Raw genomic sequence first — 144,179 nt, forward strand, 5'->3', positions numbered from 1 at the left:
CACCGCTCTCACCCTCCCCCACACATCTCTCACCATCCCTCACACATCACTCCCACCTTCCCCCACACATCGCTCCCACCTTCCCCCACACACCGCTCCCACCTTCCCCCCCCCTCGCACCGCTCTCATCTTCACGCACACACCGCTCTCACCCTCCCCACACACCGCTCTCACTTCCCTCACACACCGCTCTCACCTTCCCTCACACACCGCTCTCACCTTTCATCACACACCGCTCTCACCATCCCCCACACACCGCTCTCACCTTCCCCCACACACCGCTCCCACCTTCCCCCCCCTCGCACCGCTTTCATCTTCACGCACACACCACTCTCACCCTCCCCACACACTGCTCTCACCATCCCTCACACATCACTCCCACCTTCCCCCACACATCGCTCCCACCTTCCCCCACACACCGCTCCCACCTTCCCACCCCCTCGCACCGCTTTCATCTTCACGCACACACCGCTCTCACCATCCTCCACATACCGCTTTCACCACCCCCACACACCGCTCCGACCTTCCCCCACACACCGATCTCATCATCCCTCACACATCACTCCCACCTTCCCCCACACACCGCTCCCACCTTCCCCCACCCCCTCGCACCGCTCTCATCTTCACGCACACACCGCTCTCACCCTCCCCACACACCGCTCTCACCATCCCTCACACACCGCTCTCACCTTCCCTCACACACCGCTCTCACCTTTCATCACACCCCGCTCTCACCATCCCCCACACACCGCTCTCGCCTTCCCTCGCACACCGCTCTCGCCTTCCCTCACACACCGCTCTCACCATCCCCCACATACCGCTTTCACCCACCCCCACACACCGCTCCGACCTTCCCCCGCACACCGATCTCATCATCCCTCACACATCACTCCCACCTTCCCCGACACATCGCTCCCACCTTCCCCCACACACCGCTCTCACCTTCCCGCACACACCGCTCTCACCCTACCCCACACACCGCTCTCACGCTCCCCCACACACCGCTCTCACCATCCCCCACACACCGCTCTCACCTTCCCCCCCCCCTCACACCGCTCTCACATTCCCCACACACCGCTCTCACATTCCCCACACACCGCACTCACCTTCCCCACACACCGCTCTCACCTTCCCCACACACCGCTCTCAGCATCGCCACACACCGCTCTCACCCTCACCACACACCGCTCTCACCCTCCCCACACAACGGTCTCACCATCGCCCACATACCGCTCTCACCTTCCCCACACACCACTCTCACCCTCCCGACACAACGCTCTCACCATCCCCCACACACCGCTCTCACCTTCCCCACACACCACTCTCACACTCCCCACAACACCGCTCTCACCCTCCCCACACACCGCTCTCACCCTCCCCACACACCGCTCTCACCATCCCCCACACACCGCTCTCACGTTCCCCACACACCGCTCTCACCTTCCCCACACACCGCTCTCACCTCCCCCACACACAGCTCTCACCTTCACCCACACACCGCTCTCACCTTCACCCACACACCGCTCTCACCTTCACCCACACACCGCTCTCACCTTCCCCACACACCGCTCTCACCTTCCCCACACACCGCTCTCACCTTACCTCAGACACCGCTCTCACCTTCCCTCACACACCTCTCTCACCACCCCCCACACACCGCTCTCACCTTCCCACACACATCTCTCACCTTCCCCCACACACCGCTCTCACCTTCTCCCCCACACCGCTCTCACCCTCCCCCTCACACCGCTCTCACCCTCCCCACACACCGCTCTCACCCTCCCCCACACACCGCTCTCACCCTCCCCCACACACCGCTCTCACCATCCCCCACATACCGCTTTCACCCACCCCCACACACCGCTCCGACCTTCCCCCACACACCGATCTCATCATCCCTCACACATCACTCCCACCTTCCCCCACACATCGCTCCCACCTTCCCCCACTCACCGCTCTCGCCTTCCCCCCCCCCACACACTGCTCTCACCTTCCCCCTCGCACCGCTCTCACCTTCCCGCACACACCGCTCTCACCCTCCCCACACACCGCTCTCACCTTCCCCTACACACCGCTCTCACCTTCCCCTACACACCGCTCTCACCTTCCCCCAAACACCGCTCTCACCTTCCCCCACACACCGCTCTCACCATCCCCCACACACCGCTCTCACCTTCCCCACACACCGCTCTCACCTTCCCCACACACCGCTCTCACCTCCCCCACACACAGCTCTCACCTTCACCCACACACCGCTCTCACCTTCACCCACACACCGCTCTCACCTTCACCCACACACCGCTCACACCTTCCCCACACACCGCTCTCACCTTCCCCACACACCGCTCTCACCTTACCTCAGACACCGCTCTCACCTTCCCTCACACACCTCTCTCACCACCCCCCACACACCGCTCTCACCTTCCCACACACAGCTCTCACCTTCCCCCACACACCGCTCTCACCTTCCCCCACACACCGCTCTCACCCTCCCCCACACACCGCTCTCACCCTCTCCCTCACACCGCTCTCACCCTCCCCCTCACACCGCTCTCACCCTCCCCCACACACCGCTCTCACCCTCCCCCACACACCGCTCTCACCATCCCCCACATACCGCTTTCACCCACCCCCACACACCGCTCCGACCTTCCCCCACACACCGATCTCATCATCCCTCACACATCACTCCCACGTTCCCCCACACATCGCTCCCACCTTCCCCCACTCACCGCTCTCGCCTTCCCCCCCCCCACACACTGCTCTCACCTTCCCCTCGCACCGCTCTCACCTTCCCGCACACACCGCTCTCACCCTCCCCACACACCGCTCTCACCTTCTCCCACACACCGCTCTCACCTTCTCCCACACACCGCTCTCACCTTCCCCCACACACCGCTCTCACCTTCCCCCACACACCGCTCTCACCTTCCCCCACACACCGCTCTCACCTTCCCCCACACATCGCTCTCACCATCCGCACACACCGCTCTCACCATCCCCACACACCGCTCTCACCTTCCCCCACACACCGCACTCACCTTCCCCCACACACCGCTCTCACCCTCCCCCACACATCTCTCACCATCCCCCACACACCGCTCTCACCATCCCCCACATACCGCTTTGACCACCCCCACAAACCGCTCCGACCTTCCCCCACACACCGATCTCATCATCCCTCACACATCACTCCCACCTTCCCCCACACATCGCTCCCACCTTCCCCCACACACCGCTCCCACCTTCCCCCCCCTCGCACCGCTCTCATCTTCACGCACACACCGCTGTCACCCTCCCCACACACCGCTCTCACTTCCCTCACACACCGCTCTCACCTTCCCTCACACACCGCTCTCACCTTTCATCACACACCGCTCTCACCATCCCCCACACACCGCTCTCACCTTCCCCCACACACCGCTCCCACCTTCCCCCCCCCTCGCACCGCTTTCATCTTCACGCACACACCACTCTCACCCTCCCCACACACTGCTCTCACCATCCCTCACACATCACTCCCACCTTCCCCCACACATCGCTCCCACCTTCCCCCACACACCGCTCCCACCTTCCCACCCCCTCGCACCGCTTTCATCTTCACGCACACACCGCTCTCACCATCCTCCACATACCGCTTTCACCACCCCCACACACCGCTCCGACCTTCCCCCACACACCGATCTCATCATCCCTCACACATCACTCCCACCTTCCCCCACACACCGCTCCCACCTTCCCCCACCCCCTCGCCCCGCTCTCATCTTCACGCACACACCGCTCTCACCATCCCTCACACACCGCTCTCACCTTCCCTCACACACCGCTCTCACCTTTCATCACACCCCGCTCTCACCATCCCCCACACACCGCTCTCGCCTTCCCTCGCACACCCCTCTCACCTTCCCTCACACACCGCACTCACCTTCCAACACACACCTCGCTCACCCTCCCACACACCGCTCTCACCTTCCCCCACACACCGCTCTCAGCTGCCCACACACACCGCTCTCACCCTCCCCCACACACCGCTCTCACCCTCCCCCACACACCGCTCTCACCTTCCCCCACACACCGCTCTCACCATCCCCCACATACCGCTTTCACCCACCCCCACACACCGCTCCGACCTTCCCCCGCACACCGATCTCATCATCCCTCACACATCACTCCCACCTTCCCCGACACATCGCTCCCACCTTCCCCCACACACCGCTCTCACCTTCCCGCACACACCGCTCTCACCCTACCCCACACACCGCTCTCACGCTCCCCCACACACCGCTCTCACCATCCCCCACACACCGCTCTCACCTTCCCCCCCCCCTCACACCGCTCTCACATTCCCCACACACCGCACTCACCTTCCCCACACACCGCTCTCACCTTCCCCACACACCGCTCTCAGCATCGCCACACACCGCTCTCACCCTCACCACACACCGCTCTCACCCTCCCACACAACGGTCTCACCATCGCCCACACACCGCTCTCACCTTCCCCACACACCACTCTCACCCTCCCGACACAACGCTCTCACCATCCCCCACACACCGCTCTCACCTTCCCCACACACCACTCTCACACTCCCCACAACACCGCTCTCACCCTCCCAACACACCGCTCTCACCCTCCCCACACACCGCTCTCACCATCCCCCACACACCGCTCTCACCTTCCCCACACACCGCTCTCACCTTCCCCACACACCGCTCTCACCTCCCCCACACACAGCTCTCACCTTCACCCACACACCGCTCTCACCTTCACCCACACACCGCTCTCACCTTCACCCACACACCGCTCTCACCTTCCCCACACACCGCTCTCACCTTCCCCACACACCGCTCTCACCTTACCTCAGACACCGCTCTCACCTTCCCTCACACACCTCTCTCACCGCCCCCACACACCGCTCTCACCTTCCCACACACATCTCTCACCTTCCCCCACACACCGCTCTCACCTTCTCCCCCACACCGCTCTCACCCTCCCCCTCACACCGCTCTCACCCTCCCCCACACACCGCTCTCACCCTCCCCACACACCGCTCTCACCCTCCCCACACACCGCTCTCACCATCCCCCACATACCGCTTTCACCCACCCCCACACACCGCTCCGACCTTCCCCCACACACCGATCTCATCATCCCTCACACATCACTCCCACCTTCCCCCACACACCGCTCTCGCCTTCCCCCCCCCCCACACACTGCTCTCACCTTCCCCCTCGCACCGCTCTCACCTTCCCGCACACACCGCTCTCACCTTCCCCTACACACCGCTCTCACCTTCCCCTACACACCGCTCTCACCTTCCCCTACACACCGCTCTCACCTTCCCCCACACACCGCTCTCACCTTCCCCCACACACCGCTCTCACCTTCCCCCACACACCGCTCTCACCTTCCCCCACACATCGCTCTCACCATCCGCACACACCGCTCTCACCTTCCCCCACACACCGCTCTCACCCTCCCCCCACACATCTCTCACCATCCCCCACACACCGCTCTCACCATCCCCCACATACCGCTTTCACCACCCCCACACACCGCTCCGACCTTCCCCCACACACCGATCTCATCATCCCTCACACATCACTCCCACCTTCCCCCACACATCGCTCCCACCTTCCCCCACTCACCGCTCTCGCCTTCCCCCCCCCCCACACACTGCTCTCACCTTCCCCCTCGCACCGCTCTCACCTTCCCGCACACACCGCTCTCACCCTCCCCACACACCGCTCTCACTTCCCTCACACACCGCTCTCACCTTCCCTCACACACCGCTCTCACCTTTCATCACACACCGCTCTCACCATCCCCCACACACCGCTCTCACCTTCCCCCACACACCGCTCCCACCTTCCCCCCCCTCGCACCGCTTTCATCTTCACGCACACACCACTCTCACCCTCCCCACACACTGCTCTCACCATCCCTCACACATCACTCCCACCTTCCCCCACACATCGCTCCCACCTTCCCCCACACACCGCTCCCACCTTCCCACCCCCTCGCACCGCTTTCATCTTCACGCACACACCGCTCTCACCATCCTCCACATACCGCTTTCACCACCCCCACACACCGCTCCGACCTTCCCCCACACACCGATCTCATCATCCCTCACACATCACTCCCACCTTCCCCCACACACCGCTCCCACCTTCCCCCACCCCCTCGCACCGCTCTCATCTTCACGCACACACCGCTCTCACCCTCCCCACACACCGCTCTCACCATCCCTCACACACCGCTCTCACCTTCCCTCACACACCGCTCTCACCTTTCATCACACCCCGCTCTCACCATCCCCCACACACCGCTCTCGCCTTCCCTCGCACACCGCTCTCGCCTTCCCTCACACACCGCTCTCACCATCCCCCACATACCGCTTTCACCCACCCCCACACACCGCTCCGACCTTCCCCCGCACACCGATCTCATCATCCCTCACACATCACTCCCACCTTCCCCGACACATCGCTCCCACCTTCCCCCACACACCGCTCTCACCTTCCCGCACACACCGCTCTCACCCTACCCCACACACCGCTCTCACGCTCCCCCACACACCGCTCTCACCATCCCCCACACACCGCTCTCACCTTCCCCCCCCCCTCACACCGCTCTCACATTCCCCACACACCGCTCTCACATTCCCCACACACCGCACTCACCTTCCCCACACACCGCTCTCACCTTCCCCACACACCGCTCTCAGCATCGCCACACACCGCTCTCACCCTCACCACACACCGCTCTCACCCTCCCCACACAACGGTCTCACCATCGCCCACATACCGCTCTCACCTTCCCCACACACCACTCTCACCCTCCCGACACAACGCTCTCACCATCCCCCACACACCGCTCTCACCTTCCCCACACACCACTCTCACACTCCCCACAACACCGCTCTCACCCTCCCCACACACCGCTCTCACCCTCCCCACACACCGCTCTCACCATCCCCCACACACCGCTCTCACGTTCCCCACACACCGCTCTCACCTTCCCCACACACCGCTCTCACCTCCCCCACACACAGCTCTCACCTTCACCCACACACCGCTCTCACCTTCACCCACACACCGCTCTCACCTTCACCCACACACCGCTCTCACCTTCCCCACACACCGCTCTCACCTTCCCCACACACCGCTCTCACCTTACCTCAGACACCGCTCTCACCTTCCCTCACACACCTCTCTCACCACCCCCCACACACCGCTCTCACCTTCCCACACACATCTCTCACCTTCCCCCACACACCGCTCTCACCTTCTCCCCCACACCGCTCTCACCCTCCCCCTCACACCGCTCTCACCCTCCCCACACACCGCTCTCACCCTCCCCCACACACCGCTCTCACCCTCCCCCACACACCGCTCTCACCATCCCCCACATACCGCTTTCACCCACCCCCACACACCGCTCCGACCTTCCCCCACACACCGATCTCATCATCCCTCACACATCACTCCCACCTTCCCCCACACATCGCTCCCACCTTCCCCCACTCACCGCTCTCGCCTTCCCCCCCCCCACACACTGCTCTCACCTTCCCCCTCGCACCGCTCTCACCTTCCCGCACACACCGCTCTCACCCTCCCCACACACCGCTCTCACCTTCCCCTACACACCGCTCTCACCTTCCCCTACACACCGCTCTCACCTTCCCCCAAACACCGCTCTCACCTTCCCCCACACACCGCTCTCACCATCCCCCACACACCGCTCTCACCTTCCCCACACACCGCTCTCACCTTCCCCACACACCGCTCTCACCTCCCCCACACACAGCTCTCACCTTCACCCACACACCGCTCTCACCTTCACCCACACACCGCTCTCACCTTCACCCACACACCGCTCACACCTTCCCCACACACCGCTCTCACCTTCCCCACACACCGCTCTCACCTTACCTCAGACACCGCTCTCACCTTCCCTCACACACCTCTCTCACCACCCCCCACACACCGCTCTCACCTTCCCACACACAGCTCTCACCTTCCCCCACACACCGCTCTCACCTTCCCCCACACACCGCTCTCACCCTCCCCCACACACCGCTCTCACCCTCTCCCTCACACCGCTCTCACCCTCCCCCTCACACCGCTCTCACCCTCCCCCACACACCGCTCTCACCCTCCCCCACACACCGCTCTCACCATCCCCCACATACCGCTTTCACCCACCCCCACACACCGCTCCGACCTTCCCCCACACACCGATCTCATCATCCCTCACACATCACTCCCACGTTCCCCCACACATCGCTCCCACCTTCCCCCACTCACCGCTCTCGCCTTCCCCCCCCCCACACACTGCTCTCACCTTCCCCTCGCACCGCTCTCACCTTCCCGCACACACCGCTCTCACCCTCCCCACACACCGCTCTCACCTTCTCCCACACACCGCTCTCACCTTCTCCCACACACCGCTCTCACCTTCCCCCACACACCGCTCTCACCTTCCCCCACACACCGCTCTCACCTTCCCCCACACACCGCTCTCACCTTCCCCCACACATCGCTCTCACCATCCGCACACACCGCTCTCACCATCCCCACACACCGCTCTCACCTTCCCCCACACACCGCACTCACCTTCCCCCACACACCGCTCTCACCCTCCCCCACACATCTCTCACCATCCCCCACACACCGCTCTCACCATCCCCCACATACCGCTTTGACCACCCCCACAAACCGCTCCGACCTTCCCCCACACACCGATCTCATCATCCCTCACACATCACTCCCACCTTCCCCCACACATCGCTCCCACCTTCCCCCACACACCGCTCCCACCTTCCCCCCCCTCGCACCGCTCTCATCTTCACGCACACACCGCTGTCACCCTCCCCACACACCGCTCTCACTTCCCTCACACACCGCTCTCACCTTCCCTCACACACCGCTCTCACCTTTCATCACACACCGCTCTCACCATCCCCCACACACCGCTCTCACCTTCCCCCACACACCGCTCCCACCTTCCCCCCCCCTCGCACCGCTTTCATCTTCACGCACACACCACTCTCACCCTCCCCACACACTGCTCTCACCATCCCTCACACATCACTCCCACCTTCCCCCACACATCGCTCCCACCTTCCCCCACACACCGCTCCCACCTTCCCACCCCCTCGCACCGCTTTCATCTTCACGCACACACCGCTCTCACCATCCTCCACATACCGCTTTCACCACCCCCACACACCGCTCCGACCTTCCCCCACACACCGATCTCATCATCCCTCACACATCACTCCCACCTTCCCCCACACACCGCTCCCACCTTCCCCCACCCCCTCGCCCCGCTCTCATCTTCACGCACACACCGCTCTCACCATCCCTCACACACCGCTCTCACCTTCCCTCACACACCGCTCTCACCTTTCATCACACCCCGCTCTCACCATCCCCCACACACCGCTCTCGCCTTCCCTCGCACACCCCTCTCACCTTCCCTCACACACCGCACTCACCTTCCAACACACACCTCGCTCACCCTCCCACACACCGCTCTCACCTTCCCCCACACACCGCTCTCAGCTGCCCACACACACCGCTCTCACCCTCCCCCACACACCGCTCTCACCCTCCCCCACACACCGCTCTCACCTTCCCCCACACACCGCTCTCACCATCCCCCACATACCGCTTTCACCCACCCCCACACACCGCTCCGACCTTCCCCCGCACACCGATCTCATCATCCCTCACACATCACTCCCACCTTCCCCGACACATCGCTCCCACCTTCCCCCACACACCGCTCTCACCTTCCCGCACACACCGCTCTCACCCTACCCCACACACCGCTCTCACGCTCCCCCACACACCGCTCTCACCATCCCCCACACACCGCTCTCACCTTCCCCCCCCCCTCACACCGCTCTCACATTCCCCACACACCGCACTCACCTTCCCCACACACCGCTCTCACCTTCCCCACACACCGCTCTCAGCATCGCCACACACCGCTCTCACCCTCACCACACACCGCTCTCACCCTCCCACACAACGGTCTCACCATCGCCCACACACCGCTCTCACCTTCCCCACACACCACTCTCACCCTCCCGACACAACGCTCTCACCATCCCCCACACACCGCTCTCACCTTCCCCACACACCACTCTCACACTCCCCACAACACCGCTCTCACCCTCCCAACACACCGCTCTCACCCTCCCCACACACCGCTCTCACCATCCCCCACACACCGCTCTCACCTTCCCCACACACCGCTCTCACCTTCCCCACACACCGCTCTCACCTCCCCCACACACAGCTCTCACCTTCACCCACACACCGCTCTCACCTTCACCCACACACCGCTCTCACCTTCACCCACACACCGCTCTCACCTTCCCCACACACCGCTCTCACCTTCCCCACACACCGCTCTCACCTTACCTCAGACACCGCTCTCACCTTCCCTCACACACCTCTCTCACCGCCCCCACACACCGCTCTCACCTTCCCACACACATCTCTCACCTTCCCCCACACACCGCTCTCACCTTCTCCCCCACACCGCTCTCACCCTCCCCCTCACACCGCTCTCACCCTCCCCCACACACCGCTCTCACCCTCCCCACACACCGCTCTCACCCTCCCCACACACCGCTCTCACCATCCCCCACATACCGCTTTCACCCACCCCCACACACCGCTCCGACCTTCCCCCACACACCGATCTCATCATCCCTCACACATCACTCCCACCTTCCCCCACACACCGCTCTCGCCTTCCCCCCCCCCCACACACTGCTCTCACCTTCCCCCTCGCACCGCTCTCACCTTCCCGCACACACCGCTCTCACCTTCCCCTACACACCGCTCTCACCTTCCCCTACACACCGCTCTCACCTTCCCCTACACACCGCTCTCACCTTCCCCCACACACCGCTCTCACCTTCCCCCACACACCGCTCTCACCTTCCCCCACACACCGCTCTCACCTTCCCCCACACATCGCTCTCACCATCCGCACACACCGCTCTCACCTTCCCCCACACACCGCTCTCACCCTCCCCCCACACATCTCTCACCATCCCCCACACACCGCTCTCACCATCCCCCACATACCGCTTTCACCACCCCCACACACCGCTCCGACCTTCCCCCACACACCGATCTCATCATCCCTCACACATCACTCCCACCTTCCCCCACACATCGCTCCCACCTTCCCCCACTCACCGCTCTCGCCTTCCCCCCCCCACACACTGCTCTCACCTTCCCCCTCGCACCGCTCTCACCTTCCCGCACACACCGCTCTCACCCTCCCCACACACCGCTCTCACCTTCCCCTACACACCGCTCTCACCTTCCCCTACACACCGCTCTCACCTTCCCCCAAACACCGCTCTCACCTTCCCCCACACACCGCTCTCACCATCCCCCACACACCGCTCTCACCTTCCCCACACACCGCTCTCACCTTCCCCACACACCGCTCTCACCTCCCCCACACACAGCTCTCACCTTCACCCACACACCGCTCTCACCTTCACCCACACACCGCTCTCACCTTCACCCACACACCGCTCACACCTTCCCCACACACCGCTCTCACCTTCCCCACACACCGCTCTCACCTTACCTCAGACACCGCTCTCACCTTCCCTCACACACCTCTCTCACCACCCCCCACACACCGCTCTCACCTTCCCACACACAGCTCTCACCTTCCCCCACACACCGCTCTCACCTTCCCCCACACACCGCTCTCACCCTCCCCCACACACCGCTCTCACCCTCCCCCTCACACCGCTCTCACCCTCCCCCTCACACCGCTCTCACCCTCCCCCACACACCGCTCTCACCCTCCCCCACACACCGCTCTCACCATCCCCCACATACCGCTTTCACCCACCCCCACACACCGCTCCGACCTTCCCCCACACACCGATCTCATCATCCCTCACACATCACTCCCACGTTCCCCCACACATCGCTCCCACCTTCCCCCACTCACCGCTCTCGCCTTCCCCCCCCCCACACACTGCTCTCACCTTCCCCTCGCACCGCTCTCACCTTCCCGCACACACCGCTCTCACCCTCCCCACACACCGCTCTCACCTTCTCCCACACACCGCTCTCACCTTCTCCCACACACCGCTCTCACCTTCCCCCACACACCGCTCTCACCTTCCCCCACACACCGCTCTCACCTTCCCCCACACACCGCTCTCACCTTCCCCCACACATCGCTCTCACCATCCGCACACACCGCTCTCACCATCCCCACACACCGCTCTCACCTTCCCCCACACACCGCACTCACCTTCCCCCACACACCGCTCTCACCCTCCCCCACACATCTCTCACCATCCCCCACACACCGCTCTCACCATCCCCCACATACCGCTTTGACCACCCCCACAAACCGCTCCGACCTTCCCCCACACACCGATCTCATCATCCCTCACACATCACTCCCACCTTCCCCCACACATCGCTCCCACCTTCCCCCACACACCGCTCCCACCTTCCCCCCCCTCGCACCGCTCTCATCTTCACGCACACACCGCTCTCACCCTCCCCACACACCGCTCTCACTTCCCTCACACACCGCTCTCACCTTCCCTCACACACCGCTCTCACCTTTCATCACACACCGCTCTCACCATCCCCCACACACCGCTCTCACCTTCCCCCACACACCGCTCCCACCTTCCCCCCCCCTCGCACCGCTTTCATCTTCACGCACACACCACTCTCACCCTCCCCACACACTGCTCTCACCATCCCTCACACATCACTCCCACCTTCCCCCACACATCGCTCCCACCTTCCCCCACACACCGCTCCCACCTTCCCACCCCCTCGCACCGCTTTCATCTTCACGCACACACCGCTCTCACCATCCTCCACATACCGCTTTCACCACCCCCACACACCGCTCCGACCTTCCCCCACACACCGATCTCATCATCCCTCACACATCACTCCCACCTTCCCCCACACACCGCTCCCACCTTCCCCCACCCCCTCGCCCCGCTCTCATCTTCACGCACACACCGCTCTCACCATCCCTCACACACCGCTCTCACCTTCCCTCACACACCGCTCTCACCTTTCATCACACCCCGCTCTCACCATCCCCCACACACCGCTCTCGCCTTCCCTCGCACACCCCTCTCACCTTCCCTCACACACCGCACTCACCTTCCAACACACACCTCGCTCACCCTCCCACACACCGCTCTCACCTTCCCCCACACACCGCTCTCAGCTGCCCACACACACCGCTCTCACCCTCCCCCACACACCGCTCTCACCCTCCCCCACACACCGCTCTCACCTTCCCCCACACACCGCTCTCACCATCCCCCACATACCGCTTTCACCCACCCCCACACACCGCTCCGACCTTCCCCCGCACACCGATCTCATCATCCCTCACACATCACTCCCACCTTCCCCGACACATCGCTCCCACCTTCCCCCACACACCGCTCTCACCTTCCCGCACACACCGCTCTCACCCTACCCCACACACCGCTCTCACGCTCCCCCACACACCGCTCTCACCATCCCCCACACACCGCTCTCACCTTCCCCCCCCCCTCACACCGCTCTCACATTCCCCACACACCGCACTCACCTTCCCCACACACCGCTCTCACCTTCCCCACACACCGCTCTCAGCATCGCCACACACCGCTCTCACCCTCACCACACACCGCTCTCACCCTCCCACACAACGGTCTCACCATCGCCCACACACCGCTCTCACCTTCCCCACACACCACTCTCACCCTCCCGACACAACGCTCTCACCATCCCCCACACACCGCTCTCACCTTCCCCACACACCACTCTCACACTCCCCACAACACCGCTCTCACCCTCCCAACACACCGCTCTCACCCTCCCCACACACCGCTCTCACCATCCCCCACACACCGCTCTCACCTTCCCCACACAACGCTCTCACCTTCCCCACACACCGCTCTCACCTCCCCCACACACAGCTCTCACCTTCACCCACACACCGCTCTCACCTTCACCCACACACCGCTCTCACCTTCACCCACACACCGCTCTCACCTTCCCCACACACCGCTCTCACCTTCCCCACACACCGCTCTCACCTTACCTCAGACACCGCTCTCACCTTCCCTCACACACCTCTCTCACCGCCCCCACACACCGCTCTCACCTTCCCACACACATCTCTCACCTTCCCCCACACACCGCTCTCACCTTCTCCCCCACACCGCTCTCACCCTCCCCCTCACACCGCTCTCACCCTCCCCCACACACCGCTCTCACCCTCCCCACACACCGCTCTCACCCTCCCCACACACCGCTCTCACCATCCCCCACATACCGCTTTCACCCACCCCCACACACCGCTCCGACCTTCCCCCACACACCGATCTCATCATCCCTCACACATCACTCCCACCTTCCCCCACACACCGCTCTCGCCTTCCCCCCCCCCCACACACTGCTCTCACCTTCCCCCTCGCACCGCTCTCACCTTCCCGCACACACCGCTCTCACCTTCCCCTACACACCGCTCTCACCTTCCCCTACACACCGCTCTCACCTTCCCCTACACACCGCTCTCACCTTCCCCCACACACCGCTCTCACCTTCCCCCACACACCGCTCTCACCTTCCCCCACACACCGCTCTCACCTTCCCCCACACATCGCTCTCACCATCCGCACACACCGCTCTCACCTTCCCCCACACACCGCTCTCACCCTCCCCCCACACATCTCTCACCATCCCCCACACACCGCTCTCACCATCCCCCACATACCGCTTTCACCACCCCCACACACCGCTCCGACCTTCCCCCACACACCGATCTCATCATCCCTCACACATCACTCCCACCTTCCCCCACACATCGCTCCCACCTTCCCCCACGCACCGCTCCCACCTTCCCTCCCCCTCGCACCGCTCTCATCTTCACGCACACACCGCTCTCACCCTCCCCACACACCGCTCTCACCATCCCTCACACACCGCTCTCACCTTCCCTCACACACCGCTCTCACCTTTCATCACACACCGCGCTCACCTTCCCCTACACACCGCTCTCACCTTCCCCCACACACCGCTCTCACCTTCCCCCACACACCGCTCTCACCTTCCCCCACACACCGCTCTCACCTTCCCCCACACACCGCTCTCACCTTCCCCCACACACCGCTCTCACCTTCCCCCACACATCGCTCTCACCATCCGCACACACCGCTCTCACCATCCCCACACACCGCTCTCACCTTCCCCCACACACCGCTCTCACCTACCCCCACACACCGCTCTCACCCTCCCCCCACACATCTCTCACCATCCCCCACACACCGCTCTCACCATCCCCCACATACCGCTTTCACCACCGCCACACACCGCTCCGACCTTCCCCCACACACCGATCTCATCATCCCTCAGACATCACTCCCACCTTCCCCCACACATCGCTCCCACCTTCCCCCACACACCGCTCCCACCTTCCCACCCCCTCGCACCGCTCTCATCTTCACGCACACACCGCTCTCACCCTCCCCACACACCGCTCTCACCATCCCTCACACACCGCTCTCACCTTCCCTCACACACCGCTCTCACCTTTCATCACACACCGCTCTCACCATCCCCCACACACCGCTCTCAGCTTCCCCCACACACCGCTCCCACCTTCCCCCCCCTCGCACCGCTCTCATCTTCACGCACACACCGCTCTCACCCTCCCCACACACCGCTCTCACCATCCCCACACACCGCTCTCACGTTCCCCACAGACCGCTCTCGCCTTCCCTCGCACACCGCTCTCACCTTCCCTCACACACCGCTCTCACCTTCCCCCACACACCGCTCTCACCTGCCCTCACTCACCCCTCTCACCTTCACCCACACACCGCTATCACCTTCACCCACACACCGCTCTCACCTTCACCCACACACCGCTCTCACCTTCCCCACACACCGCTCTCACCTTCCCCACACACCGCTCTCACCTTATCTCAGACACCGCTCTCACCTTCCCTCACACACCTCTCTCACCCTCCCCCACACACCGCTCTCACCTTCCCCCACACACCGCTCTCACCCTCCCCCTCACACCGCTCTCACCCTCCCCCTCACACCGCTCTCACCCTCCCCCTCACACCGCTCACACCCTCCCCCACACACCGCTCTCACCCTCCCCCACACACCGCTCTCACCCTCCCCCTCACACCGCTTTCACCCACCCCCACACACTGCTCCGACCTTCCCCCACACAACGATCTCATCATCCCTCACACATCACTCCCACCTTCCCCCACACATCGCTCCCACCTTCCCCCACTCACCGCTCTCGCCTTCCCACCCCCCACACACTGCTCTCATCTTCCCCCTTGCACCGCTCTCACCTTCCCGCACACACCGCTCTCACCTTCCCCCACACACCGCTCTCACCTTCCCCCACACACCGCTCTCACCTTCCCCACACACCGCTCTCACCTTCCCCCACACACCGCTCTCACCATCCGCACACACCGCTCTCACCATCCCCACACACCGCTCTCACCTTCCCCCACACACCGCTCTCATCTTCCCCCACACACCGCTCTCACCCTCCCCCCACACCACTCTCACCTTCCCCCACACACCGCTCTCACCATCCCCCCATACCGCTTTCACCACCCCCACACACCGCTCCGACCTTCCCCCACACACCGATCTCGTCATCCCTCACACATCACTCCCACCTTCCCCCACACACCGCTCCCACCTTCCCCCACCCCCTCGCACCGCTCTCATCTTCACGCACACACCGCTATCACCCTCCACACACACCGCTCTCACCATCCCTCACACACCGCTCTCACCTTCCCTCACACACCGCTCTCACCTTTCATCACACACCGCTCTCACCATCCCCCACACACCGCTCTCACCATCCCCCACACACCGCTCTCGCCTTCCCTCGCACACCGCTCTCACCTTCCCTCACACACCGCTCTCACGTTCCCTCACTCACCCCTCTCACCTTCCCTCACACACCGCACTCACCTTCCAACACACACCGCGCTCACCCTCCCACACACCGCTCTCACCTTCCCCCACACACCGCTCTCACCTTCCCCCACACACCGCTCTCACCCTCCCCCACACACCGCTCTCAGCTGCCCCCACACACCGCTCTCACCCTCCCCACACACCGCTCTCACCCTCCCCCACACACCGCTCTCACCATCCCCCCACACCACTCTCACCTTCCCCCCCCACACCACTCTCACCTTCCCCCACACACCGCTCTCACCCTCCCCACACACCGCTCTCACCCTCCCCACACACCGCTCTCACCCTCCCCCACACACCGCTCTCACCATCCCCCCACACCACTCTCACCCATCACCACATACCGCTTTCACCCACCCCCACACACCGCTCTCACCTTCCCCCACACACCGCTCTCACCCTCCCCCACACACCGCTCTCACCATCCCCTCACACGACTCTCACCTTTCCCCACATACCGCTTTCACCCACCCCCACACACCACTCTCACCTTCCCCCACATACCGCTTTCACCCACCCCCACACACCGCTCCGACCTTCCCCCACACACCGATCTCATCATCCCTCACTCATCACTCCCACCTTCCCCCACACATCGCTCCCACCTTCCCCCACACACCGCTCTCAACTTCCCCCCCCCCCACACACTGATCTCACCTTCCCCACACACCACTCTCACCCTCCCGACACAACGGTCTCACCATCCCCCACACACCGCTCTCACCTTCCCCACACACCACTCTCACCCTCCCGACACAACGCTCTCACCTTCCCCCACACACCGCTCTCACCTTCCCCACACACCGCTCTCACCTCCCCCACACACAGATCTCACCTTCACCCACACACCGCTCTCACCTTCACCCACACACCGCTCTCACCTTCACCCACACACCGCTCTCACCTTCCCCACACACCGCTCTCACCTTCCCCACACACCGCTCTCACCTTACCTCAGACACCGCTCTCACCTTCCCTCACACACCTCTCTCACCATCCCCCACACACCGCTCTCACCTTCACCCACACACCGCTCTCACCTTCACCCACACACCGCTCTCACCTTCCCCACACACCGCTCTCACCTTACCTCAGACACCGCTCTCACCTTCCCACACACAGCTCTCACCTTCCCCCACACACCGCTCTCACCTTCCCCCACACACCGCTCTCCCCCTCCCCCTCACACCGCTCTCACCCTCCCCCACACACCGCTCTCACCCTCCCCCACACACCACTCTCACCCTCCCCACACACCGCTCTCACCATCCCCCACATACCGCTTTCACCCACCCCCACACACCGCTCCGACCTTCTCCCACACACCGATCTCATCATCCCTCACACATCACTCCCACCTTCCCCCACACACCGCTCTCACCTTCCCCCACACACCGCTCCCACCTTCCCCCACTCACCGCTCTCGCCTTCCCCCCCCCCACACACACTGCTCTCACCTTCCCCCTCGCACCTCTCTGACCTTCCCGCGCACACCGCTCTCACCATCCCTCACACACCGCTCTCACCTTCCCCCACACACCGCTCTTCCCTTCCCCCACACACCGCTCTCACCCTCCCCCACACACCGCTCTCACCCTCCCCACACACCGCTCTCACCCTCCCACACACACCGCTCTCACCATCCCCCCCACACACCGCTCTCACCTTCCCCCACACACCGCTCTCACCTTCCCCCACACACCGCTCTCAGCTGCCCCCACACACCGCTCTCAGCTGCCCCCACACACCGCTCTCACCCTCCCCACACACCGCTCTCACCCTCCCCCACACACCGCTCTCACCCTCCCCCCACACCACTCTCACCTTCCCCCACACACCGCTCTCACGATCCCCCACATACCGCTTTCACCCACCCCCACACACCGCTCCGACCTTCCCCCACACACCGATCTCATCATCCCTCACACATCACTCCCACCTTCCCCAACACATCGCTCCCACCTTCCCCCACACACCTCTCTCACCTCCCCCCCCACACACTGATCTCACCTTCCCCCTCGCATCGCTATCACCTTCCCGCACACACCGCTCTCACCCTCCCCACACACTGCTCTCACCATCCCTCACTCACCGCTCTCACCTTCCCCCACACACCGCTCTCACCTTCCCCCACACACCGATCTCATCATCCCTCACACATCACTCCCACCTTCCCCAACACATCGCTCCCACCTTCCCCCACACACCTCTCTCACCTCCCCCCCCCACACACTGATCTCACCTTCCCCCTCGCATCGCTCTCACCTTCCCGCACACACCGCTCTCACCCTCCCCACACACTGCTCTCACCATCCCTCACTCACCGCTCTCACCTTCCCCCACACACCGCTCTCACCTTCCCCCACACACCGCTCTCACCTTCCCCCACACACCGCTCTCACCTTCCACCACACACCGCTCTCACCATCCCCACACACCGCTCTCACCATCCCCACACACCGCTCTCACCTTCCCCCACACACCGCTCTCACCCTCCCCCACAGACCGCTCTCACCCTCCCCCACACCACTCTCACCTTCCCCCACACACCGCTCTCACCATCCCCCACATACCGCTTTCACCACCCCCACACACCGCTCCGACCTTCCCCCACACACCGATCTCATCATCCCTCACACATCACTCCCACCTTCCCCCACACATCGCTCCCACCTTCCCCCACACACCGCTCCCACCTTCCCACCCCCCACACACTGCTCTCATCTTCCCCCTCGCACCGCTCTCATCGTCACGCACACACCGCTCTCACCCTCCCCACACACCGCTCTCACCATACCTTACACACCGCTCTCACCTTCCCTCACACACCGAGCTCACCCTCCCCACACACCGCTCTCACCTTCCCTCACACACCGCTCTCAACTTTCATCACACACCGCTCTCACCATCCCCCACACACCGCTCTCGCCTTCCCTCGCACACCGCTCTCACCTTCCCTCACATACCCCTCTCACCTTCCGTCACACACCGCACTCACCTTCCAACACACACCGCGCTCACCCTCCCACACACCGCTCTCACCTTCCCCCACACACCGCTCTCACCTTCCCCCACACACCGCTCTCACCATTCCCCACATACCGCTCTCACCATCCCCCACACACCGCTCTCACCATCCCCCACACACCGCTCTCACCATCCCCCACACACCGCTCTCACCATCCCCCACACACCGCTCTCACCATCCCCCATACACCGCTCTCACCATCCCCCACACGCCGCTCTCACCATCCCCCACACACCGCTCTCACCATCCCCCACACACCGCTCTCACCCTCCCACACACACCGCGCTCACCCTCCCACACACACCGCTCTCACCATCCCCCTCACACTTCTCTCACCTTCCCCCACACACCGCTCTCACCTTCCCCCACACACCGCTCTCACCTTCCCCCACACACCGCTCTCACCATCCCCCACACACCGCTCTCTCCATCCCCCACACCACTCTCACCTTCCCAAAACACCGCTCTCACCATCCCCCACACACCGCTCCGACCTTCCCCCACACACCGAACTCATCATCCCCCACACATCACTCCCACCTTCCCCCACACATCGCTCCCACCTTCCCCCACACACCGTCTCACCTTCCCCGCCCCCACACACTGCTCTCACCTTCCCCACACACTGCTCTCACCTTCCCACACACACCGCTCTCTCCTTCCCACAAACACCGCTCTCACCTTCCCCACACACCGCTCTCACCCTCCCACACACACCACTCTCACCATCACCACACACCGCTCTCACCATCCCACACACACCGATCTCACCATCCCCCTCACGCCGCTATCACCCTCCCCCTCACAACGTTCTCACCTTCCCCCTCACAACGCTCTCAACTTCCCCACACACTGCTCTCATCTATCCCCAAACACCGCTCTCACCCTCCCCCACACACCGCTCTCAACTTCCTCCACACCGCTCTCAACTTCCCCCACACAATGCTCTCACCATCCCCCACACATGGCTCTCACCTTCCCCCTCACACCGCTCTCACCTTCCCCCTCACACTTCTCACACCTTCCCCCACACACCGCTCTCACGATCCCCACACACCGCTCTGACGATCCCCACACACCGCTCTCACGATCCCCACACACCGCTCTCACGATCCACACACACCGCTCTCACGATCCCCACACACCGCTCTCACCCTCACCACACACCGCTCTCACCCTCCACGCACACTGCTCTCAGATTCCCCCTCGCGCCGCTCTCATCTTCCCGCACACACCGCTCTCACCTTCCCCCTCACACTTCTCACACCTTCCCCCACACACCGCTCTCACCATTCCCCACACACCGCTCTCACCATCCCCCACACACCGCTCTCACCATCCCCCACACACCGCTCTCACCATCCCCCACACACCGCTCTCACCATCCCCCACACACCGCTCTCACCATCCCCCACACACCGCTCTCACCATCCCCCACACACCGCTCACACCATCCCCCACACACCGCTCTCACCATCCCCCACACACCGCTCTCACCATCCCCCACACACCGCTCTCACCATCCCCCTCACACCGCTCTCACCATCCCCCTCACACCGCTCTCACCATCCCCCTCACACTGCTCACACCGCTCTCACCATCCCCCACACACCGCTCTCACCATCCCCCACACACCGCTCTCACCTTCCCCACACACCGCTCTCACCTTCCCTCACACCGCTCTCATCATCCCCCACTCACCGCTCTCACCCTCCCCCACAAACCGCTCTCACCATCCCCACACACTACTATCACCATCCTTCACACACCGCTATCACCTTCCTTCACACACCGCTCTCACCATCCACCACACACCTCTCACGATCCCCACACACCGCTCTCACCCTCCCCACACACCGCTCTCACCCTCCACACACACTGCTCTCACATTCCCCCTCGCACCGCTCTCATCTTCCCGCACACACCGCTCTCACCTTCCCCCTCACACTTCTCACACCTTCCCCCACACACCGCTCTCACCATCCCCCACACACCGCTCTCACCATCCCCCACACACCGCTCTCACCATCCCCCACACACCGCTCTCACCATCCCCCACACACCGCTCTCACCATCCCCAACACACCGCTCTCACCATCCCCCACACACCGCTCTCACCATCCCCCACACACCGCTCACACCATCCCGCACACACCGCTCTCACCATCCCCCACACACCGCTCTCACCATCCCCCACACACCGCTCTCACCATCCCCCTCACACCGCTCTCACCATCCCCCTCACACCGCTCTCACCATCCCCCTCACACTGCTCACACCGCTCTCACCATCCCCCACACACCGCTCTCACCATCCCCCACACACCGCTCTCACCTTCCCCACACAGCGCTCTCACCATCCATCACACACTGCTATCACCATCCTTCACACACCGCTATCACCTTCCTTCACACACCGCTCTCACCATCCACCACACACCGCTCTCACCTTTCCTCACACCGCTCTCACCATCCCCACACACCGCTCTCACCATCCCCACACACCGCTCTCACCATCCCCACACACCGCTCTCACCATCCCCACACACCGCTCTCACCATCCCCACACACCAATCTCACCATCCCCACACACCGCTCTCACCATCCCCCACACAGCGCTCTCACCTTCCCACACGCCGCTCTCACACTCCACCACACACCGCTCTCACCATTCCCCACACACCGCTCTCACCCTTCCCACACACACCGCTCTCACCTTCCCACACACACCGCTTTCACCATCCCACACACACCGCTCTCACCTTCCCCCACACACCCCTCTCACCTTCCCCCACGCACCGCTCTCACCTTCCCCCACGCACCGCTTTCACCTTCCCCCACGCACCGCTCTCACCTTCCCCCACGCACAGCTCACACCTTCCCCCACGCACCGCTCTCACCTTCCCCCACGCACCGCTCTCACCTTCCCCCACGCACCGCTCTCACCTTTCCCCACGCACCGCGCTCACCTTCCCCCACGCACCGCTCTCACCTTCCCCCACGCACCGCTCTCACCTTCCCCCACGCACCGCTCTCACCTTCCCCCACGCACCGCTCTCACCTTCCCCCACGCACCGCTCTCACCTTCCCCCACGCACCGCTCTCACCTTCCCCCACACACCGCTCTCACCATCCACCACACACCGCTCTCACCATCCACCACACACTGCTCTTACCTTCCCCCACACATCGCTCTCACCTTCCCACACACACCTCTCTCACCATCCCCCACACACCGCTCTCACCTTCCCCCACACACCGCTCTCACCTTCCCCACATTCCACTCTCATCCTCCCCACACACCGCTCTCACCTTCCCCACATACTGCTCTCATCTTCCCCCACACACGGATCTTACGCACTCCCACACACCGCTCTCACCTTCCCCCACACACCACTCTCACCCTCCCCCACACTCCACTCTCACCCTAACCCACACACCGCTCTCACCTTCCCCACATACTGCTCTCATCTTCCCCCACACACCACTCTCACCCTCCCCCACACACCGCTCTCACCTTCCCCCACACACCGCTCTCACACTCCCCCACACACCGCTCTCACCCTCCCCACACACCGCTCTCACCCTCCCCCACACACCGCTCTCACCCTCCCCCACACACCGCTCTCACCCTCCCCCACACACCGCTCTCACCCTCCCCCACACACCGCTCTCACCTTCCCACACACATCGCTCTCACCCTTCCCCCACACTCCGCTCTCACCCTCCCCCACACACTGCTCTCACCCTTCCCCACACACCGCTCTCACCTTGCCCAACACACCGCTCTCACCTTGCCCCACACACCGCTCTCACCTTGCCCCACACACCGCTCTCACCTTGCCCCACACACCGCTCTCACCTGGCCCCACACACCGCTCTCACCTGTCCCCACACACCGCTCTCACCTGGCCCCACACACCGCTCTCACCTGACCCCACACACCGCTCTCACCATCCCCCACATACCGCTTTCACCACCCCCACACACCGCTCCGACCTTCCCCCACACACCGATCTCATCATCCCCCACACATCACTCCCATCTTACCCCACACATCGCTCCCACCTTCCCCCACACACCGCTCCCACCTTCCCCCCCCCACACACTGCTCTCATCTTCCCCCTCGCACCGCTCTCATCTTCACGCACACACCGCTCTCACCCTCCCCACACACCGCTCTCACCTCCCCCACACACCGCTCTCACCTTCCCTCACACACCGCTCTCAACTTTCATCACACACCGCTCTCACCATCCCCCACACACCGCTCTCGCCTTCCCTCGCACACCGCTCTCACCTTCCCTCACATACCCCTCTCACCTTCCCTCACACACCGCTCTCACCTTCCCTCACACACCGTGCTCACCCTGCCACACACCGCTCTCACCTTCCCCCACACACCGCTCTCACCTTCCCCCACACACAGCTCTCACCATCCCCCACATACCGCTCTCACCATCACCCACACACCGCTCTCACCATCCCCACACACCGCTCTCACCATCCCCCACACACCGCTCTCACCATCCCCCACACACCGCTCTCACCATCCCCCACACACCGCTCTCACCATCCCCCACACACCGTTCTCACCATCCCCCACACACCGCTCTCACCATCCCCCCCACACCGCTCTCACCATCCCCAACACCGCTCTCAACTTCCCCCACACAACTCTCAACTTCCCCCACACAACTCTCACCTTCCCCCACGCATCGCTCTCACCCTCCCCCCACACCGCTCTCACCCTCCCCCACACACTGCTCTCACCATCCCCCACACACCGCTCTCCTGATCCCCACACCCCGCTCTCCTGATCCCCCACACACCGCTCTCACCATCCCCCACACACCGCTCTCACCATCCCCCACACACCGCTCTCACCATCCCCCCCACACCGCTCTCACCATCCCCAACACCGCTCTCACCTTCCCCCACACACCGCTCTCACCTTCCCCCACACACCGCTCTCACCATTCCCCACATACCGCTCTCACCATCCCCCACACACCGCTCTCACCATCCCCCACACACCGCTCTCACCATCCCCCACACACCGCTCTCACCATCCCCCACACAACGCTCTCACCATCCCCCACACACCGCTCTCACCATCCCCCACACGCCGCTCTCACCATCCCCCACACACCGCTCTCACCATCCCCCACACACCGCTCTCACCCTCCCACACACACCGCGCTCACCCTCCCACACACACCGCTCTCACCATCCCCCTCACACTTCTCTCACCTTCCCCCACACACCGCTCTCACCTTCCCCCACACACCGCTCTCACCTTCCCCCACACACCGCTCTCACCATCCCCCACACACCGCTCTCACCATCCCCCACACCACTCTCACCTTCCCAAAACACCGCTCTCACCATCCCCCACACACCGCTCCGACCTTCCCCCACACACCGAACTCATCATCCCCCACACATCACTCCCACCTTCCCCCACACATCGCTCCCACCTTCCCCCACACACCGTTCTCACCTTCCCCGCCCCCACACACTGCTCTCACCTTCCCCACACACTGCTCTCACCTTCCCACACACACCGCTCTCTCCTTCCCACAAACACCGCTCTCACCTTCCCCACACACCGCTCTCACCCTCCCACACACACCACTCTCACCATCCCCCACACACCGCTCTCACCATCCCACACACACCGATCTCACCATCCCCCTCACGCCGCTATCACCCTCCCCCTCACAACGTTCTCACCTTCCCCCTCACAACGCTCTCATCTATCTCCAAACACCGCTCTCACCCTCCCCCACACACCGCTCTCAACTTCCTCCAAACCGCTCTCAACTTCCCCCACACAATGCTCTCACCATCCCCCACACACGGCTCTCACCTTCCCCCTCACACCGCTCTCACCTTCCCCCTCACACTTCTCACACCTTCCCCCACACACCGCTCTCACGATCCCCACACACCGCTCTCACGATCCCCACACACCGCTCTCACGATCCCCACACACCGCTCTCACGATCCCCACACACCGCTCTCACGATCCCCACACACCGCTCTAACCCTCACCACACACCGCTCTCACCCTCCACGCACACTGCTCTCAGATTCCCCCTCGCACCGCTCTCATCTTCCCGCACACACCGCTCTCACCTTCCCCCTCACACTTCTCACACCTTCCCCCACACACCGCTCTCACCATTCCCCACACACCGCTCTCACCATCCCCCACACACCGCTCTCACCATCCCCCACACACCGCTCTCACCATCCCCCACACACCGCTCTAACCATCCCCCACACACCGCTCTCACCATCCCCCACACACCGCTCTCACCATCCCCCACACACCGCTCACACCATCCCCCACACACCGCTCTCACCATCCCCCACACACCGCTCTCACCATCCCCCACACACCGCTCTCACCATCCCCCTCACACCGCTGTCACCATCCCCCTCACACCGCTCTCACCTTCCCCCACACACCGCTCTCACACTCCCCCACACACTGCTCTCACCCTCCCCACACACCGCTCTCACCCTCCCCACACACCGCTCTCACCCTCCCCACACACCGCTCTCACCCTCCCCCACACACCGCTCTCACCTTCCTACACACATCGCTCTCACCCTACCCCCACACACCGCTCTCACCCTCCCCCACACACTGCTCTCACCCTTCCCCACACACCGCTCTCACCTTGCCCCACACACCGCTCTCACCTTGCCCCACACACCGCTCTCACCTTGCCCCACACACCGCTCTCACCTGGCCCCACACACCGCTCTCACCTGGCCCCACACACCGCTCTCACCTGGCCCCACACACTGCTCTCACCTGGCCCCACACACCGCTCTCACCTGGCCCCACACACTGCTCTCACCTTCCCCCACACACCGCTCTCACATTCCCCTACACACCGCTCTCAAACTCCCCACACACCGCTCTCACCTTCCCCCACACACCGCTCTCACCATCCCCCACACACCGCTCTCACCTTCCCCCACACATCGCTCCCTCCTTCCCCCACACACCGTTCTCACCTTCCACGCCCCCACACACTGCTCTCACCTTCCCCACACACTGCTCTCACCTTCCCACACACACCGCTCTCTCCTTCCCACAAACACCGCTCTCACCTTCCCCACACACCGCTCTCACCCTCCCACACACACCACTCTCACCATCCCCCACACACCGCTCTCACCATCCCACACACACCGATCTCACCACCCCCTCACGCCGCTATCACCCTCCCCCTCACAACGCTCTCACCTTCCCCCTCACAACGCTCTCACCTTCCCCACACACTGCTCTCATCTATCCCCAAACACCGCTCTCACCCTCCCCCACACACCGCTCTCAACTTCCTCCACACCACTCTCAACTTCCCCCACACAATGCTCTCACCATCCCCCACACACGGCTCTCACCTTCCCACTCACACCGCTCTCACCTTCCCCCTTACACTTCTCACACCTTCCCCCACACACCGCTCTCACGATCCCCACACACCGCTCTCACGATCCCCACACACCGCTCTCACGATCCCCACACACCGCTCTCACGATCCCCACACACCGCTCTCACGATCCCCACACACCGCTCTCACCCTCCACACACACCGCTCTCACCCTCCACGCACACTGCTCTCAGATTCCCCCTCGCACCGCTCTCATCTTCCCGCACACACCGCTCTCACCTTCCCCCTCACACTTCTCACACCTTCCCCCACACACCGCTCTCACCATTCCCCACACACCGCTCTCACCATCCCCCACACACCGCTCTCACCATCCCCCACACACCGCTCTCACCATCCCCCACACACCGCTCTAACCATCCCCCACACACCGCTCTCACCATCCCCCACACACCGCTCTCACCATCCCCCACACACCGCTCACACCATCCCCCACACACCGCTCTCACCATCCCCCACACACCGCTCTCACCATCCCCCACACACCGCTCTCACCATCCCCCTCACACCGCTGTCACCATCCCCCTCACACCGCTCTCACCTTCCCCCACACACCGCTCTCACACTCCCCCACACACTGCTCTCACCCTCCCCACACACCGCTCTCACCCTCCCCACACACCGCTCTCACCCTCCCCACACACCGCTCTCACCCTCCCCCACACACCGCTCTCACCTTCCTACACACATCGCTCTCACCCTACCCCCACACACCGCTCTCACCCTCCCCCACACACTGCTCTCACCTACCCCTACACACCGCTCTCACCTTGCCCCACACACCGCTCTCACCTTGCCCCACACACCGCTCTCACCTTGCCCCACACACCGCTCTCACCTGGCCCCACACACCGCTCTCACCTGGCCCCACACACCGCTCTCACCTGGCCCCACACACTGCTCTCACCTGGCCCCACACACCGCTCTCACCTGGCCCCACACACCGCTCTCACCTTCCCCCACACACCGCTCTCACATTCCCCTACACACCGCTCTCAAACTCCCCACACACCGCTCTCACCTTCCCCCACACACCGCTCTCACCATCCCCCACACACCGCTCTCACCTTCCCCCACACATCGCTCCCACCTTCCCCCACACACCGTTCTCACCTTCCACGCCCCCACACACTGCTCTCACCTTCCCCACACACTGCTCTCACCTTCCCACACACACCGCTCTCTCCTTCCCACAAACACCGCTCTCACCTTCCCCACACACCGCTCTCACCCTCCCACACACACCACTCTCACCATCCCCCACACACCGCTCTCACCATCCCACACACACCGATCTCACCACCCCCTCACGCCGCTATCACCCTCCCCCTCACAACGCTCTCACCTTCCCCCTCACAACGCTCTCACCTTCCCCACACACTGCTCTCATCTATCCCCAAACACCGCTCTCACCCTCCCCCACACACCGCTCTCAACTTCCTCCACACCACTCTCAACTTCCCCCACACAATGCTCTCACCATCCCCCACACACGGCTCTCACCTTCCCCCTCACACCGCTCTCACCTTCCCCCTTACACTTCTCACACCTTCCCCCACACACCGCTCTCACGATCCCCACACACCGCTCTCACGATCCCCACACACCGCTCTCACGATCCCCACACACCGCTCTCACGATCCCCACACACCGCTCTCACGATCCCCACACACCGCTCTCACCCTCCACACACACTGCTCTCACATTCCCCCTCGCACTGCTCTCATCTTCCCGCACACACCGCTCTCACCTTCCCCCTCACACTTCTCACACCTTCCCCCACACACCGCTCTCACCATCTCCCACACACCGCTCTCACCATCCCCCACACACCGCTCTCACCATCCCCCACACACCGCTCTCACCATCCCCCACACACCGCTCTCACCATCCCCAACACACCGCTCTCACCATCCCCCACACACCGCTCTCACCATCCCCCACACACCGCTCTCACCATCCCCCACACACCGCTCACACCATCCCGCACACACCGCTCTCACCATCCCCCACACACCGCTCTCACCATCCCCCACACACCGCTCTCACCATCCCCCTCACACCGCTCTCACCATCCCCCTCACACCGCTCTCACCATCCCCCTCACACTGCTCACACCGCTCTCACCATCCCCCACACACAGCTCTCACCATCCCCCACACAGCGCTCTCACCATCCATCACACACTGCTATCACCATCCTTCACACACCGCTCTCACCTTCCTTCACACACCGCTCTCACCATCCACCACACACCGCTCTCACCTTCCCTCACACCGCTCTCACCATCCCCACACACCGCTCTCACCATCCCCACACACCGCTCTCACCATCCCCACACACCGCTCTCACCATCCCCACACACCGCTCTCACCATCCCCACACACCGCTCTCACCATCCCCCACACAGTGCTCTCACCTTCCCACACACGCCGCTCTCACCATCCACCACACACCGCTCTCACCATTCCCCACACACCGCTCTCACCCTTCCCACACACACCGCTCTCACCTTCCCACACACACCGCTTTCACCATCCCACACACACCGCTCTCACCTTCCCCCACACACCGCTCTCACCTTCCCCCACGCACCGCTCTCACCTTCCCCCACGCACCGCTCTCACCTTCCCGCACGCACCGCTCTCACCTTCCCCCACGCACCGCTCTCACCTTCCCCCACGCACGGCTCTCACCTTCCCCCACGCACCGCTCACACCTTCCCCCACGCACCGCTCTCACCTTCCCCCACGCACCGCTCTCACCTTCCCCCACGCACCGCTCTCACCTTCCCCCACGCACCGCTCTCACCTTCCCCCACGCACCGCTCTCACCTTCCCCCACGCACCGCTCTCACCTTCCCCCACGCACCGCTCTCACCTTCCCCCACGCACCGCTCTCACCTTCCCCCACGCACCGCTCTCACCTTCCCCCACGCACCGCTCTCACCTTCCCCCACGCACCGCTCTCACCTTCCCCCATGCACCGCTCTTACCTTCCCCCACACACCGCTCTCACCATCCACCACACACCGCTCTCACCATCCACCACACACTGCTCTCACCTTCCCCCACACACCGTTCTCACCTTCCCCCACACATCGCTCTCACCTTCCCACACACACCTCTCTCACCATCCCCCACACACCGCTCTCACCTTCCCCCACACATCGCTCTCACCCTCCCCCACATTCCACACTCATCCTCCCCACACACCGCTCTCACCTTCCCCACATACTGCTCTCATCTTCCCCCACACACGGCTCTTGCGCACTCCCACACATCGCTCTCACCTTCCCCCACACACCACTCTCACCCTCCCCACACTCCACTCTCACCCTAACCCACACACCGCTCTCACCTTCCCCACATACTGCTCTCATCTTCCCCCACACACGGCTCTTACGCACTCCCACACACCGCTCTCACCTTCCCCACACACCGCTCTCACCTTCCCCACACACCGCTCTCTCCCTCCCCCACACACCGCTCTCACCCTCCCCACACACCGCCTTCACCCTCCCCACACACCACTCTCACCCTCCCCCACACACCGCTCTCACCCTCCCCCACACACCGCTCTCACCTTCCTACACACATCGCTCTCACCTACCCCTACACACCGCTCTCACCCTCCCCCACACACTGCTCTCACCCTTCCCCACACACCGCTCTCACCTTGCCCCACACACCGCTCTCACCTTGCCCCACACACCGCTCTCACCTTGCCCCACACACCGCTCTCACCTGGCCCCACACACCGCTCTCACCTGGCCCCACACACCGCTCTCACCTGGCCCCACACACTGCTCTCACCTGGCCCCACACACCGCTCTCACCTGGCCCCACACACCGCTCTCACGTTCCCCCACACACCGCTCTCACCTTCCCCCACACACCGCTCTCACCCTCCCCCACACACCACTCTCACCCTCCCTCACACTCCACTCCCACCCTCCCCACACACCGCTCTCACCTTCCCCACATACTGCTCTCATCTTCCCCCACACACGGCTCTTACGCACTCCCACACACCGCTCTCACCATCGCCCACACACCGCTTTCACCCACCCCCACACACCGCTCTGACCTTCCCCCACACACCGCTCCGCCCTTCCCCCCCGCCCCCACACGGCTTTCACCTTCCCCACACACACCGCTCTCACCTTCCCCACACACACCGCTCTCATCTTCCCCACACAGACCGCTCTCTCCTTCCCCACACACACCGCTCTCACCTTCCCCACACACCGCTCTCACCTTACCTCAGACACCGCTCTCACCTTCCCTCACACACCTCTCTCACCATCCCCCACACACCGCTCTCACCTTCCCACACACAGCTCTCACCTTCCCTCACACACCGCTCTCACCTTCCCCCACACACCGCTCTCACCCTCCCCACACACCGCTCTCACCCTCCCCACACACCGCTCTCACCATCCCCCACACACCGCACTCACCTTCCCACACACAGCTCTCACCTTCCCCCACACACCGCTCTCACCTTCCCCCACACACCGCTCTCACCCTCCCCCACACCGCTCTCACCCTCCCCCACACACCGCTCTCACCATCCCCACACACCGCTCTCACCCTCCCCCACACACCGCTCTCACCCTCCCCCACACCGCTCTCACCTTCCCCCACACACCGCTCTCACCCTCCCCACACTGCTCTCACCTTCCCCCACACACCGCTCCGACCTCCCCCACACACCGATCTCACCATCCCCACACACCGCTCTCACCATCCGCCACAAACCGCTCTCACCATCCATCACACAGCGCTCTCACCCTCCCCACATACCGCTCTCACCCTCCCCCACATACCGCTCTCACCCTCCCCACGCACCGCTCTCACCATCCCCCACACACCGCTCTCACCATCCCCCACACAGCGCTCTCACCTTCCCCCACACGCCACTCTCACCATCCCCCACACACCGCTCTCATCATCCCCCACACACCGCTCTCACCATCCCCCACACACCGCTCTCACCATCCCCACACACCGCTCTCACCATCCCCCTTACAATTCTCTCACCATCCCTACACACCGCTCTCACCATCCCCCACACACCGCTCTCACCTTCCCCACACACCGCTCTCACCATCCCCCACACACCGCTCTCACCATCCCCCACACACCGCTCTCACCATCCCCCACACACCGCTCTCACCATCCCCCTCACAATTCTCACACCTTCCCCCACACACCGCTCTCACCTTCCCCCACACACCGCTCTCACCATCCCCCACACACCGCTCTCACCATCCCCCCACACCAATCTCACCTTCCCCACACACAGCTCTCACCATCCCCCACACACTGCTTTCACCCACCCTCACACACCGCTCCGACCTTCCCCCACACACCGATCTGATCATCCCCCACACATCACTCCTACCTTCCCCCACACACCGCTCTCACCATCCCCCATACACTGCTCTCACCCTCCCCACACACCGCTCTCACCTTCCCCACACACCGCTCTCACCCTCCCGCCACACACCGCTCTCACCATCCCCCACACACCGCTCTCACCCTCCTCACACAACGCTCTCACCTTCCCCACACACCGCTCTCACCCTCCCGTCACACACCGCTCTCACCTTCCCCCACACACCGCTCTCACCTTCCCCCACACACCGCTCTCACCTTCCCCCACACACCGCTCTCACGATCCCCCACACACCGCTCTCACCTTCCCCACACACCGCTCTCACCATCCCCCACACACCGCTCTCACCATCCCCCACACACCGCTCTCACCATCCCCCACACACCGCTCTCACCATCCCCCACACACCGCACTCACCCTCCCGTCACACACCGCTCTCACCATCCCCCACACACCGCTCTCACCATCCACCCCACACCGCTCTCACCATCCCCCACACCGCTCTCACCTTCCCACACACAGCTCTCACCAACCCCCCCACACACCGGTCTCACCATCCCCCACACACCGCTCTCACGCTCCTCACACACCGCTCTCACCATCCCCCACACCGCTCTCATCCTCCCGTCACACACCGCTCTCACCCTCCCGTCACACACCGCTCTCACCATCCCCACACACCGCTCTCACCATCCCCCACACACCGCTCTCACCATCCCCCACACACCGCTCTCACCATCCCCCACACACCGCTCTCACCATCCCCCACACACCGCTCTCACCATCCCCACACACCGCTCTCACCATCCCCCACACACCGCTCTCATCATCCCCCACACACCGCTCTCACCATCTCCCACACACCGCTCTCACCATCCCCCACACACCGCTCTCATGATCCCCACACCCCGCTCTCACCCTCCCCACACACCGCTCTCACCCTCACCCACACACCGCTCTCACCATCCCCCACACACCGTTCTCACCCCCCCACACACCGCTCTCACCATCCCCCACACACCGCTCTCACCATCCCCCACACACCGCTCTCACCATCCCCCCCACACCGCTCTCACCATCCCCAACACCGCTCTCAACTTCCCCCACACAACTCTCAACTTCCCCCACACAACTCTCACCTTCCCCCACGCATCGCTCTCACCCTCCCCCCACACCGCTCTCACCCTCCCCCACACACTGCTCTCACCATCCCCCACACACCGCTCTCCTGATCCCCACACCCCGCTCTCCTGATCCCCCACACACCGCTCTCACCATCCCCCACACACCGCTCTCACCATCCCCCACACACCGCTCTCACCATCCCCCCCACACCGCTCTCACCATCCCCAACACCGCTCTCAACTTCCCCCACACAACTCTCACCTTCCCCCACGCATCGCTTTCACCCTCCCCCACACCGCTCTCACCCTCCCCCACACACTGCTCTCACCATCCCCCACACACCGCTCTCCTGATCCCCACACCCCGCTCTCCTGATCCCCCACACACCGCTCTCACCATCCCCCACACACCGCTCTCACCATCCCCCACACACCGCTCTCACCAACCCCAACACCGCTCTCACCTACCCCAACACCGCTCTCACCATCCCCCACACACCGCTCTCACCATCCCCGCCACACACCGCTCTCACCATCCCCCACACACCGCTCTCACCATTCCCCACACACCGCTCTCACCTTCCCCACACACCGCTCTCACCCTCCCCACACACCGCTCTCATGATCCCCACACCCCGCTCTCACCCTCCCACACACCGCTCTTACCCTCCCCCACACACCGCTCTCACCATCCCACACAAACCGCTCTCACCATCCCCCACACACCGCTCTCACCTTCCCCCACACACCGCTCTCATGATCCCCACACCCCGCTCTCCCCCTCCCCCACACACCGCTCTCACCATCCCACACACACCGCTCTCACCTTCCCCAACACTGCTCTCACCTTCCACCACACACCGCTCTCCCATTCCCCCACACACCGCTCTCACCCTCCCCCACACACCGCTCTCACCCTCCCCCACACACCTCTCTCACCCTCCCCCACACACCGCTCTCACCATCCTCACACACCGCTCTCACCATCCCCCACACACCGCTCTCACCCTCCTCACACACCGCTCTCACCATCCCCCACACACTGCTTTTACCTTCCCCCACACACCGCTCTTACCAACCCCCACACACCGCTCATACCAACCCCCACACACCGCTCTTACCAACCCCCACACACCGCTCTTACCAACCCCCACACACCGCTCTTACCAACCCCCACACACCGCTCTTACCAACCCCCACACACCGCTCTTACCAACCCCAACACACCGCTCTTACCAACCCCAACACACCGCTCTTACCTACCCCCACACACCGCTCTTACCAACCCCCACACACCGCACTTACCAACCCCCACACACCACTCTTACCAACCCCCACACACCGCTCTCACATTCCCCCACACACCGCTCTCACCCTCCCCCACACACCGCTCTCATCATCCCCCACACACTGCTCTCACCATCCCCCACACACTGCTCTCACATTCCCCCACACACCGCTCTCACATTCCCCCACACACCGCTCTCACATTCCCCCACACACCGCTCTCACATTCCCCCACACACCGCTCTCACCATCCCCCACACACCGCTCTCACCATCCCCCACACACCGCTCTCACCATCCCCCACACACCGCTCTCACCATCCCCACACACCGCTCTCACCATCCCCCACACACCGCTCTCATCATCCCCCACACACCGCTCTCACCATCTCCCACACACCGCTCTCACCATCCCCCACATACCGCTCTCATGATCCCCACACCCCGCTCTCACCCTCCCCACACACCGCTCTCACCCTCACCCACACACCGCTCTCACCATCCCCCACACACCGTTCTCACCCCCCCACACACCGCTCTCACCATCCCCCACACACCGCTCTCACCATCCCCCACACACCGCTCTCACCATCCCCCCCACACCGCTCTCACCATCCCCAACACCGCTCTCAACTTCCCCCACACAACTCTCAACTTCCCCCACACAACTCTCACCTTCCCCCACGCATCGCTCTCACCCTCCCCCCACACCGCTCTCACCCTCCCCCACACACTGCTCTCACCATCCCCCACACACCGCTCTCCTGATCCCACACCCCGCTCTCCTGATCCCCCACACACCGCTCTCACCATCCCCCACACACCGCTCTCACCATCCCCCACACACCGCTCTCACCATCCCCCCCACACCGCTCTCACCATCCTCAACACCGCTCTCAACTTCCCCCACACAACTCTCACCTTCCCCCACGCATCGCTTTCACCCTCCCCCACACCGCTCTCACCCTCCCCCACACACTGCTCTCACCATCCCCCACACACCGCTCTCCTGATCCCCACACCCCGCTCTCCTGATCCCCCACACACCGCTCTCACCATCCCCCACACACCGCTCTCACCATCCCCCACACACCGCTCTCACCAACCCCAACACCGCTCTCACCTACCCCAACACCGCTCTCACCATCCCCCACACACCGCTCTCACCATCCCCGCCACACACCGCTCTCACCATCCCCCACACACCGCTCTCACCATTCCCCACACACCGCTCTCACCTTCCCCACACACCGCTCTCACCCTCCCCACACACCGCTCTCATGATCCCCACACCCCGCTCTCACCCTCCCACACACCGCTCTTACCCTCCCCCACACACCGCTCTCACCATCCCACACAAACCGCTCTCACCATCCCCCACACACCGCTCTCACCATCCCCCACACACCGCTCTCATGATCCCCACACCCCGCTCTCCCCCTCCCCCACACACCGCTCTCACCATCCCACACACACCGCTCTCACCTTCCCCAACACTGCTCTCACCTTCCACCACACACCGCTCTCCCATTCCCCCACACACCGCTCTCACCCTCCCCCACACACCGCTCTCACCCTCCCCCACACACCTCTCTCACCCTCCCCCACACACCGCTCTCACCCTCCTCACACACCGCTCTCACCATCCCCCACACACCGCTCTCACATTCCCCGAATCACCGCTCTTACTTTCCCCCACACACACACCGCTCTCACACTGCCCCACACACTGCTCTTACCTTCCCCCACACACCGCTCTTACCAACCCCCACACACCGCTCATACCAACCCCCACACACCGCTCTTACCAACCCCCACACACCGCTCTTACCAACCCCCACACACCGCTCTTACCAACCCCCACACACCGCTCTTACCAACCCCCACACACCGCTCTTACCAACCCCAACACACCGCTCTTACCAACCCCAACACACCGCTCTTACCTACCCCCACACACCGCTCTTACCAACCCCACACACCGCACTTACCAACCCCCACACACCACTCTTACCAACCCCCACACACCGCTCTCACATTCCCCCACACACCGCTCTCACCCTCCCCCACACACCGCTCTCATCATCCCCCACACACTGCTCTCACCATCCCCCACACACTGCTCTCACATTCCCCCACACACCGCTCTCACATTCCCCCACACACCGCTCTCACATTCCCCCACACACCGCTCTCACATTCCCCCACACACCGCTCTCACATTCCCCCACACACCGCTCTCACATTCCCCCACACACCGCTCTCACATTCCCCCACACACCGCTCTCACACTCCCCCACACACCGCTCTCACCCTCCCCCACACACCGCTCTCACCATTCCCCGCACACCGCTCTCACCATCCCCCACACACATCGATCTCACCCTCCACAGACACTGCTCTCACCATCCCCACACACCGCTCTCACCCTCCCCACACACATCGATCTCACCTTCCCCCATACACCGCTCTCACCTTCCCCCACACATCGCTCTCACCTTCCCCCGCACACCGCTCTCACCATCCCCTGCACACCGCTCTCACCATCCCCCGCACACCGCTCTCACCATCCCCCGCACACCGCTCTCACCATCCCCCGCACACCGCTCTCACCTTCCCACACACATCGCTCTCACCTCTCCACACATCGCTCTCACCATCCCCCACACACCGCTCTCACCATCCCCCACACACAGCTGTCTCCATCCCCCACACACCGCTCTCACCCTCCCCCACACACCGCTCTCACCCTCCCCCACACACCTCTCTCACCCTCCCCCACACACCGCTCTCACCATCCTCACACACCGCTCTCACCATCCCCCACACACCGCTCTCACCCTCCTCACACACCGCTCTCACCATCCCCCACACACCGCTCTCACATTCCCCGAATCACCGCTCTTACTTTCCCCCACACACACACCGCTCTCACACTGCCCCACACACTGCTCTTACCTTCCCCCACACACCGCTCTTACCAACCCCCACACACCGCTCATACCAACCCCCACACACCGCTCTTACCAACCCCCACACACCGCTCTTACCAACCCCCACACACCGCTCTTACCAACCCCCACACACCGCTCTTACCAACCCCCACACACCGCTCTTACCTACCCCCACACACCACTCTTACCAACCCCCACACATCGCACTTACCAACCCCCACGCACCACTCTTACCAACCCCCACACACCGCTCTCACATTCCCCCACACACCGCTCTCACCCTCCCCCACACACCGCTCTCATCATCCCCCACACACTGCTCTCACCATCCCCCACACACTGCTCTCACATTCCCCCACACTCCGCTCTCACATTCCCCCACACACCGCTCTCACATTCCCCCACACACCGCTCTCACATTCCCCCACACACCGCTCTCATATTCCCCCACACACCGCTCTCAGATTCCCCCACACACCGCTCTCACCCTCCCCCACACACCGCTCTCACCCTCCCCCACACACCGCTCTCACCATTCCCCGCACACCGCTCTCACCATCCCCCACACACATCGATCTCACCCTCCACAGACACTGCTCTCACCATCCCCACACACCGCTCTCACCCTCCCCACACACATCGATCTCACCTTCCCCCATACACCGCTCTCACCTTCCCCCACACATCGCTCTCACCTTCCCCCGCAAACCGCTCTCACCATCCCCTGCACACCGCTCTCACCATCCCCCGCACACCGCTCTCACCATCCCCCGCACACCGCTCTCACCATCCCCCGCACACCGCTCTCACCATCCCCCGCACACCGCTCTCACCTTCCCACACACATCACTCTCACCTCCCCCACACATCGCTCTCACCATCCCCCACACACCGCTCTCACCATCCCCCACACACCGCTCTCTCCATCCCCCACACACCGCTCTCTCCATCCCCCACACACCGTTCTCTCCATCCCCCACACACCGCTCTCTCCATCCCTCAAACACCGCTCTCACCATCCCCACACATCAATCTGACCATCCCCCACACACCGCTCTCACTATCCCCACACACCGCTCTAGCGTTCACCCACACATCGCTCTCACCTTCTCCACACACCGCTCTGACCTTGCACCACACACCGCTCTCAACATCCCCCACACACCGCTCTCAACTGCCCCCACACACCGCTCTCAACATCCCCCACACACCGCTCTCAACTGCCCCCACACACCGCTCTCATCTTCCCCCACACACCGCTCTCACCTTCCCCCACACACCGCTCTCACCTTCCCCCACACACGGCTCTCACCTTCCCCCACACACGACTCTCACCTTCCCCCACACACCGCTCTCACCTTCCCCCACACACCGCTCTCACCTTCCCCCACACACCGCTCTCACCTTCCCCCACACACCGCTCTCACCTTCCCACACACACCGCTCTCACCTTCCCCCACACACCGCTCGCACCTTCCCCCACACACCGCTCTCACCTTCCCCCACACACCGCTCTCACCTTCCCCCACACACAGCTCTCACCTTCTCCACACACCGCTCTGACCTTGCACCACACACCGCTCTCAACATCCCCCACACACCGCTCTCACCTTCCCCCACACACCGCTCTCACCTTCCCCCACACACCGCTCTCACCTTCCCCCACACACCGCTCTCACCTTCCCCCACACACAGCTCTCACCTTCTCCACACACCGCTCTGACCTTGCACCACACACCGCTCTCAACATCCCCCACACACCGCTCTGATCTTCGACCACACACTGCTCTCTCCTTCCCGCACACACCGCTCTCACCATCCCCACGCACAGATTTCTTCTTCCCGCACACGCTCTCACCTTCCCCAAACACCGCTCTCACCATCTCCCACACACCGTTTCACCATCTCCCACACACCGCTCACACCCTCCCCCCCACACCGCTCTCACCTTCCCTCACACCGCTGTCACCTTCCCACACACCGCTCTGACCTTGCACCACACATCGCTCTCACCTTCCCACACACACCGCTCTCACCCTCCACACATGCCGCTCTCACCTTCCCCCACACACCGCTCTCACCTTCTCCACACACCGCTCTGACCTTGCACCACACACCACTCTCACCATCCCCCACACCCTCTCTCCTTCCCCAAACATCGCTCTCAACATCCCCCACACACCGCTCTCACCATCCCCCACACACCGCTCTAACCATCCCCCACACACCGCTCTCACCATCCCCCACACACCGCTCTCACCATCCCCCACACACCGCTCTCCCCTTCCCCCACACACCGCTCTCCCCCTCCCCACACACCGCTCTCCCACTCCCCACACACCGCTCTCCCCCTCCCCACACACCGCTCCCACCATCGCCCCAATACCGCTCTCACCATCCCCCGCACACCGCTCTCACCATCCCCCGCACAGCGCTCTCACCATCCCACGCACACCGCTCTCACCCTCCCCACACACCGCTCTCACCCTCCCCACACACCGCTCTCACCCTCCCCACACACCGCTCTCACCCTCCCCACACACCGCTCTCACCCTCCCCACACACCGCTCTCACCCTCCCCACACACCGCTCTCACCCTCCCCACACACCGCTCTCACCCTCCCCACACACCGTTCTCACCCTCCCCAACACACCGCTCTCACCCTCCCCACACACAGCTCTCACCTTTCCACACACCGCTCTGACCTTGCACCATACACCACTCTCACCCTCCCCCACACACCGCTCTCACCCTCCCCACACACCGCTCTCACCCTCCCCACACACCGCTCTCACCCTCCCCACACACCGCTCTCACCCTCCCCACACACCGCTCTCACCCTCCCCACACACCGTTCTCTCCCTCCCCAACAGACCGCTCTCACCCTCCCCACACACCGCTCTCACCCTCCCCACACACCGCTCTGACCTTGCACCATACACCACTCTCACCCTCCCCCACACACCGCTCTCACCCTCCCCCACACACCTCTCTCACCCTCCCCCACACACCGCTCTCACCATCCTCACACACCGCTCTCACCATCCCCCACACACCGCTCTCACCCTCCTCACACACCGCTCTCACCATCCCCCACACACCGCTCTCACATTCCCCGAATCACCGCTCTTACTTTCCCCCACACACACACCGCTCTCACACTGCCCCACACACTGCTCTTACCTTCCCCCACACACCGCTCTTACCAACCCCCACACACCGCTCATACCAACCCCCAGACACGGCTCTCACCATCCCCCACACACCGCTCTCACCATCCCCCACACACCGCTCTCACCATCCCCCACACACCGCTCTCACCATCCCCCACACACCGCTCTCACCTTCCCCCACACTCCGCTCTCACCTTCCCCCACACTCCGCTCTCACCTTCCCCCACACTCCGCTCTCACCATCCCCCACACACCGCTCTCACCTTCCCCCACACTCCGCTATCACCTCCCCCCACACACCGCTCTCACCATCCCCACACACCGCTCTCACCTTCCCCCACACACTGATCTGACCATCCCCCACACACCGCTCTCCCCCTCCCCGCACACCGCTCTCCCCCTCCCCACACACCGCTCTCCCCCTCCCCACACACCGCTCTCCCCCCCCCACACACCGCTCTCACCATCCCCCGCACACCGCTGTCCCCATCCCCCGCACACCGCTCTCACCTTCCCCCATACCGCTCTCACCTTCCCACACACAGCTCTCAACATCCCCCACACACCGCTCTCACCATCCCCCTCACAACGCTCTCACATTCCCCCACACACCGATCTGACCATCCCCCTCACAACGCTCTCACCTTCCCCCACACACCGCTCTCACCATTCCCCTCACAACGCTCTCACCTTCCCCCACACACCGATCTGACCATCCCCCACACACCGCTCACACCCTCCCCACACACAGCTCTCACCTTTCCACACACCGCTCTGACCTTGCACCATACACCACTCTCACCATCCCCCACACCCCTCTCACCTTCCCCCACATATCGCCCTCCACATACTACACACACTGCTCTCACATTCCCCACACACCGCTCTCACCCTCCCCTACACACCGCTCTCATCCTTCCCCTACACACCGCTCTCACCTTCCCCAGTCACAGCTCTCACCATCCCCACGCACCGCTCTCTTCTTCCCCCACACGCTCTCACCTTCCTCAAACACCGCTGTCACCTTCCTCAAACACCGCTCTCACCATCCCCAAACACCGCTCTCACCTTCCCCAGTCACAGCTCTCACCTTCCCCCACACACCGCTCTCACCTTCCCCCTACACATCGCTCTCACCTTACCACACACACCGCTCTCGCCTTCCCCACACACCGCTCTCACCATCCCCCACACACCGCTCTCACCATCCCTCACACACCGCTCTCACCATCCCCCACACACCGCTCTCACCATCTCCCCCACACTGCTCTCACCATTCCCCACATACCGCTCTCACCATCCCTCACACACCGCTCTCACCATCTCCCCCACACCGCTCTCACCATTCCCCACACACCGCTCTCACCTTCCCCCACACACCGCTCTCACCACCCCCCACACACCGCTTTCACCACCCCCCACACGCCGCTCTCACCTTCCCCCACACTCCGCTCTCACCTTCCCCCACACTCCGCTCTCACCTTCCCCCACACTCCGCTCTCACCATCCCCCACACACCGCTCTCACCTTCCCCCACATTCCGCTCTCACCTTCCCCCACACACCGCTCTCACCATCCCCACAGACCGCTCTCACCTTCCCACACACACTGATCTGACCATCCCCCACACACCGCTCTCCCCCTCCTCGCACACCGCTCTCCCACTCCCCACACACCTTTCTCCCCCTCCCCACACACCGCTCTCCCCCCCCCACACACCGGTCTCACCATCCCCCGCACACCGCTGTCCCCATCCCCCGCACACCGCTCTCACCTTCTCCCATACCGCTCTCACCTTCCCACACACAGCTCTCACCATCCCCCACACACCGCTCTCACCATCCCCCTCACAACGCTCTCACCTTCCCCCACACACCGATCTGACCATCCCCCTCACAACGCTCTCACCTTCCCCCACACACCGCTCTCACCATTCCCCTCACAATGCTCTCACCTTCCCCCACACACCGATCTGACCATCCCCCACACACCGCTCTCACTATCCCCACACACCGCTCTCACTATCCCCACACACCGCTCTCACTATCCCCACACACCGCTCTCACCATCCCCCTCACAACGCTCTCACCTTCCCCCACACACCGCTCTCACCATCCCCCTCACAACGCTCTCACCTTCCCCCACACATTTCTCTCACCATCCCCCACACTCCGCCCTCTCCTTCCCCACACTCCGTTCTCTCCTTCCCAGCACACCTCTCTCACCATCAACCACACACCGCTCTCACCTTCCCTCACACACCGCTCTCATCTTCGCCCACACACCGCTCTCACCTTCCCGAGACGTAACTCTCACCATCCCCCACACTACGCACTCTCCGTCCCCACACTCCGCTCTCTCCTTCCCCACACACCGCTCTCACCCTCCCCACACAACGCTCTCACCCTTCCCCACACACCGCTCTCACCCTCCCCACACAACGCTCTCACCATCCCCCACACACCGCTCTCACCATCCCCCACACACCGCTCTCACCATCCCCCAAACACTGCTCTCACCATCCCACACACACGGCTCTCACCATCCCCCAGACACGGCTCTCACCATCCCCCAGGCACGGCTCTCACCATCCCCCAAACACTGCTCTCACCATCCCCCACACACGGCTCTCACCATCCCCCAGACACGGCTCTCACCATCCCCCAGACACGGCTCTCACCATCCCCCAAACACTGCTCTCACCATCCCCCACACACCGCTCTCACCAACCCCCACACACCGCTCTCACCATCCCCCACACACCGCTCTCAACATCCCCCACACACCGCTCTCACCATCCCCCACACACCGCTCTCACCATCCCCACACACCGCTCTCACCTTCCCACACACACTGATCTGACCATCCCCCACACACCGCTCTCCCCCTCCCCACAAACCGCTCTCCCCCTCCCCACACACCGCTGTCCCCATCCCCCGCACACCGCTGTCCCCATCCCCCATACCGCTCTCACCTTCCCACACACCGCTCTCACCATCACCCACACACCGCTCTCACCATCCCCCTCACAACGCTCTCACCTTCCCCCAAACACCGATCTGACCATCCCCCTCACAACGCTCTCACCTTCCCCCACACACCGCTCTCACCATTCCCCTCACAACGCTCTCACCTTCCCCCACACACCGATCTGACCATCCCCCACACACCGCTCTCACTATCCCCACACACCGCTCTCACTATCCCCACAGACCGCTCTCACCATCCCCCTCACAACGCTCACATCTTCCCCCACACACCGCTCTCACCATCCCCCTCACAACGCTCTCACCTGCCCCCTCACACTTCTTTCACCAACCCCCACATGCCGCCCTCTCCTTCCCCATACTCCGTTCTCTCCTTCCCCACACACCGCTCTCACCCACCCCACAAACCTCTCTCACATTCCCCACACACCACTCAGTCCTTGAACCACACACCACTCTCACCGTCCCCCACACACCGCTCTCACCTTCCCCACACACCGCTCTCACCGTCCCCAAACACCGCTCTCACAATCCCCCACACACACCGCTCTCCCCATCCCACACACAGCGCTCTCACCTTCACCCAAACACCGCTCTCACCATCCCCCACACACCGCTCTCACCTTCCCCCACACACCGCTCTCACCTTCCCCCACACACCGCTCTCACCATCCCCCACACACCGCTCTCACCATTCCCCACACACCGCTCTCACCATCCCCCACACTCACCGCTCTCCCCATCCCCCACACACCGCTCTCAACTTCGCCCACACACCGCTCTCACCATTCCCCACACACCGTTCTCACCCTCCCCACACACCGCTCTAACCCTCCCCCACACACCGCTCTCACCTTCCCCCAGACACGCCTCTCACCATCCCCCAAACACTGCTCTCACCATCCCCCACACACGGCTCTCACCATCCCCCAGACACGGCTCTCACCATCCCCCAAACACTGCTCTCACCATCCCCCACACACCGCTCTCACCATCCCCCACACACCGCTCTCACCATCCCCCACACACCGCTCTCACCATCCCCACACACTGCTCTCACCTTCCCCCACACACCGCTCTCACCTTCCCCCACACACCGCTCTCACCATCCCCACACACCGCTCTCACCTTCCCACACACACTGATCTGACCATCCCCCACACACCGCTCTCCCCCTCCCCACAAACCGCTCTCCCCTCCCCACACACCGCTGTCCCCATCCCCCGCACACCGCTGTCCCCATCCCCCATACCGCTCTCACCTTCCCACACACCGCTCTTACCATCACCCACACACCGCTCTCACCATCCCCCTCACCACGCTCTCACCTTCCCCCACACACCGATCTGACCATCCCCCTCACAACGCTCTCACCTTCCCCCACACACCGCTCTCACCATTCCCCTCACAACGCTCTCACCTTCCCCCACACACCGATCTGACCATCCCCCACACACCGCTCTCACTATCCCCACACACCGCTCTCACTATCCCCACAGACCGCTCTCACCATCCCCCTCACAACGCTCACACCTTCCCCCACACACCGCTCTCACCATCCCCCTCACAACGCTCTCACCTTCCCCCTCACACTTCTTTCACCATCCCCCACACTCCGCCCTCTCCTTCCCCATACTCCGTTCTCTCCTTCCCCACACACCGCTCTCACCCACCCCACACACCGCTCTCACATTCCCCACACACCACTCAGTCCTTGAACCACACACCACTCTCACCGTCCCCCACACACCGCTCTCACCTTCCCCACACACCGCTCTCACCGTCCCCAAACACCGCTCTCACAATCCCCCACACACACCGCTCTCCCCATCCCACACACAGCGCTCTCACCTTCACCCACACACCGCTCTCACCATCCCCCACACACCGCTCTCACCCTCCCCACACACCGCTCTCACCTTCCCCCACACACCGCTCTCACCATCCCCCACACACCGATCTCACCATTCCCCACACACCGCTCTCACCATCCCCCACACACACCGCTCTCCCCATCCCCCACACACCGCTCTCACCTTCGCCCACACACCGCTCTCACCATCCCCCACACACCGTTCTCACCCTCCCCACACACCGCTCTCACCCTCCCCCACACACCGCTCTCACCTTCCCCCACACCGCTCTCACCGTCCCCAAACACCGCTCTCACCATTCCCCACACACCGCTCTCACCATCGCCCACACACACCGCGCACCCCATCCCCCACACACCGCTCTCACCTTCGCCCACACACCGCTCTCACCATCCCCCACACACCGCTCTCACCCTCCCCACACACCGGTCTCACCCTCCCCACACACCGCTCTCACCCTCCACACACACCGCTCTCACCTTCCCCCACACACCGCTCTCACCATCCCCCACACACCGCTCCCACCCTCCCCCACACACCGCTCTCTCCTTCCCCCACACACATCGATCTCACCCTCCACACACACCGCACTCACCCTCCCCGCACACCGCTCTCACCATCCCCCGCACACCGCTCTCACCATCCCCCGCACACCGCTCTCACCTTCCCGCACACCGCTCTCACCATCCCCCGCACACCTCTCTCACCATCACCCGCACACCGCTGTCACCTTCCCCCACACACCGCTCTCATCTTCGCCCACACACTGCTCTCACCATCCCCCACTCACCGCTCTCACCATCCCCCACACACCGCTCTCACCAACCCCCACACACCGCTCTCACCATCCCCCACACACCGCTCTCACCCTCCCCACACACCGCTCTCACCCTCCCCACACACCGCTCTCACCCTCCCCACACACCACTCTCACCTTCCCCCACACATCTCTCACCATCCCCCACACACCGATCTGACCATCCCCCACACACCGCTCACACCCACCCCCACACACCGCTCTCACCTCCCCCACACACCGCTCTCACCATCCCCCACACACCGCTCTCACCTTCCCCCACACATCGCCCTCCACATACCACACACACCGCTCTCACCTTCCCCAAACACCGCTCTCACCGTCCCCAAACACCGCTCTCACAATCCCCCACACACACCGCTCTCCCCATTCCCTACGCACTGCTCTCACCTTCGCCCACACACCGCTCTCACCATCCCCCACACACCGCTCTCACCATCCCCCACACACCGCTCTCACCCTCCCCACACACCGCTCTCACCTTCCCCCACACACCGCTCTCACCATCCCCCACACACCGCTCTCACCCTCCCCACACACCGCTCTCTCCTTCCCCCACACATATCGATCTCACCCTCCACACCCACCGCTCTCACCCTCCCCCGCACACTGCTCTCACCATCCCCCGCACACCGCTCTCACCATCCCCCGCACACCATTCTCACCATCCCCCACACACCGCTCTCATCTTCCCCCACACATTGCCCTCCACATATCACACACACTGCTCTCACATTCCCCACACACCGCTCTCACCCTCCCCTACACACCGCTCTCATCCTTCCCCTACACACCGCTCTCACCTTCCCCAGTCACAGCTCTCACCATCCCCACGCGCCGCTCTCTTTGTCCCCCACACGCTCTCACCTTCCTCAAACACCGCTCTCACCTTCCTCAAACACCGCTGTCACCATCCCCAAACACCGCTCTCACCTTCCCCCACACACCGCTCTCACCTTCCCCCACACACCGCTCTCACCTTCCCCCACACACCGCTCTCACCTTCCCCACACACCGCTCTCACCTTCCCCCACACACCGCTCTCACCATCCCCCACACACCGCTCTCACCATCCCCCACACACCGCTCTCACCATCCCCCACACACCGCTCTCACCATCCCCACACACCGCTCTCACCGTCCCCCGCACACCGCTCTCACCGTCCCCCGCACACCGCTCTCACCGTCCCCCGCACACCGCTCTCACCGTCCCCCGCACACCGCTCTCACTGTCCCCCGCACACCGCTCTCACCGTCCCCCGCACACCGCTCTCACCGTCCCCCGCACACCGCTCTCACCGTCCCCCGCACGCCGCTCTCACTGTCCCCCGCACGCCGCTCTCACCGTCCCCCGCACGCCGCTCTCACCGTCCCCTGCACGCCGCTCTCACCGTCCCCCGCACACTTCTCTCACCGTCCCCCGCACACTTCTCTCACCGTCCCCCGCACACCGCTCTCACCGTCCCCCGCACACCGCTCTCACCGTCCCCCGCACACCGCTCTCACCGTCCCCCGCACACCGCTCTCACCGTCCCCCGCACACCGCTCTCACCGTCCCCCGCACACCGCTCTCCCCGTCCCCCGCACACCGCTCTCACCGTCCCCCGCACACCGCTCTCACCGTCCCCCGCACACCGCTCTCACCGTCCCCCGCACACATCTCTCACCATCCCCCACACACCGCTCTCACCCTCCCCACACACCGCTCTCACCTTCCCCCACACACCGCTCTCACCATCCCCCACACACCGATCTCACCAATCCCCACACACCGCTCTCACCATCCCCCACACACACCGCTCTCTCCATCCCCCACACACCGCTCTCACCTTCGCCCACACACCGCTCTCACCATCCCCCACACACCGTTCTCACCCTCCCCACACACCGCTCTCACCCTCCCCCACACACCGCTCTCACCTTCCCCCACACCGCTCTCACCGTCCCCAAACACCGCTCTTACCATTCCCCACACACCGCTCTCACCATCGCCCACACACACCGCTCACCCCATCCCCCACACACCGCTCTCACCTTCGCCCACACACCGCTCTCACCATCCCCCACACACCGCTCTCACCCTCCCCACACACCGGTCTCACCCTCCCCACACACCGCTCTCACCCTCCACACACACCGCTCTCACCTTCCCCCACACACCGCTCTCACCATCCCCCACACACCGCTCCCACCCTCCCCCACACACCGCTCTCTCCTTCCTCCACACACATCGATCTCACCCTCCACACACACCGCACTCACCCTCCCCGCACACCGCTCTCACCATCCCCCGCACACCGCTCTCACCTTCCCGCACACCGCTCTCACCATCCCCCGCACACCTCTCTCACCATCACCCGCACACCGCTGTCACCATCCCCCACTCACCGCTCACACCATCCCCCACACACCGCTCTCACCATCCCCCACACACCGCTCTCACCATCCCCCACACACCGCTCTCACCCTCCCCACACACCGCTCTCACCCTCCCCACACACCGCTCTCACCCTCCCCACACACCACTCTCACCTTCCACCACACATCTCTCACCATCCCCCACACACCGATCTGACCATCCCCCACACACCGCTCACACCCACCCCCACACACCGCTCTCACCTCCCCCACACACCGCTCTCACCATCCCCCACACACCGCTCTCACCTTCCCCCACACATCGCCCTCCACATACCACACACACCGCTCTCACCTTCCCCAAACACCGCTCTCACCGTCCCCAAACACCGCTCTCACAATCCCCCACACACACCGCTCTCCCCATCCCCTACGCAGCGCTCTCACCTTCGCCCACACACCGCTCTCACCATCCCCCACACACCGCTCTCACCATCCCCCACACACCACTCTCACCCTCCCCACACACCGCTCTCACCTTCCCCCACACACCGCTCTCACCATCCCCCACACACCGCTCTCACCCTCCCCCACACACCGCTCTCTCCTTCCCCCACACATATCGATCTCACCCTCCACACCCACCGCTCTCACCCTCCCCCGCACACTGCTCTCACCATCCCCCGCACACCGCTCTCACCATCCCCCGCACACCATTCTCACCATCCCCCACACACCGCTCTCATCTTCCCCCACACATTGCCCTCCACATATCACACACACTGCTCTCACATTCCCCACACACCGCTCTCACCCTCCCCTACACACCGCTCTCATCCTTCCCCTACACACCGCTCTCACCTTCCCCAGTCACAGCTCTCACCATCCCCACGCGCCGCTCTCTTCGTCCCCCACACGCTCTCACCTTCCTCAAACACCGCTCTCACCTTCCCCAAACACCGCTGTCACCATCCCCAAACACCGCTCTCACCTTCCCCCACACACCGCTCTCACCTTCCCCCACACCGCTCTCACCTTCCCCACACACCGCTCTCACCTTCCCCCACACACCGCTCTCACCATCCCCCACACACCGCTCTCACCATCCCCCACACACCGCTCTCACCATCCCCCACACACCGCTCTCACCATCCCCACACACCGCTCTCACCGTCCCCCGCACACCGCTCTCACCGTCCCCCGCACACCGCTCTCACCGTCCCCCGCACACCGCTCTCACCGTCCCCCGCACACCGCTCTCACCGTCCCCCGCACACCGCTCTCACCGTCCCCCGCACACCGCTCTCACCGTCCCCCGCACACCGCTCTCACCGTCCCCCGCACGCCGCTCTCACCGTCCCCCGCACGCCGCTCTCACCGTCCCCCGCACGCCGCTCTCACCGTCCCCCGCACGCCGCTCTCACCGTCCCCTGCACGCCGCTCTCACCGTCCCCATCACACCGCTCTCACCGTCCCCCGCACACCTCTCTCACCGTCCCCCGCACACCGCTCTCACCGTCCCCCGCACACCGCTCTCACCGTCCCCCGCACACCGCTCTCACCGTCCCCCGCACACCGCTCTCACCGTCCCCCGCACACCGCTCTCACCGTCCCCCGCACACCGCTCTCCCCGTCCCCCGCACACCGCTCTCACCGTCCCCCGCACACCGCTCTCACCGTCCCCCGCACACCGCTCTCACCGTCCCCCGCACACCGCTCTCACCGTCCCCCGCACACCGCTCTCACCATCCCCCGCACACCACTCTCACCGTCCCCCGCACACCGCTCTCACCGTCCCCCGCACACATCTCTCACCATCCCCCACACACCGACCTGACCATCCCCCACACACCGCTCTCACCATCCCCCTCACAACGCTCTCACCTTCCCCCACACACCGATCTGACCATCCCCCACACACCGCTCACACCCTCCCCACACACAGCTCTCACCTTTCCACACACCGCTCTGACCTTGCACCATACACCACTCTCACCATCCCCCACACCCCTCTCACCTTCCCCCACACATCGCCCTCCACATACCACACACACTGCTCTCACATTCCCCACACACCGCTCTCACCCTCCCCTACACACCGCTCTCATCCTTCCACTACACACCGCTCTCACCTTCCCCAGTCACAGCTCTCACCATCCCCACGCACCGCTCTCTTCTTCCCCCACACGCTCTCACCTTCCTCAAACACCGCTGTCACCTTCCTCAAACACCGCTCTCACCATCCCCAAACACCGCTCTCACCTTCCCCAGTCACAGCTCTCACCTTCCCCCACACACCGCTCTCACCTTCCCCCCACACATCGCTCTCACCTTACCACACACACCGCTCTCGCCTTCCCCACACACCGCTCTCACCATCCCCCACACACCGCTCTCACCATCCCTCACACACCGCTCTCACCATCCCCCACACACCGCTCTCACCATCTCCCCCACACCGCTCTCACCATTCCCCACACACCGCTCTCACCATCCCTCACACACCGCTCTCACCATCTCCCCCACACCGCTCTCACCAGTCCCCACACACCGCTCTCACCATCCCCCACACACCGCTCTCACCACACCCCCCACACCCCTCTCACCTTCCCCCACACATCGCCCTCCACATACCACACACACTGCTCTCACATTCCCCACACACCGCTCTCACCCTCCCCTACACACCGCTCTCATCCTTCCACTACACACCGCTCTCACCTTCCCCAGTCACAGCTCTCACCATCCCCACGCACCGCTCTCTTCTTCCCCCACACGCTCTCACCTTCCTCAAACACCGCTGTCACCTTCCTCAAACACCGCTCTCACCATCCCCAAACACCGCTCTCACCTTCCCCAGTCACAGCTCTCACCTTCCCCCACACACCGCTCTCACCTTCCCCCCACACATCGCTCTCACCTTACCACACACACCGCTCTCGCCTTCCCCACACACCTATCTCACCATCCCCCACACACCGCTCTCACCATCCCTCACACACCGCTCTCACCATCCCCCACACACCGCTCTCACCATCTCCCCCACACCGCTCTCACCATTCCCCACACACCGCTCTCACCATCCCTCACACACCGCTCTCACCATCTCCCCCACACCGCTCTCACCATTCCCCACACACCGCTCTCACCATCCCCCACACACCGCTCTCACCACACCCCACACACCGCTCTCACCATCCCCCACACGCCGCTCTCACCATCCCCCACACACCGCTCTCACCATCCCCCACACACCGCTCTCACCATCCCCCACACACCGCTCTCACCATCCCCCACACACCGCTCTCACCATCCCCCACACACCGCTCTCAACATCCCCCACACACCGCTCTCACCATCCCCCACACACCGCTCTCACCATCCCCCACACACCGCCCTCACCATCCCCACACACCGCTCTCACCATCCCCCACACACCGCTCTCACCATCCCCCACACACCGCTCTCACCATCCCCCAAACACCGCTCTCACCATCCCCCACACACGGCTCTCACCATCCCCCACACACGGCTCTCACCATCCCCCACACACGGCTCTCACCATCCCCCACACACGGCTCTCACCATCCCCCACACACGGCTCTCACCATCCCCCACACACCGCTCTCACCATCCCCCACACACCGCTCTCACCATCCACCACACACCGCTCTCACCATCCCCCACACACCGCTCTCACCATCCCCCACACACCGCTCTCACCTTCCCCCACACTCCACTCTCACCTTCCCCCACACTCCGCTCTCACCTTCCCCCACACTCCGCTCTCACCATCCCCCACACACCGCTCTCACCTTCCACCACACTCCGCTCTCACCTTCCCCCACACACCGCTCTCACCATCCCCACACACCTCACTCACCTTCCCACACACACTGATCTGACCATCCCCCACACACCGCTCTCCCCCTCCCCGCACACCGCTCTCCCTCTCCCCACACACCGCTCTCCTCCTCCCCACACACCGCTCTCCCCCTCCCCACACACCGCTCTCACCATCCCCCGCACACCGCTGTCCCCATCCCCCGCACACCGCTCTCACCTTCCCCCATACCGCTCTAACCTTCCCACACACAGCTCTCACGATCCCCCACACACCGCTCTCACAATCCCCCTCACAACGCTCTCACCTTCCCCCACACACCGATCTGACCATCCCCCTCACAACGCTCTCACCTTCCCCCACACACCGCTCTCACCATTCCCCTCACAACGCTCTCACCTTCCCCCACACACCGATCTGACCATCCCCCACACACCGCTCTCATTATCCCCACACACCGCTCTCACTATCCCCACACACCGCTCTCACTATCCCCACACACCGCTCTCACCATCCCCCTCACAACGCTCTCACCTTCCCCCACACACCGCTCTCACCATCCCCCACACACCGTTCTCACCCTCCCCACACACCGCTCTCACCCTCCCCCACACACCGCTCTCACCTTCCCCCACACCGCTCTCACCGTCCCCAAACACCGCTCTTACCATTCCCCACACACCGCTCTCACCATCGCCCACACACACCGCTCACCCCATCCCCCACACACCGCTCTCACCTTCGCCCACACACCGCTCTCACCATCCCTCACACACCGCTCTCACCCTCCCCACACACCGGTCTCACCCTCCCCACACACCGCTCTCACCCTCCACACACACCGCTCTCACCTTCCCCCACACACCGCTCTCACCATCCCCCACACACCGCTCCCACCCTCCCCCACACACCGCTCTCTCCTTCCTCCACACACATCGATCTCACCCTCCACACACACCGCACTCACCCTCCCCGCACACCGCTCTCACCTTCCCCCGCACACCGCTCTCACCATCCCCCGCACACCGCTCTCACCTTCCCGCACACCGCTCTCACCATCCCCCGCACACCTCTCTCACCATCACCCGCACACCGCTGTCACCATCCCCCACTCACCGCTCTCACCATCCCCCACACACCGCTCTCACCATCCCCCACACACCGCTCTCACCATCCCCCACACACCGCTCTCACCCTCCCCACACACCGCTCTCACCCTCCCCACACACCGCTCTCACCCTCCCCACACACCACTCTCACCTTCCACCACACATCTCTCACCATCCCCCACACACCGATCTGACCATCCCCCACACACCGCTCACACCCACCCCCACACACCGCTCTCACCTCCCCACACACCGCTCTCACCATCCCCCACACACCGCTCTCACCTTCCCCCCCACATCGCCCTCCACATACCACACACACCGCTCTCACCTTCCCCAAACACCGCTCTCACCGTCCCCAAACACCGCTCTCACAATCCCCCACACACACCGCTCTCCCCATCCCCTACGCAGCGCTCTCACCTTCGCCCACACACCGCTCTCACCATCCCCCACACACCGCTCTCACCATCCCCCACACACCGCTCTCACCCTCCCCACACACCGCTCTCACCTTCCCCCACACACCGCTCTCACCATCCCCCACACACCGCTCTCACCCTCCCCCACACACCGCTCTCTCCTTCCCCCACACATATCGATCTCACCCTCCACACCCACCGCTCTCACCCTCCCCCGCACACTGCTCTCACCATCCCCCGCACACCGCTCTCACCATCCCCCACACACCGCTCTCATCTTCCCCCACACATTGCCCTCCACATATCACACACACTGCTCTCACATTCCCCACACACCGCTCTCACCCTCCCCTACACACCGCTCTCATCCTTCCCCTACACACCGCTCTCACCTTCCCCAGTCACAGCTCTCACCATCCCCACGCGCCGCTCTCTTCGTCCCCCACACGCTCTCACCTTCCTCAAACACCGCTCTCACCTTCCCCAAACACCGCTGTCACCATCCCCAAACACCGCTCTCACCTTCCCCCACACACCGCTCTCACCTTCCCCCACACCGCTCTCACCTTCCCCACACACCGCTCTCACCTTCCCCCACACACCGCTCTCACCATCCCCCACACACCGCTCTCACCATCCCCCACACACCGCTCTCACCATCCCCCACACACCGCTCTCACCATCCCCACACACCGCTCTCACCGTCCCCCGCACACCGCTCTCACCGTCCCCCGCACACCGCTCTCACCGTCCCCCGCACACCGCTCTCACCGTCCCCCGCACACCGCTCTCACCGTCCCCCGCACACCGCTCTCACCGTCCCCCGCACACCGCTCTCACCGTCCCCCGCACACCGCTCTCACCGTCCCCCGCACACCGCTCTCACCGTCCCCCGCACGCCGCTCTCACCGTCCCCCGCACGCCGCTCTCACCGTCCCCCGCACGCCGCTCTCACCGTCCCCTGCACGCCGCTCTCACCGTCCCCATCACACCGCTCTCACCGTCCCCCGCACACCTCTCTCACCGTCCCCCGCACACCGCTCTCACCGTCCCCCGCACACCGCTCTCACCGTCCCCCGCACACCGCTCTCACCGTCCCCCGCACACCGCTCTCACCGTCCCCCGCACACCGCTCTCACCGTCCCCCGCACACCGCTCTCCCCGTCCCCCGCACACCGCTCTCACCGTCCCCCGCACACCGCTCTCACCGTCCCCCGCACACCGCTCTCACCGTCCCCCGCACACCGCTCTCACCGTCCCCCGCACACCGCTCTCACCATCCCCCGCACACCACTCTCACCGTCCCCCGCACACCGCTCTCACCGTCCCCCGCACACATCTCTCACCATCCCCCACACACCGACCTGACCATCCCCCACACACCGCTCTCACCATCCCCCTCACAACGCTCTCACCTTCCCCCACACACCGATCTGACCATCCCCCACACACCGCTCACACCCTCCCCACACACAGCTCTCACCTTTCCACACACCGCTCTGACCTTGCACCATACACCACTCTCACCATCCCCCACACCCCTCTCACCTTCCCCCACACATCGCCCTCCACATACCACACACACTGCTCTCACATTCCCCACACACCGCTCTCACCCTCCCCTACACACCGCTCTCATCCTTCCACTACACACCGCTCTCACCTTCCCCAGTCACAGCTCTCACCATCCCCACGCACCGCTCTCTTCTTCCCCCACACGCTCTCACCTTCCTCAAACACCGCTGTCACCTTCCTCAAACACCGCTCTCACCATCCCCAAACACCGCTCTCACCTTCCCCAGTCACAGCTCTCACCTTCCCCCACACACCGCTCTCACCTTCCCCCCACACATCGCTCTCACCTTACCACACACACCGCTCTCGCCTTCCCCACACACCGCTCTCACCATCCCCCACACACCGCTCTCACCATCCCTCACACACCGCTCTCACCATCCCCCACACACCGCTCTCACCATCTCCCCCACACCGCTCTCACCATTCCCCACACACCGCTCTCACCATCCCTCACACACCGCTCTCACCATCTCCCCCACACCGCTCTCACCAGTCCCCACACACCGCTCTCACCATCCCCCACACACCGCTCTCACCACACCCCCCACACCCCTCTCACCTTCCCCCACACATCGCCCTCCACATACCACACACACTGCTCTCACATTCCCCACACACCGCTCTCACCCTCCCCTACACACCGCTCTCATCCTTCCACTACACACCGCTCTCACCTTCCCCAGTCACAGCTCTCACCATCCCCACGCACCGCTCTCTTCTTCCCCCACACGCTCTCACCTTCCTCAAACACCGCTGTCACCTTCCTCAAACACCGCTCTCACCATCCCCAAACACCGCTCTCACCTTCCCCAGTCACAGCTCTCACCTTCCCCCACACACCGCTCTCACCTTCCCCCCACACATCGCTCTCACCTTACCACACACACCGCTCTCGCCTTCCCCACACACCTATCTCACCATCCCCCACACACCGCTCTCACCATCCCTCACACACCGCTCTCACCATCCCCCACACACCGCTCTCACCATCTCCCCCACACCGCTCTCACCATTCCCCACACACCGCTCTCACCATCCCTCACACACCGCTCTCACCATCTCCCCCACACCGCTCTCACCATTCCCCACACACCGCTCTCACCATCCCCCACACACCGCTCTCACCACACCCCACACACCGCTCTCACCATCCCCCACACGCCGCTCTCACCATCCCCCACACACCGCTCTCACCATCCCCCACACACCGCTCTCACCATCCCCCACACACCGCTCTCACCATCCCCCACACACCGCTCTCACCATCCCCCACACACCGCTCTCAACATCCCCCACACACCGCTCTCACCATCCCCCACACACCGCTCTCACCATCCCCCACACACCGCCCTCACCATCCCCACACACCGCTCTCACCATCCCCCACACACCGCTCTCACCATCCCCCACACACCGCTCTCACCATCCCCCAAACACCGCTCTCACCATCCCCCACACACGGCTCTCACCATCCCCCACACACGGCTCTCACCATCCCCCACACACGGCTCTCACCATCCCCCACACACGGCTCTCACCATCCCCCACACACGGCTCTCACCATCCCCCACACACCGCTCTCACCATCCCCCACACACCGCTCTCACCATCCACCACACACCGCTCTCACCATCCCCCACACACCGCTCTCACCATCCCCCACACACCGCTCTCACCTTCCCCCACACTCCACTCTCACCTTCCCCCACACTCCGCTCTCACCTTCCCCCACACTCCGCTCTCACCATCCCCCACACACCGCTCTCACCTTCCACCACACTCCGCTCTCACCTTCCCCCACACACCGCTCTCACCATCCCCACACACCTCACTCACCTTCCCACACACACTGATCTGACCATCCCCCACACACCGCTCTCCCCCTCCCCGCACACCGCTCTCCCTCTCCCCACACACCGCTCTCCTCCTCCCCACACACCGCTCTCCCCCTCCCCACACACCGCTCTCACCATCCCCCGCACACCGCTGTCCCCATCCCCCGCACACCGCTCTCACCTTCCCCCATACCGCTCTAACCTTCCCACACACAGCTCTCACGATCCCCCACACACCGCTCTCACAATCCCCCTCACAACGCTCTCACCTTCCCCCACACACCGATCTGACCATCCCCCTCACAACGCTCTCACCTTCCCCCACACACCGCTCTCACCATTCCCCTCACAACGCTCTCACCTTCCCCCACACACCGATCTGACCATCCCCCACACACCGCTCTCATTATCCCCACACACCGCTCTCACTATCCCCACACACCGCTCTCACTATCCCCACACACCGCTCTCACCATCCCCCTCACAACGCTCTCACCTTCCCCCACACACCGCTCTCACCATCCCCCACACACCGTTCTCACCCTCCCCCACACACCGCTCTCACCCTCCCCCACACACCGCTCTCACCTTCCCCCACACCGCTCTCACCGTCCCCAAACACCGCTCTTACCATTCCCCACACACCGCTCTCACCATCGCCCACACACACCGCTCACCCCATCCCCCACACACCGCTCTCACCTTCGCCCACACACCGCTCTCACCATCCCTCACACACCGCTCTCACCCTCCCCACACACCGGTCTCACCCTCCCCACACACCGCTCTCACCCTCCACACACACCGCTCTCACCTTCCCCCACACACCGCTCTCACCATCCCCCACACACCGCTCCCACCCTCCCCCACACACCGCTCTCTCCTTCCTCCACACACATCGATCTCACCCTCCACACACACCGCACTCACCCTCCCCGCACACCGCTCTCACCTTCCCCCGCACACCGCTCTCACCATCCCCCGCACACCGCTCTCACCTTCCCGCACACCGCTCTCACCATCCCCCGCACACCTCTCTCACCATCACCCGCACACCGCTGTCACCATCCCCCACTCACCGCTCTCACCATCCCCCACACACCGCTCTCACCATCCCCCACACACCGCTCTCACCATCCCCCACACACCGCTCTCACCCTCCCCACACACCGCTCTCACCCTCCCCACACACCGCTCTCACCCTCCCCACACACCACTCTCACCTTCCACCACACATCTCTCACCATCCCCCACACACCGATCTGACCATCCCCCACACACCGCTCACACCCACCCCCACACACCGCTCTCACCTCCCCACACACCGCTCTCACCATCCCCCACACACCGCTCTCACCTTCCCCCCCACATCGCCCTCCACATACCACACACACCGCTCTCACCTTCCCCAAACACCGCTCTCACCGTCCCCAAACACCGCTCTCACAATCCCCCACACACACCGCTCTCCCCATCCCCTACGCAGCGCTCTCACCTTCGCCCACACACCGCTCTCACCATCCCCCACACACCGCTCTCACCATCCCCCACACACCGCTCTCACCCTCCCCACACACCGCTCTCACCTTCCCCCACACACCGCTCTCACCATCCCCCACACACCGCTCTCACCCTCCCCCACACACCGCTCTCTCCTTCCCCCACACATATCGATCTCACCCTCCACACCCACCGCTCTCACCCTCCCCCGCACACTGCTCTCACCATCCCCCGCACACCGCTCTCACCATCCCCCGCACACCATTCTCACCATCCCCCACACACCGCTCTCATCTTCCCCCACACATTGCCCTCCACATATCACACACACCGCTCTCACCCTCCCCTACACACCGCTCTCACCCTCCCCTACACACCGCTCTCATCCTTCCCCTACACACCGCTCTCACCTTCCCCAGTCACAGCTCTCACCATCCCCACGCGCCGCTCTCTTCGTCCCCCACACGCTCTCACCTTCCTCAAACACCGCTCTCACCTTCCCCAAACACCGCTGTCACCATCCCCAAACACCGCTCTCACCTTCCCCCACACACCGCTCTCACCTTCCCCCACACACCGCTCTCACCTTCCCCACACACCGCTCTCACCTTCCCCCACATACCGCTCTCACCTTCCCCCACACACCGCTCTCACCATCCCCCACACACCGCTCTCACCATCCCCCACACACCGCTCTCACCATCCCCCACACACCGCTCTCACCATCCCCACACACCGCTCTCACCGTCCCCCGCACACCGCTCTCACCGTCCCCCGCACACCGCTCTCACCGTCCCCCGCACACCGCTCTCACCGTCCCCCGCACACCGCTCTCACCGTCCCCCGCACACCGCTCTCACCGTCCCCCGCACACCGCTCTCACCGTCCCCCGCACACCGCTCTCACCGTCCCCCGCACACCGCTCTCACCGTCCCCCGCACGCCGCTCTCACCGTCCCCCGCACGCCGCTCTCACCGTCCCCCGCACGCCGCTCTCACCGTCCCCTGCACGCCGCTCTCACCGTCCCCATCACGCCGCTCTCACCGTCCCCCGCACACCTCTCTCACCGTCCCCCGCACACCGCTCTCACCGTCCCCCGCACACCGCTCTCACCGTCCCCCGCACACCGCTCTCACCGTCCCCCGCACACCGCTCTCACCGTCCCCCGCACACCGCTCTCACCGTCCCCCGCACACCGCTCTCCCCGTCCCCCGCACACCGCTCTCACCGTCCCCCGCACACCGCTCTCACCGTCCCCCGCACACCGCTCTCACCGTCCCCCGCACACCGCTCTCACCGTCCCCCGCACACCGCTCTCACCGTCCCCCGCACACATCTCTCACCATCCCCCGCACACCGACCTGACCATCCCCCACACACCGCTCTCACCATCCCCCTCACAACGCTCTCACCTTCCCCCACACACCGATCTGACCATCCCCCACACACCGCTCACACCCTCCCCACACACAGCTCTCACTTTTCCACACACCGCTCTGACCTTGCACCATACACCACTCTCACCATCCCCCACACCCCTCTCACCTTCCCCCACACATCGCCCTCCACATACCACACACACTGCTCTCACATTCCCCACACGCGACCGCTCTCATCCTTCCACTACACACCGCTCTCACCTTCCCCAGTCACAGCTCTCACCATCCCCACGCACCGCTCTCTTCTTCCCCCACACGCTCTCACCTTCCTCAAACACCGCTGTCACCTTCCTCAAACACCGCTCTCACCATCCCCAAACACCGCTCTCACCTTCCCCAGTCACAGCTCTCACCTTCCCCCACACACCGCTCTCACCTTCCCCCCACACATCGCTCTCACCTTACCACACACACCGCTCTCGCCTTCCCCACACACCGCTCTCACCATCCCCCACACACCGCTCTCACCATCCCTCACACACCGCTCTCACCATCCCCCACACACCGCTCTCACCATCTCCCCCACACCGCTCTCACCATTCCCCACACACCGCTCTCACCATCCCTCACACACCGCTCTCACCATCTCCCCCACACCGCTCTCACCATTCCCCACACACCGCTCTCACCATCCCCCACACACCGCTCTCACCACACCACTCTCACCTTCCCCCACACATCGCCCTCCACATACCACACACACTGCTCTCACATTCCCCACACACCGCTCTCACCCTCCCCTACACACCGCTCTCATCCTTCCACTACACACCGCTCTCACCTTCCCCAGTCACAGCTCTAACCATCCCCACGCACCGCTCTCTTCTTCCCCCACACGCTCTCACCTTCCTCAAACACCGCTGTCACCTTCCTCAAACACCGCTCTCACCATCCCCAAACACCGCTCTCACCTTCCCCAGTCACAGCTCTCACCTTCCCCCACACACCGCTCTCACCATCCCCCACACACCGCTCTCACCATCCCTCACACACCGCTCTCACCATCCCCCACACACCGCTCTCACCATCTCCCCCACACCGCTCTCACCATTCCCGACACACCGCTCTCACCATTCCCCACACACCGCTCTCACCATCCCTCACACACCGCTCTCACCATCTCCCCCACACCGCTCTCACCATTCCCCACACACCGCTCTCACCATCCCCCACACACCGCTCTCACCACACCCCACACGCCGCTCTCACCATCCCCCACACGCCGCTCTCACCATCCCCCACACACCGCTCTCACCATCCCCCACACACCGCTCTCACCATCCCCCACACACCGCTCTCACCATCCCCCACACACCGCTCTCACCATCCCCCACACACCGCTCTCAACATCCCCCACACACCGCTCTCACCATCCCCCACACACCGCTCTCACCATCCCCCACACACCGCCCTCACCATCCCCACACACCGCTCTCACCATCCCCCACACACCGCTCTCACCATCCCCCACACACCGCTCTCACCATCCCCCAAACACCGCTCTCACCATCCCCCACACACGGCTCTCACCATCCCCCACACACGGCTCTCACCATCCCCCACACACGGCTCTCACCATCCCCCACACACGGCTCTCACCATCCCCCACACACGGCTCTCACCATCCCCCACACACCGCTCTCACCATCCCCCACACACCGCTCTCACCATCCACCACACACCGCTCTCACCATCCCCCACACACCGCTCTCACCATCCCCCACACACCGCTCTCACCTTCCCCCACACTCCACTCTCACCTTCCCCCACACTCCGCTCTCACCTTCCCCCACACTCCGCTCTCACCATCCCCCACACACCGCTCTCACCTTCCCCCACACTCCGCTCTCACCTTCCCCCACACACCGCTCTCACCATCCCCACACACCTCACTCACCTTCCCACACACACTGATCTGACCATCCCCCACACACCGCTCTCCCCCTCCCCGCACACCGCTCTCCCTCTCCCCACACACCGCTCTCCTCCTCCCCACACACCGCTCTCCCCCTCCCCACACACCGCTCTCACCATCCCCCGCACACCGCTGTCCCCATCCCCCGCACACCGCTCTCACCTTCCCCCATACCGCTCTCACCTTCCCACACACAGCTCTCACGATCCCCCACACACCGCTCTCACCATCCCCCTCACAACGCTCTCACCTTCCCCCACACACCGATCTGACCATCCCCCTCACAACGCTCTCACCTTCCCCCACACACCGCTCTCACCATTCCCCTCACAACGCTCTCACCTTCCCCCACACACCGATCTGACCATCCCCCACACACCGCTCTCATTATCCCCACACACCGCTCTCACTATCCCCACACACCGCTCTCACTATCCCCACACACCGCTCTCACCATCCCCCTCACAACGCTCTCACCTTCCCCCACACACCGCTCTCACCATCCCCCTCACAACGCTCTCACCCTTCCCCACACACTACTCTCCCCCTCCCCACACACAACTCTCACTATCCCCCACACACCGCTCTCAACATACCCCTCACAACGCTCTCACCTTCCCCCACACACTTCTCTCACCATCCCCCACACTCCGCCCTCTCCTTCCCCACACTCCGTTCTCTCCTTCCCCACACACCGCTCACCCCATCCCCCACACACCGCTCTCACCTTCGCCCACACACCGCTCTCACCATCCCCCACACACCGCTCTCACCCTCCCCACACACCGGTCTCACCCTCCCCACACACCGCTCTCACCCTCCACACACACCGCTCTCACCTTCCCCCACACACCGCTCTCACCATCCCCCACACACCGCTCCCACCCTCCCCCACACACCGCTCTCTCCTTCCCCCACACACATCGATCTCACCCTCCACACACACCGCACTCACCCTCCCCGCACACCGCTCTCACCATCCCCCGCACACCGCTCTCACCATCCCCCGCACACCGCTCTCACCTTCCCGCACACCGCTCTCACCATCCCCCGCACACCTCTCTCACCATCACCCGCACACCGCTGTCACCATCCCCCACTCACCGCTCTCACCATCCCCCACACACCGCTCTCACCATTCCCCACACACCGCTCTCACCATCCCCCACACACCGCTCTCACCCTCCCCACACACCGCTCTCACCCTCCCCACACACCGCTCTCACCCTCCCCACACACCACTCTCACCTTCCACCACACATCTCTCACCATCCCCCACACACCGATCTGACCATCCCCCACACACCGCTCACACCCACCCCCACACACCGCTCTCACCTCCCCCACACACCGCTCTCACCATCCCCCACACACCGCTCTCACCTTCCCCCACACATCGCCCTCCACATACCACACACACCGCTCTCACCTTCCCCAAACACCGCTCTCACCGTCCCCAAACACCGCTCTCACAATCCCCCACACACACCGCTCTCCCCATCCCCTACGCAGCGCTCTCACCTTCGCCCACACACCGCTCTCACCATCCCCCACACACCGCTCTCACCATCCCCCACACACCGCTCTCACCCTCCCCACACACCGCTCTCACCTTCCCCCACACACCGCTCTCACCATCCCCCACACACCGCTCTCACTCTCCCCCACACACCGCTCTCTCCTTCCCCCACACATATCGATCTCACCCTCCACACCCACCGCTCTCACCCTCCCCCGCACACTGCTCTCACCATCCCCCGCACACCGCTCTCACCATCCCCCGCACACCATTCTCACCATCCCCCACACACCGCTCTCATCTTCCCCCACACATTGCCCTCCACATATCACACACACTGCTCTCACATTCCCCACACACCGCTCTCACCCTCCCCTACACACCGCTCTCATCCTTCCCCTACACACCGCTCTCACCTTCCCCAGTCACAGCTCTCACCATCCCCACGCGCCGCTCTCTTCGTCCCCCACACGCTCTCACCTTCCTCAAACACCGCTCTCACCTTCCCCAAACACCGCTGTCACCATCCCCAAACACCGCTCTCACCTTCCCCCACACACCGCTCTCACCTTCCCCCACACACCGCTCTCACCTTCCCCACACACCGCTCTCACCTTCCCCCACACACCGCTCTCACCATCCCCCACACACCGCTCTCACCATCCCCCACACACCGCTCTCACCATCCCCCACACACCGCTCTCACCATCCCCACACACCGCTCTCACCGTCCCCCGCACACCGCTCTCACCGTCCCCCGCACACCGCTCTCACCGTCCCCCGCACACCGCTCTCACCGTCCCCCGCACACCGCTCTCACCGTCCCCCGCACACCGCTCTCACCGTCCCCCGCACACCGCTCTCACCGTCCCCCGCACACCGCTCTCACCGTCCCCCGCACGCCGCTCTCACCGTCCCCCGCACGCCGCTCTCACCGTCCCCCGCACGCCGCTCTCACCGTCCCCCACACGCCGCTCTCACCGTCCCCTGCACGCCGCTCTCACCGTCCCCATCACACCGCTCTCACCGTCCCCCGCACACTTCTCTCACCGTCCCCCGCACACCGCTCTCACCGTCCCCCGCACACCGCTCTCACCGTCCCCCGCACACCGCTCTCACCGTCCCCCGCACACCGCTCTCACCGTCCCCCGCACACCGCTCTCACCGTCCCCCGCACACCGCTCTCCCCGTCCCCCGCACACCGCTCTCACCGTCCCCCGCACACCGCTCTCACCGTCCCCCGCACACCGCTCTCACCGTCCCCCGCACACCGCTCTCACCGTGCCCCGCACACCGCTCTCACCGTCCCCCGCACACCGCTCTCACCGTCCCCCGCACACATCTCTCACCATCCCCCACACACCGACCTGACCATCCCCCACACACCGCTCTCACCATCCCCCTCACAACGCTCTCACCTTCCCCCACACACCGATCTGACCATCCCCCACACACCGCTCACACCCTCCCCACACACAGCTCTCACCTTTCCACACACCGCTCTGACCTTGCACCATACACCACTCTCACCATCCCCCAAACCCCTCTCACCTTCCCCCACACATCGCCCTCCACATACCACACACACTGCTCTCACATTCCCCACACACCGCTCTCACCCTCCCCTACACACCGCTCTCATCCTTCCACTACACACCGCTCTCACCTTCCCCAGTCACAGCTCTCACCATCCCCACGCACCGCTCTCTTCTTCCCCCACACGCTCTCACCTTCCTCAAACACCGCTGTCACCTTCCTCAAACACCGCTCTCACCATCCCCAAACACCGCTCTCACCTTCCCCAGTCACAGCTCTCACCTTCCCCCACACACCGCTCTCACCTTCCCCCCACACATCGCTCTCACCTTACCACACACACCGCTCTCGCCTTCCCCACACACCGCTCTCACCATCCCCCACACACCGCTCTCACCATCCCTCACACACCGCTCTCACCATCCCCCACACACCGCTCTCACCATCTCCCCCACACCGCTCTCACCATTCCCCACACACCGCTCTCACCATCCCTCACACACCGCTCTCACCATCTCCCCCACACCGCTCTCACCATTCCCCACACACCGCTCTCACCATCCCCCACACACCGCTCTCACCACACCCCCCACACCCCTCTCACCTTCCCCCACACATCGCCCTCCACATACCACACACACTGCTCTCACATTCCCCACACACCGCTCTCACCCTCCCCTACACACCGCTCTCATCCTTCCACTACACACCGCTCTCACCTTCCCCAGTCACAGCTCTCACCATCCCCACGCACCGCTCTCTTCTTCCCCCACACGCTCCCACCTTCCTCAAACACCGCTGTCACCTTCCTCAAACACCGCTCTCACCATCCCCAAACACCGCTCTCACCTTCCCCAGTCACAGCTCTCACCTTCCCCCACACACCGCTCTCACCTTCCCCCCACACATCGCTCTCACCTTACCACACACACCGCTCTCGCCTTCCCCACACACCGCTCTCACCATCCCCCACACACCGCTCTCACCATCCCTCACACACCGCTCTCACCATCCCCCACACACCGCTCTCACCATCTCCCCCACACCGCTCTCACCATTCCCCACACACCGCTCTCACCATCCCTCACACACCGCTCTCACCATCTCCCCCACACCGCTCTCACCATTCCCCACACACCGCTCTCACCATCCCCCACACACCGCTCTCACCACACCCCACACACCGCTCTCACCATCCCCCACACGCCGCTCTCACCATCCCCCACACACCGCTCTCACCATCCCCCACACACCGCTCTCACCATCCCCCACACACCGCTCTCACCATCCCCCACACACCGCTCTCACCATCCCCCACACACCGCTCTCAACATCCCCCACACACCGCTCTCACCATCCCCCACACACCGCTCTCACCATCCCCCACACACCGCCCTCACCATCCCCCACACACCGCTCTCACCATCCCCCACACACCGCTCTCACCATCCCCCACACACCGCTCTCACCATCCCCCAAACACCGCTCTCACCATCCCCCACACACGGCTCTCACCACCCCCCACACACGGCTCTCACCATCCCCCACACACGGCTCTCACCATCCCCCACACACGGCTCTCACCATCCCCCACACACGGCTCTCACCATCCCCCACACACCGCTCTCACCATTCCCCACACACCGCTCTCACCATCCACCACACACCGCTCTCACCATCCCCCACACACCGCTCTCACCATCCCCCACACACCGCTCTCACCTTCCCCCACACTCCGCTCTCACCTTCCCCCACACTCCGCTCTCACCATCCCCCACACACCGCTCTCACCTTCCTCCACACTACGCTCTCACCTTCCCCCACACACCGCTCTCACAATCCCCACACACCTCACTCACCTTCCCACACACACTGATCTGACCATCCCCCACACACCGCTCTCCCCCTCCCCGCACACCGCTCTCCCTCTCCCCACACACCGCTCTCCTCCTCCCCACACACCGCTCTCCCCCTCCCCACACACCGCTCTCACCATCCCCCGCACACCGCTGTCCCCATCCCCCGCACACCGCTCTCACCTTCCCCCATACCGCTCTCACCTTCCCACACACAGCTCTCACGATCCCCCACACACCGCTCTCACCATCCCCCTCACAACGCTCTCACCTTCCCCCACACACCGATCTGACCATCCCCCTCACACCGCTCTCACCTTCCCCCACACACCGCTCTCACCATTCCCCTCACAACGCTCTCACCTTCCCCCACACACCGATCTGACCATCCCCCACACACCGCTCTCATTATCCCCACACACCGCTCTCACTATCCCCACACACCGCTCTCACTATCCCCACACACCGCTCTCACCATCCCCCTCACAACGCTCTCACCTTCCCCCACACACCGCTCTCACCATCCCCCTCACAACGCTCTCACCCTTCCCCACACACTACTCTCCCCCTCCCCACACACAACTCTCACTATCCCCCACACACCGCTCTCAACATACCCCTCACAACGCTCTCACCTTCCCCCACACACTTCTCTCACCCTCCCCACACAACGCTCTCACCCTTCCCCACACACCGCTCTCACCCTCCCCACACAACGCTCTCACCATCCCCCACACACCGCTCTCATCATCCCCCACACACCGCTCTCACCATCCCCCAAACACTGCTCTCACCATCCCACACACACGGCTCTCACCATCCCCCAGACACGGCTCTCACCATCCCCCAGACACGGCTCTCACCATCCCCCAAACACTGCTCTCACCATCCCCCACGCACGGCTCTCACCATCCCCCAGACACGGCTCTCACCATCCCCCAAACACTGCTCTCACCATCCCCCACACACCGCTCTCACCATCCCCCACACACCTCTCTCACCATCCCCCACACACCGCTCTCACCATCCCCCACACACCGCTCTCACCTTCCCCCACACACCGCTCTCACCTTCCCCCACACACCGCTCTCACCTTCCCCCACACACCGCTCTCACCATCCCCACACACCGCTCTCACCTTCCCACACACACTGATCTGACCATCCCCCACACACCGCTCTCCCCCTCCCCACAAACCGCTCTCCCCCTCCCCACACACCGGTGTCCCCATCCCCCGCACACCGCTGTCCCCATCCCCCATACCGCTCTCACCTTCCCACACACCGCTCTCACCATCACCCACACACCGCTCTCACCATCCCCCTCACAACGCTCTCACCTTCCCCCACACTCCGCTCTCACCTTCCCCCACACTCCGCTCTCACCTTCCCCCACACTCCGCTCTCACCATCCCCCACACACCGCTCTCACCTTCCCCCACACTCCGCTCTCACCTTCCCCCACACACCGCTCTCACCATCCCCACACACCGCTCTCACCTTCCCACACACACTGATCTGACCATCCCCCACACACCGCTCTCCCCCTCCCCGCACACCGCTCTCCCTCTCCCCACACACCGCTCTCCCCCTCCCCACACACCGCTCTCCCCCTCCCCACACACCGCTCTCACCATCCCCCGCACACCGCTGTCCCCATCCCCCGCACACCGCTCTCACCTTCCCCCATACCGCTCTCACCTTCCCACACACAGCTCTCACCATCCCCCACACACCGCTCTCACCATCCCCCTCACAACGCTCTCACCTTCCCCCACACACCGATCTGACCATCCCCCTCACAACGCTCTCACCTTCCCCCACACACCGCTCTCACCATTCCCCTCACAACGCTCTCACCTTCCCCCACACACCGATCTGACCATCCCCCACACACCGCTCTCATTATCCCCACACACCGCTCTCACTATCCCCACACACCGCTCTCACTATCCCCACACACCGCTCTCACCATCCCCCTCACAACGCTCTCACCTTCCCCCACACACCGGTCTCACCATCCCCCTCACAACGCTCTCACCTTCCCCCACACACTTCTCTCACCATCCCCCACACTCCGCCCTCTCCTTCCCCACACTCCGTTCTCTCCTTCCCCACACACCGCTCTCACCCTCCCCACACAACGCTCTCACCCTTCCCCACACACGACTCTCCCCCTCCCCACACACTACTCTCACTATCCCCCACACACCGCTCTCAACATACCCCTCACAACGCTCTCACCTTCCCCCACACACTTCTCTCACCATCCCCCACACTCCGCCCTCTCCTTCCCCACACACCGCTCTCACCATCCCCACACACCGCTCTCACCTTCCCGAGACGTAACTCTCACCATCCCCCACACTACGCACTCTCCGTCCCCACACTCAGCTCTCTCCTTCCCCACACACCGCTCTCACCCTCCCCACACAACGCTCTCACCCTTCCCCACACACTACTCTCCCCCTCCCCACACACTACTCTCACTATCCCCCACACACCGCTCTCAACTTACCCCTCACAACGCTCTCACCTTCCCCCACACACTTCTCTCACCATCCCCCACACTCCGCCCTCTCCTTCCCCACACTCCGTTCTCTCCTTCCCCACACTCCGCTCTCACCATCCCCACACACCGCTCTCACCTTCCCGAGACGTAACTCTCACCATCCCCCACACTACGCACTCTCCGTCCCCACACTCCGCACTCTCCTTCCCCACACACCGCTCTCACCCTCCCCACACAACACTCTCACCCTTCCCCACACACCGCTCTCACCCTCCCCACACAACGCTCTCACCATCCCCCACACACCGCTCTCACCATCCCCCACACACCGCTCTCACCATCCCCCAAACACTGCTCTCACCATCCCACACACACGGCTCTCACCATCCCCCAGACACGGCTCTCACCATCCCCCAGACACGGCTCTCACCATCCCCCAAACACTGCTCTCACCATCCCCCACGCACGGCTCTCACCATCCCCCAGACACGGCTCTCACCATCCCCCAAACACTGCTCTCACCATCCCCCACACACCGCTCTCACCATCCCCCACACACCTCTCTCACCATCCCCCACACACCGCTCTCACCATCCCCCACACACCGCTCTCACCTTCCCCCACACACCGCTCTCACCTTCCCCCACACACCGCTCTCACCTTCCCCCACACACCGCTCTCACCATCCCCACACACCGCTCTCACCTTCCCACACACACTGATCTGACCATCCCCCACACACCGCTCTCCCCCTCCCCACAAACCGCTCACCCCCTCCCCACACACCGGTGTCCCCATCCCCCGCACACCGCTGTCCCCATCCCCCATACCGCTCTCACCTTCCCACACACCGCTCTCACCATCACCCACACACCGCTCTCACCATCCCCCTCACAACGCTCTCACCTTCCCCCACACTCCGCTCTCACCTTCCCCCACACTCCGCTCTCACCTTCCCCCACACTCCGCTCTCACCATCCCCCACACACCGCTCTCACCTTCCCCCACACTCCGCTCTCACCTTCCCCCACACACCGCTCTCACCATCCCCACACACCGCTCTCACCTTCCCACACACACTGATCTGACCATCCCCCACACACCGCTCTCCCCCTCCCCGCACACCGCTCTCCCTCTCCCCACACAACGCTCTCCCCCTCCCCACACACCGCTCTCCCCCTCCCCACACACCGCTCTCACCATCCCCCGCACACCGCTGTCCCCATCCCCCGCACACCGCTCTCACCTTCCCCCATACCGCTCTCACCTTCCCACACACAGCTCTCACCATCCCCCACACACCGCTCTCACCATCCCCCTCACAACGCTCTCACCTTCCCCCACACACCGATCTGACCATCCCCCTCACAACGCTCTCACCTTCCCCCACACACCGCTCTCACCATTCCCCTCACAACGCTCTCACCTTCCCCCACACACCGATCTGACCATCCCCCACACACAGCTCTCATTATCCCCACACACCGCTCTCACTATCCCCACACACCGCTCTCACTATCCCCACACACCGCTCTCACCATCCCCCTCACAACGCTCTCACCTTCCCCCACACACCGGTCTCACCATCCCCCTCACAACGCTCTCACCTTCCCCCACACACTTCTCTCACCATCCCCCACACTCCGCCCTCTCCTTCCCCACACTCCGTTCTCTCCTTCCCCACACACCGCTCTCACCCTCCCCACACAACGCTCTCACCCTTCCCCACACACTACTCTCCCCCTCCCCACACACTACTCTCACTATCCCCCACACACCGCTCTCAACATACCCCTCACAACGCTCTCACCTTCCCCCACACACTTCTCTCACCATCCCCCACACTCCGCCCTCTCCTTCCCAACACACCGCTCTCACCATCCCCACACACCGCTCTCACCTTCCCGAGACGTAACTCTCACCATCCCCCACACTACGCACTCTCCGTCCCCACACTCCGCTCTCTCCTTCCCCACACACCGCTCTCACCCTCCCCACACAACGCTCTCACCCTTCCCCACACACCGCTCTCACCCTCCCCACACAACGCTCTCACCATCCCCCACACACCGCTCTCACCATCCCCCACACACCGCTCTCACCATCCCCCAAACACTGCTCTCACCATCCCACACACACGGCTCTCACCATCCCCCAGACACGGCTCTCACCATCCCCCAGACACGGCTCTCACCATCCCCCACACACCGCTCTCACCATCCCCCACACACCGCTCTCACCATCCCCCACACACCGCTCTCACCTTCCCCCACACACCGCTCTCACCTTCCCCCACACACCGCTCTCACCTTCCCCCACACACCGCTCTCACCATCCCCACACACCGCTCTCACCTTCCCACACACACTGATCTGACCATCCCCCACACACCGCTCTCCCCCTCCCCACAAACCGCTCTCCCCCTCCCCACACACCGGTGTCGCCATCCCCCGCACACCGCTGTCCCCATCCCCCATACCGCTCTCACCTTCCCACACACCGCTCTCACCATCACCCACACACCGCTCTCACCATCCCCCTCACAACGCTCTCACCTTCCCCCACACACCGATCTGACCATCCCCCTCACAACGCTCTCACCTTCCCCCACACACCGCTCTCACCATTCCCCTCACAACGCTCTCACCTTCCCCCACACACCGATCTGACCATCCCCCACACACCGCTCTCACTATCCCCACACACCGCTCTCACTATCCCCACAGACCGCTCTCACCATCCCCCTCACAACGCTCTCACCTTCCCCACACTCCGTTCTCTCCTTCCCCACACACCGCTCTCACCCTCCCCACACAACGCTCTCACCCTTCCCCACACACTACTCTCCCCCTCCCCACACACTACTCTCACTATCCCCCACACACCGCTCTCACCATCCCCCTCACAACGCTCTCACCTTCCCCCACACACTTCTCTCACAATCCCCCACACTCCGCCCTCTCCTTCGCCACACTCCGCCCTCTCCTTCCCCACACTCCGTTCTCTCCTTCCCCACACACCGCTCTCACCCTCCCCACACAACGCTCTCACCCTTCCCCACACACTACTCTCCCCCTCCCCACACACTACTCTCACTATCCCCCACACACCGCTCTCACCATCCCCCGCACAGCGCTCTCATCTTCCCGCACACACCGCTCTCATCTTCGCCCACACACCGCTCTCACCTTCCCGAGACGTAACTCTCACCATCCCCCACACTACGCACTCTCCGTCCCCACACTCCGCTCTCTCCTTCCCCACACACCGCTCTCACCCTCCCCACACAACGCTCTCACCCTTCCCCACACACCGCTCTCACCCTCGCCACACACCGCTCTCACCATCCCTCACACACCGCTCTCACCTTCCCCCACACACCGCTCTCACCTTCCCCCACACGCCGCTCTCACCATCCCCCACACACCGCTCTCACCCTCCCCACACACCGCTCTCACCATCCCCCACACACCCCTCTCACCTTCCCCCACACACCACTCTCACCATCTCCACACGCACCGCTCTCACCATCCCCCACACACCGCTCTCACCCTCCCACACACCGCTCTCACCCTCCCCACACACCGCTCTCACCTTCCCCCACACACCGCTCTCATCCTCCCCACACACCGCTCTCACCCTCCCCACACACCGCTCTCACCCTCTCCACACACCGCTCTCACCCTCCCCACACACCGCTCTCACCCTCCCCACACACCGCTCTCACCCTCCCCACACACCGCTCTCACCCTCCCCACACACCGCTCTCACCCTCCCCACACACCGCTCTCACCCTCCCCACACACCGCTCTCACCCTCCCCACACACCGCTCTCACCCTACCCACACACCGCTCTCACCCTCCACACACACCGCTCTCTCCCTCCCCACACACCGTTCTCACCCTCACCACACACAGTTCTCACCCTCCCCCACACACCGCTCTCACCCTCCTCACACACCGCTCTCACCTTTCCACACACACCGCTCTCACCATCCCCACACACCGCTCTCACGATCCCCCACACACCGCTCTCACCATCCCCCACACACCGATCTGACCATCTCCCCCACACCGCTCTCACCATCCCCCACACACCGCTCTCACCATCCCCCACACACCGCTCTCACCATCCCCCACACACGGCTCTCACCATCCCCCACACACCGCTCTCACCATCCCCCGCACACCGCTCTCACCATCCCCCGCACACCGCTCTCACCATCCCCCGCACACCTCTCTCACCATCACCCACACACCGCTCTCACCTTCCCACACACACCGATCTGACCATCCACCACACACCGCTCTCACTATCCCCACACATCGCTCTCACTATCCCCACACATCGCTCTCACCTTCCCCCACACATCGCTCTCACCTTCCCCCACACATCGCTCTCTCCTTCCCCCACACATCGCTCTCACTTTCCCCCACACATCTCTCTCACCTTCCCCCACACACCGCTCTCACCATCCCCCACACACCGCTCTCACCATCCCCACACACCGCTCTCACCTTCCCCCACACACCACTCTCACCATCCCCCACACACTGCTCTCACCTTCCCCCACACACTGCTCTCACCATCCCTCACACCTCTCTCACCTTCCCCACACACCGATCTGACCATCCCCCCCACACCGCTCTCACAATCCCCCACACCTCTCTCACCATCCCCCACACACCGCTCTCACCATCCCCCACACACCGCTCTCACCATCCCCCACACACCGCTCTCACCATCCCCCACACACTGCTCTCACCTTCCCCCACACACTGCTCTCACCATCCCCCACACACCGCTCTCACCATCCCCCACACACTGCTCTCACCTTCCCCCACACACTGCTCTCACCATCCCCCACACACCGCTCTCACCATCCCCGACACACCGATCTGACCATCCCCCCCACACCGCTCTCACAATCCCCCACACCTCTCTCACCATCCCCCACACACCGCTCTCACCATCCCCCACACACCGCTCTCACCATCCCCCACACACCGCTCTCACCATCCCCCACACACTGCTCTCACCTTCCCCCACACACTGCTCTCACCTTCCCCCACACACTGCTCTCACCATCCCCCACACACCGCTCTCACCATTCGCGACACACCGATCTGACCATCCCCCCCACACCGCTCTCACAATCCCCCACACCTCTCTCACCATCCCCCACGCACCGCTCTCACCATCCCCCACACACCGCTCTCACCATCCCCCACACACCTCTCTCACCTTCCCCCACACACCGCTCTCACAATCCCCCACACCTCTCTCACCATCCCCCACACACCGCTCTCACCTTCCCCCACACACCGCTCTCACCATCCCCCACACACCGCTCTCACCATCCCCCACACACTGCTCTCACCTTCCCCCACACACTGCTCTCACCATCCCCCACACACTGCTCTCACCTTCCCCCACACACCGCTCTCACCTTCCCCCACACACCGCTCTCACCATCCCCCACACACTGCTCTCACCTTCCCCCACACACTGCTCTCACCATCCCTCACACCTCTCTCACGTTCCCCACACACCGATCTGACCATCCCCACACACCGCTCTCACAATCCCCCACACCTCTCTCACCATCCCCCACACACCGATCTGACCATCCCCCACACACAGCTCACCCCCACCCCCACACACCGCACTCACCTACCCCCACACACCGCTCTCACTATCCCCACACATCGCTCACACCTTCCCCCACACACCGCTCTCATCTTACACAGACGTAGCTCTCTCCGTCCCCACACTCCGCTCTCTCCGTCCCCACACTCCGCTCTCACCTTCCCCCACACACCGCTCTCACCTTCCTCCACACACCGCTCTCACCTTCCCCCACAAACCGCTCTCATCATCCCCCACACACCGCTCTCACCATCCCCCACACACCGCTCTCACCATCCCCCACACACCGCTCTCACCATCCCCCGCACACTGCTCTCACCATCCCCCGCACACCGCTCTCACCATCCCCCGCACACCTCTCTCACCATCACCCACACACCGCTCTCACCATCCCCCACACACCGCTCACACCTTCCCACACACACCGATCTGACCATCCCCCACACACCGCTCTCACTATCCCCACACATCGCTCTCACCTTCCCCCACACATCGCTCTCACCTATCCCCACACATCGCTCTCACCTTCCCCCACACATCGCTCTCACCTACCCCCACACATCGCTCTCACTTTCCCCCACACACCGCTCTCACCATCCCCCACACACCGCTCTCACCATCCCCCACACACCGCTCTCACCATTCGCCACACGCCGCTCTCACCTTCCCCCACACACCGCTCTCACCATCCCCCACACACCGCTCTCAACATCCGCCACACACTGCTCTCACCTTCCCCCACACGCTGCTCTCACCATCCCCACACACCGCTCTCAACATCCGCCACACACTGCTCTCACCTTCCCCCACACACTGCTCTCACCTTCACCCACACACCGCTCTCACCATCCCCCACACACCGCACTCACCATCCGCCACACGCCGCTCTCGCCATCCCCCACACACCGCTCTCACCTTCCCCCACACGCCGCTCTCACCTTCCCCACACACCGCTCTCAACATCCCCCACACACCGCTCTCACCATCCCCCACACACCGCACTCACCATCCGCCACATACCGCTCTCACCATCCCCCACACACCGCTCTCAACATCCCCCACACACCGCTCTCACCATCCCCACACACCGCTCTCAACATCCCCCTCGCACCGCTCTCACCTTCCCCCACACACCGCTCTCACCACCCCCCACCCACCGCTCTCACCCTCCCCACACACCGCTCTCACCTTCCCCCACACACCGCTCACACCCTCCCCCACACACCGCTCTCACCTTCCCTCACACACCGCTCTCACCATCCCCCACACACCGCTCTCACCATCCCCCACACACCGCTCTCAACATCCCCCACACACCGCTCTCACCATCCCCCACACACCGCTCTCAACATCCGCCACACACTGCTCTCACCTTCCCCCACACGCTGCTCTCACCATCCCCACACACCGCTCTCAACATCCCCCACACACCGCTCTCACCTTCCCCCACACACCGCTCTCACCATCCCCACACACCGCTCTCACCATCCCCCACACACCGCTCTCAACATCCGCCACACACTGCTCTCACCTTCCCCCACACACCGCTCTCACCTTCCCCCACACACCGCTCTCACCTTCCCCCACACACCGCTCTCACCATCCCCCACCCACTGCTCTCACCATCCCCACACACCGCTCTCAACATCCCCCACACACTGCTCTCACCTTCCCCCACACGCTGCTCTCACCATCCCCCACACACTGCTCTCACCTTCCCCCACACACCGCTCTCACCATCCCCCACACACTGCCCTCACCATCCCCAAACACCGCTCTCACCATCCCCCACACACTGCTCTCACCATCCCTCACACCTCTCTCACCTTCCCCACACACCGATCTGACCATCCCCCCCACACCGCTCTCACAATCCCCCACACCTCTCTCACCATCCCCCACACACCGATCTGACCATCCCCCACACACAGCTCACCCCCACCCCCACACACCGCACTCACCTACCCCCACACACCGCTCTCACCATCCCCCACACACCTCTCTCACCTTCCCCCACACACCGCTCTCACAATCCCCCACACCTCTCTCACCATCCCCCACACACCGCTCTCACCTTCCCCCACACACCGCTCTCACCATCCCCCACACACCGCTCTCACCATCCCCCACACACTGCTCTCACCTTCCCCCACACACTGCTCTCACCATCCCCCACACACTGCTCTCACCTTCCCCCACACACCGCTCTCACCTTCCCCCACACACCGCTCTCACCATCCCCCACACACTGCTCTCACCTTCCCCCACACACTGCTCTCACCATCCCTCACACACCTCTCTCACCTTCCCCACACACCGATCTGACCATCCCCCACACACAGCTCACCCCCACCCCCACACACCGCACTCACCTACCCCCACACACCGCTCTCACTATCCCCACACATCGCTCACACCTTCCCCCACACACCGCTCTCATCTTACACAGACGTAGCTCTCTCCGTCCCCACACTCCGCTCTCTCCGTCCCCACACTCCGCTCTCACCTTCCCCCACACACCGCTCTCACCTTCCTCCACACACCGCTCTCACCTTCCCCCACAAACCGCTCTCATCATCCCCCACACACCGCTCTCACCATCCCCCACACACCGCTCTCACCATCCCCCACACAGCGCTCTCACCATCCCCCGCACACTGCTCTCACCATCCCCCGCACACCGCTCTCACCATCCCCCGCACACCTCTCTCACCATCACCCACACACCGCTCTCACCTTCCCACACACACCGATCTGACCATCCCCCACACATCACTCTCACTATCCCCACACATCGCTCTCACCTTCCCCCACACATCGCTCTCACCTTCCCCCACACATCGCTCTCACCTATCCCCACACATCGCTCTCACCTTCCCCCACACATCGCTCTCACCTACCCCCACACATCGCTCTCACTTTCCCCCACACATCTCTCTCACCTTCCCCCACACACCGCTCTCACCATCCCCCACACACCGCTCTCACCATCCCCCACACACCGCTCTCACCATCCCCACACACCGCTCACACCATCCCCCACACACCGCTCACACCATCCCCCACACATCTCTCTCACCTTCCCCCACACACCGCTCTCACCATCCCCCACACACCGCTCTCAACATCCCCCACACACCGCTCTCACCTTCCCCCACACACCGCTCTCACCATCCCCACACACCGCTCTCAACATCCGCCACACACTGCTCTCACCTTCCCCCACACGCTGCTCTCACCATCCCCACACACCGCTCTCAACATCCCCCACACACCGCTCTCACCTTCCCCCACACACCGCTCTCACCTTCCCCCACACACCGCTCTCACCATCCCCCACACACTGCTCTCACCATCCCCACACACCGCTCTCAACATCCCCCACACACTGCTCTCACCTTCCCCCACACGCTGCTCTCACCATCCCCCACACACTGCTCTCACCTTCCCCCACACACCGCTCTCACCATCCCCCACACACTGCTCTCACCATCCCCAAACACCGCTCTCACCATCCCCCACACACTGCTCTCACCATCCCTCACACCTCTCTCACCTTCCCCACACACCGATCTGACCATCCCCCCCACACCGCTCTCTCAATCCCCCACACCTCTCTCACCATCCCCCACACACCGATCTGACCATCCCCCACACACAGCTCACCCCCACCTCCACACACCGCACTCACCTACCCCCACACACCGCTCTCACTATCCCCACACATCGCTCACACCTTCCCCCACACACCGCTCTCATCTTACCCAGACGTAGCTCTCTCCGTCCCCACACTCCGCTCTCTCCGTCCCCACACTCCGCTCTCACCGTCCCCACACTCCGCTCTCACTATCACCACACATCGCTCTCACCTTCCCCCACACATCGCTCTCACCTTCCTCCACACATCGCTCTCGCCTTCCCCCACACATCGCTCTCACCTTCCCCCACACATCGCTCTCGCCTTCCCCCACACATCGCTCTCGCCTTCCCCCACACATCGCTCTCGCCTTCCCCCACACATCGCTCTGGACTTCCCCCACACATCGCTCTCGCCTTCCTGCACATCATTCTCACCTTCCCCCACACATCGCTCTCACCTTCCCCCACACATCGCTCTCACCTTCCCCCACACATCGCTCTCACCTTCCCCCACACATCGCTCTCACCTTCCCCCACACATCGCTCTCACCTTCCCCCACACATCGCACTCACCTTCCCCTCACATCGCACTCACCTTCCCCCACACATCGCCCTCACCTTCCCCCACACATCGCTCTCACCTTCCCCCACACATCGCTCTCACCTTCCCCCACGCATCGCTCTCACCTTCCCCCACACATCGCTCTCACCTTCCCCCACACATCGCTCTCAAACTCCCCCACACACCACTCTCATCTTCCCCACACACCGCTCTCATCTTCCCCAAACACCGCTCTCACCATTCCCCACACACCGCTCTCACCATCCCCCACACATCGCTCTCACCATCCCCCACACACCGCTCTCACCATTCCCCACACACCGATCTGACAATCCCCCACACACCACTCTCACCTTCCCCCACACCTCTCACCTTCCCCCACCCACCTCTCTCCTTCCCCCACACACCTCTCACCTTCCCCCACACACCTCTCACCTTCCCCCACACACCGGTCTCACCTTCCCCCCACACACCGGTCTCACCTTCCCCCACACACCGCTCTCACCTTCCCCCATACACCGCTCTCGCCTTCGCCCCCCACACCGCTCTCACCCTCCCCCACACCGCTCTCACCATCCCCCACACACCGCTCTCACCCTCCCCCCACACACCGCTCTCACCTTCCCACATACACTGATCTGACCATCCCCCACACACCGGTCTCACCTTCTCCCACACACCGCTCTCACCTTCCCCCACACACCGCTCTCACCTTCGCCCCCCACACCGCTCTCACCCTCCCCCCACACCGCTCTCACCATCCCCCACACACCGGTCTCACCCTCTCCACACAAAGCTCTCACCTTCCCCCACACACCGCTCTCACCCTCCCCCCACACACCGCTCTCACCTTCCCACACACACTGATCTGACCATCCCCCACACACCGCTCTCACCATCCCCCACACACCGCTCTCACCATCCCCCGCACACCGCTCTCACCATCCCCCGCACACCGCTCTCACCATCCCCCGCACACCTCTCTCACCATCACCCACACACCGCTCTCATCATCCCCCACACACCGCTCTCACCATCAACCACACACCGCTCTCACCTTCCCCCACACACCGCTCTCACCATTCCCCACACACCGCTCTCACCGCCCCCACACACCGCTCTCACCATCAACCACACACCGCTCTCACCATCAACCACACACCGCTCTCACCTTCCCCCACACACCGCTCTCACGATCCCCCACACACCGCTCTCACCATCCCCCACACACCGCTCTCACCATCTCCCCCACACCGCTCTCACCATCCCCCACACACCGCTCTCACCGCCCCCACACACCGCTCTCACCATCAACCACACACCGCTCTCACCTTCCCCCACACACTTCTCACCTTCCCCCACACACCGCTCACCTTCCCCCACACACCTCTCACCTTCCCCCACACACCTCTCACCTTCCCCCACACACCGGTCTCACCTTCCCCCCACACACCGGTCTCACCTTCACCCACACACCGCTCTCACCCTCCCCCACACACCGCTCTCACCTTCCCACACACACTGATCTGACCATCCCCCACACATCGGTCTCACCTTCCCCCACACACCGCTCTCACCTTCCCCCACACACCGCTCTCACCTTCGCCCCCCACACCGCTCTCACCCTCCCCCCACACCGCTCTCAACATCCCCCACACACCGGTCTCACCCTCTCCACACAAAGCTCTCACCTTCCCCCACACACCGCTCTCACCCTCCCCCACACACCGCTCTCACCATCCCCCGCACACCGCTCTCACCATCCCCCGCACACCTCTCTCACCATCACCCACACACCGCTCTCACCTTCCCACACACACCGATCTGACCATCCACCACACACCGCTCTCACTATCCCCACACATCGCTCTCACTATCCCCACACATCGCTCTCACCTTCCCCCACACATCGCTCTCACCTTCCCCCACACATCGCTCTCTCCTTCCCCCACACATCGCTCTCACTTTCCCCCACACATCTCTCTCACCTTCCCCCACATACCGCTCTCACCTTCCCCCACACACCGCTCTCACCATCCCCCACACACCGCTCTCACCATTCCCCACACACCGCTCTCACCATCCCCACACACCGCTCTCACCTTCCCCCACACACCACTCTCACCATCCCCCACACACTGCTCTCACCTTCCCCCACACACTGCTCTCACCATCCCTCACACCTCTCTCACCTTCCCCACACACCGATCTGACCATCCCCCCCACACCGCTCTCACAATCCCCCACACCTCTCTCACCATCCCCCACACACCGCTCTCACCATCCCCCACACACCGCTCTCACCATCCCCCACACACCGCTCTCACCATCCCCCACACACTGCTCTCACCTTCCCCCACACACTGCTCTCACCATCCCCCACACACCGCTCTCACCATCCCCCACACACTGCTCTCACCTTCCCCCACACACTGCTCTCACCATCCCCCACACACCGCACTCACCATCCCCGACACACCGATCTGACCATCCCCCCCACACCGCTCTCACAATCCCCCACACCTCTCTCACCATCCCCCACACACCGCTCTCACCATCCCCCACACACCGCTCTCACCATCCCCCACACACCGCTCTCACCATCCCCCACACACTGCTCTCACCTTCCCCCACACACTGCTCTCACCTTCCCCCACACACTGCTCTCACCACCCCCCACACACCGCTCTCACCATCCCCGACACACCGATCTGACCATCCCCCCCACACCGCTCTCACAATCCCCCACACCTCTCTCACCATCCCCCACACACCGCTCTCACCATCCCCCACACACCGCTCTCACCATCCCCCACACACCTCTCTCACCTTCCCCCACACACCGCTCTCACAATCCCCCACACCTCTCTCACCATCCCCCACACACCGCTCTCACCTTCCCCCACTCACCGCTCTCACCATCCCCCACACACCGCTCTCACCATCCCCCACACACTGCTCTCACCTTCCCCCACACTCTGCTCTCACCGTCCCCCACACACTGCTCTCACCTTCCCCCACACACCGCTCTCACCTTCCCCCACACACCGCTCTCACCATCCCCCACACACTGCTCTCTCCTTCCCCCACACACTGCTCTCACCATCCCTCACACCTCTCTCACCTTCCCCACACACCGTTCTGACCATCCCCCCACACCGCTCTCACAATCCCCCACACCTCTCTCACCATCCCCCACACACCGATCTGACCATCCCCCACACACAGCTCACCCCCACCCCCACACACCGCACTCACCTACCCCCACACACCGCTCTCACTATCCCCACACATCGCTCACACCTTCCCCCACACACCGCTCTCATCTTACACAGACGTAGCTCTCTCCGTCCCCACACTCCGCTCTCTCCGTCCCCACACTCCGCTCTCACCTTCCCCCACACACCGCTCTCACCTTCCTCCACACACCGCTCTCACCTTCCCCCACAAACCGCTCTCATCATCCCCCACACACCGCTCTCACCATCCCCCACACACCGCTCTCACCATCCCCCACACACCGCTCTCACCATCCCCCACACACCGCTCTCACCATCCCCCGCACACTGCTCTCACCATCCCCCGCACACCGCTCTCACCATCCCCCGCACACCTCTCTCACCATCACCCACACACCGCTCTCACCTTCCCACACACACCGATCTGACCATCCCCCACACATCGCTCTCACTATCCCCACACATCGCTCTCACCTTCCCCCACACATCGCTCTCACCTTCCCCCACACATCGCTCTCACCTACCCCCACACATCGCTCTCACTTTCCCCCACACATCTCTCTCACCTTCCCCCACACACCGCTCTCACCATCCCCCACACACCGCTCTCACCATCCCCACACACCGCTCTCACCCTCCCCACACATCGCTCTCACCTTCCCCCACACATCGCTCTCACCTTCCCCCACGCATCGCTCTCACCTTCCCCCACACATCGCTCTCACCCTCCCCCACACACCACTCTCATCTTCCCCACACACCGCTCTCATCTTCCCCAAACACCGCTCTCACCATTCCCCACACACCGCTCTCACCATCCCCCACACACCGCTCTCACCATTCCCCACACACCGATCTGACAATCCCCCACACACCGCTCTCACCTTCCCCCACACCTCTCACCTTCCCCCACCCACCTCTCTCCTTCCCCCACACACCTCTCACCTTCCCCTACACACCTCTCACCTTCCCCCACACACCGGTCTCACCTTCCCCCCACACACCGGTCTCACCTTCCCCCACACACCGCTCTCACCTTCCCCCATACACCGCTCTCGCCTTCGCCCCCCACACCGCTCTCACCCTCCCCCCACACCGCTCTCACCATCCCCCACACACCGCTCTCACCCTCCCCCCACACACCGCTCTCACCTTCCCACATACACTGATCTGACCATCCCCCACACACCGGTCTCACCTTCTCCCACACACCGCTCTCACCTTCCCCCACACACCGCTCTCACCTTCGCCCCCCACACCGCTCTCACCCTCCCCCCACACCGCTCTCACCATCCCCCACACACCGGTCTCACCCTCTCCACACAAAGCTCTCACCTTCCCCCACACACCGCTCTCACCCTCCCCCACACACCGCTCTCACCTTCCCACACACACTGATCTGACCATCCCCCACACACCGCTCTCACCATCCCCCACACATCGCGTTCACCATCACCCACACACCGCTCTCACCTTCCCCCACACATCGCTCTCACCTTCCCACACGCATCGCTCTCACCTTCCCCCACACATCGCTCTCACCCTCCCCCACACACCACTCTCATCTTCCCCACACACCGCTCTCACCTTCCCCCACACACCGCTCTCATCTTCCCCAAACACCGCTCTCACCATTCCCCACACACACCTCTCACCATCCCCCACACATCGCTCTCACCATCCCCCACACACCGCTCTCACCATTCCCCACACACCGATCTGACAATCCCCCACACACCGCTCTCACCTTCCCCAACACCTCTCACCTTCCCCCACACACTTCTCACCTTCCCCCACACACTTCTCACCTTCCCCCACACACCTCTCACCTTCCCCCACACACCTCTCACCTTCCCCCACACACCTCTCACCTTCCCCCACACACCGGTCTCACCTTCCCCCCCACACACCGGTCTCACCTTCACCCACACACCGCTCTCACCCTCCCCCACACACCGCTCTCACCTTCCCACACACACTGATCTGACCATCCCCCACACATCGGTCTCACCTTCCCCCACACACCGCTCTCACCTTCCCCCACACACCGCTCTCACCTTCGCCCCCCACACCGCTCTCACCCTCCCCCCACACCGCTCTCACCATCCCCCACACACCGGTCTCACCCTCTCCACACAAAGCTCTCACCTTCCCCCACACACCGCTCTCACCCTCCCCCCACACACCGCTCTCACCTTCCCACACACACTGATCTGACCATCCCCCACACACCGCTCTCACCTCCCCCACACACCGCTCTCACTATCCCCACACACCGCTCTCACCTTCCCCCACAGCGCTCTCACCTCCCCCACACACCGCTCTCACCCTCCCCACACACCGCTCTCACCATCCCACACACCCCTCTCACCTTCCCCACACATCGCTCTCATCTTCCCCAAACACCGCTCTCACCATTCCCCACACACCGCTCTCACCGCCCCCACACACCGCTCTCACCATCAACCACACACCGCTCTCACCTTCCCCCACACACCGCTCTCACCATCCCCCACACACCGCTCTCACCATCAACCACACACCGCTCTCACCTTCCCCCACACACCGCTCTCACCTTCCCCCACACACCGCTCTCACCTTCCCCCACACACCCCTCTCACGATCCCCCACACACCGCTCTCACCATCCCCCACACACCGCTCTCAGCATCCCCCACACACCGCTCTCAGCATCCCCCACACACCGCTCTCACCATCCCCCACACACCGCTCTCACCATCCCCCGCACACCGCTCTCACCATCCCCCGCACACCGCTCTCACCATCCCCCGCACACCGCTCTCACCATCCCCCGCACATCTCTCTCACCATCACTCACACACCGCTCTCACCTTCCCACACACACCGATCTGACCATCCACCACACACCGCTCTCACTATCCCCACACATCGCTCTCACTATCCCCACACATGGCTCTCACCTTCCCCCACACATCGCTCTCACCTTCCCCCACACATCGCTCTCACCTTCCCCCACACATCGCACTCACTTTCCCCCACACATCTCTCTCACCTTCCCCCACACACCGCTCTCACCATCCCCCACACACCGCTCTCACCATCCCCCACACACCGCTCTCACCATCCCCACACACCGCTCTCACCATCCCCCACAAACCGCTCTCAACATCCGCCACACACCGCTCTCACCATCCCCCAAACACTGCTCTCACCTTCCCCCACACACTGCTCTCACCATCCCTCACACCGCTCTCACCTTCCCCACACACCGATCTGACCATCCCCCCGACACCGCTCTCACAATCCCCCACACCTCTCTCACCATCCCCCACACACCGATCTGACCATCCCCCACACACAGATCACCCCCACCCCCACACACCGCACTCACCTACCCCCACACACCGCTCTCACTATCCCCACACATCGCTCACACCTTCCCCCACACACCGCTCTCTCCGTCCCCACACTCCGCTCTCTCCGTCCCCACACTCCGCTCTCTCCTTCCCCACACACCGCTCTCTCCTTCCCACACACCGCTCTCTCCTTCCCACACACCGCTCTCTCCTTCCCCACACACCGCTCTCACCCTCCCCACACACCGGTCTCACCCTCCCCACACACCGCTGTCACCCTCCCCACACACGGCTCTCACCCTCCCCACACACCGCTCTCACCCTCCCACACACCGCTCTCTCCCTCCCCACACACCGCTCTCACCCTCCCCACACACCGCTCTCACCCTCCCCCGCACACCGCTCTCACCCTCCCCCACACACCGCTCTCACCTTCCCACACACACCGATCTGACCATCCACCACACACCGCTCTCACTATCCCCACACATCGCTCTCACTATCCCCACACATCGCTCTCACCTTCCCCCACACATCGCTCTCACCTTCCCCCACACATCGCTCTAACCTTCCCCCACACATCGCTCTCACTTTCCCCCACACATCTCTCTCACCTTCCCCCACACACCGCTCTCACCATCCCCCACACACCGCTCTCACCATCCCACACACACCGCTCTCAACATCCCCACACACCGCTCTCACCCTTCCCCCACAAACCGCTCTCACCTTCCCTCACACACCGCTCTCACCATCCCCCACACACCGCTCTCACCTTCCCCCACACACCGCTCTCACCTTCCCCCACACACCGCTCTCACCATCCCCCACAAACCGCTCTCACCATCCCCCACACACCGCTCTCACCATCCCCCACACACCGCTCTCACCATCCCCCACACACCGCTCTCACCATCCCCCACACACCGCTCTCACCATCCCCCACACACCGCTCCCACCTTCCCCCACACACCGCTCTCACCTTCCCCCACACACCGCTCTCACCATCCCCCACAAACCGCTCTCACCATCCCCCACACACCGCTCTCACCATCCCCCACACACCGCTCTCACCATCCCCCACACACCGCTCTCACCATCCCCCACACACCGCTCTCACCTTCCCCCACACACTGCTCTCACCATCCCCCACACACCGCTCTCACCATCCCTCACACACCGCTCTCACCATTCCCCACACACCGATCTGACCATCCACCCCACACCGCTCACACAATCCCCCACACCTCTCTCACCATCCCCCACACACCGATCTGACCATCCCCCACACACAGCTCACCCCCACCCCCACACACCGCACTCACCTACCCCCACACACCGCTCTCACTATCCCCACACATCGCTCACACCTTCCCCCACACACCGCTCTCATCTTACCCAGACGTAGCTCTCTCCGTCCCCACACTCCGCTCTCTCCGTCCCCACACTCCGCTCTCACCGTCCCCACACTCCGCTCTCACCCTCCCCCACACACCGCTCTCATCTTCCCCCACACATCGCTCTCACCTTCCCCCACACATCGCTCTCGCCTTCCCCCACACATCGCTCTCGCCTTCCCCCACACATCGCTCTCACCTTCCCCCACACATCGCTCTCGCCTTCCCCCACACATCGCTCTCACCTTCCCCCACACATCGCTCTCACCTTCCCCCACACATCGCTCTCGCCTTCCCCCACACATCGCTCTCGCCTTCCCCCACACATCGCTCTCGCCTTCCCCCACACATCGCTCTCGCCTTCCCCCACACATCGCTCTCGCCTTCCCCCACACATCGCTCTCGACTTCCCCCACACATCGCACTCGCCTTCACCCACACATCGCTCTCACCTTCCCCCACACATCGCTCTCACCTTCCCCCACACATCGCTCTCGCCTTCCCCCACACATCGCTCTCACCTTCCCCCACACATCGCTCTCACCTTCCCCCACACATCGCTCTCACCTTCCCCCACACATCGCACTCACCTTCCCCTCACATCGCACTCACCTTCCCCCACACATCGCTCTCACCTTCCCCCACACATCGCTCTCACCTTCCCCCACACATCGCTCTCACCTTCCCCCACACATCGCTCCCACCCTCCCCCACACACAACTCTCATCTTCCCCACACACCGCTCTCATCTTCCCCAAACACCGCTCTCACCATTCCCCACACACCGCTCTCACCATCCCCCACACATCGCTCTCACCATCCCCCACACACCGCTCTCACCATTCCCCACACACCGATCTGACAATCCCCCACACACCGCTCTCATCTTCCCCCACACCTCTCACCTTCCCCCACACACCTCTCACCTTCCCCCACACACCTCTCACCTTCCCCCACACACCGGTCTCACCTTCCCCCACACACCGCTCTCACCTTCCCCCACACACCGCTCTCACCTTCGCCCCCCACACCGCTCTCACCCTCCCCCCACACCGCTCTCACCATCCCCCACACACCGCTCTCACCCTCTCCACACAAAGCTCTCACCTTCCCCCACACACCGCTCTCACCCTCCCCCCACACACCGCTCTCACCTTCCCACACACACTGATCTGACGATCCACCACACACCGCTCTCACCCTCCCCCACACACCGCTCTCACCATCCCCCACACACCGCTCTCACCTTCCCACACACACTGATCTGACCATCACCCACACACCGCTCTCACTATCCCCACACATCGCTCACACCTTCCCCCACACACCACTCTCATCTTACCCAGACGTAGCTCTCTCCGTCCCCACACTCCGCTCTCACCCTCCCCCACACACCGCTCTCACCCTCCCCCACACACCGCTCTCATCTTCCCCCACACATCGCTCTCACCTTCCCCCACACATCGCTCTCACCATCCCCCACACATCGCTCTCACCATCCCCCACACATCGCTCTCACCATCCCCCACACATCGCTCTCACCATCCCCCACACACCGATCTGACAATCCCCCACACACCGCTCTCACCTTCCCCCACACCTCTCACCTTCCCCCACACACCGCTCTCACCATCCCCCACACATCGCTCTCACCATCCCCCACACATCGCTCTCACCATCCCCCACACACCGCTCTCACCATTCCCCACACACCGATCTGACAATCCCCCACACACCTCTCACCTTCCCCCACACACCGGTCTCACCTTCCCCCACACACCGCTCTCACGTTCCCCCACACACCGCTCTCACCTTCGCCCCCCACACCGCTCTCACCCTCCCCCCACACCGCTCTCACCATCCCCCACACAACGCTCTCACCCTCTCCACACAAAGCTCTCACCTTCCCCCACACACCGCTCTCACCTCCCCCACACACCGCTCTCACTATCCCCACACACCGCTCTCACCTTCCCCCACACCGCTCTCACCTTCCCCACACACCGCTCTCACCCTCCCCCACACACCGCTCTCACCCTCCCCACACACCGTTCTCACATTTCCACACACCGCTCTGACCTTGCACCATACACCACATCTCACCATCCCACACACCCCTCTCACCCACCCCACACATCGCCCTCCACATACCACACACACCGCTCAGTCCTTGAAACACACACCACTCTCACCGTCCCCCACGCACCGCTCTCACCTTCCCCACACACCGCTCTCACCGCCCCCACACACCGCTCTCACCATCAACCACACACCGCTCTCACCATCAACCACACACCGCTCTCACCTTCGCCCACACACCGCTCTCACCTTCCCCCACACACCGCTCTCACCATCTCCCAAACACCGCTCTCACCATCTCCCCCACACCGCTCTCACCATCCCCCACACACCGCTCTCACCATCCCCCACACACCGCTCTCACCATCCCCCACACACCGCTCTCACCATCCCCCACACACCGCTCTCACCATCCCCCGCACACCGCTCTCACCATCCACCGCACACCGCTCTCACCATCCCCCACACACCGCTCTCATCATCCCCCGCACACCGCTCTCACCATCCCCCGCACACCTCTCTCACCCTCCCCCCACACACCGCTCTCACCTTCCCACACACATCGCTCTCACCTTCCCCCACACATCGCTCTCACCTTCCCCCACACACCGCTCTCACCATCCCCCACACACCGCTCTCACCATCCCCACACACCGCTCTCTCCATCCCCCACAAACCGCTCTCAACATCCGCCACACACTGCTCTCACCATCCCCCACACACCGCTCTCACCATCCCCCACAAACCGCTCTCAACATCCGCTTCACACTGCTCTCACCATCCCCCACACACCGCTCTCACCATCCCCACACACCGCTCTCACCATCCCCCACAAACCGCTCTCACCTTCCCCCACACACTGCTCTCACCTTCCCCCACACACTGCTCTCACCATCCCCCACACAGCGCTCTCACCATCCCCACACACCGCTCTCACCATCCCCCACACACCGCTCTCACCTTCCCCCACACACCGCTCTCACCATCCCCCACACACCGCTCTCACCATCCCCCACACACCGCTCGCACCATCCCTCACACCTCTCTCACCTTCCGCACACACTGCTCTCACCTTCCCCACACACCGCTCTCACCATCCCCCACACACCGCTCTCACCTTCCCCCACACACCGCTCTCACCTTCCCCCACAAACCGCTCTCAACATCCGCCACACACCGCTCTCACCTTCCCCCACACACCGCTCTCACCATCCATCACACCTCTCTCACCTTCCCCACACACTGCTCTCACCTTCCCCCACACACTGCTCTCACCATCCCTCACACCTCTCTCACCTTCCCCACACACCGATCTGACCATCCACCCCACACCGCTCTCACCATCCCCCACACACCGATCTGACCATCCCCCACACACAGCTCACCCCCACCCCCACACACCGCACTCACCTACCCCCACACACCACTCTCACTATCCCCACACATCGCTCACACCTTCCCCCACACACCGCTCTCATCTTACCCCGACGTAGCTCTCTCCGTCCCCACACTCCGCTCTCTCCGTCCCCACACTCCGCTCTCACCGTCCCCACACTCCGCTCTCATCTTCCCCCACACATCGCTCTCGCCTTCCCCCACACATCGCTCTCGCCTTCCCCCACACATCGCTCTCGCCTTCCCCCAAACATCGCTCTCGCCTTCCCCCACACATCGCTCTCGCCTTCCCCCACACATCGCTCTCGACTTCCCCCACACATCGCTCTCGCCTTCCCCCACACATCGCTCTCACCTTCCCCCACACATCGCTCTCACCTTCCCCCACACATCGCTCTCGCCTTCCCCCACACATCGCTCTCGCCTTCCCCCACACATCGCTCTCACCTTCCCCCACACATCGCTCTCACCTTCCCCCACACATCGCACTCACCTTCCCCTCACATCGCACTCACCTTCCCCCACACATCGCTCTCACCTTCCCCCACACATCGCTCTCACCTTCCCCCACACACCGCTCTCACCTTCCCCCACACACCGCTCTCACCTTCCCCCACACAACGCTCTCACGATCCCCCACACACCGCTCTCACCATCCCCCACACACCGCTCTCACCATCTCCCACACACCGCTCTCACCATCTCCCCCACACCGCTCTCACCATCCCCCACACACCGCTCTCACCATCCCCCACACACCGCTCTCACCATCCCCCACACACCGCTCTCACCATCCCCCACACACCGCTCTCACCATCCCCCACACACCGCTCTCACCATCCCCCGCACACCGCTCTCACCATCCCCCGCACACCGCTCTCACCATCCCCCGCACACCTCTCTCACCATCACCCGCACACCGCTCTCACCTTCCCACGCACATCGCTCTCACCTTCCCCCACACATCGCTCTCACCTTCCCCCACACATCGCTCTCACTTTCCCCCACACATCTCTCTCACCTTCCCCCACACGCCGCTCTCACCATCCCTCACACCTCTCTCACCTTCCCCACACACCGATCTGACCATCCCCCCCACACCGCTCTCACAATCCCCCACACCTCTCTCACCATCCCCCACGCACCGATCTGACCATCCCCCACACACAGCTCACCCCCACCCCCACACACAGCTCACCCCCACCCCCACACACCGCTCTCACTATCCCCACACATCGCTCACACCTTCCCCCACACACCGCTCTCATCTTACCCAGACGTAGCTCTCTCCGTCCCCACACTCCGCTCTCTCCGTCCCCACACTCCGCTCTCTCCGTCCCCACACTCCGCTCTCACCGTCCCCACACTCCGCTCTCACTATCACCACACATCGCTCTCACCTTCCCCCACACATCGCTCTCACCTTCCCCCACACATCGCTCTTGCCTTCCCCCACACATCGCTCTCACCTTCCCCCACACATCGCTCTCGCCTTCCCCCACACATCGCTCTCACCTTCCCCCACACATCGCTCTCACCTTCCCCCACACATCGCTCTCACCTTCCCCCACACATCGCTCTCACCCTCCCCCACACACCACTCTCATCTTCCCCACACACCGCTCTCATCTTCCCCAATCACCGCTCTCACCATTCCCCACACACCGCTCTCACCATCCCCCACACATCGCTCTCACCATCCCCCACACACCGCTCTCACCATTCCCCACAAACCGCTCTCAACATCCGCTTCACACTGCTCTCACCATCCCCCACACACCGCTCTCACCATCCCCACACACCGCTCTCACCATCCCCCACAAACCGCTCTCACCTTCCCCCACACACTGCTCTCACCTTCCCCCACACACTGCTCTCACCATCCCCCACACAGCGCTCTCACCATCCCCACACACCGCTCTCACCATCCCCCACACACTGCTCTCACCTTCCCCCACACACCGCTCTCACCATCCCCCACACACCGCTCTCACCATCCCCCACACACCGCTCGCACCATCCCTCACACCTCTCTCACCTTCCCCACACACTGCTCTCACCTTCCCCACACACCGCTCTCACCATCCCCCACACACCGCTCTCACCTTCCCCCACACACCGCTCTCACCATTCCCCACACACCGATCTGACAATCCCCCACACACCGCTCTCATCTTCCCCCACACCTCTCACCTTCCCCCACACACCTCTCACCTTCCCCCACACACCTCTCACCTTCCCCCACACACCGGTCTCACCTTCCCCCACACACCGCTCTCACCTTCCCCCACACACCGCTCTCACCTTCGCCCCCCACACCGCTCTCACCCTCCCCCCACACCGCTCTCACCATCCCCCACACACCGCTCTCACCCTCTCCACACTAAGCTCTCACCTTCCCCCACACACCGCTCTCACCCTCCCCCCACACACCGCTCTCACCTTCCCACACACACTGATCTGACCATCCACCACACACCGCTCTCACCCTCCCCCACACACCGCTCTCACCATCCACCACACACCACTCTCACCTTCCCACACACACTGATCTGACCATCCCCCACACACCGGTCTCACCTTCCCCCACACACCGCTCTAACCTTCCCCCACACACCGCTCTCGCCTTCGCCCCCCACACCGCTCTCACCCTCAACCCACACACCGCTCTCACCATCCCCCACACACCGCTCTCACCCTCTACACAAAGCTCTCACCTTCCCCCACACACCGCTCTCACCCTCCCCCACACACCGCTCTCACCTTCCCACACACACTGATCTGACCATCCACCACACACCGCTCTCACCCTCCCCCACACACCGCTCTCACCTTCCCACACACACTGATCTGACCATCCCCCACACACCGCTCTCACCATCCCCCACACATCGCGTTCACCATCCCCCACACACCGCTCTCACCTTCCCCACACACCGCTCTCACCTTCCCCACACACCGCTCTCACCCTCCCCCACACACCGCTCTCACCCTCCCCACACACCGTTCTCACATTTCCACACACCGCTCTGACCTTGCACCATACACCACATCTCACCATCCCACACACCCCTCTCACCCACCCCACACATCGCCCTCCACATACCACACACACCGCTCAGTCCTTGAACCACACACCACTCTCACCGTCCCCCACGCACCGCTCTCACCTTCCCCACACACCGCTCTCATCTTCCCCAAACACCGCTCTCACCATTCCCCACACACCGCTCTCACCGCCCCCACACACCGCTCTCACCATCAACCACACACCGCTCTCACGATCAACCACACACCGCTCTCACCTTCCCCCACACACCGCTCTCACCTTCCCCCACACACCGCTCTCACCATGCCCCACACACCGCTCTCACCATCTCCCAAACACCGCTCTCACCATCTCCCCCACACCGCTCTCACCATACCCCACACACCGCTCTCACCATCCCCCACACACCGCTCTCACCATCCCCCACACACCGCTCTCACCATCCCCCACACACCGCTCTCACCATCCCCCGCACACCGCTCTCATCTTCCCCACACACCGCTCTCGACTTCCCCCACACATCGCTCTCGCCTTCCCCCACACATCGCTCTCACCTTCCCCCACACATCGCTCTCACCTTCCCCCACACATCGCTCTCGCCTTCCCCCACACATCGCTCTCGCCTTCCCCCACACATCGCTCTCACCTTCCCCCACACATCGCTCTCACCTTCCCCCACACATCGCACTCACCTTCCCCTCACATCGCACTCACCTTCCCCCCCACATCGCTCTCACCTTCCCCCACACATCGCTCTCACCCTCCCCCACACACCGCTCTCATCTTCCCCACACACCGCTCTCATCTTCCCCAAACACCGCTCTCACCATTCCCCACACACCGCTCTCACCATTCCCCACACACCGATCTGACAATTCCCCACACACCGCTCTCATCTTCCCCCACACCTCTCACCTTCCCCCACACACCTCTCACCTTCCCCCACACACCTCTCACCTTCCCCCACACACCGGTCTCACCTTACCCCACACACCGCTCTCACCTTCTCCCACACACCGCTCTCACTTTCGCCCCCCACACAGCTCTCACCCTCCCCCCACACCGCTCTCACCATCCCCCACACACCGCTCTCACCCTCTCCACACAAAGCTCTCACCTTCCCCCACACACCGCTCTCACCCTCCCCCCACACACCGCTCTCACCCTCCCCCCACACACCGCTCTCACCTTCCCACACACACTGATCTGACCATCCACCACACACCGCTCTCACCCTCCCCCACACACCGCTCTCACCATCCCCCACACACCGCTCTCACCTTCCCACACACACAGATCTGACCATCCCACACACACCGGTCTCACCATCCCCCACACATCGCTCTCACCTTCCCCCACACACCGCTCTCACCTTCGCCCCCCACACCGCTCTCACCCTCAACCCACACACCGCTCTCACCATCCCCCACACACCGCTCTCACCCTCTCCACACAAAGCTCTCACCTTCCCCCACACACCGCTCTCACCTTCCCCCACACATCGCTCTCACCTTCCCCCACACATCGTTCTCACTTTCCCCCACACATCTCTCTCACCTTCCCCCACACACCGCTCTCACCATCCCCCCCACACCGCTCTCACCCTCCCCCCACACCGCTCTCACCATCCCCCACACACCGCTCTCACCCTCTCCACACAAAGCTCTCACCTTCCCCCACACACCGCTCTCACCTTCCCCCACACACCGCTCTCACCTTCCCCCACACACCGCTCTCACCATTCCCACACACTGCTCTCACCTTCCCCCACAAACCGCTCTCAACATCCGCCACACACTGCTCTCACCATCCCCCACACACCGCTCTCACCATCCCCCACACACTGCTCTCACCATCCCCCACACACTGCTCTCACCTTCCCCCACAAACCGCTCTCAACATCCGCCACACACTGCTCTCACCTTCCCCCACACACTGCTCTCACCTTCCCCCACACACCGCACTCACCTTCCCCCACACACCGCTCTCACCATCCCCCACACACCGGTCTCACCTTCCCCCACACACCGCTCACACCATCCCCCACACACTGCTCTCACCTTCCCCCACACACCGCACTCACCTTCCCCCACACACCGCACTCACCTTCCCCCACACACCGCTCTCACCATCCCCCACACACTGCTCTCACCTTCCCCCACACACTGCTCTCACCTTCCCCCACACACTGCTCTCACCTTCCCCCACACACCGCTCTCACCATCCCCACACACCGCTCTCACCTTCCCCCACACCGCTCTCACCTTCCCCCACACACCGCTCTCACCCTCCCCACACACCGCTCTCACCTTCCCCCACACACCGCTCTCACCTTCCGCCACACACCGCTCTCACCTTCCCCCACAAACCGCTCTCACCTTCCCCCACACACCGCTCTCACCTTCCCCCACAAACCGCTCTCAACATCCGCCACACACCGCTCTCACCTTCCCCCACAAACCGCTCTCACCATCCCCACACACCGCTCTCACCTTCCCCCACACACCGCTCTCACCTTCCCCCACACACCGCTCTCACCTTCCCCCACAAACCGCTCTCAACATCCGCCACACACCGCTCTCACCTTCCCCCACAAACCGCTCTCACCATCCCCACACACCGCTCTCACCTTCCCCCACAAACCGCTCTCAACATCCGCCACACACCGCTCTCACCATCCCCACACACCGCTCTCACCTTGCCCCACACACCGCTCTCACCTTCCCCCACACACCGCTCTCACCTTTCCCCACACACTGCTCTCACCATCCCCACACACTGCACTCACCATCCCTCACACCTCTCTCACCTTCCCCCACACACCGCTCACACAATCCCCCACACCTCTCTCACCATCCCCCACACACCGATCTGACCATCCCCCACACACAGCTCACCCCCACCCCCACACACCGCACTCACCTAGCCCCACACACCGCTCTCACTATCCCCACACATCGCTCACACCTTCCCCCACACACCGCTCTCATCTTACCCAGACGTAGCTCTCTCCGTCCCCACACTCCGCTCTCTCCGTCCCCACACTCCGCTCTCACCGTCCCCACACTCCGCTCTCTCCTTCCCCACACACTGCTCTCACCATCCCCCACACACCGCTCTCATCTTCCCCCACACATCGCTCTCACCTTCCCCCACACATCGCTCTCACCTTCCCCCACACATCGCTCTCACCTTCCCCCACACATCGCTCTCACCTTCCCGCACACATCGCTCTCACCTTCCCCCACACACCGCTCTCACCATCCCCCACACACTGCTCTCACCATCCCCCACACACCGCTCTCACCATCCCCCACACACCGCTCTCACCCTTCCCCCACAAACCGCTCTCAACATCCCCCACACACCGCTCTCACCATTCCCCACACCTCTCTCACCATCCCCCACACACTGCTCTCACCATCCCCCACACACCGCTCTCACCATCCCCCACACACCGCTCTCACCCTTCCCCCACACACCGCTCTCACCATCCCCCACACACCGCTCTCACCATCCCCCACACGCCGCTCTCACCTTCCCCCACACACCGCTCTCACCATCCCCACACACCGCTCTCACCTTCCCCCACACACTGCTCTCACCTTCCCCCACACACCGCTCTCACCTTCCCCCACACATCGCTCTCACCATCCCCACACACCGCTCTCACCTTCCCCCACACACTGCTCTCACCATCCCCCACACCGCTCTCACCTTCCCCCACACACCGCTCTCACCTTTCCCCACACACTGCTCTCACCATCCCCACACACCGCTCTCACCATCCCCACACACTGCTCTCACCATCCCTCACACCTCTCTCACCTTCCCCCACACACCGCTCACACAATCCCCCACACCTCTCTCACCATCCCCCACACACCGATCTGACCATCCCCCACACACAGCTCACCCCCACCCCCACACACCGCACTCACCTAGCCCCACACACCGCTCTCACTATCCCCACACATCGCTCACACCTTCCCCCACACACCGCTCTCATCTTACCCAGACGTAGCTCTCTCCGTCCCCACACTCCGCTCTCTCCGTCCCCACACTCCGCTCTCACCGTCCCCACACTCCGCTCTCTCCTTCCCCACACACCGCTCTCATCTTCCCCCACACATCGCTCTCACCTTCCCCCACACATCGCTCTCGCCTTCCCCCACACATCGCTCTCGCCTTCCCCCACACATCGCTCTCGCCTTCCCCCACACATCGCTCTCGCCTTCCCCCACACATCGCTCTCGCCTTCCCCCACACACCGCTCTCGACTTCCCCCACACATCGCTCTCGCCTTCCCCCACACATCGCTCTCGCCTTCCCCCACACATCGCTCTCACCTTCCCCCACACATCGCTCTCGCCTTCCCCCACACATCGCTCTCGCCTTCCCCCACACATCGCTCTCACCTTCCCCCACACATCGCTCTCACCTTCCCCCACACATCGCACTCACCTTCCCCTCACATCGCACTCACCTTCCCCCACACATCGCTCTCACCTTCCCCCACACATCGCTCTCACCTTCCCCCACACATCGCTCTCACCTTCCCCCACACATCGCTCTCACCCTCCCCCACACACCACTCTCATCTTCCCCACACACCGCTCTCATCTTCCCCAAACACCGCTCTCACCATTCCCCACACACCGCTCTCACCAGCCCCCACACATCGCTCTCACCATCCCCCACACACCGCTCTCACCGTTCCCCACACACCGATCTGACAATCCCCCACACACCGCTCTCATCTTCCCCCACACCTCTCACCTTCCCCCACACACCTCTCACCTTCTCCCACACACCTCTCACCTTCCCCCACACACCGGTCTCACCTTCCCCCACACACCGGTCTCACCTTCCCCCACACACCGCTCTCACCTTCCCCCACACACCGCTCTCACCTTCGCCCCCCACACAGTTCTCACCCTCCCCCCACACCGCTCTCACCATCCCCCACACACCGCTCTCACCCTCTCCACACAAAGCTCTCACCTTCCCCCACACACCGCTCTCACCCTCCCCCCACACACCGCTCTCACCCTCCCCCCACACACCGCTCTCACCTTCCCACACACACTGATCTGACCATCCACCACACACCGCTCTCACCCTCCCCCACACACCGCTCTCACCATCCCCCACACACCGTTCTCACCTTCCCACACACACTGATCTGACCATCCCCCACACACCGGTCTCACCATCCCCCACACATCGCTCTCACCTTCCCCCACACACCGCTCTCACCTTCGCCCCCCACACCGCTCTCACCCTCAAGCCACACACCGCTCTCACCATCCCCCACACACCGCTCTCACCCTCTCCACACAAAGCTCTCACCTTCCCCCACACACCGCTCTCACCCTCCCCCCACACACCGCTCTCACCCTCTTCCCACACACCGCTCTCACCCTCCCCCCACACACCGCTCTCACCTTCCCACACACACTGATCTGACCATCCACCACACACCGCTCTCACCCTCCCCCACACACCGCTCTCACCTTCCCACACACACTGATCTGACCATCCCCCACACACCGCTCTCACCATCCCCCACACATCGCGTTCACCATCCCCCACACACCGCTCTCACCTTCCCCACACATCGCTCTCACCTTCCCCACACACCGCTCTCACCCTCCCCCACACACCGCTCTCACCCTCCCCACACACCGTTCTCACATTTCCACACACCGCTCTGACCTTGCACCATACACCACTCTGACCATCCCACACACCCCTCTCACCCACCCCACACATCGCCCTCCACATACCACACACACCGCTCAGTCCTTGAACCACACACCACTCTCACCGTCCCCCACGCACCGCTCTCACCTTCCCCACACACCGCTCTCACCGCCCCCACACACCGCTCTCACCATCAACCACACACCGCTCTCACCATCAACCACACACCGCTCTCACCTTCCCCCACACACCGCTCTCACCTTCCCCCACACACCGCTCTCACCATCCCCCACACACCGCTCTCACCATCTCCCAAACACCACTCTCACCATCTCCCCCACACCGCTCTCACCATCCCCCACACACCGCTCTCACCATCCCCCACACACCGCTCTCACCATCCCCCACACACCGCTCTCACCATCCCCCACACACCGCTCTCACCATCCCCCGCACACCGCTCTCACCATCCCCCGCACACCGCTCTCACCATCCACCGCACACCGCTCTCACCATCCCCCACACACCGCTCTCACCATCCCCCGCACACCGCTCTCACCATCCCCCGCACACCGCTCTCACCCTCCCCCCACACACCGCTCTCACCTTCCCACACACACCGATCTGAACATTCCACCACACACCGCTCTCACTAACCCCACACATCGCTCTCACTATCCCCACACATCGCTCTCACCTTCCCCCACACATCGCTCTCACCTTCCCCCACACATCGCTCTCACCTTCCCCCACACATCGTTCTCACTTTCCCCCACACATCTCTCTCACCTTCACCCACACACCGCTCTCACCATCCCCCACACACCGCTCTCACCATCCCCACACACCGCTCTCACCCTTCCCCCACACACTGCTCTCACCTTCCCCCAAACGCCGCTCTCACCATCCCCCACACACCGCTCTCACCTTCCCCCACACACTGCTCTCACCTTCCCCCACACACCGCTCTCACCATCCCCCACACACCGCTCTCACCATCCCTCACACACTGCTCTCACCTTCCCCCACACACCGCTCTCACCTTCACCACACACCGCTCTCACCATCCCCCACACACCGCTCTCACCATCCCCCACACACCGCTCTCACCATCCCTCACACCTCTCTCACCTTCCCCACACACCGATCTGACCATCCACCCCACACCGCTCTCACAATCCCCCACACCTCTCTCACCATCCCCCACACACCGATCTGACCATCCCCCACACACAGCTCACCCCCACCCCCACACACCGCACTCACCTACCCCCACACACCGCTCTCACTATCCCCACACATCGCTCACACCTTCCCCCACACACCGCTCTCATCTTACCCAGACGTAGCTCTCTCCGTCCCCACACTCCGCTTTCTCCGTCCCCACACTCCACTCTCACAGTCCCCACACTCCGCTCTCACCCTCCCCCACACATCGCTCTCATCTTCCCCCACACATCGTTCTCACCTTCCCCCACACATCGCTCTCGCCTTCCCCCACACATCGCTCTCGCCTTCCCCCACACATCGCTCTTGCCTTCCCCCACACATCGCTCTCGCCTTCCCCCACACACCGCTCTCACCCTTCCCCCACACACTGCTCTCACCTTCACCCACACACCGCTCTCACCCTTCCCCCACACACTGCTCTCACCTTCCCCCACACGCCGCTCTCACCATCCCCCACACACCGCTCTCACCTTCCCCCACACACTGCTCTCACCTTCCTCCACACACCGCTCTCACCATCCCCCACACACCGCTCTCACCATCCCTCACACACTGCTCTCACCTTCCCCCACACACCGCTCTCACCTTCACCACACACCGCTCTCACCATCCCCCACACACCGCTCTCACCATCCCCCACACACCGCTCTCACCATCCCTCACACCTCTCTCACCTTCCCCACACACCGATCTGACCATCCACCCCACACCGCTCTCACAATCCCCCACACCTCTCTCACCATCCCCCACACACCGATCTGACCATCCCCCACACACAGCTCACCCCCACCCCCACACACCGCACTCACCTACCCCCACACACCGCTCTCACTATCCCCACACATCGCTCACACCTTCCCCCACACACCGCTCTCATCTTACCCAGACGTAGCTCTCTCCGTCCCCACACTCCGCTTTCTCCGTCCCCACACTCCACTCTCACAGTCCCCACACTCCGCTCTCACCCTCCCCCACACATCGCTCTCATCTTCCCCCACACATCGTTCTCACCTTCCCCCACACATCGCTCTCGCCTTCCCCCACACATCGCTCTCGCCTTCCCCCACACATCGCTCTCGCCTTCCCCCACACATCGCTCTCGCCTTCCCCCACACATCGCTCTCGCCTTCCCCCACACATCGCTCTCGACTTCCCCCACACATCGCTCTCGCCTTCCCCCACACATCGCTCTCACCTTCCCCCACACATCGCTCTCACCTTCCCCCACACATCGCTATCGCCTTCCCCCACACATCGCTCTCACCTTCCCCCACACATCGCTCTCACCTTCCCCCACACATAGCTCTCACCTTCCCCCACACATCGCACTCACCTTCCCCTCACATCGCACTCACCTTCCCCCACACATCGCTCTCACCTTCCCCCACACATCGCTATCACCTTCCCCACACACCGCTCTCACCTTCCCCCACACACCGCTCTCACCTTCCCCCACACACCTCTCCCACCATCCCCCGCACACCGCTCTCACCATCCCCCGCACACCGCTCTCACAATCCCCCACACACAGCTCTCTCCCTCCCCACACACCGGTCTCACCATCCCACACACACCGATCTGACCATCCACCACACACCGCTCTCACTATTCCCACACATCGCTCTCACTATCCCCACACACCGCTCTCACCTTCCCCCACACACCGCTCTCACCTTCCCCCACACACCGCTCTCACCATCCCCCCCACACCGCTCTCACCATCCCCCACACACCGCTCTCACCATCCCCCGCACACCTCTCTCACCATCACCCACACACCGCTCTCACTATCCCCACACACCGCTCTCACTATCCCCACACATCGCTCTCACTATCCCCACACATCGCTCTCACTATCCCCACACATCGCTCTCACCTTCCCCCACACATCGCTCTCACCTTCCCCCACACATCGCTCTCACTTTCCCCCACACACCGCTCTCACCATCCCCCACACACCGCTCTCACCATCCCCCACAAACCGCTCTCACCTTCCCCCACACACTGCTCTCACCATCCCCCACACACCGCTCTCACCATCCCCCACACACTGCTCTCACCTTCCCCCACACACTGCTCTCACCATCCCTCACACCTCTCTCACCTTCCCCACACACCGATCTGACCATCCCCCCCACACCGCTCTCACAATCCCCCACACCTCTCTCACCATCCCCCACACACCGCTCTCATCCTCCCCACACACCGCTCTCACCCTCCCCACACACCGCTCTCACCCTCCCCACACACCGCTCTCACCCTCCCCACACACCGCTCTCACCCTCCCCACACACCGCTCTCACCCTCCCCACACACCGCTCTCACCCTCCTCACACACCGCTCTCACCCACCCCCACACACCGCTCTCCCCCTCCCCACACACCTCTCTATTCTTCCCCCACACACCGCTCTCACCATCCCCACACACCGCTCTCACCATCCCCACACACCGCTCTCACCATCCCCCACACACCGCTCTCACCTTCCCCCACACACTGCTCTCTCCTTCCCCCACACATGCTCTCACCATCCCCCACACACCGCTCTCACCATCCCCCACACACCGCTCTCACCTTCCCCCACACACTGCTCTCTCCTTCCCCCACACATGCTCTCACCATCCCCCACACACCGCTCTCACCCTCCCCACACACCGCTCTCACCCTCCCCACACACCGCTCTCACCCTCCCCACACACCGCTCTCACCCTCCCCACACACCGCTCTCACCCACCCCCACACACCGCTCTCCCCCTCCCCACACACCGCTCTATTCTTCCCCCACACACCGCTCTCACCATCCCCACACACCGCTCTCACCATCCCCACACACCGCTCTCACCATCCCCCACACACCGCTCTCACCTTCCCCCACACACTGCTCTCTCCTTCCCCCACACATGCTCTCACCATCCCCCACACACCGCTCTCACCTTCCTCACACACCGCTCTCACCTTCCCGCACACCAATCTCACCATCCCCCACACACCGCACGCACCATCCCCCACACACCGCACTCACCATCCCCCACACACCGCACTCACCATCACCCACGCACCGCTCTCACCATCCCCCACACACCGCCCTCACCCTCCCCACACACCGCTCTCACCATCCCCACACATTTCTCCCACCATCCCCCACACACCGCTCTCAACCTCCCCCACACACCGCTCTCAACCTCCCCCACACTCCGCTCTCACCCTCCCCCACACACCGCTCTCACCCTCCCCACACACCGCTCTCACCCTCCCCACACACCGCTCTCACCCTCCCCACACACCGCTCTCACCCTCCCTCACACACCGCTCTCACATTCCCCACACACCGCTCTCTACCTCCCCCACACACCGCTCTCACCATCCCCACACATCGCTCTCACCCTCCCCACACACCGCTCTCACCCTCCCCACACACCGCTCTCACCATCCCCAAACATCGCTCTCACCATCCCCCACACACCGCTCTCACCTTCCCCCACACACCGCTCTCACCTTCCCCCACACACCGCTCTCACCTTCCCCCACACACCGCTCTCACCCTCCCCCACACACCGCTCTCACCATCCCCCACACACCGCTCTCACCATCCCCACACACCACTCTCACCTTCCCCCACACACCACTCACACCTTCCCCCACACACCGCTCTCACCTTCACCCACACACCGCTCTGACCTTCCCCCACACACCGCTCTCACCTTCCCCCACACACTGCTCTCACCTACCCCTACACACCGCTCTCTCCTCCCCCCTCCCACACCGCTCTCACCTTCCCCCACACCGCTCTCACCTTCCCCCACACCGCTCTCACCTTCCCCCACACCGCCTCTCACCTTCCCTCACACACCACTCTCACCTTCCCCCACACACCCTCTCACCTTCCCACACACACCGCTGTCACCTTCCCTCACACCAATCTCACGTTCCCCCACACACCGCTCTCACCATCCCCAGGCACAGCCGTCACCATCCCCCACACACCGCTCTCACCTTCCCCACACACCGCTCTCACCTTCCCCACACACCGCTCTCACCTTCCCCACACACCGCTCTCACCTTCCCCACACACCGCTCTCACCTTCCCCACACACCGCTCTCATCTTCCCCCACACACTGCTCTCACCTTCCCCCACACACTGCTCTCACCTTCCCCCACACACTGCTCTCACCTTCCCCCACACACCGCTCTCACCTTCCTCCACACCGCTCTCACCTTCCCTCACACACCGCTCTCACCTCCCCCCCCCCCACCCCCCACACCGCTCTCACCTTCCCCCACACACCGGTCTCACCATCCACCCCCACACCGCTCTCACCATTCCCCCCAAACCGCTCTCATCTTCCCCCACACCGCTCTCAACTTCCCCCACACCGCTCTCACCCTCCCCACACACTGCTCTCACCTACCACACACCGCTCTCACACTCCCCACACACTACTCTCACCATCACCACACACCGCTCTGACCATCCCCACACGCTCCGCTCTCACCTTCCCCCACTCACCGCTCTCGCCTTCCCCCACACACCGCTCTCACCATCCCCCACACACCGCTCTCACCCTCCCCAGACACCGCTCTCACCATCCCCCACACACAGCTCTCAACATCACCCACACACCGCTCTCACCATCCCCCCCACACCGCTCTCATCTTCCCCCACACCGCTCTCATCTTCCCCCACACCGCTCTCACCCTCCCCACACATCGCTCTCACCTACCACACAGCGCTCTCACACTCCCCACACACTACTCTCACCACCCCCACACACCGCTCTGACCATCCCCACATGCTCCGCTCTCACCTTCCCCCACTCACCGCTCTCACCTTCCCCCACACACCGCTCTCACCATCCCCCACACACCGCTCTCACCGTCCCCACACACCGCTCTCACCCTCCCCACACACCCTCTCACATTCCCCAACACACCGCTCTCACCCTCCCAGACACCACTCTCACCATCCCCCACACACAGCTCTCACCAACCCCCACACACCGCTCTCAGCTTCCCCCACACACTGCACTCTCCTTCCCCCACACATGCTCTCACCATCCCCCACACACCGCTCTCACCTTCCTCACACACCGCTCTCACCTTCCCGCACACACCACTCTCACCCTCCCCACACACCGCTCTCACCTTCCCCCACACCATCTCACCCTCCCCCACACACCGCACTCATCATCCCCCACACACTGCACTCACCATCCCCCACCCACCGCTCTCACCATCCGCCACACACCACTCTCACCATCCCCCACACACCGCTCTCACCCTCCCCACACACCGCTCTCACCATCCCCACACATCGCTCCCACCATCCCCCACACACCGCTCTCAACCTCCCCCACACTCCGCTCTCACCCTCCCCCACACACCGCTCTCACCCTCCCCACACACCGCTCTCAACCTCCCCACACATTGCTCTCACCCTCCCCCACACACCGCTCTCACCCTCCCCACACACCGCTCTCACCCTCCCCACACACCGCTCTCACCCTCCCACACACTGCTCTCACCCTCCCTCACACACCGCTCTCACATTCCCCACACACCGCTCTCAACCTCCCGCACACACCGCTCTCACCATCGCCCTCACCATCCCCCACACACCGCTCTCACCATCCCCACACATCGCTCTCACCATCCCCCACACACCGCTCTCACCTTCCCCACACACCGCTCTCACCTTCCCCACACACGGCTCTCACCTTCTCAACACACCGCTCTCACCCTCCCCACACACCGCTCTCACCTTCCCCCACACACCGCTCTCAACCTCCCCACACACCGCTCACACCCTCCCCGCACACCGCTCTCACCATCCCGCACACACCGCTCTCACATTCCCCACACAGCGCTCTCACCCTCCCCCACACACCGCTCTCACCCTCTCCACACACCGCTCTCACCCTCCCCCACACACCGCTCTCACCCTCCCCCACACACCGCTCTCACACTCCCCCACACACCGCTCTCACCATCCCCCACACACCGCTCTCACACTCCCCACACACCGCTCTCACCTTCCCCCACACACCGCTCTCACCTTCCCCCACACACCGCTCTCACCTTCCCCACACACCGCTCTCACCATCAACCGCACACACCGTTCTCACCTTCCCCCACACACCACTCTCACCTTCCCCCACACACCCTCTCACCTTCCCCCCCCACACACCGCTCTCACCTTCAACCACACCGCTCTCACCTTCCCCCACACCGCTCTCACCGTCCCCCACACACCGCACTCACCATCCCCCACACACAGCACTCACCATCCCCCACGTACCGCTCTCACCATCCCCCACACACCGCCCTCACCCTCCCCACACACCGCTCTCACCATCCCCACACATTTCTCCCACCATCCCCCACACACCGCTCTCAACCTCCCCACACACCGCTCTCAACCTCCCCCACACTCCGCTCTCACCCTCCCCCACACACCGCTCTCACCCTCCCCACACACCGCTCTCACCCTCCCCACACAACGCTCTCACCCTCCCCACACACCGCTCTCACCCTCCCTCACACACCGCTCTCACATTCCCCACACACCGCTCTCTACCTCCCCCACACACCGCTCTCACCATCCCCACACATCGCTCTCACCATTCCCCACACACCGCTCTCACCCTTCCCCCACACACCGCTCTCACCATCCCCAAACATCGCTCTCATCATCCCCCACACACCGCTCTCACCTTCCCCCACACACCGCTCTCACCTTCCCCCACACACCGCTCTCACCTTCCCCCACAAATCGCTCTCACCTTCCCCCACACACTGCTCTCACCATCCCCCACACACCGCTCTCACCATCCCCCACACACTGCTCTCACCTTCCCCCACACACTGCTCTCACCATCCCTCACACCTCTCTCACCTTCCCCACACACCGATCTGACCATCCCCCCCACACCGCTCTCACAATCCCCCACACCTCTCTCACCATCCCCCACACACCGATCTGAGCATCCCCCACACACAGATCACCCCCACCCCCAGACACCGCACTCACCTACCCCCACACACCGCTCTCACTATCCCCACACATCGCTCACACTTTCCCCCACACACCGCTCTCATCTTCCCCAGACGTAGCTCTCTCCGTCTCCACACTCCGCTCTCTCCGTCCCCACACTCCGCTCTCACCGTCCCCACACTCCGCTCTCTCCTTCCCCACACACCGCTCTCTCCTTCCCACACACCGCTCTCTCCATCCCACACACCGCTCTCTCCTTCCCCACACACCGCTCTCACCCTCCCCACACACCGCTCTCATCCTCCCCACACACCGCTCTCACCCTCCCCACACACCGCTCTCACCCTCCCCACACACCGCCCTCACCCTCCCCACACACCGCTCTCACCCTCCCCACACACCGCTCTCACCCTCCCACACACCGCTCTCACCCTCCTCACACACCGCTCTCACCCACCCCCACACACCGCTCTCCCCCTCCCCACACACCGCTCTATTCTTCCCACACACACCGCTCTCACCATCCCCACACACCGCTCTCACCATCCCCACACACCGCTCTCACCATCCCCCACACACCGCTCTCACCTTCCCCCACACACTGCTCTCTCCTTCCCCCACACATGCTCTCACCATCCCCCACACACCGCTCTCACCATCCCCCACACACCGCTCTCACCTTCCCCCACACACTGCTCTCTCCTTCCCCCACACATGCTCTCACCATCCCCCACACACCGCTCTCACCCTCCCCACACACCGCTCTCACCCTCCCCACACACCGCTCTCACCCTCCCCACACACCGCTCTCACCCTCCCCACACACCGCTCTCACCCACCCCCACACACCGCTCTCCCCCTCCCCACACACCGCTCTATTCTTCCCCCACACACCGCTCTCACCATCCCCACACACCGCTCTCACCATCCCCCACACACCGCTCTCACCATCCCCCACACACCGCTCTCACCTTCCCCCACACACTGCTCTCTCCTTCCCCCACACATGCTCTCACCATCCCCCACACACCGCTCTCACCTTCCTCACACACCGCTCTCACCTTCCCGCACACCAATCTCACCATCCCCCACACACCGCACGCACCATCCCCCACACACCGCACTCACCATCCCCCACACACCGCACTCACCATCCCCCACGCACCGCTCTCACCATCCCCCACACACCGCCCTCACCCTCCCCACACACCGCTCTCACCATCCCCACACATTTCTCCCACCATCCCCCACACACCGCTCTCAACCTCCCCACACACCGCTCTCAACCTCCCCCACACTCCGCTCTCACCCTCCCCCACACACCGCTCTCACCATCCCCACACACCGCTCTCACCCTCCCCACACACCGCTCTCACCCTCCCCACACACCGCTCTCACCCTCCCTCACACACCGCTCTCACATTCCCCACACACCGCTCTCTACCTCCCCCACACACCGCTCTCACCATCCCCACACATCGCTCTCACCATCCCCCACACACCGCTCTCACCCTTCCCCCACACACCGCTCTCACCATCCCCAAACATCTCTCTCACCATCCCCCACACACCGCTCTCACTTTCCCCCACACACCGCTCTCACCTTCCCCCACACACCGCTCTCACCTTCCCCCACACACCGCTCTCACCCTCCCCCACACACCGCTCTCACCATCCCCCACACACCGCTCTCACCATCCCCACACACCACTCTCACCTTCCCCCACACACCACTCACACCTTCCCCCACACACCGCTCTCACCTTCCCCCACACACCGCTCTGACCTTCCACCACACACCGCTCTCACCTTCCCCCACACACTGCTCTCACCTACCCCTACACACCGCTCTCTCCTCCCCCCCCCCCACACCGCTCTCACCTTCCCCCACACCGCTCTCACCTTCCCCCACACCGCTCTCACCTTCCCCCACACCGCTCTCACCTTCCCCCACACCGCCTCTCACCTTCCCTCACACACCACTCTCACCTTCCCCCACACACCCTCTCACCTTCCCCCACACACCTTCTCACCTTCCCACACACACCGCTGTCACCTTCCCTCACACCGATCTCACGTTCACCCACACACCGCTCTCACCATCCCCAGGCACAGCCGTCATCATCCCCCACACACCGCTCTCACCTTCCCCCACACACCGCTCTCATCATCCCCCACACACCGCTCTCATCATCCCCCACACACCGCTCTCACCATCCCCCACACACCGCTCTCACCATCCCCCACACACCGCTCTCACCATCCCCCACACACCGCTCTCAACATCCGCCACACACTGCTCTCACCATCCCCCGCACACCGCTCTCACCAACCCCCACACACCGCTCTCACCATCCCCCACACACCGATCTGACCATCCCCCACACACAGCTCACCCCCACCCCCACACACCGCACTCACCTAGCCCCACACACCGCTCTCACTATCCCCACACATCGCTCACACCTTCCCCCACACACCGCTCTCATCTTACCCAGACGTAGCTCTCTCCGTCCCCACACTCCGCTCTCTCCGTCCCCACACTCCGCTCTCACCGTCCCCACACTCCGCTCTCTCCTTCCCCACACACCGCTCTCATCTTCCCCCACACATCGCTCTCACCTTCCCCCACACATCGCTCTCGCCTTCCCCCACACATCGCTCTCGCCTTCCCCCACACATCGCTCTCGCCTTCCCCCACACATCGCTCTCGCCTTCCCCCACACATCGCTCTCGCCTTCCCCCACACATCGCTCTCGCCTTCCCCCACACATCGCTCTCACCTTCCCCCACACATCGCTCTCGCCTTCCCCCACACATCGCTCTCGCCTTCCCCCACACATCGCTCTCACCTTCCCCACACATCGCTCTCGCCTTCCCCCACACATCGCTCTCGACTTCCCCCACACATCGCTCTCGCCTTCCCCCACACATCGCTCTCACCTTCCCCACACATCGCTCTCACCTTCCCCCAAACATCGCTCTCGCCTTCCCCCACACATTGCTCTCGCCTTCCCCCACACATCGCTCTCACCTTCCCCCACACATCGCTCTCACCTTCCCCCACACATCGCACTCACCTTCCCCTCACATCGCACTCACCTTCCCCCACACATCGCTCTCACCTTCCCCCACACATCGCTCTCACCTTCCCCACACATCGCTCTCACCTTCCCCCAAACATCGCTCTCGCCTTCCCCCACACATTGCTCTCGCCTTCCCCCACACATCGCTCTCACCTTCCCCCACACATCGCTCTCACCTTCCCCCACACATCGCACTCACCTTCCCCTCACATCGCACTCACCTTCCCCCACACATCGCTCTCACCTTCCCCCACACATCGCTCTCACCTTCCCCCACACATCGCTCTCACCTTCCCCCACACATCGCTCTCACCCTCCCCCACACACCACTCTCATCTTCCCCACACACCGCTCTCATCTTCCCCAAACATCGCTCTCACCATTCCCCACACACCGCTCTCACCATCCCCCACACATCGCTCTCACCATCCCCCACACACCGCTCTCACCATTCCCCACACACCGATCTGACAATCCCCCACACACCGCTCTCATCTTCCCCCACACCTCTCACCTTCCCCCACACACCTCTCACCTTCCCCCACACACCTCTCACCTTCCCCCACACACCGGTCTCACCTTCCCCCACACACCGCTCTCACCTTCCCCCACACACCGCTCTCACCTTCGCCCCCCACACCGCTCTCACCCTCCCCCCACACCGCTCTCACCATCCCCCACACACCACTCTCACCCTCTCCACACTAAGCTCTCACCTTCCCCCACACACCGCTCTCACCCTCCCCCCACACACCGCTCTCACCTTCCCACACACACTGATCTGACCATCCACCACACACCGCTCTCACCCTCCCCCACACACCGCTCTCACCATCCACCACACACCGCTCTCACCTTCCCACACACACTGATCTGACCATCCCCCACACACCGGTCTCACCTTCCCCCACACACCGCTCTCACCTTCCCCCACACACCGCTCTCACCTTCGCCCCCCACACCGCTCTCACCCTCAACCCACACACCGCTCTCACCATCCCCCACACACCGCTCTCACCCTCTCCACACAAAGCTCTCACCTTCCCCCACACACCGCTCTCACCCTCCCCCACACACCGCTCTCACCTTCCCACACACACTGATCTGACCATCCACCACACACCGCTCTCACCCTCCCCCACACACCGCTCTCACCTTCCCACACACACTGATCTGACCATCCCCCACACACCGCTCTCACCATCCCCCACACATCGCGTTCACCATCCCCCACACACCGCTCTCACCTTCCCCACACACCGCTCTCACCTTCCCCACACACCGCTCTCACCCTCCCCCACACACCGCTCTCACCCTCCCCACACACCGTTCTCACATTTCCACACACCGCTCTGACCTTGCACCATACACCACATCTCACCATCCCACACACCCCTCTCACCCACCCCACACATCGCCCTCCACATACCACACACACCGCTCAGTCCTTGAACCACACACCACTCTCACCGTCCCCCACGCACCGCTCTCACCTTCCCCACACACCGCTCTCATCTTCCCCAAACACCGCTCTCACCATTCCCCACACACCGCTCTCACCGCCCCCACACACCGCTCTCACCATCAACCACACACCGCTCTCACCATCAACCACACACCGCTCTCACCTTCCCCCACACACCGCTCTCACCTTCCCCCACACACCGCTCTCACCATCCCCCACACACCGCTCTCACCATCTCCCAAACACCGCTCTCACCATCTCCCCCACACCGCTCTCACCATACCCCACACACCGCTCTCACCATACCCCACACACCGCTCTCACCATCCCCCACACACCGCTCTCACCATCCCCCACACACCGCTCTCACCATCCCCCACACACCGCTCTCATCATCCCCCGCACATCGCTCTCACCTTCCCCCACACATCGCTCTCACCTTCCCCACACATCGCTCTCACCTTCCCCCAAACATCGCTCTCGCCTTCCCCCACACATTGCTCTCGCCTTCCCCCACACATCGCTCTCACCTTCCCCCACACATCGCTCTCACCTTCCCCCACACATCGCACTCACCTTCCCCTCACATCGCACTCACCTTCCCCCACACATCGCTCTCACCTTCCCCCACACATCGCTCTCACCTTCCCCCACACATCGCTCTCACCTTCCCCCACACATCGCTCTCACCCTCCCCCACACACCACTCTCATCTTCCCCACACACCGCTCTCATCTTCCCCAAACACCGCTCTCACCATTCCCCACACACCGCTCTCACCATCCCCCACACATCGCTCTCACCATCCCCCACACACCGCTCTCACCATTCCCCACACACCGATCTGACAATCCCCCACACACCGCTCTCATCTTCCCCCACACCTCTCACCTTCCCCCACACACCTCTCACCTTCCCCCACACACCTCTCACCTTCCCCCACACACCGGTCTCACCTTCCCCCACACACCGCTCTCACCTTCCCCCACACACCGCTCTCACCTTCGCCCCCCACACCGCTCTCACCCTCCCCCCACACCGCTCTCACCATCCCCCACACACCACTCTCACCCTCTCCACACTAAGCTCTCACCTTCCCCCACACACCGCTCTCACCCTCCCCCCACACACCGCTCTCACCTTCCCACACACACTGATCTGACCATCCACCACACACCGCTCTCACCCTCCCCCACACACCGCTCTCACCATCCACCACACACCGCTCTCACCTTCCCACACACACTGATCTGACCATCCCCCACACACCGGTCTCACCTTCCCCCACACACCGCTCTCACCTTCCCCCACACACCGCTCTCACCTTCGCCCCCCACACCGCTCTCACCCTCAACCCACACACCGCTCTCACCATCCCCCACACACCGCTCTCACCCTCTCCACACAAAGCTCTCACCTTCCCCCACACACCGCTCTCACCCTCCCCCACACACCGCTCTCACCTTCCCACACACACTGATCTGACCATCCACCACACACCGCTCTCACCCTCCCCCACACACCGCTCTCACCTTCCCACACACACTGATCTGACCATCCCCCACACACCGCTCTCACCATCCCCCACACATCGCGTTCACCATCCCCCACACACCGCTCTCACCTTCCCCACACACCGCTCTCACCTTCCCCACACACCGCTCTCACCCTCCCCCACACACCGCTCTCACCCTCCCCACACACCGTTCTCACATTTCCACACACCGCTCTGACCTTGCACCATACACCACATCTCACCATCCCACACACCCCTCTCACCCACCCCACACATCGCCCTCCACATACCACACACACCGCTCAGTCCTTGAACCACACACCACTCTCACCGTCCCCCACGCACCGCTCTCACCTTCCCCACACACCGCTCTCATCTTCCCCAAACACCGCTCTCACCATTCCCCACACACCGCTCTCACCGCCCCCACACACCGCTCTCACCATCAACCACACACCGCTCTCACCATCAACCACACACCGCTCTCACCTTCCCCCACACACCGCTCTCACCTTCCCCCACACACCGCTCTCACCATCCCCCACACACCGCTCTCACCATCTCCCAAACACCGCTCTCACCATCTCCCCCACACCGCTCTCACCATACCCCACACACCGCTCTCACCATCCCCCACACACCGCTCTCACCATCCCCCACACACCGCTCTCACCATCCCCCACACACCGCTCTCATCATCCCCCGCACACCGCTCTCACCATCCCCCGCACACCGCTCTCACCATCCACCGCACACCGCTCTCACCGTCCCCCACACACCGCTCTCACCATCCCCCGCACACCGCTCTCACCATCCCCCGCACACCGCTCTCACCCTCCCCCCACACACCGCTCTCACCTTCCCACACACACCGATCTGACCATCCACCACACACCGCTCTCACTATCCCCACACATCGCTCTCACTATCCCCACACATCGCTCTCACCTTCCCCCACACATCGCTCTCACCTTCCCCCACACATCGCTCTCAGCTTCCCCCACACATCGTTCTCACTTTCCCCCACACATCTCTCTCACCTTCCCCCACACACCGCTCTCACCATCCCCCCCACACCGCTCTCACCCTCCCCCCACACCGCTCTCACCTTCCCCCACACACTGCTCTCACCATCCCCCACACACTGCTCTCACCATCCCCCACACACCGCTCTCACCTTCCCCCACACACTGCTCTCACCATCCCCCACACACTGCTCTCACCTTCCCCCACACACTGCTCTCACCATCCCCCCCACACCGCTCTCACCCTCCCCCCACACCGCTCTCACCTTCCCCCACACACTGCTCTCACCATCCCTCACACACCGCTCTCACCATCCCCACACACCGCTCTCACCATCCCTCACACACCGCTCTCACCATCCCCACACACCGCTCTCACCATCCCCACACACTGCTCTCACCATCCCTCACACACCGCTCTCACCATCCCCACACACCGCTCTCACCATCCCTCACACACCGCTCTCACCATCCCCACACACCGCTCTCACCATCCCTCACACATCGCTCTCACCATCCCCACACACCGCTCTCACCATCCCCACACACTGCTCTCACCATCCCTCACACCTCTCTCACCTTCCCCCACACACCGCTCACACAATCCCCCACACCTCTCTCACCATCCCCCACACACCGATCTGACCAACCCCCACACACAGCTCACCCCCACCCCCACACACCGCACTCACCTAGCCCCACACACCGCTCTCACTATCCCCACACATCGCTCACACCTTCCCCCACACACCGCTCTCATCTTACCCAGACGTAGCTCTCTCCGTCCCCACACTCCGCTCTCTCCGTCCCCACACTCCGCTCTCTCCGTCCCCACACTCCGCTCTCACCGTCCCCACACTCCGCTCTCTCCTTCCCCACACACCGCTCTCATCTTCCCCCACACATCGCTCTCACCTTCCCCCACACATCGCTCTCGCCTTCCCCCACACATCGCTCTCTCCTTCCCCCACACATCGCTCTCGCCTTCCCCCACACATCGCTCTCGCCTTCCCCCACACATCGCTCTCGCCTTCCCCCACACACCGCTCTCGACTTCCCCCACACATCGCTCTCGCCTTCCCCCACACATCGCTCTCACCTTCCCCCACACATCGCTCTCACCTTCCCCCACACATCGCTCTCGCCTTCCCCCACACATCGCTCTCGCCTTCCCCCACACATCGCTCTCACCTTCCCCCACACATCGCTCTCACCTTCCCCCACACATCGCACTCACCTTCCCCTCACATCGCACTCACCTTCCCCCACACATCGCTCTCACCTTCCCCCACACATCGCTCTCACCTTCCCCCACACATCGCTCTCACCTTCCCCCACACATCGCTCTCACCCTCCCCCACACACCACTCTCATCTTCCCCACACACCGCTCTCATCTTCCCCAAACACCGCTCTCACCATTCCCCACACACCGCTCTCACCAGCCCCCACACATCGCTCTCACCATCCCCCACACACCGCTCTCACCATTCCCCACACACCGATCTGACAATCCCCCACACACCGCTCTCACCTTCCCCCACAAATCGCTCTCACCTTCCCCCACACACTGCTCTCACCATCCCCCACACACCGCTCTCACCATCCCCCACATACTGCTCTCACCTTCCCCCACACACTGCTCTCACCATCCCTCACACCTGTCTCACCTTCCCCACACACCGATCTGACCATCCCCCCCACACCGCTCTCACAATCCCCCACACCTCTCTCACCATCCCCCACACACCGATCTGAGCATCCCCCACACACAGATCACCCCCACCCCCACACACCGCACTCACCTACCCCCACACACCGCTCTCACTATCCCCACACATCGCTCACACTTTCCCCCCACACACCGCTCTCATCTTCCCCAGACGTAGCTCTCTCCGTCTCCACACTCCGCTCTCTCCGTCCCCACACTCCGCTCTCACCGTCCCCACACTCCGCTCTCTCCTTCCCCACACACCGCTCTCTCCTTCCCACACACCGCTCTCTCCATCCCACACACCGCTCTCTCCTTCCCCACACACCGCTCTCACCCTCCCCACACACCGCTCTCATCCTCCCCACACACCGCTCTCACCCTCCCCACACACCGCTCTCACCCTCCCCACACACCGCCCTCACCCTCCCCACACACCGCTCTCACCCTCCCCACACACCGCTCTCACCCTCCCCACACACCGCTCTCACCCTCCTCACACACCGCTCTCACCCACCCCCACACACCGCTCTCCCCCTCCCCACACACCGCTCTATTCTTCCCCCACACACCGCTCTCACCATCCCCACACACCACTCTCACCATCCCCACACACCGCTCTCACCATCCCCCACACACCGCTCTCACCTTCCCCCACACACCGCTCTCATCATCCCCCACACACCGCTCTCATCATCCCCCACACACCGCTCTCACCATCCCCCACACACCGCTCTCACCATCCCCCACACACCGCTCTCACCATCCCCCACACACCGCTCTCAACATCCGCCACACACTGCTCTCACCATCCCCCGCACACCGCTCTCACCATCCCCCACACACCGCTCTCACCATCCCCCACACACCGATCTGACCATCCCCCACACACAGCTCACCCCCACCCCCACACACCGCACTCACCTAGCCCCACACACCGCTCTCACTATCCCCACACATCGCTCACACCTTCCCCCACACACCGCTCTCATCTTACCCAGACGTAGCTCTCTCCGTCCCCACACTCCGCTCTCTCCGTCCCCACACTCCGCTCTCACCGTCCCCACACTCCGCTCTCTCCTTCCCCACACACCGCTCTCATCTTCCCCCACACATCGCTCTCACCTTCCCCCACACATCGCTCTCGCCTTCCCCCACACATCGCTCTCGCCTTCCCCCACACATCGCTCTCGCCTTCCCCCACACATCGCTCTCCGCCTTCCCCCACACATCGCTCTCGCCTTCCCCCACACATCGCTCTCGCCTTCCCCCACACATCGCTCTCACCTTCCCCACACATCGCTCTCGCCTTCCCCCACACATCGCTCTCGACTTCCCCCACACATCGCTCTCGCCTTCCCCCACACATCGCTCTCACCTTCCCCCACACATCGCTCTCACCTTCCCCCAAACATCGCTCTCCGCCTTCCCCCACACATTGCTCTCGCCTTCCCCCACACATCGCTCTCACCTTCCCCCACACATCGCTCTCACCTTCCCCCACACATCGCACTCACCTTCCCCCTCACATCGCACTCACCTTCCCCCACACATCGCTCTCACCTTCCCCCACACATCGCTCTCACCTTCCCCCACACATCGCTCTCACCTTCCCCCACACATCGCTCTCACCCTCCCCCACACACCACTCTCATCTTCCCCACACACCGCTCTCATCTTCCCCAAACACCGCTCTCACCATTCCCCACACACCGTTCTCACCATCCCCCACACATCGCTCTCACCATCCCCCACACACCGCTCTCACCATTCCCCACACACCGATCTGACAATCCCCCACACACCGCTCTCATCTTCCCCCACACCTCTCACCTTCCCCCACACACCTCTCACCTTCCCCCACACACCGGTCTCACCTTCCCCCACACACCGGTCTCACCTTCCCCCACACACCGCTCTCACCTTCCCCCACACACCGCTCTCACCTTCCCCCACACACCGCTCTCACCTTCGCCCCCCACACCGCTCTCACCCTCCCCCCACACCGCTCTCACCATCCCCCACACACCGCTCTCACCCTCTCCACACTAAGCTCTCACCTTCCCCCACACACCGCTCTCACCCTCCCCCCACACACCGCTCTCACCTTCCGACACACACTGATCTGACCATCCACCACACACCGCTCTCACCCTCCCCCCACACACCGCTCTCACCATCCACCACACACCGCTCTCACCTTCCCACACACACTGATCTGACCATCCCCCACACACCGGTCTCACCTTCCCCCACACACCGCTCTCACCTTCCCCCACACACCGCTCTCACCTTCGCCCCCCACACCGCTCTCACCCTCAACCCACACACCGCTCTCACCATCCCCCACACACCGCTCTCACCCTCTCCACACAAAGCTCTCACCTTCCCCCACACACCGCTCTCACCCTCCCCCACACACCGCTCTCACCTTCCCACACACACTGATCTGACCATCCACCACACACCGCTCTCAACCCTCCCCCACACACCGCTCTCACCTTCCCACACACACTGATCTGACCATCCCCCACACACCGCTCTCACCATCCCCCACACATCGCGTTCACCATCCCCCACACACCGCTCTCACCTTCCCCACACACCGCTCTCACCTTCCCCACACACCGCTCTCACCCTCCCCCACACACCGCTCTCACCCTCCCCACACACCGTTCTCACATTTCCACACACCGCTCTGACCTTGCACCATACACCACATCTCACCATCCCACACACCCCTCTCACCCACCCCACACATCGCCCTCCACATACCACACACACCGCTCAGTCCTTGAACCACACACCACTCTCACCGTCCCCCACGCACCGCTCTCACCTTCCCCACACACCGCTCTCATCTTCCCCAAACACCGCTCTCACCATTCCCGCACACACGCTCTCACCGCCCCCACACACCGCTCTCACCATCAACCACACACCGCTCTCACCAGCAACCACACACCCGCTCTCACCTTCCCACCACACACCGCTCTCACCTTCCCCCACACACCGCTCTCACCATCCCCACACACCGCTCTCACCATCCCTCCAAACACCGCTCTCACCATCTCCCACACACCGCTCTCCATCCATACCCCACACACCGCTCTCACCATCCCCACACACCGCTCTCACCATCCCCACACACCGCTCTCACCATCCCCCACACACCGCTCTCACCATCCCCCGCACACCGCTCTCACCATCCCCCGCACACCGCTCTCACCATCCACCGCACACCGCTCTCACCATCCCCCACACACCGCTCTCACCATCCCCCGCACACCGCTCTCACCATCCCCCGCACACCGCTCTCACCTCCCCCCACACACCGCTCTCACCTTCCCACACACACCGATCTGACCATCCACCACACACCGCTCTCACTATCCCCACACATCGCTCTCACTATCCCCACACATCGCTCTCACCTTCCCCACACATCGCTCTCACCTTCCCCCACACATCGCTCTCACCTTCCCCCACACATCGTTCTCACTTTCCCCACACATCTCTCTCACCTTCCCCCACACACCGCTCTCACCATCCCCCCCACACCGCTCTCACCCTCCCCCCACACCGCTCTCACCCTTCCCCACACACTGCTCTCACCATCCCCCACACACTGCTCTCACCATCCCCCACACACCGCTCTCACCTTCCCCCACACACCTGCTCTCACCATCCCCCACACACTGCTCTCACCTTCCCCCACACACCGCTCTCACCATCCCCCCCACACCGCTCTCACCCTCCCCCCACACCCGCTCTCACCTTCCCCCACACACTGCTCTCACCATCCCTCACACACCGCTCTCACCATCCCCACACACCGCTCTCACCATCCCTCACACACCGCTCCTCACCATCCCCACACACCGCTCTCACCATCTCCCACACACTGCTCTCACCATCCCTCACACACCGCTCTCACCATCCCCACACACCGCTCTCACCATCCCTCACACACCGCTCTCTACCATCCCCACACACCGCTCTCACCATCCCTCACACATCGCTCTCACCATCCCCACACACCGCTCTCACCATCCCCACACACTGCTCTCACCATCCCTCACACCTCTCTCACCTTCCCCCACACACCGCTCACACAATCCCCCACACCTCTCTCACCATCCCCCACACACCGATCTGACCATCCCCCACACACAGCTCACCCCCACCCCCACACACCGCACTCACCTAGCCCCACACACCGCTCTCACTATCCCCACACATCGCTCACACCTTCCCCCACACACCGCTCTCATCTTACCCAGACGTAGCTCTCTCCGTCCCCACACTCCGCTCTCTCCGTCCCCACACTCCGCTCTCACCGTCCCCACACTCCGCTCTCTCCTTCCCCACACACCGCTCTCATCTTCCCCCACACATCGCTCTCACCTTCCCCCACACATCGCTCTCGCCTTCCCCCACACATCGCTCTCTCCTTCCCCCACACATCGCTCTCGCCTTCCCCCACACATCGCTCTCGCCTTCCCCCACACATCGCTCTCGCCTTCCCCCACACACCGCTCTCGACTTCCCCCACACATCGCTCTCGCCTTCCCCCACACATCGCTCTCACCTTCCCCCACACATCGCTCTCACCTTCCCCCACACATCGCTCTCGCCTTCCCCCACACATCGCTCTCGCCTTCCCCCACACATCGCTCTCACCTTCCCCCACACATCGCTCTCACCTTCCCCCACACATCGCACTCACCTTCCCCTCACATCGCACTCACCTTCCCCCACACATCGCTCTCACCTTCCCCCACACATCGCTCTCACCTTCCCCCACACATCGCTCTCACCTTCCCCCACACATCGCTCTCACCCTCCCCCACACACCACTCTCATCTTCCCCACACACCGCTCTCATCTTCCCCAAACACCGCTCTCACCATTCCCCACACACCGCTCTCACCAGCCCCCACACATCGCTCTCACCATCCCCCACACACCGCTCTCACCATTCCCCACACACCGATCTGACAATCCCCCACACACCGCTCTCATCTTCCCCCACACCTCTCACCTTCCCCCACACACCACTCACCTTCCCCCACACACCTCTCACCTTCCCCCACACACCGGTCTCACCTTCCCCCACACACCGCTCTCACCTTCTCCCACACACCGCTCTCACCTTCGCCCCCCACACAGCTCTCACCCTCCCCCCACACCGCTCTCACCATCCCCCACACACCGCTCTCACCCTCTCCACACAAAGCTCTCACCTTCCCCCACACACCGCTCTCACCCTCCCCCCACACACCGCTCTCACCCTCCCCCCACACACCGCTCTCACCTTCCCACACACACTGATCTGACCATCCACCACACACCGCTCTCAACCTCCCCCACACACCGCTCTCACCATCCCCCACACACCGCTCTCACCTTCCCACACACACTGATCTGACCATCCCCCACACACCGGTCTCACCATCCCCCACACATCGCTCTCACCTTCCCCCACACACCGCTCTCACCTTCGCCCCCCACACCGCTCTCACCCTCAACCCACACACCGCTCTCACCATCCCCCACACACCGCTCTCACCCTCTCCACACAAAGCTCTCACCTTCCCCCACACACCGCTCTCACCTTCCCCCACACATCGCTCTCACCTTCCCCCACACATCGTTCTCACTTTCCCCCACACATCTCTCTCACCTTCCCCCACACACCGCTCTCACCATCCCCCCCACACCGCTCTCACCCTCCCCCCACACCGCTCTCACCATCCCCCACACACCGCTCTCACCCTCTCCACACAAAGCTCTCACCTTCCCTCACACACCGCTCTCACCTTCCCCCACACACCGCTCTCACCTTCCCCCACACACCGCTCTCACCATCCCCACACACTGCTCTCACCTTCCCCCACAAACCGCTCTCAACATCCGCCACACACTGCTCTCACCATCCCCCACACACCGCTCTCACCATCCCCCACACACTGCTCTCACCATCCCCCACACACTGCTCTCACCTTCCCCCACAAACCGCTCTCAACATCCGCCACACACTGCTCTCACCTTCCCCCACACACTGCTCTCACCTTCCCCCACACACCGCACTCACCTTCCCCCACACACCGCTCTCACCATCCCCCACACACCGGTCTCACCTTCCCCCACACACCGCTCACACCATCCCCCACACACTGCTCTCACCTTCCCCCACACACCGCACTCACCTTCCCCCACACACCGCACTCACCTTCCCCCACACACCGCTCTCACCATCCCCCACACACTGCTCTCACCTTCCCCCACACACTGCTCTCACCTTCCCCCACACACTGCTCTCACCTTCCCCCACACACCGCTCTCACCATCCCCACACACCGCTCTCACCTTCCCCCACACACCGCTCTCACCTTCCCCCACACACCGCTCTCACCCTCCCCACACACCGCTCTCACCTTCCCCCACACACCGCTCTCACCTTCCGCCACACACCGCTCTCACCTTCCCCCACAAACCGCTCTCACCTTCCCCCACACACCGCTCTCACCTTCCCCCACAAACCGCTCTCAACATCCGCCACACACCGCTCTCACCTTCCCCCACAAACCGCTCTCACCATCCCCACACACCGCTCTCACCTTCCCCCACACACTGCTCTCACCTTCCCCCACACACCGCTCTCACCTTCCCCCACAAACCGCTCTCAACATCCGCCACACACCGCTCTCACCTTCCCCCACAAACCGCTCTCACCATCCCCACACACCGCTCTCACCTTCCCCCACAAACCGCTCTCAACATCCGCCACACACCGCTCTCACCATCCCCACACACCGCTCTCACCTTGCCCCACACACCGCTCTCACCTTCCCCCACACACCGCTCTCACCTTTCCCCACACACTGCTCTCACCATCCCCACACACTGCTCTCACCATCCCTCACACCTCTCTCACCTTCCCCCACACACCGCTCACACAATCCCCCACACCTCTCTCACCATCCCCCACACACCGATCTGACCATCCCCCACACACAGCTCACCCCCACCCCCACACACCGCACTCACCTAGCCCCACACACCGCTCTCACTATCCCCACACATCGCTCACACCTTCCCCCACACACCGCTCTCATCTTACCCAGACGTAGCTCTCTCCGTCCCCACACTCCGCTCTCTCCGTCCCCACACTCCGCTCTCACCGTCCCCACACTCCGCTCTCTCCTTCCCCACACACTGCTCTCACCATCCCCCACACACCGCTCTCATCTTCCCCCACACATCGCTCTCACCTTCCCCCACACATCGCTCTCACCTTCCCCCACACATCGCTCTCACCTTCCCCCACACATCGCTCTCACCTTCCCCCACACACCGCTCTCACCATCCCCCACACACTGCTCTCACCATCCCCCACACACCGCTCTCACCATCCCCCACACACCGCTCTCACCCTTCCCCCACAAACCGCTCTCAACATCCCCCACACACCGCTCTCACCATTCCCCACACCTCTCTCACCATCCCCCACACACTGCTCTCACCATCCCCCACACACCGCTCTCACCATCCCCCACACACCGCTCTCACCCTTCCCCCACACACCGCTCTCACCATCCCCCACACACCGCTCTCACCATCCCCCACACGCCGCTCTCACCTTCCCCCACACACCGCTCTCACCATCCCCACACACCGCTCTCACCTTCCCCCACACACTGCTCTCACCTTCCCCCACACACCGCTCTCACCTTCCCCCACACATCGCTCTCACCATCCCCACACACCGCTCTCACCTTCCCCCACACACTGCTCTCACCATCCCCCACACCGCTCTCACCTTCCCCCACACACCGCTCTCACCTTTCCCCACACACTGCTCTCACCATCCCCACACACCGCTCTCACCATCCCCACACACTGCTCTCACCATCCCTCACACCTCTCTCACCTTCCCCCACACACCGCTCACACAATCCCCCACACCTCTCTCACCATCCCCCACACACCGATCTGACCATCCCCCACACACAGCTCACCCCCACCCCCACACACCGCACTCACCTAGCCCCACACACCGCTCTCACTATCCCCACACATCGCTCACACCTTCCCCCACACACCGCTCTCATCTTACCCAGACGTAGCTCTCTCCGTCCCCACACTCCGCTCTCTCCGTCCCCACACTCCGCTCTCACCGTCCCCACACTCCGCTCTCTCCTTCCCCACACACCGCTCTCACCTTCCCCCACACATCGCTCTCACCTTCCCCCACACATCGCTCTCGCCTTCCCCCACACATCGCTCTCGCCTTCCCCCACACATCGCTCTCGCCTTCCCCCACACATCGCTCTCGCCTTCCCCCACACATCGCTCTCGCCTTCCCCCACACACCGCTCTCGACTTCCCCCACACATCGCTCTCGCCTTCCCCCACACATCGCTCTCACCTTCCCCCACACATCGCTCTCACCTTCCCCCACACATCGCTCTCGCCTTCCCCCACACATCGCTCTCGCCTTCCCCCACACATCGCTCTCACCTTCCCCCACACATCGCTCTCACCTTCCCCAACACATCGCACTCACCTTCCCCTCACATCGCACTCACCTTCCCCCACACATCGCTCTCACCTTCCCCCACACATCGCTCTCACCTTCCCCCACACATCGCTCTCACCTTCCCCCACACATCGCTCTCACCCTCCCCCACACACCGCTCTCATCTTCCCCACACACCGCTCTCATCTTCCCCAAACACCGCTCTCATCATTCCCCACACACCGCTCTCACCAGCCCCCACACACCGCTCTCACCATTCCCCACACACCGATCTGACAATCCCCCACACACCGCTCTCACCATCCCCCACACACCGCTCTCACCCTTCCCCCACACACCGCTCTCACCATCCCCCACACACCGCTCTCACCATCCCCCACACGCCGCTCTCACCTTCCCCCACACACCGCTCTCACCATCCCCACACACCGCTCTCACCTTCCCCCACACACTGCTCTCACCTTCCCCCACACACCGCTCTCACCTTCCCCCACACATCGCTCTCACCATCCCCACACACCGCTCTCACCTTCCCCCACACACTGCTCTCACCATCCCCCACACCGCTCTCACCTTCCCCCACACACCGCTCTCACCTTTCCCCACACACTGCTCTCACCATCCCCACACACCGCTCTCACCATCCCCACACACTGCTCTCACCATCCCTCACACCTCTCTCACCTTCCCCCACACACCGCTCACACAATCCCCCACACCTCTCTCACCATCCCCCACACACCGATCTGACCATCCCCCACACACAGCTCACCCCCACCCCCACACACCGCACTCACCTAGCCCCACACACCGCTCTCACTATCCCCACACATCGCTCACACCTTCCCCCACACACCGCTCTCATCTTACCCAGACGTAGCTCTCTCCGTCCCCACACTCCGCTCTCTCCGTCCCCACACTCCGCTCTCACCGTCCCCACACTCCGCTCTCTCCTTCCCCACACACCGCTCTCACCTTCCCCCACACATCGCTCTCACCTTCCCCCACACATCGCTCTCGCCTTCCCCCACACATCGCTCTCGCCTTCCCCCACACATCGCTCTCGCCTTCCCCCACACATCGCTCTCGCCTTCCCCCACACATCGCTCTCGCCTTCCCCCACACACCGCTCTCGACTTCCCCCACACATCGCTCTCGCCTTCCCCCACACATCGCTCTCACCTTCCCCCACACATCGCTCTCACCTTCCCCCACACATCGCTCTCGCCTTCCCCCACACATCGCTCTCGCCTTCCCCCACACATCGCTCTCACCTTCCCCCACACATCGCTCTCACCTTCCCCCACACATCGCACTCACCTTCCCCTCACATCGCACTCACCTTCCCCCACACATCGCTCTCACCTTCCCCCACACATCGCTCTCACCTTCCCCCACACATCGCTCTCACCTTCCCCCACACATCGCTCTCACCCTCCCCCACACACCACTCTCATCTTCCCCACACACCGCTCTCATCTTCCCCAAACACCGCTCTCATCATTCCCCACACACCGCTCTCACCAGCCCCCACACACCGCTCTCACCATTCCCCACACACCGATCTGACAATCCCCCACACACCGCTCTCATCTTCCCCCACACCTCTCACCTTCCCCCACACACCTCTCACCTTCCCCCACACACCTCTCACCTTCCCCCACACACCGGTCTCACCTTCCCCCACACACCGCTCTCACCTTCCCCCACACACCGCTCTCACCTTCGCCCCCCACACAGCTCTCACCCTCCCCCCACACCGCTCTCACCATCCCCCACACACCGCTCTCACCCTCTCCACACAAAGCTCTCACCTTCCCCCACACACCGCTCTCACCCTCCCCCACACACCGCTCTCACCCTCCCCCACACACCGCTCTCACCTTCCCACACACACTGATCTGACCATCCACCACACACCGCTCTCACCCTCCCCCACACATCGCTCTCACCATCCCCCACACACCGTTCTCACCTTCCCACACACACTGATCTGACCATCCCCCACACACCGGTCTCACCATCCCCCACACATCGCTCTCACCTTCCCCCACACACCGCTCTCACCTTCGCCCCCCACACCGCTCTCACCCTCAACCCACACACCGCTCTCACCATCCCCCACACACCGCTCTCACCCTCTCCACACAAAGCTCTCACCTTCCCCCACACACCGCTCTCACCCTCCCCCCGCACACCGCTCTCACCCTCTTCCCACACACCGCTCTCACCTTCCCCCACACACCGCTCTCACCCTCCCCCCACACACCGCTCTCACCTTCCCACACACACTGATCTGACCATCCACCACACACCGCTCTCACCCTCCCCCACACACCGCTCTCACCTTCCCACACACACTGATCTGACCATCCCCCACACACCGCTCTCACCATCCCCCACACATCGCGTTCACCATCCCCCACACACCGCTCTCACCTTCCCCACACACCGCTCTCACCTTCCCCACACACCGCTCTCACCCTCCCCCACACACCGCTCTCACCCTCCCCACACACCGTTCTCACATTTCCACACACCGCTCTGACCTTGCACCATACACCACTCTCACCATCCCACACACCCCTCTCACCCACCCCACACATCGCCCTCCACATACCACACACACCGCTCAGTCCTTGAACCACACACCACTCTCACCGTCCCCCACGCACCGCTCTCACCTTCCCCACACACCGCTCTCACCGCCCCCACACACCGCTCTCACCATCAACCACACACCGCTCTCACCATCAACCACACACCGCTCTCACCTTCCCCCACACACCGCTCTCACCTTCCCCCACACACCGCTCTCACCATCCCCCACACACCGCTCTCACCATCTCCCAAACACCGCTCTCACCATCTCCCCCACACCGCTCTCACCATCCCCCACACACCGCTCTCACCATCCCCCACACACCGCTCTCACCATCCCCCACACACCGCTCTCACCATCCCCCACACACCGCTCTCACCATCCCCCGCACACCGCTCTCACCATCCCCCGCACACCGCTCTCACCATCCACCGCACACCGCTCTCACCATCCCCCACACACCGCTCTCACCATCCCCCGCACACCGCTCTCACCATCCCCCGCACACCGCTCTCACCCTCCCCCCACACACCGCTCTCACCTTCCCACACACACCGATCTGACCATTCCACCACACACCGCTCTCACTATCCCCACACATCGCTCTCACTATCCCCACACATCGCTCTCACCTTCCCCCACACATCGCTCTCACCTTCCCCCACACATCGCTCTCACCTTCCCCCACACATCGTTCTCACTTTCCCCCACACATCTCTCTCACCTTCACCCACACACCGCTCTCACCATCCCCCACACACCGCTCTCACCTTCCCCCACACACCGCTCTCACCTTCACCACACACCGCTCTCACCATCCCCCACACACCGCTCTCACCATCCCCCACACACCGCTCTCACCATCCCCACACACCGCTCTCACCCTTCCCCCACACACTGCTCTCACCTTCCCCCACACGCCGCTCTCACCATCCCCCACACACCGCTCTCACCTTCCCCCACACACCGCTCTCACCTTCACCACACACCGCTCTCACCATCCCCCACACACCGCTCTCACCATCCCCCACACACCGCTCTCACCATCCCTCACACCTCTCTCACCTTCCCCACACACCGATCTGACCATCCACCCCACACCGCTCTCACAATCCCCCACACCTCTCTCACCATCCCCCACACACCGATCTGACCATCCCCCACACACAGCTCACCCCCACCCCCACACACCGCACTCACCTACCCCCACACACCGCTCTCACTATCCCCACACATCGCTCACACCTTCCCCCACACACCGCTCTCATCTTACCCAGACGTAGCTCTCTCCGTCCCCACACTCCGCTTTCTCCGTCCCCACACTCCACTCTCACAGTCCCCACACTCCGCTCTCACCCTCCCCCACACATCGCTCTCATCTTCCCCCACACATCGTTCTCACCTTCCCCCACACATCGCTCTCGCCTTCCCCCACACATCGCTCTCGCCTTCCCCCACACATCGCTCTCGCCTTCCCCCACACATCGCTCTCGCCTTCCCCCACACATCGCTCTCGACTTCCCCCACACATCGCTCTCGCCTTCCCCCACACATCGCTCTCACCTTCCCCCACACATCGCTCTCACCTTCCCCCACACATCGCTATCGCCTTCCCCCACACATCGCTCTCGCCTTCCCCCACACATCGCTCTCACCTTCCCCCACACATAGCTCTCACCTTCCCCCACACATCGCACTCACCTTCCCCTCACATCGCACTCACCTTCCCCCACACATCGCTCTCACCTTCCCCCACACATCGCTATCACCTTCCCCACACACCGCTCTCACCTTCCCCCACACACCGCTCTCACCTTCCCCCACACACCGCTCTCACCTTCCCCCACACACCGCTCTCACCATCTCCCAAACACCGCTCTCACCATCTCCCCCACACCGCTCTCAGCATCCCACACACACCGCTCTCACCATCCCCCACACACCGCTCTCACCATCCCCCACACACCGCTCTCACCATCCCCCACACACCGCTCTCACCATCTCCCCAACACCGCTCTCACCATCTCCCCAACACCGCTCTCACCATCTCCCCCACACCGCTCTCACCATCCCCCACACACCGCTCTCACCATCCCCCACACACCGCTCTCACCATCCCCCACACACCGCTCTCACCATCCCCCACACACCGCTCTCACCATCCCCCGCACACCGCTCCCACCATCCCCCGCACACCGCTCTCACCATCCCCCGCACACCGCTCTCACAATCCCCCACACACTGCTCTCTCCCTCCCCACACACCGGTCTCACCATCCCACACACACCGATCTGACCATCCACCACACACCGCTGTCACTATCCCCACACATCGCTCTCACTATCCCCACACACCGCTCTCACCTTCCCCCACACACCGCTCTCACCTTCCCCCACACACCGCTCTCACCATCCCCCCCACACCGCTCTCACCATCCCCCACACACCGCTCTCAACATCCCCCGCACACCTCTCTCACCATCACCCACACATCGCTCTCACTATCCCCACACATCGCTCTCACTATCCCCACACATCGCTCTCACCTTCCCCCACACATCGCTCTCACCTTCCCCCACACATCGCTCTCACTTTCCCCCACACACCGCTCTCACCATCCCCCACACACCGCTCTCACCATCCCCCACAAACCGCTCTCACCTTCCCCCACACACTGCTCTCACCATCCCCCACACACCGCTCTCACCATCCCCCACACACTGCTCTCACCTTCCCCCACACACTGCTCTCACCATCCCTCACACCTCTCTCACCTTCCCCACACACCGATCTGACCATCCCCCCCACACCGCTCTCACAATCCCCCACACCTCTCTCACCATCCCCCACACACCGATCTGAGCATCCCCCACACACAGATCACCCCCACCCCCACACACCGCACTCACCTACCCCCACACACCCCTCTCACTATCCCCACACATCGCTCACACTTTCCCCCACACACCGCTCTCATCTTCCCCACACACCGCTCTCTCCTTCCCCACACACCGCTCTCTCCTTCCCACACACCTCTCTCTCCTTCCCACACACCGCTCTCTCCTTCCCCACACACCGCTCTCACCCTCCCCACACACCGCTCTCATCCTCCCCACACACCGCTCTCACCCTCCCCACACACCGCTCTCACCCTCCCCACACACCGCTCTCACCCTCCCCACACACCGCTCTCACCCTCCCCACACACCGCTCTCACCCTCCCACACACCGCTCTCACCCTCCTCACACACCGCTCTCACCCACCCCCACACACCGCTCTCCCCCTCCCCACACACCTCTCTATTCTTCCCCCACACACCGCTCTCACCATCCCCACACACCGCTCTCACCATCCCCACACACCGCTCTCACCATACCCCACACACCGCTCTCACCTTCCCCCACACACTGCTCTCTCCTTCCCCCACACATGCTCTCACCATCCCCCACACACCGCTCTCACCATCCCCCACACACCGCTCTCACCTTCCCCCACACACTGCTCTCTCCTTCCCCCACACATGCTCTCACCATCCCCCACACACCGCTCTCACCCTCCCCACACACCGCTCTCACCCTCCCCACACACCGCTCTCACCCTCCCCACACACCGCTCTCACCCTCCCCACACACCGCTCTCACCCACCCCCACACACCGCTCTCCCCCTCACCACACACCGCTCTATTCTTCCCCCACACACCGCTCTCACCATCCCCACACACCGCTCTCACCATCCCCACACACCGCTCTCACCATCCCCCACACACCGCTCTCACCTTCCCCCACACACTGCTCTCTCCTTCCCCCACACATGCTCTCACCATCCCCCACACACCGCTCTCACCTTCCTCACACACCGCTCTCACCTTCCCGCACACCAATCTCACCATCCCCCACACACCGCACGCACCATCCCCCACACACCGCACTCACCATCCCCCACACACCGCACTCACCATCCCCCACGCACCGCTCTCACCATCCCCCACACACCGCCCTCACCCTCCCCACACACCGCTCTCACCATCCCCACACATTTCTCCCACCATCCCCCACACACCGCTCTCAACCTCCCCCACACACCGCTCTCAACCTCCCCCACACTCCGCTCTCACCCTCCCCCACACACCGCTCTCACCATCCCCACACACCGCTCTCACCCTCCCCACACACCGCTCTCACCCTCCCCACACACCGCTCTCACCCTCCCTCACACACCGCTCTCACATTCCCCACACACCGCTCTCTACCTCCCCCACACACCGCTCTCACCATCCCCACACATCGCTCTCACCCTCCCCACACACCGCTCTCACCCTCCCCACACACCGCTCTCACCATCCCCAAACATCGCTCTCACCATCCCCCACACACCGCTCTCACCTTCCCCCACACACCGCTCTCACCTTCCCCCACACACCGCTCTCACCTTCCCCCACACACCGCTCTCACCCTCCCCCACACACCGCTCTCACCATCCCCCACACACCGCTCTCACCATCCCCACACACCACTCTCACCTTCCCCCACACACCACTCACACCTTCCCCCACACACCGCTCTCACCTTCCCCCACACACCGCTCTGACCTTCCCCCACACACCGCTCTCACCTTCCCCCACACACTGCTCTCACCTACCCCTACACACCGCTCTCTCCTCCCCCTCCCACACCGCTCTCACCTTCCCCCACACCGCTCTCACCTTCCCCCACACCGCTCTCACCTTCCCCCACACCGCTCTCACCTTCCCCCACACCGCCTCTCACCTTCCCTCACACACCACTCTCACCTTCCCCCACACACCCTCTCACCTTCCCACACACACCGCTGTCACCTTCCCTCACACCGATCTCACGTTCCCCCACACACCGCTCTCACCATCCCCAGGCACAGCCGTCACCATCCCCCACACACCGCTCTCACCTTCCCCACACACCGCTCTCACCTTCCCCACACACCGCTCTCACCTTCCCCACACACCGCTCTCACCTTCCCCACACACCGCTCTCACCTTCCCCACACACCGCTCTCATCTTCCCCCACACACTGCTCTCACCTTCCCCCACACACTGCTCTCACCTTCCCCCACACACTGCTCTCACCTTCCCCCACACACCGCTCTCACCTTCCCTCACACACCGCTCTCACCTCCCCCCCCCCCCACCCCCCACACCGCTCTCACCTTCCCCCACACACCGGTCTCACCATCCACCCCCACACCGCTCTCACCATTCCCCCCAAACCGCTCTCATCTTCCCCCACACCGCTCTCAACTTCCCCCACACCGCTCTCACCCTCCCCACACACTGCTCTCACCTACCACACACCGCTCTCACACTCCCCACACACTACTCTCACCATCACCACACACCGCTCTGACCATCCCCACACGCTCCGCTCTCACCTTCCCCCACTCACCGCTCTCGCTTTCCCCCACACACCGCTCTCACCATCCCCCACACACCGCTCTCACCCTCCCCAGACACCGCTCTCACCATCCCCCACACACAGCTCTCACCATCACCCACACACCGCTCTCACCATCCCCCCCACACCGCTCTCATCTTCCCCCACACCGCTCTCATCTTCCCCCACACCGCTCTCACCCTCCCCACACATCGCTCTCACCTACCACACAGCGCTCTCACACTCCCCACACACTACTCTCACCACCCCCACACACCGCTCTGACCATCCCCACATGCTCCGCTCTCACCTTCCCCCACTCACCGCTCTCACCTTCCCCCACACACCGCTCTCACCATCCCTCACACACCGCTCTCACCGTCCCCACACACCGCTCTCACCCTCCCCACACACCCTCTCACATTCCCCAACACACCGCTCTCACCCTCCCCAGACACCGCTCTCACCATCCCCCACACACAGCTCTCACCAACCCCCACACACCGCTCTCAGCTTCCCCCACACACTGCACTCTCCTTCCCCCACACATGCTCTCACCATCCCCCACACACCGCTCTCACCTTCCTCACACACCGCTCTCACCTTCCCGCACACACCACTCTCACCCTCCCCACACACCGCTCTCACCTTCCCCCACACCATCTCACCCTCCCCCACACACCGCACTCATCATCCCCCACACACTGCACTCACCATCCCCCACCCACCGCTCTCACCATCCGCCACACACCACTCTCACCATCCCCCACACACCGCCCTCACCCTCCCCACACACCGCTCTCACCATCCCCACACATCGCTCCCACCATCCCCCACACACCGCTCTCAACCTCCCCCACACTCCGCTCTCACCCTCCCCCACACACCGCTCTCACCCTCCCCACACACCGCTCTCAACCTCCCCACACATTGCTCTCACCCTCCCCCACACACCGCTCTCACCCTCCCCACACACCGCTCTCACCCTCCCCACACACCGCTCTCACCCTCCCACACACTGCTCTCACCCTCCCTCACACACCGCTCTCACATTCCCCACACACCGCTCTCAACATCCCGCACACACCGCTCTCACCATCGCCCTCACCATCCCCCACACACCGCTCTCACCATCCCCACACATCGCTCTCACCATCCCCCACACACCGCTCTCACCTTCCCCACACACCGCTCTCACCTTCCCCACACACGGCTCTCACCTTCTCAACACACCGCTCTCACCCTCCCCACACACCGCTCTCACCTTCCCCCACACACCGCTCTCAACCTCCCCACACACCGCTCACACCCTCCCCGCACACCGCTCTCACCATCCCGCACACACCGCTCTCACATTCCCCACACAGCGCTCTCACCCTCCCCCACACACCGCTCTCACCCTCTCCACACACCGCTCTCACCCTCCCCCACACACCGCTCTCACCCTCCCCCACACACCGCTCTCACACTCCCCCACACACCGCTCTCACCATCCCCCACACACCGCTCTCACACTCCCCACACACCGCTCTCACCTTCCCCCACACACCGCTCTCACCTTCCCCCACACACCGCTCTCACCTTCCCCACACACCGCTCTCACCATCAACCGCACACACCGTTCTCACCTTCCCCCACACACCACTCTCACCTTCCCCCACACACCCTCTCACCTTCCCCCCCCCACACCGCTCTCACCTTCAACCACACCGCTCTCACCTTCCCCCACACCGCTCTCACCGTCCCCCACACACCGCACTCACCATCCCCCACACACAGCACTCTCCATCCCCCACGCACCGCTCTCACCATCCCCCACACACCGCCCTCACCCTCCCCACACACCGCTCTCACCATCCCCACACATTTCTCCCACCATCCCCCACACACCGCTCTCAACCTCCCCCACACACCGCTCTCAACCTCCCCCACACTCCGCTCTCACCCTCCCCCACACACCGCTCTCACCATCCCCACACACCGCTCTCACCCTCCCCACACACCGCTCTCACCCTCCCCACACACCGCTCGCACCCTCCCTCACACACCGCTCTCACATTCCCCACACACCGCTCTCTACCTCCCCCACACACCGCTCTCACCATCCCCACACATCGCTCTCACCATCCCCCACACACCGCTCTCACCCTTCCCCCACACACCGCTCTCACCATCCCCAAACATCGCTCTCATCATCCCCCACACACCGCTCTCACCTTCCCCCACACACCGCTCTCACCTTCCCCCACACACCGCTCTCACCTTCCCCCACAAATCGCTCTCACCTTCCCCCACACACTGCTCTCACCATCCCCCACACACCGCTCTCACCATCCCCCACACACTGCTCTCACCTTCCCCCACACACTGCTCTCACCATCCCTCACACCTCTCTCACCTTCCCCACACACCGATCTGACCATCCCCCCCCACACCGCTCTCACAATCCCCCACACCTCTCTCACCATCCCCCACACTCCGATCTGAGCATCCCCCACACACAGATCACCCCCACCCCCACACACCGCACTCACCTACCCCCACACACCGCTCTCACTATCCCCACACATCGCTCACACTTTCCCCCACACACCGCTCTCATCTTCCCCAGATGTAGCTCTCTCCGTCTCCACACTCCGCTCTCTCCGTCCCCACACTCCGCTCTCACCGTCCCCACACTCCGCTCTCTCCTTCCCCACACACCGCTCTCTCCTTCCCACACACCGCTCTCTCCATCCCACACACCGCTCTCTCCTTCCCCACACACCGCTCTCACCCTCCCCACACACCGCTCTCATCCTCCCCACACACCGCTCTCACCCTCCCCACACACCGCTCTCACCCTCCCCACACACCGCCCTCACCCTCCCCACACACCGCTCTCACCCTCCCCACACACCGCTCTCACCCTCCCCACACACCGCTCTCACCCTCCTCACACACCGCTCTCACCCACCCCCACACACCGCTCTCCCCCTCCCCACACACCGCTCTATTCTTCCCCCACACACCGCTCTCACCATCCCCACACACCGCTCTCACCATCCCCACACACCGCTCTCACCATCCCCCACACACCGCTCTCACCTTCCCCCACACACTGCTCTCTCCTTCCCCCACACATGCTCTCACCATCCCCCACACACCGCTCTCACCATCCCCCACACACCGCTCTCACCTTCCCCCACACACTGCTCTCTCCTTCCCCCACACATGCTCTCACCATCCCCCACACACCGCTCTCACCCTCCCCACACACCGCTCTCACCCTCCCCACACACCGCTCTCACCCTCCCCACACATCGCTCTCACCCTCCCCACACACCGCTCTCACCCACCCCCACACACCGCTCTCCCCCTCCCCACACACCGCTCTATTCTTCCCCCACACACCGCTCTCACCATCCCCACACACCGCTCTCACCATCCCCCACACACCGCTCTCACCATCCCCCACACACCGCTCTCACCTTCCCCCACACACTGCTCTCTCCTTCCCCCACACATGCTCTCACCATCCCCCACACACCGCTCTCACCTTCCTCACACACCGCTCTCACCTTCCCGCACACCAATCTCACCATCCCCCACACACCGCACGCACCATCCCCCACACACCGCACTCACCATCCCCCACACACCGCACTCACCATCCCCCACGCACCGCTCTCACCATCCCCCACACACCGCCCTCACCCTCCCCACACACCGCTCTCACCATCCCCACACATTTCTCCCACCATCCCCCACACACCGCTCTCAACCTCCCCACACACCGCTCTCAACCTCCCCCACACTCCGCTCTCACCCTCCCCAACACACCGCTCTCACCATCCCCACACACCGCTCTCACCCTCCCCACACACCGCTCTCACCCTCCCCACACACCGCTCTCACCCTCCCTCACACACCGCTCTCACATTCCCCACACACCGCTCTCTACCTCCCCCACACACCGCTCTCACCATCCCCACACATCGCTCTCACCATCCCCCACACACCGCTCTCACCCTTCCCCCACACACCGCTCTCACCATCCCCAAACATCTCTCTCACCATCCCCCACACACCGCTCTCACTTTCCCCCACACACCGCTCTCACCTTCCCCCACACACCGCTCTCACCTTCCCCCACACACCGCTCTCACCCTCCCCCACACACCGCTCTCACCATCCCCCACACACCGCTCTCACCATCCCCACACACCACTCTCACCTTCCCCCACACACCACTCACACCTTCCCCCACACACCGCTCTCACCTTCCCCCACACACCGCTCTGACCTTCCCCCACACACCGCTCTCACCTTCCCCCACACACTGCTCTCACCTACCCCTACACACCGCTCTCTCCTCCCCCCTCCCACACCGCTCTCACCTTCCCCCACACCGCTCTCACCTTCCCCCACACCGCTCTCACCTTCCCCCACACCGCTCTCACCTTCCCCCACACCGCCTCTCACCTTCCCTCACACACCACTCTCACCTTCCCCCACACACCCTCTCACCTTCCCCCACACACCCTCTCACCTTCCCACACACACCGCTGTCACCTTCCCTCACACCGATCTCACGTTCCCCCACACACCGCTCTCACCATCCCCAGGCACAGCCGTCACCATCCCCCACACACCGCTCTCACCTTCCCCACACACCGCTCTCACCTTCCCCACACACCGCTCTCACCTTCCCCACACACCGCTCTCACCTTCCCCACACACCGCTCTCACCTTCCCCACACACCGCTCTCATCTTCCCCCACACACTGCTCTCACCTTCCCCCACACACTGCTCTCACCTTCCCCACACACACCGCTCTCACCTTCCTCCACACCGCTCTCACCATCCCCCACACAATTCTCTCACCTTCCCCCACACACTGCTCTCACCTTCCCCCACACACCGCTCTCACCTTCCCCACACACACCGCTCTCACCTTCCCCACACACCGCTCTCACCATCCCCCACACACTGCTCTCACCTTCCCCCACACACTGCTCTCACCTTCCCCCACACACCGCTCTCACCTTCCCCACACACACCGCTCTCACCTTCCCCACACACCGCTCTCACCATCCCCCATACACTGCTCTCACCTTCCCCCACACACTGCTCTCACCTTCCCCCACACACCGCTCTCACCTTCCTCCACACCGCTCTCACCTTCCCTCACACACCGCTCTCACCTCCGCCCCCCCACCCCCCACACCGCTCTCACCTTCCCCCACACACCGGTCTCACCATCCACCCTCACACCGCTCTCACCATTCCCCCCAAACCGCTCTCATCTTCCCCCACACCGCTCTCAACTTCCCCCACACCGCTCTCACCCTCCCCACACACTGCTCTCACCTACCACACACCGCTCTCACACTCCCCACACACTACTCTCACCATCACCACACACCGCTCTGACCATCCCCACACGCTCCGCTCTCACCTTCCCCCACTCACCGCTCTCGCCTTCCCCCACACACCACTCTCACCATCCCCCACACACCGCTCTCACCCTCCCCAGACACCGCTCTCACCATCCCCCACACACAGCTCTCACCATCACCCACACACCGCTCTCACCATCCCCCCCACACCGCTCTCATCTTCCCCCACACCGCTCTCATCTTCCCCCACACCGCTCTCATCTTCCCCCACACCGCTCTCACCCTCCCCACAAATCGCTCTCACCTTCCCCCACACCATCTCACCCTCCCCCACACACCGCACTCATCATCCCCCACACACTGCACTCACCATCCCCCACCCACCACTCTCACCATCCGCCACACACCACTCTCACCATCCCCCACACACCGCTCTCACCCTCCCCACACACCGCTCTCACCATCCCCACACATCGCTCCCACCATCCCCCACACACCGCTCTCAACCTCCCCCACACTCCGCTCTCACCCTCCCCCGCACACCGCTCTCACCCTCCCCCACACACCGCTCTCAACCTCCCCACACATTGCTCTCACCCTCCCCCACACACCGCTCTCACCCTCCCCACACACCGCTCTCACCCTCCCCACACACCGCTCTCACCCTCCCCACACACTGCTCTCACCCTCCCTCACACACCGCTCTCACATTCCCCACACACCGCTCTCAACCTCCCGCACACACCGCTCTCACCATCGCCCTCACCATCCCCCACACACCGCTCTCACCATCCCCACACATCGCTCTCACCATCCCCCACACACCGCTCTCACCTTCCCCACACACCGCTCTCACCTTCCCCACACACGGCTCTCACCTTCTCAACACACCGCTCTCACCCTCCCCACACACCGCTCTCACCTTCCCCCACACACCGCTCTCAACCTCCCCACACACCGCTCACACCCTCCCCGCACACCGCTCTCACCATCCCGCACACACCGCTCTCACATTCCCCACACAGCGCTCTCACCCTCCCCCACACACCGCTCTCACCCTCCCCACACACCGCTCTCACCCTCCCCCACACACCGCTCTCACCCTCCCCCACACACCGCTCTCACCCTCCCCCACACACCGCTCTCACACTCCCCCACACACCGCTCTCACCATCCCCCACACACCGCTCTCACACTCCCCACACACCGCTCTCACCTTCCCCCACACACCGCTCTCACCTTCCCCCACACACCGCTCTCACCTTCCCCACACACCGCTCTCACCATCAACCGCACACACCGTTCTCACCTTCCCCCACACACCACTCTCACCTTCCCCCACGCACCCTCTCACCTTCCCCCCCCCACACCGCTCTCACCTTCAACCACACCGCTCTCACCTTCCCCCACACCGCTCTCACCATCCCCCACACACCGCACTCACCATCCCCCACACACAGCACTCACCATCCCCCACGCACCGCTCTCACCATCCCCCACACACCGCCCTCACCCTCCCCACACACCGCTCTCACCATCCCCACACATTTCTCCCACCATCCCCCACACACCGCTCTCAACCTCCCCCACACACCGCTCTCAACCTCCCCCACACTCCGCTCTCACCCTCCCCCACACACCGCTCTCACCATCCCCACAGACCGCTCTCACCCTCCCCACACACCGCTCTCACCCTCCCCACACACCGCTCTCACCCTCCCTCACACACCGCTCTCACATTCCCCACACACCGCTCTCTACCTCCCCCACACACCGCTCTCACCATCCCCACACATCGCTCTCACCATCACCCACACAACGCTCTCACCCTTCCCCCACACACCGCTCTCACCATCCCCAAACATCGCTCTCATCTTCCCCCACACACCGCTCTCACCTTCCCCCACACACCGCTCTCACCTTCCCCCACACACCGCTCTCACCTTCCCCCACACACCGCTCTCACCCTCCCCCACACACCGCTCTCACCATCCCCCACACACCGCTCTCACCATCCCCACACACCACTCTCACCTTCCCCCACACACCACTCACACCTTCCCCCACACACCGCTCTCACCTTCCCCCACACACCGCTCTCACCTTCCCCCACACACCGCTCTCACCGTCCCCCACACATCGCACTCACCATCCCCCACACACCGCTCTCACCTTCCCCACACACCGCTCTCACCTTCCCCACACACGGCTCTCACCTTCTCAACACACCGCTCTCACCCTCCCCACACACCGCTCTCACCTTCCCCCACACACCGCTCTCAACCTCCCACACACCGCTCTCACCCTCCCCGCACACCGCTCTCACCATCCCGCACACACCGCTCTCACATTCCCCACACAGCGCTCTCACCCTCCCCACACACCGCTCTCACCCTCCCCACACACCGCTCTCACCCTCCCCCACACACCGCTCTCACCCTCCCCCACACACCGCTCTCACACTCCTCCACACACCGCTCTCACCATCCCCCACACACCGCTCTCACACTCCCCACACACCGCTCTCACCTTCCCCCACACACCGCTCTCACCTTCCCCCACACACCGCTCTCACCTTCCCCACACACCGCTCTCACCATCAACCGCACACACCGTTCTCACCTTCCCCCACACACCACTCTCACCTTCCCCCACACACCCTCTCACCTTCCCCCCCCCCCACACCGCTCTCACCTTCCCCCACACCGCTCTCACCTTCCCCACACCGCTCTCACCTTCCCCCACACACCGCTCTCACCTTCCCCCACACACCGCTCTCACCTTCCCCCACACCGCTCTCACCTTCCCCCACACCGCTATCACCTTCCCCCACACGCTCTCACCTTCCCCCACACCGCTCTCACCTTCCCCCACACCGCTCTCACTTTCCCCACACCGCCTCTCACCTTCCCTCACACACCACTCTCACCTTCCCCCACACACCGCTCTCACCCTCCCCCACACACTGCTCTCACCATTCCCCCCCACACGTCGCTCTCACCTTCCCCCACACGCCGCTCTCACCTTCCCTCACACACCGCTTTCACCTTCCCCCACACACCGCTTTCACCTTCCTCCACACACCGCTTTCACCTTCCCCCACACACCGCTCTCACCTTCCCTCACACACCGCTCTCACCTTCCCCCACACACCGCTCTCACCTTCCCCCACACGCCGCTCTCACCTTCCCTCACACACCGCTCTCACCTTCCCCCACACGCCGCTCTCACCTTCCCCCACACGCCGCTCTCACCTTCCCCCACACACCGCTCTCACCTTCCCCCACACGCCGCTCTCACCTTCCCTCACACACCGCTCTCACCTTCCACCACACACCGCTTTCACCTTCCTCCACACCGCTCTCACCTTCCCTCACACACTGCTCTCACCTTCCCCCACACACCGCTCTCACCTACACCCACACACCGCTCTCACCTTCCCCCCACACCGCGCTCACCTTCCCCCACACACCGCTCTCACCTTCCCCCACACACCGGTCTCACCTTCCCCACACACCGCTCTCACCATCCCCCACACACCGATCTCACCATCCACCCCCACACCGCTCTCACCATCCCCCCACACCGCTTTGACCTTCCTCCACACCGCTCTCACCTTCCCTCACACACCGCTCTCACCATCCCCCACACACCGATCTCACCATCCACCCCCACACCGCTCTCACCATCCCCCCACACCGATTTCACCTTCCTCCACACCGCTCTCACCTTCCCTCACACACCGCTCTCACCTTCCCCCACACACCGCTTTCACCTTCCTCCACACCGCTCTCACCATCCCCCACACACCGCTCTCACCTACACCCACACACCGCTCTCACCTTCCCCCCACACCGCTCTCACCTTCCCCCACACACCCTCTCACCTTCCCCCACACACCGGTCTCACCTTCCCCACACACCGCTCTCACCATCCCCCACACACCGCTCTCACCTTCCCCCACACACCGCTCTCACCATCCCCCACACACCGCTCTCACCTTCCCCCACACACCCTCTCACCTTCCCCCACACACCGGTCTCACCTTCCCCACACACCGCTCTCACCATCCCCCACACACCGATCTCACCATCCACCCCCACACCGCTCTCACCATCCCCCCACACCGCTTTCACCTTCCTCCACACCGCTCTCACCTTCCCTCACACACCGCTCTCACCTTCCCCCACACACCGCTTTCACCTTCCTCCACACCGCTCTCACCATCCCCCACACACCGCTCTCACCTACACCCACACACCGCTCTCACCTTCCCCCCACACCGCTCTCACCTTCCCCCACACACCCTCTCACCTTCCCCCACACACCGGTCTCACCTTCCTCCACACCGCTCTCACCATCCCCCACACACTGCTCTCACCTACACCCACACACCGCTCTCACCTTCCCCCCACACCGCTCTCACCTTCCCCCACACACCCTCTCACCTTCCCCCACACACCGCTCTCACCTTCCCCCCACACCGCTCTCACCTTCCCCCACACACCCTCTCACCTTCCCCCACACACCAGTCTCACCTTCCCCACACACCGCTCTCACCATC

Source organism: Scyliorhinus torazame, chromosome 9, assembly GCF_047496885.1.
Source record: "Scyliorhinus torazame isolate Kashiwa2021f chromosome 9, sScyTor2.1, whole genome shotgun sequence".
NCBI lineage: Eukaryota > Metazoa > Chordata > Chondrichthyes > Carcharhiniformes > Scyliorhinidae > Scyliorhinus > Scyliorhinus torazame.